Raw genomic sequence first — 144,179 nt, forward strand, 5'->3', positions numbered from 1 at the left:
CAAATATGGGTTTTATAAGCATCTGGGCGTTATGTGAACATAATACATGCAGCTGGAATATAGATGGAAGAAATAAATTACATTTGAATACATGTTGCTTATAAAGACTATTAGTATCTTGCTTAATAATGAATGGATTATTAAACAAGAACTGTGTGCTTCACACTGCCACTGAAATGGCTGCATGGAATGAAATGAAGGTCCTTCCCGGCATGTTATGTGTGTGTGTGTGTGTGTGTGTGTGTGTGTGTGTGTGTGTGTGTGTGGCTCTGCTCACTGGTCGGCTGGTAAAAACGATTACAGTGCAATATATCATGCCGGGAACCTGCTACCTTTACTGTCACCTGGGATAAAACGATCTCCAAAGCAAATAAACGGGAGGCCTGCTGTGGTGATAGGAGCAGCGGCTGAGCCCGCAGCCCACTCCCAGCCTCGGTGGCTCCCCCTCCAACAAAAGAGCAGACGGTGATTCCGACCTGGGTCTTTTGTCGGGGTCCACATGGGGCCATGATTAAAACAGTTCAACTCACCGAGGGGGTCCTGTGGCCCTCCCCTTCCCTTGACGGCAGCTCTACCTGCAGCCTTCCCATGGAGGGCCTCAGGAAACCGAGGAGACAGGAGTGTTTCTGCATCTCAAGCCGTTGACACCCACATAATGATATAGAAATCCATTAAAACCTGTGTACAACCTACATATGCGACTCTGACCTTTGAAACGATGGAATGGCCTCTGCTGTGGAGGGATCAGCGGGATCCAGGTATCCTACCAAGCGTGCGTGTGAAGCAACATGTTTGACTTTGGTTGTTTGCATGTACCCACGCTGCTGCTGATGGGATTACTGACACACCGAGCCTGTTGATCGTTCTCTCCGCATAGATTTCTTCTGTTGTCGCTGCGTTTACCTCTTGTCGCCTTGGAAGTTCAAAGTGAGGCGAAGAAGGCCTGTGATGGGCCACAGTGTGAAAGTGTGAGAGTGTGTGTATCCTCTCTGGCCCTTCTTCTCAAGTGTTGATTCCAGGTACCCTTCTGTCATGTCTCTGTTTTGCTAGGTGTGTGTATTATTCTCAAAATCATACATGAATGTCTTGTGATGGGCTTGTATTTGCTTCTTTTAAAAATAATAATAAATATGCTCACATATTTCATCTATTATTGATACTTAACATATACAACTGCTTAAAATGTCTGTTGAGCATGTTTGCTGAAAGCAGCAATTGTTTTACTCTTATTTGTAGTCTATTTTAATCGGCTGAGCTATTTGCAACAGTGATCTTGTTCCCCACAGGAACCATTAATGTTTCTTCATATTTTATTGGAGACAGATTATAATGAATCAGACAAATGTATAATGTACTCCATACACAGCAATGGGTGCTTAATTCTCAGAATCAAAAATCATTAGCAGGAAAGCACTCCCATAAAATGACTTATTCATCCATTTACTGTACAGACAAAACCATGCAGAGAAAAATAGGATATTTATTCATCGCTGTGCAAAGAAAATCATGTATCTCCAAATCTGACTTCAATTTATTCTGATAAATTAAAGGATTAAGTTTTCTTTAAAATTCTCTGATTTATTAAGCTAAATAAAGTGTTTTAAAGCCAGATGAAAAATACATGACATACATATGCAAAGCTGAAAGCAAGGCTTTTTATCCCAGCTAATGAAAAGCTAATGTTTTGGACACACACACGCACGCACACACACACACACACACACACACTTCTCACAGGACAGCAACAAATATAGCAAACTGGGTTATTTCCATCAGCCTGTATAATGGCTTGAATGGATTCAGCAGCGATATAGAAAGCATGTAAAATTTCATAGATGCATAAAAGGCAGGTTTATTTGAAGAATTAAGTAGAAATAAATGGGAAATTTTACGGCAATTGAGTGTATTATAGCAGTGCTGAAAATCACAGCTATAAATCATAGAAAGAACACAACGAATGCAGAAGGTGTTAAGTATAAAAAAACACAAAAATTATGGTCGACATGAAATAGTAAAAATAATTAAATAAATTAACAAATAGCTGAGGGAGATGGAGATTCTCTGCACTGCTCAGCCAGTTGCCCAAGCAGACACGTCACATCTGAGGTCAGGTCAAAGGTCAGGACAGTCTCAGGTTGTCTCCAGTACAAACACTGCTCTGATGCTTTGGACCTTTTGGGTCCTTTTGGAGTGTAGTGGGCCACTGAAAATGTTCATATACACCGTCTTCTCCTCATAATTTAAACATGTACTTTAAAAAGCAGAGAAATTGTGTATAAAAAAAGTAAGAGTTTGATTTCTACAACCTAAATTAATCTACTTACAATTCTTACTCGAAGGTTGTAGTATGAATTAAATGAAGTATTTTCCAAGCAGTTTGCATGGACTTCTCAGAGGACAGATAGGTAGAGAGGGATTGAGCAAGAGAAGAAGGAAGGGGGGGTAAGAAAAAAAGAGGAGACACTCCAAGATGAAGGGGCAGCAGAAGAAAAGGGGCAATTACTGTTCCTTTCTTATGGAAATGGTAATGAAGTGGGACATGGGGCTCGGGACAATAGAGGGCCACAGGCAGGTTGAGCGTCACCGTGTAAACTGCTTCCTGTTAGGGAGCCATTTAGCCCTCACTTTTACTGACTAACAAGCCATCTCCAGGCCAACTACAAAGAGGCTTCCCCATCAAAGCTGGAGGCTGCTGCAGTCTGTGGAGTCCAGATAGGCTTTTCCCAGGACAGCTCACATGTGACGGTGCAGCTCAGGCCTGCAGGGCGCTGCTTCAAAATGTGTGTGTGCGCGCCTTTTTTATCTTTTTGCAGGGATGAGCGATGGCGTCTAATTTCCTGAGCGATGCAGGAAAGCCCGTGCAAGTAACCCCCGAGAGCTTCCCCGGTGACTTTAGTGACCCAATTTCAAATTCAGAGTTGACATCAGAGATCGCCGCTCAGCGATGCTGATATGAGGAGGAGGAAGTGGGAGGCAGATATAGTACTGAAATCGATTGTTTTCAGCTTTGAAGTTGTTTTCCTATAATGATCACTGACTGCTCAGAGAGGAATTCTGGTGATAATAATTACCATCGACTGCACATCCATCACGTCTCTGCAGTGACAGCTGGGAGTGACAGAAGGTTTTAATAGGAAGGTAATGATAAGGAACGGAATGAAAGGATAGAACTCTCCCTTCATTGCGTTATTGCTGTTTATTCTTTATTAAAGCTGGTAGTTTCACTGTGAAGAGCATTTATTTTTCAGAAAGACTAGAGAAGAAAACCCTTAAGCAAACTACAGGTGGCCTTTCAAATCAAAATTACTTGATCCATTTCATCTATTGTTCCAGGCAGTCATTGACTTCCATGCATTTCCATGTGTCTGTAAATCAGTGAGGTGACTCGTGATATGAAGAGTCTGCACTGCACTACCTCAGTCCAGTACTGTAACATAGAGATGGATGCACACTTGTTGTTCTCTGTGATGGATTACATGCCAGTGTCTGCTAACTGATTCTCATATTGTATGAAAATGAATAAAAACTGATTTATGCCTTGGATGGTAAAAGAGTACAAAATACTAAAGTACTGTAGCGTGGGCTGGAAAATGAAACAGTAAGCTCTGATTTAAAGCATAGGTGATTTGTACTAAATGAAAAAAACATATAAAACCACCAGTATAGCTTTTTAAAGGATAAGGCTAGAAATGCCTCATTCAGTCAGTAATACATTCTGTCTTTTAAAAAAGAAAGAGGCTAAGGCTTTTCTAAAACCGGCTGGGCAGTGTGATGTTGAATTTCTTTCATCAGGGGGTGAGTGCATATTTCAGTCCATTCAGGGCAATGAAGAAAGGTAAAAGGAAGGTAGATAGTAGTAGAAATAGGCATTGCTAAGGTCAAAATGTTTAACTAACCAGTGTTATGGTTTGGTCTCATTATAATTGGATTGGGATGTTAGATAAATGCTGATGAACTGAACTTGAGAAAAACATCAGGCTGCACACTTACAACAGACCCCAGGCTTTAGCACTAAACCACCATAAACGTGTTGCTCTCTTTGTGTTTGACATTTCTTTCACTCACTGATGGTCCTTCCTCCTGCCTGTTCTTGCCATGGTGGCACTGGATTTTGGACAGAGCTGCAATGGTCCCCTCTCCCCCCCCCACACTGGACAGAAGGGGGCAGTGTGCTGGTTTCAGGAGGGATGCAGCGTGTGCTGTGCTAAAAGCTCTGGCAGGACTCGGGGGGGAGGCAGGGGAGATGAGGAGGAGGGCCGCATCTATTGTCTTTTAATGAGACCCTTTGATGTGGCCCCACTGTTTGCTGTTTGTACACCTGGGTCACTGCGCCTGCATTCAGATTGGCTGTCTGCTGGTGGAGGGGGCGACTCGGCATATTCCAGGTAACACTTTCCAGTCAGCTGCTGCTGCTGCCTGGCGTGGGAAGGCAGTAAAAGCAGCCCGGCCCCTTTGTTTACCCCCCTCCAGTTTACGGTGCAGCGCCCCCCCCTTTTCCTATAGTCCTGCCTGGCCTCCAGACTCTGCAGGCAGACGCTGGCTGCCTCTCTGGGGCCCCTGGACACCCGGAGGGGTATAGCTGCCTGCCAGGGCTCACAGGCAAGGACTCTTCCTTCCAGTAGAGCAGGAAATGAGTGTTACCTTATAACTGCTATTTATATATATGTATATTTTTCACTCATTTTAGTTCATCAGGTAGTCTCCCTTTGCTCTTTTTGTACATGTATGGAAAAGCACACAGAAATTCACATCAGTCTACACACACAATAGACAACAGTTCTGTATTAAAGGGCTCATTGTTGCTTGGCTTGGACGGTCGATCACCGTGCAGCATGATGTCTGTGTCGAGGTAGATTTCACATTCAGCTGCTGAACGTTTCTCTGCGCCCACCTTAAATCTCAGTGCAACAGGTGGGTGCACCAGCAGGTTCTAGTCACACCACAATTAGTGAGTGGAAACCTGAAACCTCGAGTGCACGTTCACTGAGAATGGACTTTTATGTTCAACTCAAATATAGCAAAACATCCAGCAGTGCATGTGTCAGCCAGCGTGTCTGATCCTACTGACATCAAGCTCTTGTCTTTGCTGTTACTTAATTTCACGTTTCTGTCTTTATTTCATTCTGGCTCTGTGGCGACTATAAGCTCAACACGTATCTCTTTACGTACTATGATTATTTTTGGTTGCTCGTACTTTATTTATTTACGTCATTCGTTTTTTAATGGTCACAATTCTTTGTGCAGACGCTCAAGGTTGAAGGTAGACATCAATGTACGATGGATTATTGAAGGAGATCTGAAAACGCTCGAGTATAATGTTTTCATATCTTCAATAAATTCCATTTGACATTATTTAGAAAGTTTCTAACTGGCATGGTGGTTAAAAACAGTTTGTTCAAGCTCAGTTTGAGCATGCAGTGAAGTTCAGGTTACAGTGTCTGTTACCTTTACCTTGTTTCATTTCATTAAAAAAAAAATTAAGACCTTAAGATTTTTTTAAGGCAGTAATTCACCAGAAAAAGCTAAATTAGAGGATAATCTGAAAAAAGAAAAGCAAATTAAAAGAACACATGATTTTGTGGATAAAACTGAGCGAAGGTTTCTTTTCCTTTCCTACCCTGATCATCCTGTGGTGACTCGAGATAGAAACTCTGTGGATTGTGGCTGCAATGACAACATCTCACACCTGTAGAAAATATCACACACTTCTGGTTCATAACTGTTTTTTACCACTTTATTCCTTCATCACTGACATTTCCAGTTTGCCCTCACACTGTATATAAGATGCCATGATCAACATCCATATTATTGTGTCATTATTGTTATATTATGTGAGAAGCATGTTAGGTGCTGATAGCTCATTGGTTATGCATCGGAAGGTGACGGCCTGTTGTGTGAACATCTCATTTTAATTGTGCATTTATAGAGAGAGGAAGTGCCGCCAGAGGAAGAGGGTGATGAGCTCTGAAGTCACACGTCCTCTGACTCTGGGTAAATAATGTTGCTGGCTGCACCTATCATTGATCCTCTGTCTTTAACACTTACTGTTTGTCAGTGGAAACTGGCCTCGCTCCTTTTGATCTCCCCCCTGCCCATTCAAGCCTCCCACTAAAAAAAAACTCACCCACCCAGGCCACAGCAGAGAGAGAGCGTCCTGCGGCAGAGGCTGAGGTGGTTATTAAAAGCCTTCCCGGGCAGACAGCGGGGCCCGGTTGTGATGATCCACCCCAAAGTCATGATGAATATCTGCTAATATTTGCTAATGTCTTTCACAGCTTCCCAGCGCAGCCCGAGTCGATCCCTCTTCACGTCAGATGGAGATGGGCTGAAGTGTGATCTCACTCCGCAGGGTGTGTGTGTGGGTGCATGTGCACACAGCTGGGGGCTGCTGCAGGGAGATTTAACTGTGTTTTCTCACACACTGGTGTCTGCTGACCTCAGCTGCTCATATTTACATCAGGCGACACCGATCACAGTGGAGAAAAACTGGAAACAGGCAAAAACAAGCCTGCAAGGAAGGAAATATGTGCGAAGTACACCTTCACCGCCTACAGCGGTGGAAACCATAAATTAATGAGAACTTTCCCTGTGTTTCTAGGTCTGTGTATAGTACAGTATTGATTTTGATCTATATAAATAAGCATTTATAAGCAATCAAATACTGGCACTGTCTGTCAACCTGGTATTGTAGTGCTGAAGGAGATTTATTCCCTGATAATATAAATCAGCAAAAAACAACAACCAAAAAACGAAAAAACAAGCATCAAGACAATGATTATTTGTAGGTTTCACTACAAAATTAAACATATAAGAAGGATGAAACATTACACTGGAGAGTTTACACCTGTTGTGTCTTATTAGAGCAGAATATGCTCTTAATCTTGGTATATTCCTTTCTTCTCATTGAATTTTCGTCATAATATCCACAAAACACACCCAACACACACACTACACAAAACTAAAAGCACAGATTAGTAACAAGCAACAATCAGAGCTTTAATACAGCATGAGGGAGGGAGATATACTGTACATGCAGCTGGAATACATGCACACTGACCCGCCTCTGCACATACAGTGACTCATTATCCATGCAGTATTTATTGAGGCATTCTTTACACTCTGTGTACTAGGAGTCTGTACACTGAAAAGATCTCACCTGTATACACACAGTTTGTTGTGTGATGCATGATGCATTCCTTCCTGTAAAAAATGTCCATCTTATTGCATCGTTTTAGTCTATAATTCTAATTCTAACCACCTGTTTTTTTAAAAAAGTGAAAAAAACCTTTCAATGCAAAACAAACTTGCTTCAAGCATATTCTGACGTCAATTTATCACCATTCTGTTGCAGCAACCTGCCTTATGCCTTCTTTTTCAAGATTATTAAAAAAAAGACCATTTCTGTTCCTTCACAGAGGAGCAGTGAACGTTTCATCTAATCTGAGCAAATGTAACTTCACCCAAGATAAATCAAACCAGTGTTTTGTTTACTTGCAAGAAGGAATAAAGAGGTTTTACACTCACACTGTGGTTGTACTAAACAGTATGACATGTCTGACCTGAGGACAGCGGTCTGCATGTGCAAGTCTGGCTGTTTCTAAATATTATAAGGCCAATAAAAAGCGTTTTGATGAGGATTCTCTCGTTTATCGTCATTTACTGAATGTTTTAAAGTTGGTTCTACAGTCAGCTTTTATTCATTCCTCTCAGCAATGCCTTGCTTCAGACCTACAGTCAAACAGTCTCCCGTACAGAAGCTTATGTTGATGCCGACCAGGCGGACTGTCCTCCCCGTGGTCTCCTCAGCAGCTCTCCTTCCCCACAAGTGGCTGGGTCAGACCCCGTAGTGTCAAAGCTGAGTCTCCTTTCATTAGCATGCCAAAGGTCCCGAGGTCTACTGTGGGGCACCTAGATGAGGGCCGGCGGGGGTCGGGGGGGGGGCAATTACTGTCCCCACTAATTCTTTTTATCCCTTTCAAAGGGACGGGTGATTAGAAGAGGAAAGTTTAGATTTCCTGAACTTGAAGTGGAAACGCAAAAGTGACAGACGAAGCTCATGGCTCAATCCACATCAGAGAGGGCTGGGGCTGTGTGTGTGTGTGTGTGTGTGTGTGTGTGTGTGTGTGTGTGTGTTGGGGACTTCTCAGTCTTTACTGGTGGGCTCTCTATGCGATGTGTGGAGGTGGTAGCTGCTGGTTGTTCATCTTGCTGTTCTTTCTGCACTTGTACTTCGCTTGCATATTTGCAGTTTATTCTACTTTATACTTCCAAATTTGTCTGGCTGCCACAGAACTCTACAGATTTAGAAATACATAATTAAGTAGATAATGATGCATTGTTATAAATTAAACTGGCCAAGAACATAAGCTCCACTAGCAACAACATTAAATGCCTCTAACACCTTTATGCATCAGTGACAACAATCCAATAGTATAATATTATATTTAACAACATTATATTTGACTTTATTTTGAATTATTATGTACCTAAATAAGATTTTTAAATGGAGGACTTCACTTGTAATGATGTGCTTTCACACTGTGGCTTTGCTAAAGCAACATTGTGACTTTTAAAAGAAACAATAACACAATGTTCCTCTTCCAAATGAACATCTTAATTCATGCAAATAAACCCCCCCCCCTTACTCCACTCACCTCACCGAGGAGCTCTGCTGCTACAGCCTAACTTGGTCTGGTATGAACAGTGGCTTATTGTGGCTAACATTGACTGGCTTAAGCTATTACAGATATTGTTGTGGACTTTTGCTACTGTTACACAACATTTTAGCTCAGTCTGGTCGTCTATGGCGTCTGTAAAGCAGCTGAATCTTAAATGCTGAGAGTTACTGTGGAAGGTGCTGTCCTTCTGTTGTCTCCTCATGTGGTCACACTGGTCGCTGTTCAGAAAAAGTTATGTGCTCTCACCTAATCTGAGGACTTCTTCCACAACTTTCTATGATCTAAGTATGATCACATAGGGCTTGAAACTGGGTAAATAATAGCTGAGGAGAGAGAAAAGGATTCACTTCACAGGCTAACAGGAACAGGGTTGGGGAAGAGGTTATTTTTTTTGACACTCACATAATCTTTTTTTTTAGTATGATCCTTTATTCATTGTTTAACTTTCATTTTAGCAGGAAAGCCTCTGCGAAATAAAAAATCTCTTTTTCAAGAGGGTTCTGGCCAAGATGGATAAAGAATTTAATATTTCTCCACCAGACTTTAAATAACAAGATTACAGAAAATGTACATAATTGAGTGTAAAAAGAATAAAAACTTTAAGAAGTGCCCTTTTTGATGCATGGCCCTATTTGTCTGAGGGGTGTAAATGGTGACCCTGGCCCTGGTGAGTTACAGACTAATAAACACATAACATACAATATGCCAACCATATAAGAGTCTTTCACATACATCACATTTTGTATATCTGATCCATCACAGAGCTGTGTGATCTTTAATATCAGACTCATGGTGATGAGCAGCATATCCACTTATTTTTACTGCTTATCAGTAAAGTTGGAGCTTGAGTCACTGTTTTGTTTTGTGCAGTAACGAACTTATGTCATAATTCATGAAAAACCGACTTTGTGTGTGTGTGTGCGTGTGTGTGTGTGTGTGTGTGTGCGTGTGTGTGTGTTTTCTTCCCAGGACTGACTCATCCGCCTCCCTTGTGTTTACTCATTTAGGCCAGCGAAGTCCTCTGGAAAATATGCATCGTTATAACTGTCCCTTTGTGAAGCACCAGACCTCTGCAATATTTCTCACCTAGGTGAGTGTGTGCCGATGCCAGAGCGGGGCCTGCCTCGGTTAACCCTCAGCTCGCCGGGCGGCAGCGGTGTGTGTGTGTCTGAGGAGAGAGGCTGCGTGGGAAACCTTTTCAAGTAAACTTCATATTACAGAGCAGACGTTCGCTCACCGTGTGGGATTGAGATGCTCCTCCTTTACCTCAGTTTGGACCCGGCCTGTCAGTCAAACTGTGAGGATGTTTTTGGGCTTTAATGATTCTGACAACCCCAACGCACAGCTGAAGTGCAGCTAACAGATTGTTTTGTTGCTGTGGCTACAAACGACTCATCCCTGACTGATCGGACAGGCACGACTCCTGATGTAAACCTCAGTTTGGAGTTATGAGGCAGCTTCCTGCGAGTGTCGGGGGTTAGCAAAGCCCACAGGCACGGTATGTGGGGGTTAGGTCCTGTATGCAGCCACTTTTTAACACTCTCTGCCTCTTTCTCTCAGCCTCCAAAATTAAAAAAAACACACACACACACACACACACACACAGACACACTGGGGGAAAAGGAAGAAGCCACTGAATGATACGGGATGGAAAGGTGTGAGAGAACCCCTTTACATTTATGGCCTCTGTAGAACTGGAGGAAGTGGTGTAGTAAAGTGGAGTCGCGCTCCACAGCCCTCACTCAATTCCAAGTACATCACAGACGGTGGAGTCAGAGGCGACGGGAAAACAACAAGGAGGCTCACATGTGAAACATAGAAACCTTTCTCAGGATCAGAGGGGACAATGTCAGCATTGTCATGAATAGTGCCTGGAGCCCAGTATTAATACACAGTGGAGGCAGACGTATGCTGTCCTTCAACAAAAGCAACACCATGTAAAAATACTGCAACATAAAACACATCGTCCCTGTGCAGTGAACACCGTGTATCTCCAAGTTTGAGTGTGTCAGATCAAATGAAGGACTGAGGGTTTAATTCTGGGTTGAGAAAATGATCTGTATGTTCAAAAAGACGTTTTTCACAGGACAAAGAAAATTGATGAAGTATAAGACATGTTACAGCCACACAGTCACTCTATGATATTACTATATATTGACATTATTTTATTGGATTTGAGTTATAAATGCATTAATATGTAAGATGCACTTTAATGTTGCAGCAGATGGAGGTGGAGCTAATGTAACTACTCTATATACTTTATAAAATCATCACTGGCTTTGTTTAGAATAAAACTATTCTCATAAGAAATACTAATATGTAGAGGATGTGACAGCAGAAGAATGGAAACACTGAGGCAAAGTGACTCAAACTCAGACCGAAGAGCAGAAAGAAAATGTGATTGGCAGTGGCGGAAGAAGAGTTCAGACCTTCAAACAGCATCACTGTGTAAAAATGCTAAAATGTTCCGTATCAAGAGCGACAAGATGCAGCAAACATATCAGGAAGAAAAAAATACTCATCAAATGCCCCGTTCTAGTGTTTTATGACTGAGTATATTACACTTTAGATTATTATTACTGACTGCATTAATGTGTAAGCAGCATTCTGATGCAGGTGGAGCTATTTTGAACTACTTCATACACTCACTTGTTTCTGCTCCTAAATGATGTATCTGTCTCTCTGTGTGGATGCTTTTGTGAAGCACATTGAGTCAGAACTTTTTCTATATAAATGAAATGTCATCACGATTATTTAGAACTGTCGAATGAATGCAGTTATTTTTAGCATTTTCATGTATTCATCCATATGTTCACTCAAAATGAAAAAAGAAAGAATAGCCAGTGTAGGAGTAGGATGTAAACTGTTCATCTGTCAGCTCTGTTAATATTTGTGGTGGAGTAGAAGCATAAGGCAGAATAAGAAGTAAAGAAGTAACTGAAAATAGGACAGTACTTGAGTAAAGGTACTTAGTTTCCATGACTGTATGCAAAGACAAAGCAAAAGAGGGAAGGAATCTATTAACAGAAGTCACATTCAGCTCAGCGGTTGGTACAAACAGTCCCTCTAGACTGATTAAGCTCAGAGAGCAGAGAGATTTTGCTGGTAAACAACGTGAGACAGTGAGACAATTCCTAAATTTTTGGTTTAGTAATTTAATGTTTCTATTCAAATAAGGATAAACACCTACTGTCGAACTCTCACCCTCCAACTGGCTGAAATATTTAATATCAGAGTCTCAGAGGGAGTCCTGCAGGCCCATTATGCAAATCCGGGCATCACTTGTGGGCCGTCCACACTTTGGCACAACAGGAACACAGAGTCTGCCCTAATGGCCCATACTCAGTAAACACAGGCCCTCTCCCATGTGGATTTGAGACAACAAAAGATTAGCACTATTTGCAAATATACAACTGAGTTCAAAGGCACAGCTCTCCCCTCGCTTCCCTTCTTTTGTTTGAACGCACAGCTTTGAATATGTAGGACATCAACTGCAATAGATTAAACAGATTTTTAGGCATCAAACTGTAAATCCTAAACTCCTCCTGAGCAGCATTTTCGACAGCAAACTCGTTCTTTTAACGTCTCTCAAAGCTGGAAAAATATAGATTTTTTTGAATAGAGTTTGGTTGAGGAAAACAAAATTTTACTTTAAAGGTAGAAGTTGATTTGATAAAAAGTACCAATCTGTTAGATTGTAGGGAGAGGTTCAGCCTGGTGTGGGGGCGGCGTTTGGAGACGATGAACGTCTGAGACGCGAGATGTAAGCGCATAAACCACGCCCCACAACCCCATGAGGTCTCGGGGAGCCCTTAAATGATGAGGCCTTAGGCTGCAGGGACCAGAATCACTCGGGCCCTCTCTCTCTATCACAGAGTCACCGAGCCCCAGCACTAAAACGTCTTGGATTTAGGTCTGTCTACGCTGCCTGGAAATATGACTTCTTCCAACCCTGACCAGCGCCTGGAGCATCTCCTCAGCGCCGTGGAGAGCGAGTTCCAGAAGGGCAGCGAGAAGGGAGACGCGTCCGAGAGGGATATTAAACTGACTCTGGACGATGCAGACTTATGGATCAAGTTTAAAGAGTTGACCAACGAGATGATTGTCACCAAAACTGGAAGGTAGGTCTAACGAACCATCAGCCTGTGGGGAGGCCGCGGTGGTGTCTTTACGCACAGGCCGCGCTGATTTGAGCGGTTTTTACGCACGGGGTTTTCAGTGTGAGGAGTGGAAGTTAGTTTGTAAAAATGTTCTTAATTTTTAGAGGTGAAAAGCAGGTTTTTAATTGAGAACCAGCGGGTTCACACTTTCTGTCAAAAGTGCTGCTCTTAGTCTTAAAGGCCTTGGGAGGTTTTTAAAAACCAGCGAACCTGAATTAAAATAAACGCTAAAATTAAATGATGTGTTTTAAAACAACTTTATCAAAATGCACTCACAAACTAAACAAACTCTTACTAATTCCATCCTTTATGTTTTCCAGGAGGATGTTCCCGGTGCTGAGGGCCAGCGTCAGCGGCCTGGACCCCAACGCCATGTACTCGGTGCTGCTGGATTTCGTGGCCGCGGACAACAACCGCTGGAAGTACGTGAACGGGGAGTGGGTCCCCGGTGGCAAACCGGAGCCCCAGAGCCCCAGCTGCGTCTACATCCACCCAGACTCCCCCAACTTCGGAGCGCACTGGATGAAAGCGCCCGTGTCCTTCAGCAAAGTGAAACTGTCCAACAAGCTGAACGGGGGCGGACAGGTGAGGAGACGGTTCAACACGCACCAAAGAGTGTCATTCATGCTTTTTTGCACTGTTTCAGCTGTGCCACATTAAGTCTACAGGATTTAAAACACAAACTGGAGGATATATTCTTTTAAAAGTGATTTAATCTTTATTTTTTATATTAAATATAATCCTTCAACTGATTTCAGAAACTCAGATCAGATTCAAAGACCCGATATAATGATGTGGATCATTAGAGAAAACCACTTAATTCAAGAAACCAGTGTGATTTTCACATAATACCGCTGGTTTTAACTCACTTCATTGCTTTATCCTCACTTGATCTGGGAGCAATACTAAACTGACAGGGTGAAATAGTAGTCCTGTGGATTGCTATAAAATAAACATTTAGTAACATGAATTGGATGAATTTTCCCCACAGATCATGCTGAACTCTCTGCACAAATACGAGCCGAGGATACACATCGTGAAGGTCGGCGGCATCCAGAAGATGATCAGCAGCCAGTCTTTCCCTGAAACACAGTTCATAGCTGTCACTGCTTACCAGAATGAGGAGGTCAGTTGTGCGTGGAGCACATGTCTTTCCTGAGACTCGATTGACTTGTCTTGAGTGTGGATAGAAATGCTAACAGCTGTCATGTCCTCCACAGATTACTGCTCTGAAGATAAAGCACAACCCCTTTGCCAAAGCCTTCTTGGACGCCAAAGAAAGGTATGGAGTCAAACCTCGCATGTTTCCTCACATGATCAAGTTGGGTTTGTCATTGTATAGCATCTAATATTGTTTTTGATCGCAGGAGCGACCATAAAGACGTCCCAGATCACAGTGCAGACAGCCAACAGTCTGGCTACTCTCAGCGTGAGTTTCATTGATTTCCACATTTCTGAACAAGCAGAATAATGTTCATAAGAAATCTGCAAAGAACTTCTACTAATTTTAATTAATTTTGATTTTCCTTGTGTAATTCCACAGTTGGAGGTTGGTTCCTCCCAGGCCAGAGTCCTATCTGCCCCAGCAGCAGCCCTCCTCAGTTCAGTGGCACGGCAGGCCACGCCTCTGGCTCCTACTGCGAGCGCTACTCCAGCCTGAGGAGCCACAGAGCGGCCCCATATCCCAGCCACTACCCCCACCGCACCTCCAGCACAAGTAAGACCCCTACAGACCTTTTATATATTGTCTATACACATCCCAGGAATCACAATAAATGGGAGGATTGGCATTAAATTGTGATGTGTGCTTCGTTTTCAGACAACTACATGGACAACACTTCAGGGACTCTGCCCGCTCATGACAGCTGGTCTGCTCTTCAGATCCCGAACTCCACGGGCATGGGCACTCTGTCCCACACCACCAACTCCACATCCAATTCCAGGTAAACCTTCGTCACCTTTTATTTTTGTAGTTTTATCTGGGCGCAGTTTGTGAGCAATGGAAACATTACTGGGTGCACTCCAAGTTCCTGTACCACCATAATAATGAGCTTTTTGTCCCTCTCGTTCACAGTCAGTACCCCAGCCTATGGTCAGTAGCCGGCACTACCCTCACCCCTTCAGGCTCGGCCTCAGGCTCCATACCTGGAGGTTTGACCTCCCAGTTCCTGAGGGGCTCCTCCTACACGGGCCTGACCTCCTCGCTGCCCGTCTCCTCGCCCTCCTCCATGTACGACCCAAGCCTGAGCGAGGTCAGTGTCGGGGAGGCCCAGTTCGAGAGCTCCATCGCCAGGCTGACCGCATCCTGGGCGCCTGTGGCTCAGAGCTACTGAGCCGGCAGCTAGAAATTTCAACATCTGAAGGCTGGAGGCTTTAGGAGCAGGACTAAACCCATGAATAAAAGATCCTGGAGGAGACGTCACAAGACCTGCAAGGACCCCTGTGGCTCCTGTTTGTGAAAGATCTTAGATTATTCATTCCAGAGCCTCTGATTTAAAAAAGGTATAAAGTTAGGCTGGAATCATACTGAACAGAGCTGACATGCAAAGACAGAACTTGAAAGACAATCATGTCCTTCCATGCTGGACAGTGTCACACTAGAATATTAAGCCTCAGAACAGCTGCATGGTCGGAACTCCTTCTTTGCTCTTAGTTATTCCCAACATGCTTATTCCACATCCATAACCTGTTTATTCCACCTTTTTATAAAAGCTCTACACGACCAAAACTCAACCGAACAATTCTTGATATTTTAGGTTCTTTTTAAATATATGAGAAGAAAGAAATGGTTCTGCTAACATAAACGTGTATATGTGTGTAAATAGAATAAATTAATGTCCAGTGTTTTCCATATAAATGTGCCTTTTTCTGGTTGCAATAAATCTTCCAAGATCAGATTGGAGACACAAGTGCCTTCTGCATCGTCGCAGGGTTTTGTCAGGTAAAAAGACCCCTCCCCCCTGCACAAACACCTGTACATAAATATGTATTTGTATTTGAACTCATTGTTTTATTTATGTCATTTAATAATAAATTAAAAATGTTTGTTTTCTCAAACACGGGCTTCATTTTGTCTGTTTGGTGCACACTTATTAACTTGTAGAAGGAATGTACTGTACTGTTTCTCAGCTTTGAGCAGTACAATGAGGGTGTGTGTGTGTGTGTGTGTGTGTGTGGTGTGTATGTGTGTGTGAGTGAGTGAGTGAGAGAGATTTTTTGTGATTGTCTTAAAAACACAGAAGAAAAGCAAGACGTTAACAATAAAGCCTTAAGCCTTATTATCTGTAAGGTCAAAGGGCAAACAAAGGTCACTGTGGTTTAATTAATAAGAAAAACATTAGGGGTCATGCTGCAGACGACTTAAAATAACATTTCTCATTTTGACCCCATGGTTTTAGTCTCGAGGTGTAACTCCTTGCCGTGCTGCATCAGACCTCGCTCACCAGACTTTTAGCCCCCTGATATGAGCTTTCTTTAAATAACAGCGTCTGCACAGCGACGCTAAGTGAATGTGGCTTCTCTGACATGCAACCGAAATGAGGAGGTGATGGAGAAGTGTCCAGTTTAAGAAATCAGTCAGGGTGCTTTTCCATCACTGGCACCCTTTTGTTACAATCTGCGTTACGGTGCGACATACGGCGAACACATTCAGATCTGCATGTGAGGACAGTCAAAGGTACTGAATACAGACCCAAAATGCTAACACCTGGGATTGAATATAATAAGCTAAGACATGCCATGCAGCTTTGAATTATGAGCAGGGAACCAAACTCAGCTCAGTCTGTTCACCATTTTATTTGCACAACACAACTTTAAGATAAGATAAGACTTTATTAATTAAATTTGGGTTTCGGGTGCAGCAGGCAATAGTAGTAGGAATAACAACAGGATAAAAAAAATGCAAAATGCAAAATAAAAGTTGACTATATATATATTTATACACACACACACACACGTGTATATATATATATATATATATATATATATATATAAGAATACTGCCACAAAAGAACTATAAACTATTTTGCCATTAAAAATATTATAAGGCCAAAAATTTGAGGAGAACCACCTTGTTATGACATGACAAAAATGATGATGGCACAAATTCATTATATGTACTATTATGATTAGAGCAAAAAATGTGCATAAGTTCGCTGAAGAAGAGATATTTCAAGGAAAAATTCATATACATAAGGTTTTACATATAACACATAGAAAATCAAAGTAATATCCAAAGTGTTTTGGGGCAAATTTTTAACACTGTCACTATTTGTTAATGTATGTGTTAATAAAGAGGAACAGAAGAAAAGAAAATGCACAAACAAAACATAAATGAAAAATGAAAAATAGCATTTGCAGTATCAGCTAAATTGACAAGGGATAAAAACAAAGCTAAAATATACAGTAAAAGTACTTTATGTCTGACTGAGCTCCAGCTCAGACCCGAGGCCAGTGGCTTGGCCGTGCACTCATGATGTCAGTGTTGTGATGTGTGTGTCAGGCCCACAGAAGCTCGGCCCCTGAACGGTGATGGAGCGGTCCTCACCGAGGTGCAAATGAAGGCCGGAGGGTCACGGGGCCACAGGCAAACAGTAATGAAGCAGCAATGTGACCTGCAGCTGGCGGGGCCGATCACGGCGGAGCAAAGGTCCCCCCATGAAACGCTGACATCTCTGAAAACCTTCCCTTTACTGCCTTTCCAAACGGAGGAATTTATCTCCGCTAGCTTCAACAGAATACAGGAGCTGTCTTTGGTTGAACCGTCAAGATGAGACGTGGATTTCTGTGCCACACCACTTTCTCTTCAGATTATGAATATTCATTCAGATGAGAAGAGCATTATGTTTTCTTCATAGAAAAAGATGCATGTGTCACCCCTGTATTAATGAGATATGTTGGGCCATTACGATATACAAGTCCTGTGTAGCAGCGGTATATCAGATCTCTTGTACTGAAGTGAAAGTACATAACATGTAAAAGTACTCACTGAGCCTTATGTTATATTATTAACATTCATTTCTATTATTATTACAGGCAGATTGATGTTTAAGCTGCATTTCAGTGTTGTAGTTGGATGAACTGGAGGTCATTCTATCTATTGACTAGTTTAATATATAAAGCTGTATAATTTTTTATATTCTGATCATATGTTTTGTGTGTAAAATCTTAATTAGCGAAGCATCTTTCCCTCTGCACTGTAGTGAAGCAGCAGTGTAAACTAACATGAAATGAAATACTCACTCATAAAGCAAAGTACAAGACAAAATGTAATTTGGTACAGTGCTTGACTAAATGTACTTCTGTGCTGCTTTTCAGTTGCTAATAAGCAGTGAATTATGATGTTTGATACTGAATTATTCATTTTTTAACCACTTGAGGGCAGCCGGAAAAAAAACAGAAAACAGTTCAGACAAACTATCACCTCATGTTGTGGTGAGCATAACGTTCATGCTATGAACATGCGTGTTTCTGATCACCTGATGAATGTAAATTTTCACTCTTTTAGGCAGGTAGAATACAGTTAAAGCAACTGTTGTGTTGATGGGACTGGAGCCGGGGTCAAAAACCCAAAACGATGCTCTAAAAGAAGCTACAGGGTCTTCTAAATGCTATCACTAGCATGCTAGCATGCACAAGTGACAATGCCAACATGGTGATGTCCATCAGGTGTAATGTTCACCATGTTCACCGTCTAAGTGCAGCGTGTTAGCATGCTAACCTTTGCTGAACACAAAGTACAGCTGAGGCTGGTGGGAAAGTCTTGCATGCATTTGGGCATAAAATCTAAACTTTTGATCTGATTATGGCGTGAGGTTTTAAAGTTCTTACATTTCATCCTGAGGGGAACATAAATGTCTGGACCAAATTTCACTGCAGCCCATCCAATAGTTGTTGAAACATTTTAGTCTGCGCCAAAGTAGTGGACAGACTGACCGACTGACCCCCAGCCTGGCTCAAGGCTACATTAGCTTCTGCTAACAAAACACATCTGAATCTCTGACTGAACTGGCCATGCCTGCGTTGCATTGTGGGTAATGTGGGCAGCTTATGCCAAGGGGAGCAGTGTGTGGAATTGTGGCGATACCTGTGGTTTCGCTGCTTTGATCGACTTTGATGCTTTATTTTAAACTGCCTATCATGCCCAGCTCTTTTGGCATTTTTCTGCAGATGATGCTTTTAATCTGAGCTTCAGCTTTTGGGATCATCAACATCCTGTTGCAGGAAGGTCTGCACAGGCTGCATGTCTGTATTCACCAGTGTTTGTGAATCATATCGGCTCATCACTGCTGTGTAACTGTGCTGTGTCTATATGACGAGGTGAGGCGCCCTGACGTACTTTTCATTATAGCTATTGAACTGGAGTTTGAAGTTGAATGACTTGACTGAGCCCTGTGTGTGTGTGTGTGTGTGTGAGTGTGTGTGTGTGTTTATAAGCAGTTGTCCAGACTTGTTGGAAAGGATGTTTGCTGATGGTCTTTGCTCAGTCTGGAGTGATAAACAGGTCCTGCTGGGCCCAGAGCCATCTCTCCCTCTCTTGTGTGTGTGTGTGTGTGTGTGTGTGTGTGTGTGCTGATTTGAGGACCCTGAGCTGACTGAAGCCTTTGTCCTCCAGGATGGCTGATCTGCTCTGTACACCCCAGCCTGCAGCCTGTGTTGGCCCTCACTAATTGACAATTGGAGTTTGACTTTGCACACTGGCCTCCTCTCCACCCCTGGAAGTGTGTGTTCCAAATACGCTTTACAGAGTGTGCTCAGCACCCAGGTGTGGAGGACGGAGGACTCTAAACAGGCGCAGATGTTGGGTTGGGTCACTCTTGCTTTTATTGTGACCGTAAAACAATTTTCCACCTGTTTTGTGACAAAAATGGAGTTTATTAATTGCATCAACTTCAAAGTATACCAGTGGTTGAAAGAATGCAGATACAGACAGGGACTGAAGTTGTGTTTTCATCCACTGAGGCACAGTGAAACTCTAAATCTGGCAGATGAAGACGATGCCAGCCTCCCGCCCCATCTTTGTCCTGGTGTCCCCTCACGTATCCCTCCTCCACTTCCAGGAATAAGCCACCGAGCAGCCTTATGGAAGAAGGCAGAAGGGCGAAGCGGCCTCCACAAGCACTGCGATTATGATGGTGAGTCACATTGTGCTAGGCCTTGCGGGTGATTTACGAGGGGGCCGCTGCCAAAAAACAAGCTGTCAAGTCTGGAACGGCGAGTCGGGGAGGTGTGTTTGCAGACCGCCCCCTCGTCCGCCCCAAAACCCCAACCCCGTCCCTCTGATGTCTGTGTGTCTTCGTTAATGAAGAAATTCTGGTACCCTGGTGAGACATTGCTCTCAGCTGAGCAGACTCTACCGCCTCCGTGGCCTAACCCCTGCACAGTCATACTGCCGCCCCACCCATCCGCAATCCCATCAGGCCTCTGGCTTCACCTCCCTTGCAGTAAACGGAACTACTGGAAGTTGATCTACTGCAACTACTCCCAGTCTATGGCAGAATCGTTGCATGATTTTTCTACATTTCTGGCAAACTCCAAAGAATTCCACTGTTATAATGTGTGTTTCAAGATCAAATTTGAAGATATTTTCCAACCCAACAAGTACAAGAGTTCTGCAATGGCCTAACCGAGCCCAAGCCTGACTGGATATGACTGGTGCTACTAAATCTAAGACCCAGAACTCACTCAAATCTATACATTTTCATGACTTCATCCATTACTGACTGTTAGCTTGCCAGGCTAATGCGACGCTGTCTCTTTTCCTCTTCCAGCTGAGCGTTGTTAATCTCCTTGATCATAGACACAAACAGTTGCCACGGTCAGAAAGAGGAAGGGATTCATTTACACAAGAAGCTTTACACAAGAAAATGGCCCCAAAGTGATCTTTGTCGGGACCCGGCAGGTTCAGAGGCGGTTCAGATCATAGGGTGGCAGGAGTCTTGCAGATACCACAGTGTATAGGGTTTTTAAATGTAATATACCTCACAGGCCACAAATCAAACACGGTGACCTGCACTCTGTAATCAGCAGGTCGCTCTTTGCAAAAACACCATTGTCCCGATCAAACAGATGTCCGAGGAGCGTTTTTGAACCACACGAGCAATTTCACACATTAGGAGGACTTGCTAGCCAGCATAAGCTAATGTATGTTTCCAGTGGTCGCCACAGTGATGGTGACAGCCTCTCACCATCCTGACAGGCCAGTGCAGTGAGCTGTGGACGGTCACACAAGCAGAAAAGACTTGTAAGCAAACTGGCCTTCAGTGAAGTAGCATTTAGCAGAGGTGCATGATATCCAGTGTGGTCTGAGTGAGAAAGCGTGTCTTTCACTCACTGGTAGCAGCGTGTCGATTATCCTCACGGTTCAGACAAAATCCCAACCACTGCGTTCACACAAGGCAGTGCCATCTGAAAGGAGTAAATGACTGCATATACATATGTCTGAATGATGGTGGACTTCATGTGCTTTCAGTTTAAATAAAGTTAATATTAAGAATCCTTTTATTTCACCTCCACCTACAACCTTAAAGGGAAAATCCACAGATCACACATCAAAGTTGCTTTAAAGGTGGTGGGAGTACAACTGCAGATAGTATGTAAAACCCTTTGCATCTCCTTGGGAAGCTGTGTGAAGTGTGATAAGTTGCCTCAGGTGATGTCACCTGAGTCAGCATTGGTTAAGGCTGAAGACAACCATGATTAATCCTGCCATCTGACTCCTAAATTGACTGTTCGGAGCATTTTCAAGTGTAATTTTAGAAACTGGTTAAATATGAGCCAGAACTCATTTAAAGCTATGATACTCATTTCATTAATTTCTCCATGGTCATCTTCCACAACTTTCCACCACATTTATAGGATTATTCATGTTTGTACTCATTGCAGATAAACTATACAGATTCACACTCAACCTTCTAAAAGCACTGTTCACACTTAAAGGAAAACACTGCCCCCTTGTGGTTCAGAGCTAGAAATCTTTCCAGCCTCTTCATGGTGTGTCAGCATTTCATTGGTACACAATGTAACCTGACTGCAAATATTCTGAAAAATCTGACAATTTTAATAGCTAGTGACATGTTTTACATATAAAGTTAACCACAAAGGTTTATAAATCCTACCATGCCATCCACAGCAGGAGCATTATGTAATCAACCTGCATGAGGACAGCGTCATTTAAACTTGTTCTCAGTGTCAGCCACTAGTGACGGCTGGATTGGATGTGATCCAAACACAATGTATGGCTGAGTTCAGGGACTCTTGGCCTTGGACTTGTCAAGCTTATGAACAAAGCCTAACAGTTTAAATTTGACTGCTTGCATTCATATACCATTTAATTCTGCCTCATTGGGGCACAGACAGTAAACAACCAGGCTGTCCTGAAAGTGCAGTTAAGAAAACAAAAAAACAAACAACCCCCCCCCCCAAAACACTCACACGTCACATCACTTTGATTTTAAATTCATTTATTTAAAAAAAATCCAGACACATCTTTAAATATTGAGACCACATGCAGTGGGAGAATGTGAGCATTACAGTCATCAATCTTGCTATCATGACAAAAAAAAGCAAAGCATGAACTCATGTATTTAAGACACATTAGTCAACAAAACCCATGTCCAGTATGGAGAGAACAGAAGAAGGGGGGGTCTGATGCTGGCTCTGATATGATGGACATGAATCCTAACATGGATTCTACAGGTGAAGCTGAGTCTCAGCTGAATTTGGCTTTAGAGAAATCCATCTCTGGGTGCTGAGCCATGAACCTGCGGAGACAGAACATGTCAGAGTCACACATGAGACAAAATGTCACAAAGGAAGACAAAGGTTTTTATTTGAAATCATACTGCTTTTTAACACAGAATGATTTCATTATTAAAGAAAATCTGACTGTTAAGGGAACAAGCAACACATTAAAATTAGAAAATACACTTTCTAAATGACAGATTGGTTCTGGTGCGTCTCTATTTGTTTATTCACTTTTTACATAATAGCACAGCCAAAACTGCTTTGATCGTTGTCAAACTCCTCACTTGCTGGTACATGTACGGCTTATCATTCCCCTGCTGGGCTCCTTCTGACGAATGAGTAAATCGTTTAAATGCTTCAAACAGGAAAAAAATGCATGAGCCCTACATTTCATTGGACAGACAAAATTTGACCTTTGTGTCAATAAAATAACTCAGAACACCACCACAGTAGTATTGTTTAACTTCTATAAAACTATACAAGACCCTTAGTGGCAGCTTTAACAAGTTTAAAGAGGAAGTGAAGGTCAACAGAACAGCAGACATGTCTCCTCTGGTCTGAAGTGAGAGCAGCGGAGGACGCAGAGGGGTCATTTATGACCAACAGTGATAAGAGAGAAGCCTTCACATCTGTCTCAAAGCTCTGGCGTTAGCCCACATCCAGGTCTTATCTCAGTTAACAACTGCTCTGTTTAATATTTAACACGACACCTCATGGGTGGACCACTAACTCAGTGGAGGCTACTGTTCCTAAAATGACCCAGTAACATCAGGAGTGTCCTGAACAATCACATATGTTCATGAGGTTTATACACCATTTTAACACAACTCTGCGTATCAAGGAGCTGTAGCAGTTCTTTAATATGCAAATTAAAACAGCACACCAGTGGTTTTATGTTTTAGCACATTTACCATCAATGGGATATACTCCACTTTATGGCTGACCATTTTCCTTAAGCAGACCTTTCACTCATGAGACCAGTTTGGTTTCAGTTGATTTTACTGCAAAATCAAAGGCAATCAAATCAAAGTCATCTTGCAGAGACCTGAAACTCGTTTGACCACAGTAACCCATCACAGGGAACAACATGCTGCCTTTGTATTTGTGTTGTTGTACTGTAAAACAGCTAGAAACAACAATTATTTTGATACTCCTCCATTCAGTACTTTTAAAGACATCCTGATGCTCGAGAATTCAGAGTCTCCTGGATCTTTTAAAAGAAAACAACCAAATTCACAATGTTGGCTTCATGGTGTCCTCTCTCTTAAGTATTTGATTTTTCAGCAACTCACCAGAGCAATGTTTATTAATCAGAAAACTGAGCTCTATACAATGGTAAATCCTTAAAACAGAATTCCATTGATTTCACATTGCACTCCTATAACATTGTGGGACCTGTGATGAACAGTTTTAAAATCATTATTTCTTGTTTTTGTTCCACACGTGGTTCTTCACTGTGAAGAATACCCACAATGCTACTTGACCATCTAGTTTAGGCGGAGAGTTGGTGTTGCGTTTGTAAGCGGCCTGAGGAGGGAATCACCTTCACCTGGATGTGTGACGTCACCCCCCGAACGGGGGGGTACCCCGTAGTTAAAGCCCAGCTGTGGATGCGGCCAGCAGCTCCAGGAACCACGAGAATATTTCTTCCCTTCCCCTTTCTTTAAAGTTTTAATCCTTTATAGTAAATAAAGTTAAGTAATTTTGAAACGAACGAACTGTTTGATCCTTTCCCTGCACCTCACAACAGTTGGACATGTTATGCTAGCAGTGGCTAACATAGCCTGGAGTCTCCAGCCTGCAACAGAAGTCTGGAAGGTCACTTCTCTCTAACTCTGAACCCCCCAGTTTTGTTTTCATTTTCAAACAGGCTGTCTTCAGACCCAACTGATGCTGACCCAGGTGAGATCACTGGAGGACATTTATCAGATTTCACAGAGCTCCCTCTGGAGTCACAGACAGCTTTAAACAACTTTTCCACATATGAAGCAGTCCTCCTCAACACCTCCCCTTTAAATGCACCACCAGATCAGGCAACTCGTCGTCTTCTGTGATGGATTACATATCTCCGCGTTAACACTGTGAAAACCACAGAGAAACTAACCGAAAACAACAGCTGTGTGGAAGGAAGCAAATCAATCTACAAATTGTAGGCATGGCATGAAGAACAGTTGAGTAATATAACCACAATTTGTAGTTCATGGGCTAAACATGCAAAACCACAGTCACAGCTAAAAGAGCACCAAAACCCACACAAATAATGTGGAGGGAAATTAAAATAAACAATTAAAAAGATAACATGTCAGTTCAACTGGTGCTGTGAGATGCTAACACAAATGTAGAATTGAAGAATCCAACTGGTTTCAGGTCAGATGTGTCTTCTTGAACTGGCTCAAGTCTGTGCACGACACTGGAGCTGGTACAAACACCTCAGTATCTTTTATTGCCTGCACTTATAGCAGGTGAGCCTGGCCTTGAGCAGAAATATGTAACACTGAAGAACAAACCAAAGAGGCTTTCAAATTCACCCTTCTAATAAAATCTTTATACACCATAAAGATTCTATTAAACTGACTAAAGATACAGAGTCTACTTTGGAGACTTAGCCAATAAAGCACCGTAGTTGTCAGCTGACAGAGAATAAAAGATCTTTGAAGTTCCATGATAAAAAAAAAAAGAGCTAAACTGAGTAGAAGCATTTTTTGGCAGTGATGTGAATAATGGAAACTTACTTTTTAAGAATTTCTTGTTTCTTCTGCTCTTCAGATGTAGGCAGGCCCATTGACTTCTGCCTTTGGTCATACATCATCTTCTCCACCATGCCACGCGTCTCTCCGTCCAGGTCTGACAGCTGCTCAGTGGGAAAAACACACAGTTAGGATGGGGCAGGAAGCCGTTACTGCAGACGTACAGGGGGGCAGAACACACCTCAAGGCTGAAACGTAAAATCTTTTACCTTTGAGTTCTCTGGACAGACTTTCTTGGTGTTAATTTCTGGATCTGTGGTAACAATCTTGCTCCACCACTCCATTTTATTAATCTGAAATTAAAGAGTCTGATTAGGCTCAACAACTCAGCAGTTCTTTCACTCTCTTTGTTTTGTTGCTGAAGAGACACAGACCAAAAGCTATAATCTGTCTGTGGTGACCCACACACACTCTGTTCTTACCTTTTCTAAGTGGACTGTAACCACCTTGCCATCGTCGATGAGCCAGGAGCTTTCCTCTACCTTCACCTCGTTGTAAAGCTGCCCCTCAATAACAGGAGGGTGTCCCTTCAGGCCGACTTTGATGGAGCGTCGCTGGATGTCCACCACTACATCTCTCCCCTTAATGCGGAACTGGACATCAAAAGGCACTGACAGCTGCAGGAGGATGTTAAAATTGATACTGCACATTAAATTCTGTTTTATCGACGAATATGAAAATTACAATAGCCAGCAGAGGAGGACACTGAGGGTGGAAGCTGACAGAGGATGCAGTCATACCTACAATTCTTCTTCTGGGTCTGAGCCACGAAAGAGTTAAGGATGAATGATTTGATCCATTTGTGTACAAACATGCTCAGTGACAAGATGCCCATGTGATGGAAGGCGACAGCTATGTTTACTAAACGAAGCTTTTAACATATTAAATAAGTTAATGATTCATAAAATGTTATTATGTGTAATTATGTAATGGCAAAGCAGTGTTTTTTGTAAAACCATGCGTAGTATATACTGTGGGAGGAATGCAAAAGTGTTGGTAATAGATGCTTTAGATGCTTGATACTTGCAAATGTAAAGGAGTACAACTTTTTACACAGACTGATTGAACTGAATTTGGCAAGCTGCTCTTCTCCCGGGAAGATGCATGTCAGCACTACCCAAATGAGATGACATGCGTCAGCCAGCAATGGTGTTGTGTCGAGACATCAACAAAGCATACGCTTACATAGAAAACACTGGGTAATGGTGGGCTGACGGCACTGCTGGTGTCAATGCCCTTAAAGTGGCTACAATCAATATTTTTACAATAACAGTGCACCACTTCACAGAAATTTTGCAGACTTGTTAATAAGGTCAGCTCTGTCCTGGGATGCTCCCTCAACCCAGTGGAGGTGGTGAGGATAGGATGATGATGGCTAAGCTATCATCCCTGATGGAGAACATGTCCCACCTCCTGCTGGACACTCTGACACCTGCAGTGTGTGAAGGGGAGATACTACAGGTCCTTCCTACTGCTTTACTTTACTATCAGCTCTGCTCCCAACAGACCAAACACACCGAAACTGCTTTACAGTGAGTTTCAGTTCATTGTGTAGCTGTCTGACTTCAATATTACTGTTTTGGTTCACTCTCACTGCTCTCATTGTGTCATTCACAGCCATTTTACTCTGTGCATGTGATACATGTGCTCCAAACTTTGCCACCTTTGAATACAGAATTTGAATTCCACATATCTCATATCTTGTTATTTGGTATAACAAGGCCTTTTCTACCCAGTAAACAGTGTAAGCATACAATATTAACAACATCAAGCGAACACTGCAATAACTCTCCAACATTTTTGACAAATTCAGGCCTCAGCCTGACCATTATAATGAAATCAAAGAGGTGTAATGTTAAAAATGAGGGGAGGCAAGTGGCACAGGGTAAGCATGCGCTCATCACAACAGGCCAGTACAACTGTGCCTGTTATTTCAGAACAGTTAGGAATAGAGGTGAGGATCTGTATCGTGAGGTCACTGTCAACAGTTTTTGGCAAAAATCTGGCTGTCTGAGCAGCAAGAAGATCAAAAAACACCTACTCTGAGAGGCTTAGTGACCACAAGTTAGTGATGCAGAAGCATTCCACAGAAATGAAGAGTAAAAGCATTATCCTGAAGTCAAAAGGCACTCACATCAACTTCAGACAGGGTCTGTGTCCACCTGTAGTTTGGCAGGTCAGCTCCGTTTTCTGAATTAGGCTTCAGTTTATCCTTGTCCTTCTCATCCTCCTCCCCTTCTGAGTCAGACTGGGGAAATGGAAATTAAGATGAGTACGTCAGCATAACCAGATTTTGTTGCTCATCAACACCAAACTCGCTCGCCAACATTTCACTCAAACTGTTCACTCACCCCCTTCTCCTTTTCTGCTTTGTCAGATGACTGTTCTGAATTTGTTGTTGCATTCATCTTTTCCTCCTCTTCATTTTTTTTCTAAAATAAAAAATAAATTAAGTAATACTAAGAACAAAACAAAGGCAGTGGTTCTCATTTGGCGGAGCGTCACTGTTCACAGATTTCACCTTGTCAAGTTCAGACTGAAGTTTCTCTGCTTCTTCATCGGTCAGTTCCTGAATTCTGGGACCGTCTTCATTTTTCTTTTTCCTCTCTTCCTCTGCTAGCTTGGCCGCTCTTTCAGCTTTCTCTTTCTTTTCCTTCTCCTGTTTCATCAGCTTGTCTTTGTGGGCCTTCAGCGCGAGCTGGCTGTGGTGGGCAAAAGCATCTTTGACAAGCTGAAACAAAGAGACGGCAAGAAATGACAGATAAGTGGCAGTGTGTCTCTGTGACTGCATAGTACAGTATGAGTCTGACATAGCAGACAGCACTCACCTTCTCCGGGGCCCCTGAGTCACCACCAGTGAAGAAATCAGTTTTGCGGCGCAGGAAACTGAAAAATGTGTTTACCAACTATACAGAGAGGAATAGGCAGTCACAAATTCCATCCAAAAGATCACAACTTTAATTTGCACATGAGAATTGCTGGCATGATTTGACATCAGTAAATATGTTTCATGCTTGCACTTCTTAAACTGTGTAACTGTACCTATACATTTATCAGCTTCATGGTTAGTTTGCATACCATCAACATTGAGCATCACAATTTTTCTTCCAATCCTCCAAGACATTTTGTTATTTTTCTTTAATCTACCCGCAAATCGTTGCATTCAATGTGGTTAAACAACTGAACAAGAGCATTTTCATCCTTCCACTGACTCTCAGCCTTCCGTGCATTCAAATGTCCCTTTAATATCAGCTACGAAATGGGCGGAAGGACAATTCAGACTCTTCTAGAAATTTCAGCCACTTGACACCACCCAGCAAGGGAGCCAGCATCTCAGTGCTGAATAAATGTTTACTTGTATAACGAATATTCACAAACTCTTATTCCAGAATACAGACCAATCGCTCGAAAATGACCTAACTAAATAACTAACAAGTAAAATGAGATTTTCTTAACATTTCTTGCTACTCTGCAAGTCACGTTAGCCGAATTCAACAAAACACCCCACTTATTAAACACGTAAGGATGTGGTCTGTCCCACAAGAAAGCCTATTGATAATGATAACATTAGCCACAACCTGTTTAACAGTTGACGTTTCCTTTTTCTGTATGTGAATGCTTAACGTTGCAGGCGAGGTGCGCCTGTTAGCTTACAGGCTAACCACATTACACTCAGCATTAGCACGGTAGCTCTAGCATGTCACCACACACTGACTTACCTCTTGTACCCCACCTTCGTGTTGTTGCGCCATAACAAGCAACATGCCGTCATACTTTTCTTCATCATCACCCATACTGCTTTATTACGAAAAAGCTGAATAGAATGTTAGCTGTGAGATGACAAGCTAAAAAGTGCGTTAGCGACAATGCGAGGCCCGTAGAGTCACGCCACTCATTTCCTGGCAACAAACCCCGCCCCCATTTGCTTTGACCAATTGGAAGGCTAGATTTTAAATGACAGCCGAAATATCCAATAAAGTGAGAGAATTGGTTCACGGATGGACTGCGGCGTCCAGGAAGAAGTAGAATTTTCTGGAGAAGTGACCCAAACAATATGATTTTATTGTGAATATAATTTTAAAGCACGTGTAATTGCTTAAATAATTCACAGCTGCCCTCGTGAGTTCACAGACACATTGTAGTGGACATTCATAATTTTACATTAGCAAAAAACAGGCAACAGAATAACAGCTTAAAATGAACAAAAAACATCCCTTGTGTCTGATATTTTTCTATTTGTACGTTTCTTGTGTTTCTTATGTTGTATGTTATGGCAGGAAGTAGGTGATTAATTTTCCATCAGTCAGCTAATTCATTAATTGACTGATCAGGTGAACAGGTGAATGCAGTTTTCTCTGTCTATCAAACCTCTCATTTTCAAACTGTTGTACTTGTGGCCACACCAGTCTGTGATTTCACAGCAGGTGTTTTCCATCTGTTCCATGCAAAGCACCTGCAGCTCTGCTATGTATTAGTTTACACTGTTTAAGAAAGATTGAGCATCCAACACTTTTAGATTTTGACATTTCAGACAGAAAGAGTGAGATAATTTTGAAGTGGTTGAATCAAGCAAGAAAAAGTTAAATATTTGTAAGGATTTTCTGCTTCTCCCTGGATTAGACCATTTTAAATGTTATCTCTGACTTTTGGACCGTTGATCAGATAAAACGAGTATGGGCATCAAGCATCCAGCATCAAAGTGGAGCGTTAACTAGCATTTGTTGGTTTTATTAGCATCCACATAGAAAAGAAAGAAGCTAAACGCAGCCAAAGTAACTCTGAATAAACAACAGCACATGCTAGCTGCTGCCGTTAAAACAGGTTTGTCACTTTGATGCAGAGCAATGAAGCAAAGCCAGCTTGCTTCGTTAGCCAGCTCAGCTAGGTGGGTAGCATGTGCAGCCTCGTTAAGCTAAATAAATATAAGATGTTAGTTTCTGTCTGTCTTTGCAAGACGGTTGCTTAAGATGAATTATGATGGAATAAAAACTGGTTTAATTGATACATATATTTTATATAATTTATGTATAGGAATATTTTGTATATTATTTATTTCACATTTAACTCATTGGCACTCCATAGCTGTGGGTCTCAAGGGGTGGAAAAACATTAAGCTTGTACCAGGTGAATTTTAATAATGTGTTTTTTGCAATTTCATATTAAAGTTGTGGATTGACTTAATCCTAAGTTTTACCTTTCATTTCTCAAAATTTTCAAAACAATTCATAAGTCTGTCTGCGGCCCAGATCACATGTCTGTGAACTGAAACATGTACGTATGAACTGATTCTGCTTTAATTCAGCTGCTAATTTCTTTTTTTTTTTTAGGATTTCCAAAACAGTTTGGTGTCTTTATTTTGATATGTACAAGATGCTTTGAACAGAAAATCTTTAATTATTACAGTCAAGTAACCTTGATGAGGCCAGAATTTGTACCTGGGAATAAATTGACCTAGAAATGTAAATAATTTCTGAAACCAGTGGTACAGTTGTACTCCTCAAAACGTATATATAAAAAAAGTCATTGTGTCCTTTCATGCAGGTCCAAGGAGTAACTGGGGCACAGGTCAGGTGGCAGCCTGTGCGTTGACCCCGTCAGTCCTTGATAGACTGGTACAGGCTGAGTTAATGACTGAGGTAAACATGATAAATGTCATTCACCCCAGCAGCTTCTGTATTTCACTTCCCTGCAGCTGCTGAGTTTAACTAGCCTTATCGCCGCCACGTGGAGGGAACCTAGCTCCCTCTGCATGGTAAGTCAGTTTTTTTTTTTTCCTGAAACGCAATGATTTAAAAAAGGAGGGTCAAGGCTGAGCTTGTCGTTAGCAGGTAACATCCTGATAAATAGGCCGGGAGCTTCTGGAGTCGTGTGTAGGCACTGCATGACACTGTTCATGCTTTCTGCAGCTTGCCGGCCTGCTTTTTTTTTTTTTTTTTCCCATCTGAGAGCATACTGCGGATACGTCTTCCTTCACGATGTTTCCTCTGGAAGAGATTACACACAGCACTTGCTCTCGTTGCCCGGGTCAGCATCCTCACACTATACTTTACAGCATCTTGAGCGGGAGGGAGAGTGGCTACCTCGACACCAAACTGAACCAGAACACAGCAGCACACAGCTGCCACTGCGAGCAGCGGAGGACTGTTTGCCTGAAGGACCCGAAGACCACATGCCAAGTTGCCTCCGGCGTGCTGGTCAAAACCATCTGCTTCATGAGAGGTTTGCCATCTTTCAGTCAGCTTCCCTTAGGAGATCAGTCGTCGTTGTTAAGACACTGCTGGGTTCCTTTATTTGTTCTGGGGCTTGCTCAAGAGAAGATAGCCTTTGAAGTGACTGATGCACCAAATTCAAGTATCCTTAGACAGATTCTGCTTGGACCAGGACTCACTGAGGGTGAGGCTCACCGACCAACCCTTGCCGGAGTCCACAGATTGAGGACTTGCTTGCGTTATCTGTGGAAGCTGGATCTCAGTCCGAAGGAATATGCTTACCTGAAGGGTGCTTTGTTGTTTAACCCAGGTAAGACATTTTTATAAGTTGGGTTTTAATAGCCATGCTAATTAGCTTGTTGGATATGTGTATCAAACTTAAACAGCAACTTCTCTTCATCTGTTCCAGCTGTTCGAGGATTGAGTGCCTCGTTGTCAATTGAAGGGCTCCAACAGGAAGCTCACAGAGCTCTCCAAGAAGTCATCCGCCTCCTGCACTCAGAGGACACTGTTCGCTTCAGCCACATCCTTCTAGCAGCTTCCGGCATTCAGACTGTCAGCCACAGCCTGGTCACAGAGCTCTTCTTCAAGCCAGTTATTGGCAACACAAATATGTCACATTTATTAACAGAGATGTTGTTTTTGCAATCAGATCCCAGTGAGAAAGCCTTATATATGTAAGTGTTGTAATGTGGAACCTAGTTTGAAAAGCACATGAAATAAATCTTTTGGTACCTTCTTCAGCTTAATGAAGTTATGGTTTTAAGAATTGCACGACTTCTGTGAGAGCAAAAAAATCAATGCTTGTGAAGAAATGATCATATTACGTTAAGTGTCCTAATGAAGGAAGAATTTAAAAGCAGCATGGCCTGAAAAATGCATACTTTGACTCCCTCATGTGGCAAACCAGCAAAAATGTCCCTGTTTGGTTTCACTTCATTTACTTTATTGTTTTTTTTTACGATGACACATCAGTTATAAGACGGCCTACACACACACACACACACACACACACACACACACAGCTGAAAATATAAAGTACAATACTGTAGTGACAGGCCCAAGCATTACACTTTATTTAGAAAAGAAAATGTTTTGCTTTAGCAGACTACTCAACCAGTGAAATAAGACGTATATTAGAATAATTACAGTTAGCCACTTATACAACACAGACACATTCATCACTTCCTAAATAGTCACATTGCTTTTTCTCCTTCTTGCTCGAAACCAGAGCAACTAGTTTCACACCATTTCAATAACCACCCTGGTGTTGCGGCGAAATTCTTGACACTCTAAAATAAACTGTGGTGTTAACTTCTTTAAAATATCCATATTACCTGAAGTCACACAAGTAGTTAATACATAATAACAGAACTGAAATACGACGCAACAAGATAGATCCATGACCAACAGTAACCATAATCTAATGCTGATAAGGACACAGAGCTGAATAAATTCCACTGAGTCAGCTGGCCAAATTCCCATCAGCACTCAGGAGCAAACACAGCAAGCACACTGTGGTGAGAAAACATTCACTTCATGAGTCATCTTAGTGTCACTAATAAATTACAATTATAGTACATAATACAACCTTAAATCTTAAGTCTGCAGTTCACACCTGCTTTCAAAACAGCTTCCAATTTGAGACTTGGATTACAGACAGGACGGCCACAAACAGTACCCAGAATGCATCAAACACCTGGTTAATTTAAAACTTAAGAGCTATCTGCTTTACATGAGCTTCATGTTATATCAATAGTGATAATCTGTTCTGGAAATAAAATAAAATAAAATCACACTACATATGCATTTTATGAATGCAACAAAAGTCACAATAGAAAAAAATAATAATTTTGACAGAAAAAACAAACAAAAATAAAACTCAAGGTCTACTTTATGAGCTTTTTCTGTAGCTTTCAACTAGTTTTACTCAGGGAAACAAATATTATTTACTTACTGTCTTGCCAAGAGAAAATTGTTCTAATATCTGTATGGTAAAAATGAAGCTACCGCTGGCAGCCTGTTATCTCAGCTTAGCATAGAGACTGGAAACGACTGGCCTGGCTCTGTCCAAAGGTGACAAAATGTGTCTACCAGCACCTTAAAACGCTCTCTGATTAACATAACTCATTTTTAGAAGCACAGAAATAGAACCAAAACTAATTGTGGCCAAGTTGGTGTCAAACAACTCATTTTTATGCTTTGATTTTTGTACAAAATAAACAAGCAAAATAACATATTAACTAATCGACTTTAGAGGCGTTCAGACAGATTTTGGGTCCATGTTGGCTGTTTCCACTCTATATGCTAATCCAGGCTAACTGGCTGTATCATGCAACTCTCTACAAGAAAGCAAATAAGCATATTTCCCAAAACCACCATGTACACATAAAAATCTCCATCCAATATTAGAATTACAGGATTTTGAACCATGATATAAAGCCTTTTTCTTCCTGCCCGTTATTCTTCCATCAATATGAAATATGTCAAATTATAAAAACTACCAGAACATCAATCCTGATTAATCTTGAATCACTCTTGTACATATGTGATACGTAACCAAAGCATTAAAGACGTTGAATATATTTTAAAATCACGCAAATTTGCTTAAAATCAAATCTATGATGATGAAATGTGCCAAAAAAAGAGACAACTCTGGATTTTATTTTTACATCACTAAATCCAAATGTCCTTTGCAAAACAATTCATGAACATAACTCAGTTCTCCTTCAGGGACGAGGGGACGGTTAATTATGATACAATATCTATGAGCCATCGAGAGCTATTGCTGGTGTCTGCCTGCAGGGCAAGCTCTCAATAAACCAATCCTTCAAATACACACATAACATCAAACATAAATATCTACACACAGAGCCCTGAGTTCACTGAAGTCCTCGTGAATATTCACATTTTCACGGCTTTGGAAACAGCAAAGCCATGGTCTCTACAAAGAGCTTGGCTCAGCCAGAGACTCCTGTGCAAGTAGTGTCGCCTTTCAACGTCCCATATGTGACCTTGTGGAGACAGCATGACAAACTATTCAAGCATAGGTCCCCAGTGTGGAGCGGTGTCTCGTCATGTTCTCACAGAGGTGCGAATCAGCGGGACACCTGAGGAATTAGTTTCAGTGTGAGAGGGCGAGTAGGCTGTTGGAGAACTAGAAGTGTGACCTAAAAGAACAAAAAAAAAAAAAGACAGAAAAAACATGGTAGTTCCTTAGGTAGGTCATTCTGATCACTGCCATCCCTATTCACAGTGAACTGCAGCTAGAAATCATTTCACACACATATACTGGAAAGATAAGGGATATAATTTGGGTCTGACTTACAGGTGTCCTTTTTTTTAGTTCGGTAATGGTTGAAGATTTTCTCTCACTGACAACGCTTATGCAGGTTACTGTCCAGGTGAAATTTCTTCCACAGTGTAACATTTCCCGCCTCCCATCAAAGAGCACTTTGTTTTAGCATCTAACTTCATGTCAAACTGTTCCCTCTTTGTACAGCCCAGCTCTGATGACACAGCGCAGTAGCAGGTGAACAGGTTGCATTAATCAAGTTGAAACAAGCATTTATGACAAGTTTGTGCAGTTGAGAGAGTTTGGTGAACCCAATTTTGAATATTTGTGCGAGAAAGCCTCACAGAAAAATATCATGGAGATTAACACTACAAACATGTTGTAGCATAAAGGCCATTACTGTTTTCTTGTATTCTTATCTTTGCATCTGAGTTTCCAGTAATAAATCTTGCACACAGATGGATTCCGTGGATTATTACAGTGGATACATGCACTTTAGTGTCCGGTCTACAAAGCAGCATGAACACCCTGCAGCACTGCATCTCTTAGCTTTGGCTCACTTCACTGATAAAAAAAATGATTTACATCTTCGTCTGTCATCGGTGCAGCCTGTGAATAGGCTCAGCGTGTATATTAACTTTACTTCCATGTTCACTAGGAAGTTAGTCCACATATGAATATTTGACACCTGGCCCAAAAAAAGCCCTGTTGTTTTGGTTGCTTTCTGTACATGAAAGAAGACTAAGACCTCAATACTTCTTTCAGAATTATTAATGTAACCAATTGTGCAAACGCACTGTTACTGTAGTGTAAATTCAGCGGCATATTTCTCTTCTCTGCTATGTTGTGCATCCTTGAAAGACACATTAAAAAAAGTGTTGTATTGCTTGAAATTTTACTTGACTGTATAATAACACCAGCAGCCAAACACCTGCACAGGTCTGCTACTGCCATAAAGCACAAAGAGGCCATGGCCTCTGTATTTATTCTGGTGGGAGCTTATATTCCACATAGGGCTGGATCATATGGCCCTGGAATAATATAACCGTATTTCAGGGGGTTTCTGCGATAATGATGTTCTTGATGATATGACAAACTACGAAGCACAACTTGGCAAATATTGCTGATGCTTTGCTGAGCTGTAGTTTGTCTGCTTGGTTTAGAGCTCACAGCAGCTGTTGAGCTCCTCTCACAGGACTCCAGAAACTCCTCGTACTCAACCAGATGCTTGTGATTGAGGTGGTGAAATACGTTTGTTATGTTACCTCCTTTTGTTGCTACAGTCTTCTTGCGCTTCTAACATATTACTGTGGTTTCATATTACCGTTCTACCACTCTCCTCCACCGCGGAGCAGGTAGCAATGCTACTTTCACCTTCAGCCATGCTTGTTGTCAGTGTGCATAACAGTATGATGTCACTGTGTCAACAAGAACGAGTGTTGCCATTATCATGATATTATTATTCTCTAATCATGGCACACCCCTAATTCTACATTTGAAACCGTGTACATTAAGGTTACATTATAGGCTGAGTCCACTAGTTTTAGAACAACATATTTAAATTGAACTACTTTTAGCCCAGCACAATAAATACGTGACCGATTCTGTGTTTCTCCACCAGAATCTTATTCCTGGTACTGTGGAGAAAAATATGGAACACGTGTTGTAAAAAATATGATTCCTGAGGCAACAATAACCACACAAGTGTGCTCTGACGCTTGACAGGCAGTCAAAACTCAAGTGCGCATTTTTGCACAATGACACAAGTGACAGGGAGGAAAAACAGGTGATGCCCTGCAAACACATCGGCCAAATATGACAGAGTCATGTGCTGGCAAGTTCCCCGTGAGTACGGCGAAAGAGGCTCGTGTCTTTAGTGGTGACTAACTCTGACAGCTTTGGACCGTTTCATTTGATTCATGTGCAGGGAAGGAATGACCTTCTTTGTTTTTTTTTTGGCATGACAGAAAAAGTTTGACAACCCCTGATTTAGACCTTCATTCTGGGTCATAGAGTTTTCAGAACTGTGTACTGAAATGAAGACATTTTTTTTAAATCTCAAGGTCAGGGTTCATTTGGCAAATTCATTACCTCATTATTTCTAAGCATCTAATAAGTTGATTTTACAGCAACATTTGGTGTGAAATATGATCTTAATATCTTTAGAATTCTGAATCTCTGTCAGACGTAAAAGTGGATGTACCAGAATCAATCAGGAAGTTAAACCAGTGTTACCAGGCTATGTGTGATGAAAACAATCCCAGCCACCGTTGGCACAGAAATGCATGATGGATTTCCCCTGTTATTACAGCCAAGTTATGGAAAGCAAACCAGGCATGTAATAAGATAAGATAAGATAAGATAAGATAAAACTGTATTAATCCCCTGCTGGTGTTACAGGCATCTGAGCGGCTGTGTATGTAATAGCATAATATAGAAAGGCTTCTTACCTCCATTGTTCCTCCACATCTCTCTGGCACACTTGTCAGAAGAGGTCAGGTCGGATATTTGGATGTTTGGATTGGATTTGTAGTCATCTTGAGGAAACAGAGACAATGAGAGTGATGGTTGATGGCGGGAAAGCAGCTGTGTGGTGTTTGTGGTGAAAGACTACAACTTACTGTTGTTGCTGAATGCGAAGGAATCGCTGTCCCTCATCGTCTCGTTCCCGCTGTCCGACAGCGTCCTCTCCCTCCTGGAGACGGGCGGCCTCCTCTTCGCGCTCTTCCTCGTGCTGATGCGGATGATGCCGCGCACCAGCCGACACTCGGCCTCCTGCTCGTCCATTTTGTGCTCCTCCGCCAGCGAGTTGATGAGCTTGTTGATGGCCTTGCTCTTCTTCAGAAACACAGAGTCTGAGGTGCACCTGGCCAACTCCTCGATCTGATATTCAGAGTAGAGCTGCAGCAGCTTCTTAGTAATCAGAGAGTCCACGTTCTCCTCGCCATCCTCCCAGTCATCAAAACTCATGGACTCGTGCAGGGACGGATGGCTGGGCTGTGTTGGACCACCAGACGGAGGCACATACGGAGATTTGGTTTCAGCATCTAAATACTCTCTTGGACTGTCAACTTTGACTCCAGCGATGCGGACGTCCCCGAGCCAGTCTGCGGCTTCCTCTTCTTTGTTGTCTCCTGGGTTCACAGCTCGGAGGCTCACCTTCTCTGGTTCGTCTGCGGAGCTCTCGTTTGGCGCCAGGCATGGAGCGAGGATGGAACGCTGGCAGACCCTGTACAGGCCGCAGGTGAGCACGCTGCACATGAAGGTCCTACAGCTCCTCGGGGAAGCGCAGGGATTGCAGGTCTGTGCCGCAGAGGGAGGGGCAGCTGAGCCCGGGATGAAGCCAGTGGTCTCAGACTCCTTTCCATTAGCATCTTTGAGGTGGGCTTTGTGGACTGCCTTTGGCTCTGGGGTTGGGAGCTCGTCTTCCACTGGGTCCACACAGCGCTCCTCATAGGACGACCTCTGGCTGCTGCCCCTGCTGGGTCCATGCCTGTACCCACCAGGCCCCGAGCTGTGTCTCAGACTGCCAGTATTGCCGGCAGACATGACGTTCTGGCTCCAAGGTCTGGACGAGTATGAGAGAAAATTCAGTCAATTGAGGGTAACCAAATGGTGAGTCGGAGTTGAAATGGCATTACTAAACATCATGCTTGTTATCATGCCAATCTGCCAGGCAAAACCTAAAATCACTTGTAGCCACCCGAGGGCATCTCTCTTCAAAACAAATGTGAAACTACTATCCCCAGGTGTCAGGTAAACTAACCCGACTGGTTCTCTTGAGAATGTGTAAGAACACAGTCAAAGACAACATTCACACATCAAATTCACTGTATGATGGCTTTTCTGACATGGAACTAAATGTTACTTGTGAGTGTTACAAAAAGAAAAAAAAAACATGAAAGGAAAAAGATCTAAAAAAAAAAAACAAGACAAATCCCTTTCAAAAATCTAATGACTTCAATGACCTCCTGCTCACGGAGAACGACTAACTAGCGTATTAGTTAGTAATAATCTGTTCATCATTATCAAACAATCAGGAGTAAAATGCCATCATTACAACTTATCAAACTTATCAAGTCAGTTGGCTGTTGGCTTGAACCGTTTTGGCTTTTCTGATGACAGCCGCTATTAAAGCAAAGCTGTAACCTTTCATTGCAATAGACGAGCACTCTCAGGGGTTACATGAATGCCGAATTGAAGAACAAATCTTATCGAATCTGAAATGATCTTCGTTTATGTTTTACTGGGTATATTTATTCATTGAAAACATAAAAAGCTTTAAATTGCCAGATTCTCTGACACTGTCTGGCGTCTATGCCATGACGGTAAGTGTTGGAGCTAATGTTTACAGTAGTCATACCATGTACTCAGCCAATCAAAAGACAAGTGAAATGGAAACACTATTTTGATGTTTTTTTCACATTTAACCGCTACCATTAATTACATGGCATCGTTTAAAACACATTATATCACGATTCCTTTCGTGTATAAAATGATTTTCACTTTCATGGCGACTTGTAATCGCGGCTTTTTCCTCCATTAGAGGACTCAGGAACTTCTCACTTAACATTACTCACAGTGTACACGGTGCGTCCACCAACAGACTCCCGAATCAACGTTGTCCTTTCCACCTTACACTGAACATGTCTGTTTTCAATCCATTTTGAACGTCCCCTGCGTCAGCTCTGCTACAAAACGTCAGATTCAGTAAAGTTTTCGACCAACTCCGTATACCTGAGCGTCAAGGTGGAGGAAACGCACCAGGTGGCTACAGCAAGAGGTTGGACTTCCGGTTATAACATCTAAAATAAAACGCAGGTTAAATTGCCACTGTGATTTTATCTTAGAATTATTTTACGTACGCTATTAACAGTCTTAAATATCATAAATGTATTTAAATCAAATAGCCCCCTTACCTGACCCTAATTTTTTTGACGCTATGGACGTTTGCTCCCATTGATTGGATGAACTAACGTGACTCTTTTATTTTGATATGATTTCCGGTTATTCCGTTAAATTGTCGATAGCTCTGCACATGTTTTGCTCGATTACCGGAAATTGTACGATATTTTTAACAATTGACAATTTGTAGACATTTGACATTTATAGGCAAAAATGTTATAATAAAAGTGCCAGACGTATCCCAAAACAATATGTAGCCATTGAGTTTTTATGACTGCCATTATCATCAAAAATATAATCTAAAATTTGATATTTATTTCGAAATAACATTAACCGGAAATACACCTTTCTTTGTGTTAAGTTTGACATCGGCTAATTTAGCCGGATACTTCGCTTTATGGCAACATAGCCATTTAATACGAGTCACGAATGTGTGAGGGCTCTTGGTAGGAGCGCAGTATGCATCAATAATTATGAAGTTTTAGTGCTACTTTTAATTTATGCATATAGGACCTCAGGAGACTAGCTAAAAGGTTAGCTGATCTGTGCAGGCTAACAAGCTAGCAGCGGTACTTTGGGTTTACTGATGGGAAATAGTCCGCAGCTGCCTCAGTTGGCTGCTCTGAATGACACCGCTAACAAGCTAATGATGACCAGTGGTTCATCGTCTGAATTTGTGCGAAGTCTTTCTGGGAATGGACTTAAGAGGAATTAATGAAGAGGCATGGAAAGTAGCAAGGATGTCATTTCGAGCACCGGGTCTTTGTGTTATTTACAAATGAACACACATAGTGTAGGATTAGCTTGTTTTCTACGTGGATCGACGGCATTTGCACCGTCCAGCTGCCTCAAAGACGAGCGTCGGTGATGCTGCCGATCGTTGGTCAAATGCCCTGGTTGTGCGAATTGGGACAGAGCACCCAAACTATATAATAAACCATGAAAAACTGCGAGTATCAGCAGATCGACCCGCAGGCACTTCCGACTCCAACACCGACCCCTCCACCTCGTCATGGAAGCGACAGTGACAAGAGAGAGGAGCCGAGGAGACCGAGGAGAAAGTGGGAAGTTTTCCCCGGAAAGAATCGCTTCTACTGCGATGGACGGATCATCGTGGCGCGACAGAGCGGGGTCCTGCCCCTCACTCTGGGCCTCATTCTCGTCACAAGTGGATTATTCTTTATATTTGAGTGAGTTCGTGTTTCATATTGGCTCTACGATTGTCTCTCATCACCTGCGAGGTCAGTCTTCTGGCGACAATGGTATGAATACATAAGACGTTTCAGTTTCCACCACAAAGCGAGGCAAACCAGCTCTGTAAATTGTGATTTTTGTTGAACTGACTCCTGTCAGGTGTATCAGATCCAAGCCGAACTGTAAAGCAGGTCCTAATGATGACTTAAAGGTCCTTATTCATGTTCTGCAAGAGCAGTTTCCTCACCAATACGCAGCTCAACTAAAAAAGGTCAGATTTCATAAAGTATTCTGGCAAGGTTTTACAAAAATGATCAAAAATCAGACCTCTATTTGTTCCATCATTTGGCCTTACAATGTGTGAATATATGTTTTGGTCGTACATTAAAATTTAGCTCATTCTTGCAGCTCTTAATGTGACATGATCGTTACTGTAACATAGTGCTTGAATATGACAGTGGCTTTCTTTGAAAAGTGTGTTCTCTCTCCAGAGATGCAGACGGTGATTAAAGGCACTGGATGTTAATTAGAATAGATCCCCTGGTGGGTGAAAAAAGTAGGCTCAGTTGTTGAGACAGGGCTTGTCTCCCCCCCGATCCTTTCCCAGCCTTTGATATGCTCAGCGTGTCTCGGTGATCATCCTCTCTCTGTGTGTGACTGCTCCATATCACAGCTGTCCCTTCCTGGTCAAACACCTGACCAGCTGCATACCTGTTATTGGAGGAGGCCTCTTTATCTTTGTGGTCATCACCTTGCTCCAGACCAGCTTCACTGACCCTGGCATCCTGCCGAGAGCAACTCCAGATGAGGCTGCTGACATTGAGAAACAGATTGGTAAGGGCCAACTCGGTCATGAATGGAATCAGAGCTATATGGATGTCTCACGTGCTTTTGACTTTGATATCCAGTATCATAAAATAGTAGCTTTTAAACGACCGGTGTGTAGGATTTAGTGATTTGTAGCGGTGAGGTTGCAGACTGCAACCAATTGAATACCCCTTGCTTCACCCTCACCTACAGCCGCCGCTAAAAATGCCAGCGTTTAGTTTGTCCATTCTTGGCCACAATAGAAAACATGGCTGTAAAACATGGAAGAAAACCTGCTCCCTCCCTAGATATAAAGAGCTCATTCTAAGGTGATGAAAATACTATTCTTATTTTCAGGTTGTTATACATGAATAAAAACACATATATGAAAATTATATTCCATTTCCGCTTATACATCCCTGTATATCCTACACACTGCACCTTTAAGTGGTCACGTTTTCCCCCCAGACTGGTTTTCTGCCAGTTTGTGGAACTGAATTTCAACCGAGCTAGAAATCTCAATGCGGCCCAACACTGCTTAAGCTCAGCTCATTTCTTTCTAAGTTACCCTCCGCTCAGTGGCATTCAATCATGTTGGGCTTCAAGGATGTGCTATTTGTGGCACTGTCATAAGAGCTTTCACACTGTATGTTTTGCTTCAGAGCCCAATTCACGGTTGAGAATGAAAGGCATTGTTCTGCTGGCGCCGGCCGTTTTCCTCTGAAACTGAACCACAAAGCAAGTTCTAATTGAACAGTCACCAGTCATTCTGCTGCCAGTTCATTTTAATGATGATGAAACCTCTGACACACAAAAGGTCCTCAGTAGATTTTTATTGAAATACCTTTTTTGCCATGTGTAATGAATGTCGGTTGGCAGCCATTCGAAAGAAATGTGTCCTGTTGACCTCTAAAGTTTGGACTGGAAGGTTTATCTCTCAGTCTGTCCTCTTTTCACCACCGTTCTGTTCACAGTGGTCCTTCAGTTAGCTTCACGGTCAGGTTTAAGTCTTGCCAACAGAATCTTTGTTTTTCATGTGCCATGCTTCAGTTTAATGACCTTGTGCCTCATGAACAGTATAAAGTGTGCACCTACTGTGCTAAAAGGTTGTGTGTGCTGGTTTTCATGCACACGAGGGATGTATAAAAGTGAACATGACATGAGAATGTGCAGCCTGTCCCACAAACTCTTGTCTGGCTGTCAGTCGGTGGCGGCAAACTACAAATTACTGAGACTTGACAAATGTTTCCACTCCAGTTACTGTGCTGCGTGCAAGATGCAGTCTTCAAAAAACCATAGTTATGTCCATAATAGTTTGATCATTTATGTGGATAAAGTTTTAACACCAGAAAGGCCAAAACCCAACCGGCAGCATCATTTCCAATTTATATTTCCCCACAATTAAAGGAGGAAAATGCTATTTCCCCCCTTGTCATATATATGAGGATGTGAAATGAAGAAAACTACTCAGGAAACCGATACAGGCACGGCTCTCTGAATCATCTATATCACTTTGATGTCAGACCATTATTATTTGTTTTTTTTAATTTTGGCCCTTGTACAGGTCTCCAAGCTGGCAGCATTGACTGCTATTGTGACACTCCATCAAGTTACTGTTCCTGGAGGACATTTTTGAATCATGAGGCCCCTTTAGTATCTAAAGCTGGCTTCATGTGCACCTTATTAACTCCTACTCACGACCAAAGTTTAGGCAGTGGTGATGTAAGATGTTATATTACCCAACTGTACTGCTGTTGTTCCAGCTATTTTTGAAACAGTCTCTGACATAAGTATTGCATATTTACCTACTGCTCCATCTGCAAGGAAATGATTCGGGCATTTAGTTTGACTGGGTATGCTCTGGACAGGTGCCTTAGACTCAATTTAATTACTGATCCCATTTAAAAGTTCAGCAGTTTAAGTCAGATTGAGCTCTGTGCAAAGCTAATTAGAGCGAGTCAGTTCACAACTCGGAGTGAACGTGTCTCACCCTGGACCATGGGTGTGCAGGGGCTGGCTTTATAGCAAGTCATTTCAAGAATAGACGAAAAGACAAGGCCAGTGTTTAGATGTCAGACCATCATCACTGAAGATCAGTTGATCAGTGCATCCAATGAATGTTGTTTCTCTTTATTGTCCTCTCCTCTGTAGACAACTCTGGAAACACCAGCTATCGGCCTCCACCGCGCACCAAGGAAGTCCTCATCAACCAGCAGGTGGTGAAGCTCAAATACTGCTTCACCTGCAAGATGTTCCGGCCTCCGCGCACCTCCCACTGCAGCCTGTGTGACAACTGTGTGGGTGAGCTGTGGACACCCAGCGACACGCTGACATTTACCAGTGATAAATAATGAAGAGAGCTTTCATAGGGCTACAGTTCACAGTGTTGCATTACTCTAGTTCAGCCTGGACTGACGTTAGGGTCATCAGCGTAGTTCCCAAACTGCTGAAGTATTTTAAAATTGAAATTGAAATGAAAATGTCAGCAGTTTCACTTATTGTTAATTGTCCATTGTTGCGTTTCTCTTTCAGAACGATTCGACCATCACTGTCCTTGGGTGGGGAACTGTGTGGGAAAACGCAACTACCGTTTCTTCTACACCTTCATCGTGTCGCTCTCCTTCCTGACGGCGTTCATCTTCGGCTGTGTGACCACACATCTAGCCCTGAGTAGGTGTTTTTTGCTGTTTCACAGGTGCTGAAAAGCAGTCAGGCTCATGCTGATAGTAACTGCTAACACACCTGGCTCAAACAGCGCCTGCCAGTAGCGGCTAGTGTTTGTTTTGTCTGGCTTGCCAGATGGGCGAGGTTTACCACATCAGGGCAGTTTACGTGTCTGATAAGAAAAATACACAGAAGGCTTTTTTGTTTTGTCTGGCATGCTTTAGTCATTCCCATTTGAGCACTCAAATAGCCCTGCTTACTAAAAGGCAAGGATAAAATGATCATATTTTAGCCTGACTCTGGTATTACCGCTCCCACATCAAGAAAATTGACTGCAACTGTTGGTTTGGGAATCCCAACCTGACCACACGCCTTTTCTCTTCAGTGGACTTTGAAACACTCTTTGAGTCTCGTGTCAGCGTTCTTCTTTCCTCTCTTTCAGGGGCTCAGGGTGGAAAAGGCCTGGTGTTCGCTCTGCAGGAGAGTCCAGGCAGATATCCTTTAATCACAAATGCTTTAAAGATTTCTTGAGCAAGAGAGCACTTTCAGTGAGTATGATTTATTTACCACCCCCCCTCTCCAATATACTGAGGCCAGTTGCACCAACACATCTCACGCCTGGTCTTAAGATAAGTCAGTTTTACATTGGCATTCTGAGTCCAAGCTAATAGCTGCACCAGTTGCACCATCTAGGTTTAAGCCGTCTTCTTGCAGAGACTGGTTGTAAATCTAGTCTTATTAATACAGATATATAGTCTGCATTGGCTACATAACACAAATGTTTTTTCTTAATGCATTAGCTAACATAAGAGCCTATAGTTCTGTTCTGGATTAAAATTAGAGATTGAGCAAACTTGTACAAGACGCCCTTATAGATACCTTCTATCCTGTGCCATGCACACTCAAAGAGACGTGTTATTCAGCAGAACTGTGTAGAAAATTGAAGCAATAAAGGTGGCGGATAAATGATCTTCATTAAGAAATAAGTGTGTGCAACGGTTTGTGTGTACACTGCTCTGTCCAGCTGACTTTTATGTGCCGTTAATGAGGCGCATCATTTATTGAGAGGTGGAGTAGCCAACATGCTGGGACAAATGGACACAATCTTTTATACATAAAGAAAAAGCTTACTAATATATAACATTTGCTGAATTTAGAAGAAGGCCCAGATAATTAATAATTGTCCTGAACAGTGTTTCACAAAGCATCTAAAGTTTATCCTTATCTCAACACCTCACAAAATTGCAGTATATTTTAAGGGAGTCTGGGGACTTACAGTATATCAGTTACTGTTTAGTGTGTTTGTAAAATTTGACATGTTAACTCTCAATAAAATGCTGTCTTCTTTCACGAATTTAGTTTAAATTGAGGAAATCAGATGAAACTGTGTGTTCAAACAGCTGCTAAATGTTGGCTGGGAAGATGCATGTTGGCACAGAATAGCCGACAGGCTGGTACAGCGACGCTGCTATAAACTGAGAGAAACAACTTGATGTTTTGCATTTAATGCTGAAATTATATGAAGCCACAAATGATGAAGAATTTGCTGTAGCTGTCAATGTCAACAACTCTCAAAATTTTACGATTCTTTTTTAAGGGAGTCTGGTGATATTGCAGTTCCTAGTACTGTGTCATCTATTTTATCTCAACAATCGTTCATGCCCTCCGTTACGTCTCTGCAAGTCGACTGCTTCTTATTTATTATCCCGTCGGACTGCTCTGCAGCCAGTGTTTTTTGTGCTGGCTGTAAAGCTCTATTAATTGTCTTATCTCAACTGTCAGTGAAATTTTCAACGATACAATGTATCCTAGCAACGCACACTGCCAGGCAGCAGCCATAGTTCTGTGGGCATTCACGTGGACGTGCATGGCTAACACCAGGCATAGTTAAGGCGAGGCATAAGTTTGGTTGGTCCAGCCAATGTAGGGTCGATTCTGAAGACTTTTCTCAACAAAGAACAAACCGACTTCAGTTTGGACCAGGCTTAGTAAAGACCAGCAGGTGCAAGCCATTCCTGATGTTCTCCTTGACCCAGCCTTTCACTGCAGTGGAGCTGGTGATATGTTTCTTCTCAGTCTGGTCCATCTTGGGCCTCTCAGGCTTCCACACATACCTGGTCGCTTCCAACTTGACCACGAATGAAGACGTGAGTACGGTCTTGAGTTGCAATATCTGGTGGTACAATAAGAAAATAATAATTTGCAATTAGGAAAGCATCTCTTGGCAAGTGTTCTCCAACATTTTGTGACATTTTGTGGAGTTAATGAAAACTTCCAAATAAGGTCAAGGACTTTGCATGCAGAAATGAAACATAAGTCGATATAAAAACTGAACTGTTGCACATGAAATGGATTTTTATGTATCTTGTGTGTTCCAGATTAAAGGCTCCTGGTCAGGGAAGAGTGGAGAAAATGTCACCAACCCGTACAGTCATAAAAACATCTTTGTCAACTGTTGTACTATGCTCTGTGGACCCATGCCACCCAGGTAAGACTTGAACCTCACATACTGTACCGAGTGCTAAAGGAGTCCATGCATGATTAAGAACATAAAGACAGTCAGGTAGCATTAGCTTGTCTCATCCAGACTCATGCAGGTAGATAGCATATTTCTGTTTTCCTTTACAAAAGCAGACCGCCTTGTATGTCGCGTCATGTCATATTTATGTCTGCAGGCTTTTCTCAACTATTGTTAAGACTAATAGATTATTATTTGAAAATATGTTTAAATCGTTGAACTTTTGAGCAGTCAGTCATTAAGCCCCAGCCTACTTCTGCGATAGGGATTAAAAATGCATCGACTGTGCTTTCATCAGAGCGGTGCGGTGAGAATGAAGCTGTGATACAAACTGACACATTCAGGCACTAGCTGTTGTTACTGTGATGCAACCACGGCCTCCATGTCTTGACATCCTCTGGCTCTAAATATAACATTCATAACTGGCTGCAGTGGACACTCAGAGGAACCATTAGGGCCGCATGATAATGTGCAATACACGCATCGCAGGACGTGGAATGTCAAGTAAAGCAAAACACGTCATGCTCCAGCTCTTTTTTTGCTTATTGGTACAAAAAGAAAACTCTCTGTGACTAATCTACAAGAGAGGTCTGTCTAATATAAGATCATATACTCCTATGCCAGGGTTTGCTGCCAGTGACTGACATGCAGACTCATGCATGCACACAAACTATTAGCATGTCTCGGAGCCGCCAGTGTTTTTTGGCCGGCTTCATCCCCTGCATCAGATCGCGTTATAAAGTCCACGTCACTGTAGCCAAGTTGTGCTAAAACATAAGCCTGCTCTCTGTGTCACAGGGAGGAATAATCAGGTGTTTGTGTGCATTTGAAGGCTTTGGAGTTGTCTGTGTTCTTGCGGTTGGGAACTCTGTGGAACTGAACCGGTTTGGGATTGTGGGGAAAACAAAACCGACCTTGTAGCAACTGAATTCTGAGGCTTTAACCATCACACACACACACACACACACACTCACATACACACCAATATTGCTTTGCTTGCTTGGTTTAATACATTTGTTGAAAACTCAACTGTCAGTTGTTGTTTTTTTTTTCATATATCGTGCAGTCGTGGTAACCACAACAGTTCTAGATTCTGTTGGCACTGCCAAGTGTAACCCAAAGCCAGGGACACATTTGATGAATCAACCAGTCAGTATTTTGCATTTGGCAAGTTTAAGAATGAATCCATTATTAAAATTGTTGTCGCTACATGTTTTTGTTGGGCTCTAACCCTTACCTCATTGACTTAAATTCAGCAAAATTAACCATAAATACTTAGTTGAACTTGCTCCTCAACCCACGTATGCAGTCTTATTTTGAAAGACGCATGTATCGGAGTTGCCTATACTTGCTTAAGGGAAAAATGTGTAGTTCTGAGTTTCTTTCTGCGAAGTGGAGACCCAAGAGCACGAACACCCGATGACTGATCTTCCTTGTTTCTGCCTTTTTCAGCCTGATCGACAGACGAGGCTTCCTGCCGGCGGATGAATCCGTCCAGACAGCCGGCACGGACATTGAGCTGCCCACTCTGGCCACTAAAAGCGAGATAAACGTGGTAGGAGGATCTTCCCAGCTGGCTTTTGGCTTGCAGGAATCCCCCTCTCCTGTGCCTGCACCCCCCAACTCCCACCAAAACTCTTCCTCTGCCTGACAGAAGCCTTGTTGCCTGCATCTGTCTGCTGCCTGTTGTTGACTGTTGTGTACGGGTTAATCCCTACTTACACTGAATTTACACTACAGTCAGAGGTTCACATATCAAATAGATCAATTTAGTGCACACTGGCAATATTTGAAATAGTTTTTTTTTGCTCAGTCTCATGTCTGCGTGTTAAAAGCTACTCTATTGACTTTTGCTGAGCAGCAGCTTTCAATGGTGCCATAATGTAAATGCTCAAACACAGCAGACTGACTCAGTTATGTCAGTCATGCAGCAATATCTATTTAGGTTTGCTAATATTAGCCAAAACGAGCCACTGGTCATAACAGGCCAAGTCAGGCTGCAGCAGCGAACCCCTGAGTGTGTTGATTTGAGCGCTGGTGGGATCAATCGCCTCTGATTTCATCTTGTTCAGTATGAGGGAAACAGTGTGGCAGTGTTTAGCCATGCTAAGTGTAAAAACCCACCCACAGCGTCAACACCTCTGAAGCTCACACATTTCTTGCCATTGTATGTGGAGCTGTTGTGCTGGACCTAAACTTTTTGAAACTTTTGGTCAAAAAACACGGAACTCGCCCCAAAATTGTCCTTTTCGACGTTTCTGTTTATGTTTGGGGTATACAGCGGCGTCTGCGCTGTATACATATACATGCACGCAGACGTCTTTGTGCTAAGCTAAGCGGCAGCTAGCAGCAGCTTCACATTTAGCGTGCAGACATGAGAGTGATGTCAGTCCTTTCTGCTCTCTCTGGGGTCTCTCTAGTCTCATGAGTTGGGCACTAGCAGCTTTGTCATTTATACCTTATTAAAATTAACAAATTATTTTTCTTTTGACATAAGCAACAGAGACACTATGCACTATATCTATTTATATTTTTACCTCAGTCTACACCTCAGTATTTTGCTCCTGTGCAGCATGTTGACTCAGGGTCTTTCATTAGTAGGAGGAGAGCAGGAGTTGTAAGAAGTGAAGGCTTGTCGGCCTCCTCACAGAGCTCCTCTCTTGTTCTCTCTGACAGCCAGGGATACAGAAGGACGCCTGGAAAGTTGTACAGCAACTTTGTTTACAAGGTGCTACTGCACTTCAGTCTGAGCCGCAGTAGTAGAGTAGCTGCTGTTTGGCATTTTGGAAGACAAACAGCTCTTTTTTTTTGTTTACGCCAAAATCACAAGAGAGCCATAAACCTGTTTAATTTGTGTGTGCGGAATAAACTGAGAGCCGGTTGAAGCTGTCGCTTCCAGGCTCAAATCTATTTTGTGTGTGTAAACTAAGTGTGTAAAAATAGTCTGAATTTAGTTGGTGCACTGGTCAAGCTGTGAGGAAATCTGTCTCTGCACCAACAGTCCGATGTTTTTTCTCTGTGTTGGTTCACTTTCTCCTGTCTCATGTTAACGGTCGGATTTGTCTGCGTATAAAAGATCAAAGTGCCAGATTACTAATGGCACATCAAGCCATGCGTTTCCCACTTGTTTCCCTTCATGCCATTATTCCATTTTTTTTCTTTTGTTTGATTTTGCCATTGATTTTTATACATATTTCTATTTTGTCAGTATCTGAAATGTAAAAATGGAATAAAACATTCATTTTTGTCTATGCAATTCATCACCCGTGTGTCCTAATTTTTCCCTGTTTTGTTTTACACATTGGAGTATAAGTGTATTTTCCATGGGTAGAGAAGCTCTCAGTAGGCCGTCATTGTGTCGGCAGGCTCCCCTCGTGTCTGTCCACCCAGTCCTAACTTGCTGTTCTGTGTGTGGTTTGTCTCTGTGCCTCTGTCCTGCCACCCACACTAGGAGGAGAAATGTCTAGACTTTGCTGTGTCCTGCACTGGCTGAGTAGCCACTGTTAGCGCAGGAAAAGCCATGCTTGAGCTTGGTAAGCCTGTTTAGAGAAAGGGAAAGCGAGTGCAGCCTCTGTGCCCGCCGCTGTGTCTGCATGTCCTCCCGGCTTGCTGCTGCACTGCTGCACGGCTGCACGGCTTTACTCACACGCTGCCATGTTGAATACATAGCATAGTACATAATTTAACACAATACAGGGAGTACTGTATGTAGAATTAATTCACAATGTGCAATGTGTAGGTATTGCTCAAACAATTCCACTAGACTGTCAGTATTATCTTTAAATTTGACCCTACATGCCACAGATTTGCCAAAATTTGGTTTTACTCCAATAAGTTGTTCTATAAGCAGCTCCATATTGGGAAGCACAAATTGGAAAGTGTTGTGGGGACAGCCAGGCTGCACTGAACTGGAATTAAAGCATTGCTGCCTTCTGAACTTCAGCTTATAGAGCTTTTCACACAGTGAACTGTCAGTTTTTCAGCCTTCAACAGTTAATGTTTTAAATTAGAATGAAAAAAAATATCTCCCAAGGCTTTATGCTCTGGAGGTTCATCCATTATTCATACCCTGAGCGTGTTACAGCTTCAAGGCCGAGGACATTTGAAACTTAATTTAGGCAAAAAGCATTTAAAGCTGCATTTATCAATATATTTTTGTTAACAACGGCTCAATTTTGCTGCACTGTCGCGGCACAATAATTTCTATTCTGTTGAAGTTTATTATAATGTTAACTTTTACTTTGTTTTAATCATTTTAAATCCTACTTGTGTGTCTATTTTCTTTTTGTAGTGCGTATCTTCTGTAATATTTTCTCTTAATGTCTTATGTGAAGCTCTGTGAATTGCCCTCTTACTGAAAGGTGCAGTACAAATACCTTTCCCTTGCCTCACAAACTGCAGTACAAAACAAACCCTGATGGCACCTGTTAGTCAACATGCTCACTACGGCAAGCTTGTTTGTAGGTGATCATATGTGAATGTTGTGTTTGCAGCTCGTGAACAGCCTGTAAGCTCTGCTCTTCAGGATACACAGCTGGGTTGCATCATGGGACATGTAGGATCCAGTGCTTTTGTTTTTGGAGCTTGAGACATATTAGGGAGAAAAAGTCGGGATATCTCAACATCTGCTGCTCTAGATTTGGTCATTTTTTTAAAATCTGTCTCTTCCAAGAGCCCAAAATTTATAAAAGTACAAGACCAAATTATTCTCTGATGTGAGCCAAACATCTATCAAATATGATTGGGGAGGTCTGATGTGCACCTCCATGCAGATCTATGGCATGAAACACTTGTGATCTCTTGCTTGGGACCACTCGTGTGACCTGCTTGCACCCCCAGCTTGCACAGCTGTAGCTGAATTCACTGAGGTGATTTAGCATGCTGCTGTATGAACTGTTAACCTCACTGCTTTGTCTCATTAGTTCTGGTCTTTTCCCCCCCTCCTCTCTCCTGTGCCTCCCCAGTGCACACAGGGAACTAAAGGTCTGCTGGAGTCGGCCACTCGCTCCCCGCTCCTTTCCGCCTCATGTCCTCAGGGGAAACCTCAGACGGCTCATACCTGCCCAGACAACAGCCCCGCCGTGAACTTTGACCCCTCACCGGAGCTCTCCACGAGCTGCGGGGTGCGCCATACCGCTAGCTCCCAAGGGGACACCTCTCCGCCGCGTCATGCCAAGAGTCGGTCAAAAAAAAGCAAACAAGCGGCTTTGCATATTCCCAACCCCGCCTTCGATGTCCCCGTGTCCCCTACCTCTCCAGACGCTGGCCCCAGCTCCACAGCCAGGGGCCACAAAGGTGCCAGCTTCTCCCCTTTGCACTGACTGACTGGAATGACAGCTTTCTCAAGTGAAAACACACATTGTTTCAAGCTTGCATGCTGTGACACAGTCAGATACAAGTGGTATGAAATCAAAATTTTCTTTACTGTTTGTTGGTTCTCTGAAAGTCAAGGTCGAGCCATCGTGTCCGAGGATGACAATCACAAAGATGTGGAATCGTGTGATCAGTTTGCAGTGGAAATATGAACACTAAAGCAGAGGGGGCCAAGATTATTTTGGCTGTAAGGGATGAAAAGCACACGATACGATGACATTTGTAAGTTGGAGGCAGTGGTGTTCTGATAGAGCCATATGTCTTTCTGATGATTCTCATGTCAAACATGAATATTACCAGCATGTCACGTCCATCAAATATTATGAAATAGCAGCTTTGACGTGCGAGGTGGACAAATTTTGGTTTCTTGAAAAGCTTTGAGAGCTAAAGGTCAGGATTGGTATGCATCTGCAAGGAAAAAAGTTGCTCTCAAAGGGAAAGTCCATCCCAAATCTACAATTCACATGTCATTTCTATAGCTTTGTAGAGCTCAGTCTGTAGTGCGAACTCAGGCCAGTTTCTCCAGAAGCTGAACAACAAAGAGGCACTTTGCACTGATGGTGTCTGGTTGAGGCATATAGGCACTGAATAATGGAACAAGTCATGTTAAGTCAACGGCAGCTAGGGAGAGCTTTAAAGGATATGGAGATATCTTGAGATCCATATCTGAAAGCTGCATGTTCAAACTCTTCTGGATGTACAGATGGGCGACTAAAGGAAAAATACCTCGTAAAAAATTCAGAAGAGCACCTTCTGTGCTCCTTGCCATAAATTGTCCTACTCTGTGGAAGTTGCTGGAGGGATGAACACCAGGCTGAATTACCAACTGGACGTCAAACTTTCAGGAAGCCCTTGTTAACTGTATGGCAGCTAGTTTGAGGGGATTTGATTAATACAGGGGCCAAAGGGTCCCTCTTGCCCTGGGCCCTTTAGCACGTTAAATCTGGCCCTGGATGGAAAGCACTGTCTAACACAAATTTCCAGTAGGTGTTCAGTTGGGTTGAGATTTAGTGACTATGAGGACCCTGGCACAAAAGTCACATCATTTTCAAGCCTCTGCATTTTTTTTATGCTTCTACACACATTTATTTTAGTTTTCCTTCATCACACACCTGTAATATCTCAGACAAAGATACACGAGCCCATTGAGTTCAGTCAGTTATTCATTATAATTGAACCAACCCCCCAAAAATCACATGTGACGTCATCATCACAGCCTTCCTCGTCTGAAGGTGTACTATCCAGAAGTTTGAAACTGCACGTGTGAATTCTGTCTTTGTGTGGACTTTCCCTTTAACTTTGCTCCAACAGCACAGCGAGCCAAGCGTGTGTCAGGTGGATCGTTGTGTGTTTGTGCTGTGTAAATGGCAGTGAATGCAACTGCATGACAATGACTAGAGATGTATTTTATGGTATTTTTGTTTATTTATATCCATTCAAATATCGGATTATACACCTGAGAGTTCCTATACCACTTTTTATTTGTGAGAAGCTGTGATTTGGATTCCTGAATATAGCTGTGTACCTGAGCTGAAGCAGTGTTGTTCATTGCCTGTGCTGCACCACCTCCTGCTTGTGTTATCAGTAACGTTACACAATGATTTAAGGCTCCTTTTCAAATGTCCCACTTTGTATCAGCAACAGCAATACCTGCTCTCTCCTCCTTAAAACTGTTTTACTTTGTGCGCTAAGACAAATCTGAGAAGGTCTATGTGAACGGTGGCTGTGTCGGTCTGTTCTCTGGTGGAAGTAGGGGTTAGATATTCAATATGCAAGTTCTGTGTGTCATGAATCATGTTTATCCACATTGTAACCTGATGGCAATAGCTGCACAAAAATGCAACGAACCCAACGATCATCTCCATGCACTGAAATGTAGGCACACACACACGCACTGTTTGTCTGTAGTTCACCTTAGGAGTGTTAATACTGAGTAGAGAAGCATCTCCTCGTGTCAGAAGTCATCCCAACACCTCGTAGATGTCGCTGAGAGCGAGCGAAGCGGTGCATTTCTGAGCAGAAAAACACTGTACTGTATTTGTTCAAACTGTAAGGTTACTGAAGGCAACACTCCTGTCAAAATAAAGGAAAAGGAAAATAAAGTCCAGTGAATTGAGGCGGCTCAGTTTGTTTCTATGCCACTGAAGTGCTGCTGTTGACCACTAGATGACAGTGATGACCTACAAACAGGGAGCAGACACTCACACTCAGCCAGCATGAGCTCTACAGATGGAGTTGCAGGCACTTTCTAGCGCCTTCCTCCTCTCGCTCCGCCTCACAGTTGTTCTCCGGTGACTTTGTTTCTCTTTCTCTTCCTCTCCTCCTTTGTAATTACTGGTAAATGAAAGTGACGAGAAAACACTGAGCGCTTTTAACATTTGGGTTTATTCGCCCCGCCGTAGACTGAAACCTGATGAAACAGTGCCTGAAAGCAGAACTGTCCTCTGAGAGCAGACAGGTGTTTTGAAGTGGAGTGAAGTGGTCATTTCAGGCTGGAGAGATGGACATGTGACCATTTGGTTTCCGATCTGAACTCTTCAGCAGACTGCGAAGCTGTAGTTGAAGGAAGTGAAAGCTTGCTTTCTCACCTTTGTTAGCAGCTTTCACTGACCAGCATCACCTGCGTAGGTGCTTCCTGTTGTTAACGACCCTGAAGAGTTTAACTCTTAAACACCCAAATAATCTTCATCCAAACTGTGTGGATGGGGTTTGATTACAATTGATTATTATTATTATATCTCCCTGGCAACATAAAGAAACCCAACAACTGTCATCAGTTAATGCAGCACAGTAATAAACAATAAAAATGATTAAGAAAATAAGAAAAGCCATAAATAATATAATAATAAACAGTAAAATAAACACATGAATGATAAAGATAAAGATGATGATAAAATGATGGACTGTGATTCTGACTCTGATCTTGCTAAATCCTGATTGGTCCATGGAAATTCGTCACATCTCCGTTGTCTGACAGAGCCCTGCTCTGCCTTAGTGACGTTGCTTTTACTTGAACTGACATTTGATCCCACTTTCTGAGTCTGCAGTACATAAAGATGCTCGTTACCTCGCTACAAATCACAAACATCCATCCATCTGCCAGTGTTTGATATCTGCTTCTCCTCTGCGGGGTCGCAGGAAGGCTGGAGCCGATGCCTCTAACAGTGCGGTTCATTTTAAAATGCACTGTCCTCCTGACCCCTTGCGTGTCCTGCTGCCCTCCTGTGTATTATACAAATTGGATATTGGATTCCAAAGTAGCGGCCAGTCATTTGAATGGAAATTGCTTGCCAAGGGCATAAACCAAGTTCAAACACATTAGTTTGATTTCAGTCAAAGAATGCTGGTGGGACTTACATAGCACGTATAGCACGTGTAGCCTTCCAGCAGTAGAAATGCTTCCTAGATCGAATGGAATGAAAGCAGTTAATGTTCCATGTCCTGTTTACATTTCAATATTGCCAATGTGGTATCTTATTTAAACATAAATGTCAAGGTGAGCTGGAGCTCACGATCAGGTTACGAAATCTTCTGAAAGCACAGTCAGGGTCTATTGAATACGGTTTATGTCACTCACTGTGCGTTGCTTGCTGCATGTCATACTCATGCACGTCATTGCATTCCACCTTTCCTCTGATCTGCATTTGATCCCTGCAGTAAGAATGAGGACTGGCGAGATGTCACTACCCTTTTATTCTCCAGGTTGCCTGACAGGCTCGCTGTTTCCTGGCTGCGTGAGGCGAAATGTTTCATTGTCAGTTGTAAGCACATAACGTTTCCATTGTTATCATCACACGAGGTGCTGCCATTATCGGTGTTGTGTCCCTGAAGCAACTCTTTCTTTAGCAGCAGGCTGTTGAAAATCAAATAAGCTGTTTGTTGGTAGAACAGTTGACTTCTCGCTGTCTTTCTTGCTTTTCTGACTGTACCCTCCTGCCTAAATGCTCTAAAATTCACCTCTGTGATATCACAAAAGTTTTGCCAGCAGTGCTTTTCATTTTTTGTTGTACAAACTACTACCAGATGCTCCAGTTATCTGCTGCATCAGTGATCTGGAATGATATTGTGAAAGACTATTTTTGAGCCATAGTGTTAAAGCTGTAAGAAAATTACAGAAAATTAACACCCGACTCCGCAGATCCCCTCAGCTCTGTGAAGTTTTGTAGATACTTTTAGCTTTTTGATTTGGTTTGATGGACGGCAGCTCTCTTGGTTCACTCTTGCCGCTGTCATCAGTCTCATTTCCAGCTCCAGCTGGCAGCTGTTTTCAGTGAAACACTCTGATAAGCCCTCTGTGCACTCCCTACCCAGCATCATGATGGAAACGCACAGTTAGCCACTGGCTTGTGATGAAAGTAGCCTCGAACATTTAGTTTCTTAAAAACCAAGTATTTTTCTCAACAGTTGGTGGAGACCAAAACAGAGTTAAAAGGAGGGTAGATATTGGACTTACATTCTGAATGTTGCTGCTTGTTTTCCAGATATTCAGAAAGGCCACTATATGCTAACGTTTTAGCAGCAACAACTTTTTAAGGTATGTCAGATGTTGTTTTTAAAGTTCGTTCTGCTGCCCCCCAAGTAGCCAAAAATCCATTAATGTGTTAATGACGAGGTCACTGTATATTTTCTAACGGCTAATTTAACATATGACCTATGGGTAGCAGTTGAAGTTAGCCATTTGGCTAACGCTGGCACCCCTCATATGATGTCATGTATCACAACGTTTGTTTGTGTGGCTATGACTAAAACATGTGAATTTATCGTACTGTAAAGAAGACAAATCATATGAAGCACTAAAAACCAGCAGTATAATATCTTAACAGGTGTTTTTTTTTTTTTTTTTTTGCAGCTAACTGGTAGTTTACCTGTCTGTCTTACATGTGTGCAGCTGAAGGGGGAAGTGGGGCTTCCCCTCTCTCCATACAGTCCTAGGAATGTCAAGACAAATTAGGTTGCTCCAGGCCAAGAAAATGTTTAATTAGTTCCTTGGAAGAACAAATAAATGTTTATGGAGAACAGCCGCTTAACATTGCTGATCTCTCCCCTTCCTGCTCCCCTTGTCTGCTGTATATGGCTGTGTCATGAAAACACAGTGCTGTTGCCAAGGAGACCCCCCCCCCCAGCTTAATGAGCGGGGTTTTTTGTCTGTGCGTAAGGCTCCAGGTTAAAGCTTTTCATCACCCCTTACTGTGCATTCACCTCCTTGGCTCTGATAACATCTCATCAGATGCCGTGACCAACTCTCATTTAGTATAGGCTCTCTGCAGCAGTCGAAGTCAGGATCACAGGCAGGAATGGGAACGTTTCCAGAACTTGATCATGTCGTTATTTCTGGTTTCAGCTAACGTTCATCTGACATGGGCTGACTTTTCAAAGCCTTCATTTGTTCACTGAAAGCTTCCAGCAGAATAGAGTCTTTCAGTGTATAAAAACTGCTTGAAGACTATCGACCATCTAAAAATCTTGTTTTTCTGCAGTTGTTTCACTTCTCACCTTGCTCTAATGAGGAAGAAGTGTTCTCCGGGCTCTGGTCGGTAGGCTGTGACATCACTGTAGGGTGTGGTTACAGACACAGCAGAGCAGCGGTGATGGCTGCGGTGAGTGAAACACTGCATATCAGCCTGCTTTTAAGCATAAACCTTACTGGCTCAGGTGAGAGAGCTGATGTCTTTAATACTGACACTAATGTCTGATGAACCTCCGTTTGCTGTTGATTGGAATGGGTTAACCTGCCTTGTCTGACCTGCCGAACGGCCCAGGATGAGTTAATGCCTGATACTGTTCAGCTTGGTCTTAATGGGTCAACATGCATTTCTACAATAACTATAAGAGTACTAGATGGTTACTGTAGCGTAGACAGAAAAGAGGGCTGGATGGCTAAACTGGCACATAGAGAATTGTCTGTTAATACGTGCTGTCCCTGTCCTCACTGTGTCTTCCTCTGTGGTGTCTCCACAGTCCATGTTGCTGCTGTTGTCCAGCTGTGCTGCCACCCACGGTGAAACTCATCATATTTCTTTGTGAGGCCTCATACAAATTCCTTTCACATGCGACTAATCTCTTCGTCCTCTGGAGGACACTTTCTTTTGTAATGGTGCCTGAATTACTTTCAGATTTGGTGTGAAGTTCTTCCACTGCAGCAAAAGATTGCAGAGAGGAGGTCGGATGAATTCTTGGGCGCACAGAGCACTAGACTGACTCCAGGGCCTCCCATTCCTCGCTCGCACTTCAGGCCACTGCTGACTTTTTCAGCATGTTACAAGTACCACGGTCTTCCCTAATCAGAACCAAGTGTTTTAGATTCATCACTATCTTGTGACCCCAGTATTTAATTTTGTTTTGATTTGGCTAAATAGAGCAAAAAAGAGTTGCTTTCAATAGAAAAGCTATTTGAATTCTATGAAAGCTGCACAGCACATAGGAGTGGAAAAACTCACCTCCCAGATTTCTATCTATCATATCTTCCATTTCAGTCAGAGGACAGTAATTGAAAGAGGAGCTGAGAGCAGAGCGATATGAAGGTCTTTAATATAGGGTGCACAGTATGGAAAAAGCTGAAGCGATTGGGCTTGAAGATGATAGGGTTAGGAATGGGGGTATCCTCATCAGTTGCCTCACAGGAATATCCTCTAATATCTTCTAATCTAGAGACTAGTGATGGTGAAAACCTGAAAATCACAAGGCTTCAGGTCCTCTGGATTACAGAGCAGGATTCCTGACAAGCTCACTGAATGGACCCACATCTGGACACACACTGAGGCGGACTGTGATGAATACCGGAGTTTGAGGCGTGAGGAAGGGTCACATCAGCTGGAGGGTGAAATGTCAGAGAGCAGTTTTAAACTTGATTATTAGATCAGAGCACACAACAAAGGGCTGTTTGAATACCCTGTTTGCAGCGTTCTCATGTACACAGCTCTCACTGGATAAAACTTTAAAATGTGATGATACTCAGATGAGTTCTCAAACGTCTTTTCTGTGAGTTCTCAGCAGATTTATGGATGTTTCACTGTAATGATACAGAGACAACGATATCCACGGAAACTGAGTCGCACTGAAGGGTATCATGACTGTGTGTTAACATTTGAGTTATCGCTCTGAGAAGAGGCCAATTTTTGCCTCAAACTGACCTCACACAGTATCTCTGCCTAACGCCTCCCCCTCCTTACCTCCACTTCAACTCTGCTGTGGTCCCCTGGGGAGGTTTTTGGCTCTGCCCTGTGGAAAGTCTAGCTTGTTGTATCCCAGTGGTAAAAATGCAGCCCTGAACAATGGCTAAATTACTGAGAGCTAAGTGAATATTTTATTCCCCACCTCCAACTCTGATGTTATTCGAATGGGCCAGTAGTCTTTATCATGTCAAGGCGGTGACACAAGCACAAAGCTTCAATGATCAGAATTGTGAAAATAGCTCTGTTTTGAAGCGTTTTATATGTGTAAGTGTGTTGAGATTGGAGGAAGCAGCCGTTGGCAGGACCCTCGCTGTCTGTGTGAGCCTGTTGTTGCTCATGTTTGCTCCGTGTAATGGATTCAGTTGTTTGCTATCTCCATGTTTTCCTGACTGAACCCGATCAGAGCCAGCTGCCTCCTGCTTGGTCATGTCTGTAAACTATAATCATGTGCGTTTCATCCAGCGCGCTGATTAGTCTGTCTATTCGTCAACGCCTCTGGCAGCGGTTTCTGCAAGTTCAGTTTTTTGTGCTTGCTGTATTTATTTACTAGAGTGTGTGATTCACTCAGACTGATTCACTCAGATTCTGAAATTCCTCCGGTCAGCGCCGTCTTCCGCAGAAGGAAATTAGATTTGTCACATGTCCAACGCATCAGCGCAGATACCGGAGTGCTTCGGCTGCTTTGAGAAGATTCATGCATATCTCTCAGTTCGCAAATCCACTGCTGAATTAATTCCATTACATACAGGCCTTCATCTCTTCCATCTCAGACTCCCAAAACAGATAAGTGTTTGGGCTCGCTGTGATTTTTTCTGCATTGGTTGGTATTCACAGGCAGGCTGTCTGACAGCTGGAAGATGGAAATGGTGATGGAGCACCTGGAGGCCACATGTGGACCGGATAGGAGCTTGAAAGTGTGTTTGTTAAAGAGTTTGGGGGGACTGCTGAGGAATAGATGAGAGAAAAAAGTGCTTTATTTCTCAATTAGGATTTCTCATCCAGGTGCTCCTGGATAACCTTTTAATTCCTTTTTCTGCAGCTCTCATATCCCTGCCTCCTCCCGTAGAGCCACGGAACCACTGTGTCAGGATTTTCATGGTACAATTAGTATAAACTGTGGGCAGTTTTACAGCGTGGGCTGGCATTGCCTCAGCCTCCTCGCCACCAACTGTTCAGCTTCTAACGGCGTGTGGGGTCCGCCAGCGTGAAGCCCGGCTGAACGAACGGGGGGGTTGAACGCGCAGGTGAAAAGACGCTTTCTCTCCTGCAGCGAGGCATCACATGCAGCCACATGAACTTGTGCGGCGAATTCATTGATTTTGCTCTCCAGGCGAGGTGTGAGTGACTGCTCTGTTTGTTGAAAGCAAGACGATGAAAAGATTAGATATAATATTACTAATACTACTTATATTACTACTATTATTTAGATTTCTGTTCATTTTCAGGCCTTAACATAATGTCTGGTACTGATTTGATAACTGTTTCACCAATGTCTTTTACAAATAATCATGCCGTAGTGATCAGCACTCACATTTACACACAGTGACCATGGAGGATAGGTATTTATGATTTTTCTCTGACACGATTTTCTTTCCTTTTATGGATGTTCATTCTTTTACTTACTAATTTCTGTGCAGTATTACAAAACCTGTACAAAAAATTGCACGCAGGGGTTAATACTTAATATACTTATACTGTATATAGAGACAACTGTTCATTCAGTCACTGAAAAGTGTCAAGGTCATCACAACTTATGAGTACATGGGATAATTTAAAACTGTATTGCAACTGCTGATGAATAAAATAGATGTTTTTGAATGCGTTATGAAGAAAGAGGACATAATGTTGAGCTTGTTTTCAACCTTGGGAGGCAGTTGGGAAAGTTGCTGGCCATGGAGGCTACAAATGGACCTGAGCTTTGGTCGGGCCTGCCGTGCAAGCCCAACCAAGAACCAGAAAATAAGAGGCCTAAAATAGAGCAAAGGACTGCAATTCTGTCAATGAGCCGTGTTGTGCGAGTAAAAATAATCCAGTGGGAAAATATAATCAAAGGGCTCTCCACCCCTTGTCCGTATTTGACTCCATTCAAGTCAAAATAAAACAACTGTGAGAGGAAAGCGTTGGATTTCCCACAGCATTCACATTACTATTAGGAGAGAGTGGCCGATATGCCGCAGGAAAAGGAGGAGTTGTTTGAAGCCAAGCTGAGAGGTGGAGAAAAAAAGGGGGAATGTGAATGGGAAACAAATTAAACCTCTCAATTTCTGCTACTTAACCCAAATGAATCTAATTATGCAAACCAAAAATATCTGTTATAGTTTTTATAATTGACAACTGCCTACAAATGCAGTTCATTACCTGGAGGAAGCAGCCTGACGTTGAAATAGCAGGACAGAAAGTACAGTAAGGTGCTGTGGTCGAGGTGGCGGATGGACAAAAACATTGGCCTTTAATTGACAACTTTTACAGAGAAAACACTGTGAGTCAAGTTTTAATTTCTAGCTCAAGGTTCTGTCATTTCACCATAACCAAAGACTCTCCCTAACCTTAGCCAAAATTGTTTTAGTTGCCTAAGCATAACCATAGCCTCGCCCCAGCCATAAATACTGTTGTTTTAGTTGCCCAACCTTAACCCGAACCTCAGCCAGATTTATTTTACTTGACTGAACTTTGGATTTGAATGTAAAAAAAACAGACATCTTACTTGGGCCTTCCAAGTGTCGACTAACTAGTCAGTTGTGAGCTTGGTTTATTAGTGAGCAACAAACACGCTGTTAAAAGCAGGAAGCAGGTACAGTGCAGCATGTGTGTAGTCGTGCATTACGGACACCAGATCAACTGATTACTCTGATTACACCTTGCATAACCAGCTAATCACACACCTTTCTGTGGCCACCATTGTTATTGCACAAGCCACTAACACGCCCACTGATAATACATGCTAATAGGTTTGTCCTGTTCACATGCACATCTTGCGTACGCCTCCTGACGAACCCAGACTAAAATACCCGAAGTGTGACACCACACCCTGTGCACTATGTGCACATGAAATGACGTTGCCTGAGTCACAAAATTAGCATGCATGTGTCATAAGACCAACGGAAGGTATAAGCCAGGTATGAGCTAAGCTAAATTTCCGTCTAGCCTCATTCATGTGCTGAGAATATTTTCAGGTAACCTTGGACCTTTGAGGCCAGAGGTCATGTGCGCTACAGACTTGCCGGTTGACTTCCTGCTGGCTTAACCCTAACCCTGCATGCCTGAATGACATGAAAATAATTTTCTGACAAGACTCTTCAAGACTTTGCAAAGTTGATTACATTGAATGGACCAAATTGTGATAATGGGAGTCATTTTGGGGCGTTTACGATGCTCAGAAAAATCCAGCTGTTTCTTCTTTAATGTCTCTGCACTTGTGATGCATATTAAAAAAACGTTTATCCCATTCAGCTATGGACTGTCAGTATGAGATGCTTCAGCTAGCTAGATTACAATCATCTAGTTATCAGCTACCAGTTTTAGCACAGACAGAGCAGACGAATCAGCACACTGATCCATCTGCTCTTGCTGTTTGTGTTTCCTGACAAAACATTAGGTGCACATCTGCAGACAGCCGGCTAAGTAGCATTAACTGAATTGCAACACGTGTGCATTGGCCCATAGTGTAGCTCTGTAATGCAAGTGCATTTGTTTATTGTATTGCACTATACATTTCTTGATGTGAAATAGCTTCAGTGTATTAAGCAAGTTGTTTAGGCTAGCTTTAAATGTACCTTGCTACATTTGACAGAACTGTGGCGTTGCTGTGCCCTGCACTCCAAGTAAATAGTAGCTTATAGCTTCATTAAGTTCAGTTCAGTTCTGTGTAGCTTCCTCAGTCTGCCTGCCACTTCACTTCAGCTCCAGTAACATTCAGTCAAGAACATGAATTATTATCTTGTGTGCACATGTTAAGGAATTTGAAAGCAAGAATTCAATTTAGTGCATAAATAACTTTCCTATGACCCCTGCAGGGCCCCGTAAGAACGACCCCAAGGAGGTTTTATTCCCCATTTTTCAGGTTTTTTCCATGCGCTATGCTGCTGTGAACACAGTGCCATGGCCCATATCATCTGCCCACAAGGTTTGTGAGGGTGCACTAAATCTGTACAGCGCTCTAATGAGGGACGACCACCCCTGAAAGACCCTGCCAGGCCATTAAGTCACTTTCCATATGTAAAACTACACAAAGGTGTATTGTTGCAGTGTATCACACAAGGAACTGTATAATCACAACGATTAATGCATCTGCTCCTCAAGATCATCTGATTAAACATTTTTATCACATTTACTATTACTTCCAGTGCTAATGGATTTTCCACAGCTGATCATATTTATTGCATTTACAGTGTGAATGTTTAATTTTAGCATTTCCTAATTGACAAACGATTTAAAGCAGGCCATGACTGCTGAACAGCGAGAGCACGTTTCCCTGCACGGACTTGTAGGAGATGTGATCAAGGTGTGGTAGCAATGATTTCAGATAACCTATCAAAATACCTGGATTATCACTGCAGGACTTCAAAGACCTATACTTTGTCAATCCCGTGATGTATACTGCGCCCTGCTAACATCAAACGAATGGACTCTGATGAATTTATGTGCCAATAAAAGAGGGTTTTGGGGCTGAGCGTAAACTGCCTCACATCTGTGCTCAATCTTCACTGTGGCGTGTAATGAGGATCACAGGGCCTTTGTTCTCTCCCAGAGGAGAGAAGGAGCCAGGTAGGGGGGCTGAAGCTCAGGTAAGCCTGTGTGTGCGCCTTACAGCTAATGGAAAACATTAGTGGAGGACTGTGGAGAATAAGGCTCTGCTGCTGAACTCGGGGTCTTACTGGCGGCCTTTAAGCCATGTGGCTGGATCATCTGGACTCCGCTCTGACCAAAGGTTTGAAATCTCCCACAGATAAAAGCAAGGAGTGCAGCTAGAGCCTTGACCTGAGTCTGACATGCTTTCACATATACACGGCGGCTTTGACCTGCTCACAGCTAAAATTCTGGCATGCTACAAGGTGAGGGTCAACAGGTCAGCCCTGAGTCTTACACTTACTACAAAGAGATGAGCCACAGCCAAGAAACACTCAGAAACTCCTTAGCTTTTGCTTTCAGCTGAGAGTCAAAATAGACCAAGGTATTAAACATTCAGACATTCAAAATTTGATATAACAGCAGCTGGTTTCTAAATATTTAACTCAAATACTTCATTAAAAATTGACAATGTTTGTGAATTTTCAAAACTTAAAGACACTAGCTATCTACAAAGAGCCTTATAATTCCAAGTGCATTGGCCGAGAAATAGTTCTGCACATGAACCCTGTAAATTTGTCATTTTTACACCTCGTGTAAGAGTGTGAAAGCAAGCAGAAAAATGAAAAATTATGGTTTTACAAGTGATAGACTTGGCTGCATGCAGACTTCCTGGAGTCATGTTGCAATTTAGCTGACCAGCAGAAAAACAAAAGTAAAACCACAACTTTTCTACAAATTATACCGCATTTTTGTATGAATTAAATGCATGAGCTTGTATTCAGGTGCTGGTAGTTGAATTTTGTTACCTTTGGACACATCCAGACTCTCTGTTTCCTTTGGTTTGTTTGTCAGACTGCTCTTGTCATTGTGATCTAAGTTATTTCATGCCACACGAGCTCATATGCAGGAACAGGCTTGTGAATGCAGCTGATTACATAAAGCTAAGATACCCTGGAACACCTTTTTACCAAAGGGCACTCAACACGTAAGTGGTTGCTGGTCAGCGGTTTAGATGCTGAAGGACTCTGAATCAGCACTGTGTCCTTTTTAAAGGAACCACTTAGAGCTGTGAAAGATACGTGGCTCTGAGAAATGTTGAAAGCCTGTCTTTTTCAGTCGAGACCAGAAGGGGCTAAACATAGGATGACCTTTGGTTCATTTAGAGAAGCGCTGTTTCATATTTACAACAAACCACAAGAGGCAGTTTCAAGGGATCCTTGAGATTTTCATATAATAAGAATAAACACAGAACTGCTTTTTATCTGACTGATACACAAGTTGTGATTCAGCCACTCTGAAAGCCATTACGTTTAAAGTCCTACATATCTGGCATCTGGCAGCTCTTTCCTGTGAGAACCATCACACTGTTTAATTTAAGATGCACCTTTCCTGTTCACAGTGGGTCAAATGACAGCGTGTAAAGGAGTCGATCACAGTGACAAACAAAGAGGATTAACACCTGACTCTGCAGTTCCCCTCAGCTTTACGGAGCATTTTAGCTGTTTTGGTTTTACTGCCTGCAACTTTAATGCTTTGACTCACCGTTATTGCTCTCCTCACAACCTTTCCAGCAGCACCATACAGCTGTTTTCAGCAAAAACTCTCAGATAAACCCCTGCTCACTTATTGCTTAGCGCCAATGGGCAGACAGACAACAGTAGTGACGATAGCATGGTTAACTCTGCAGAGGTCTTTGGTTTCCTGGCCCTCAGAAACTGTTCTAACTAACTTCGTGTCCAACTGCATGCAACAGCTGTTGTCTGTGCAAAAGCTCTGATAAGCCCACTGTGCTCTACCTGGCCAGCTGGTCAACATAGTGGAGGATTTAGCTGTTGAAGGAAATATTGGACTTACATCTATCAAGAGGCCAGAAGCACAACTCCAAAAGAATCCAAATGTCTCCTGCAACCTGTGCTAACATGTTAGCCTCAACAGCTGTATGAGGTGATAATATGTCAGTGTGGTGTTGTTCCACTTCCCTCAATTGACCGTTTGTAGTAGAATTACTAGTGTGGTTTGTTGAATCCGATTTATTGTCTCCTGTTAGTGCTGATTATGCGTAAGTATGTAAAAAGCTTGCCGTTAAGGTGCGGGTAACATTTGCTTGGGTCATTTCCAGGTTCAGCTCTACCTTGCAGCCATGCTGGATGAAGCCGTTTCAGATGTATTCTGACAGCTTGCTTCCTGCAGAAAGCTGAAGCATGATGCCACTGTTTCCAATTATAAACCAAGGGTGGACAAAAAGGAATCCCCTCCTTCCATTGAGTCAATGTCTTCCTTACAGGCAGCAAGACAAAGCTATCAGTCAGAGGACCTGTATGGGCAGAATGAGGACAGTAGCTCTTAACACAGGCTATCTGAAATATTAATGGCCAATCTGAATGTTGTACCAGGTTGTCAACCGCAGTATTGTATAACAGTTAAAGAGTGCTGGGGTTTTTACTGGCTTGGGTACGCTGGATGACTGTAAAAACCACAGAGCAGGCAGATTTTGACAGCACAAAAATTACAGCCATACTCTTGTAATAATTACACGACTCCACCTGGCATTATAAAACTAATCCCACATGAATAGGGCTGTAATATGATAGAAAGTCCACAAAGATAGTGGTTGGGCAGTTGGTATAATCCAAACCCAACAGGTAGATACAATAACAAACCCCAGGAGGTGTTTTCTTTGTAATACTGTGGAAACCTTGACACAAGCTACATCTTATCCCCCGGAGGTGGACCTGGACCAGCGCCTCTGCTGCTTCAAAGGCCCCAGCAAGTGTGCACGGCATCAGCCTCCAGCATCCGATACTCGACACTGGGCTGGAGCTGGAGCTGCAAGAGGTCTAACTAGACCTGTTGTTTGACGCCATAGAGAAAATTGCTTTACCCCTCATGGAGCATTCATTAGTTTTTACTGCCACTACACCTCATAAAGCACGTTTTGATCTCAACTGATCATGTGGCGTGAATTCCAAGTAAAAGGCACCAGCGTGTGTTGGTCCTTTTTCTGATTTTAAAACTGCTCTCTGCGCACGTTAAATGCGATAGTGTTACTTCAGATTGTTTTTCATGCCACATGTGAGGTTTGTGTGATCGGATTCTAGGAAGCCTCAGCTACAGTATGCTTCCAATTGGCGAATGAAATGATTTGGGAATAATAAAGTAGAGCTAATGAGCTCACAAGAAGGGTGCTCTTAGATGACAAGCCAGGTCGACGTATACTGTGGTTTTTCTGGTGTGGACGAGCGCATAATGCTGTATGCTCAATCATATGAAAGCTGATTTTAAAAGACAAGGGAAAAATGCTGCAAGAGATGAGAAACTGACTCCAGAAACTGACTCTGTGTCTCTCCGTCGGTCTGCACTATTGATCGGCCACCTCTGCCAACAAAGTTTGCTACAAACCAGACCTTCAGAAAACAACCAGAGGCTCCCATTGTGCATGGCAGACACATTATGTACTTGGACTGTGATAAACGCTCGTGAAACGTCATAGGTGTTCAAAGCCGTTTGGCAGAACAGCTTCCTGGATTCAGACACGAACATGGCACGCCTTAGCTTACAACACCACATGCTTCAAATGTTCAATTGTTTTGACAACAATGTCTTTTAGAGTTGGTCGCAGATTTCCTGTCAAATGCAGCATTATATAACAGCTAAAGAGCGCGGGGCTGTTACTGGCCTGGGTGCATTGGATGACTATACAAACCACAGAGTGAGCAGATTCTGACAGCACAAAAATTACAGCCATAGTCTTGTAATGATTATACAACTCCACCTGACATTATAAAACTAATCCGAATTGAAAAGGGCTGTAATCTGATAGAAAGTCCACAAAACAGGTGGATACAATATCATTGTATATATAGTCTGGTTTCGGTATAATAACATAGAGCGAGGAGCTACAAACTGTACTGCATATCCTCCACCAAAAGAGACAGGGATGTGTGTTTAAAAATAGTGTTTTTGTACCATGTATTGTATTGCATTGTATCTTTTAAACAGAGGGTTGTTTTCATCTTGTCTTATCCTGTTACCTAACTTGTTTTTATTGTTTTATCATAAATGGTATGATTATCTGCCTTTATACATGAATTGAACTAAGTCAATAAAGTTAATTATTAATAATAATACATAAAGGAGGAGGGCAGTTTTTGTGCTGTGCTGGAACAGATTGTTGGAGATGAGGTCGGGCTTTGCGTTGAGTCTTTGACAGACAGGGGAGATTAGCAGCAGCCAGTTTGAGTATTTGGGGGACTGAACAAGTGATGAAGATGGAGTTAATGGTTTCTGTGGTGAGTGGGGAGATAGCTGGGAGGCAGTGTTTAACAGGATGGATTCAGAAGGACAGGATTTGTATACCAGCGAGCTGAGTGTGTGATCAGTGGATCAGATCAGAACTGATTACATGACAGAGAAACCTAAAAAAATAACTGGTTGCAATATTGGTGTCAGACTGGTGAATAGAGCTACTTTTCCCTTTTGTCACAGACAAAGAATGTCTTCGTCACTTTGAAATAATGGAAGAACAGACTATGTAATGCTTGGATGTGATATAATTTCTGATGTGAAATTGCCCGTTAAAACGTATGATTTAACACACTAATGGAGCATGACAGCCATTTGGTTTCCTCATTAAGTTTTCCTCACATTCACTGTTGCATGTATCCCTTCTGCGTTCAGTTTAAGTCAGACCCCACATATCTGATATTAGATAAGAGGATTTGCACCACAAGGACCCCTCTGGTAGGAACAGTGGTTATAAAAGTAGTTTGAAAAGATTGTAGCAGTTCTGAGGAGTTACGGCCTGTTCATTTTTAAGGATACGCTGGTGGTTTCGCGTGTTTTAGCCCATTAACTACAAATTGCAAAAACTACATATTACTGCTAATCGTTTTGTGAAGCAAAGCACATGTTTTCAGTTTGATTCGCTGTCCCTCAAGTACATAAAAATCAGCTTGCAATGACATTTATGGCTATATAATGTAAATGAGAGCAGGGGGTGTTTGTTCTTGTCACTATTGGGTATTTTTTCCTCTAATCCAGATCAGACTGCTGTAAAAGTGAAATCACTTCTTTTTTTGTGGCCCGTCTGGAGCAGTGGAAACAAGTTGTGAACACAACACCGGCTATGTTTCCATCCAAATGAATTACAAACTTTGACAGACTTTCAAGAAAATCGCCAAAAGAAAATGTAATGAATGTTTCCATCCACAACTGTGATGCAATTACTAGGAGCTGGCTCACTGAGATAAGTCTGATGGTTTAGTATTCTTCATCACTGCAGCGGAGCGGAGACTTCAGTGGATGTTTGAATCACACGCTTCACATATGTCATGAGTTATTTGCTCAGTCTGTTTCCATCGCACTTTGTTGCGTTTGCTGTTATTGAAACATCAAGTTTTCTACCACAGCCAAGCATAAAAACTTAATTTTATACTTTTATACTTTCTTTGATTTTGGCACTAACTGAGATTTCTTTATGTCCAAATGGAGTTAAAGCGCCGTGTAAGTGTAGTTCAAAATGAAGTCCATGTTGATATGGTGAACTTGTCATCCAGCACATAGGAAGCAACAGGTGGTTGCTTCCTAGGTGGATATAAGTCCAATATTCAATCTCCTTTTAGCTCCTTTTTGGTTTCCACCAATTCCTGAGAAAATATCTGGCTGCTAAATGCTCCACTTTCTTTATTATCTGTCCAAAAAATGACACCTTGGGAGTGGTGAGAGTGAACCAAAACAGTAAAGTTAGAAGAGCCATTCAGCTAAAACAACGAGCCGTAAACACACACTCTTTAAACCTTCCAAAGCTCTGTCAAGCGAAGGAGTCGGGTGATACTCCACCGTGTTTGTCACTGTCAGCGACACCCTTTTCCCATCACACAGTCATTTGATCCACTCTCATGACAAAAGAGAGGGTAATGAACCACTATCAGCAACATGTTTTCACCCTGTATGTTGTTGTTGATCATGCTTTAAGCTGTACAGGCCTCCTCATTATCATCCCCTTCGATGTTATGACATGAGGCTGATTTAACTCTGTTGTAAAGTAGCAGGTAACAGGTCACACATCTGGCATAAACACAGCACACTTTCCCTCAACAGCAGCTGGAATAAATGGTATATTTACTAGTGTGAGTGGGGCTGCCCTATCGTGTCCATGCTTGACATGGCATAAACACACGGGCTGTTATGTAAAAGAAGTAGTGGATCGGCAGCCCAGCACAAAATAGTGCCTCAGGAATGGCCGTGCTATAACAAAAGGCCCTGACTGCTGAGAGAAAACACTTCATTGTGTCCTTCTCAAAGCAGAACCAGTTATGCACGCCGTGAAATCTCTGAACGAGAAGAGTCTGTGATAGAGCTATGGCTTGATTGTTTTGCATCATTTTGTAATGGACTCCATGTGATGGTTATTTTATTAGTATGGTTAAATTATGATTGGCAGGGCAGTGGGGATGGAACTGCTAATTTAAATGTTATGTGGGAAATCTAACTGAATGTCAGGGTGCTAGTAGCTGGAATCCGTCTGACAAGATAAGTAGATCTGTTGCAATTTGCATTCATCACATTTAACAAAAGGGTATTTTGAAATGTCACAGTTTAACCTGTCAGCACCATTATTCTACTACAGTCCAGCATGTGTGTGTGTGTGTGATCTGTGTGCTCGAGACATTAACACATTCTTTCCTTCCAGGGAGGAAAGCCACTGTGCTCGCGAGTGGAAAAGAGGAGGCAGAGCAGACCCTATGGAGTTACATAAGAGTGACGCGCTCGCCTCTTTAGGCATGCAGATGCTATTGTTGCTGCTGTCAAGCCGCTGAAGCGCAAAATATACAAAACAATCAGGCAAATGCAAATGAGTCCCCATCTGAGACGACAGATGATGTTCAACACAGCCATGATCTCCACGAGTCCGCCAAGCCGCCACCACACGCGTCGCGCTAACTTTGGACTCAGTTTTGGCGGTTTAATCTTGGGTTTTGCCTGTCAGGCGTAATTTATGGCCACACTTCTGTACAAGGTATATTTACAGCAAGCAACCATAGCAACAGCATGTCTACTTCAACTTAGATTACTTTTTTTTCTGGTGAAACTAACCATGTGTCACTGAAAGTAAACTTTAAAAAGTGGATGACTCCTTAAATTTAAGCATGTTATTGAATTCAGAAGCGGAAAATAATGAACTTGACAGAAAAAAGAGCCTGCTCTGTATTACGTTCTAGTTTATTTTCTAAATATATTGCGACATCTTATCCTTGTTATCCTGTGTTACAGAGAGCAAAGGCCTGACGCCACTACCACACTGACCGCTGTTCCTCTAACTTCCATTAGCTTTCATTAGCTTCCACTACGTCTTCTCTCACTGAAGGATTCAGTGGGGTTTAATATCTATGTTACTACATCACATGCTATGAGAAGAGTCAAATGATTCATTTGTTAGCATTCAAAAGCCTACAGCTATCGGGAATTTTTGCCAGCGTGGCACCCAGTTTAGCGTTCCTGATCACAGTAAGTTTGACTTTTGGGGGTCGGCTCGTTTGCTGTCTTACCAGGAGTTTGATAGAGGGATATCAGTGTGGTGTCACTGTGATCAGTAGACACAGTGGTCCTCTACAGTAACTGGTCCAACACCGGTCAAAAACATGTCAAGTCTATCTTTCATGTTATTGTCACAGCAACGTTGGGACAACTGCATGTCAATGCATTGACATTCAAACTAGTGGCGTTTGACCAGTGAAGGTCTCACACTTGTGGGTAATGGTGTTCCTTTAAAGAAATATTAAATAAGCGAGAGGATGACATTTTTTTTTTAATTTGCTGTCCTTGTCTGGATATATGTGGGCTGTATAACATGCTGTTGAGCGTGGTTATTATTTCACACCTAGAGGGTCTGTCTTCACTTTGCCTCCCACCTGGTTCATTGGTAAACGTTAGATTACACTAAAAGCCTGGTGAATTCACACAGTCCACCAGTGCTGTGATTGTAGATAACGTGATATAAAGTTTCCATTGACTTCCATATCATTAAGCAATACTGCATGCACGCAACAAGCAATTTTTGGACACCTTGTACTGACAAATCATTAATGTTATGGACTATCATTGTGCACAGAAACCACTTTCCAAACTCATGTGCCAGAGCACCTTAAAATGTCCCACACCTGGTGTTGGGTACCTGGGGCTGGAGTTTCAAAGTGTTACTGAAATGCGTGTGGGTGTGAGGCAGGAGCGGATCCTCACGCCCTCAGTTATGCTGTGGTGTTATTTTTAGCACACAAAGGCGCTGTTTACCTGGAGTGACAGCTGAGCCACTGCTGAGTGACACGCTGTATGTGAAACATCCCCACAACACGCTGCTCATTAACATACTCTGCATGCTGGGACTCTGCTCGTGAGTGACTGTGACTTTTAATGATGTTTATATCAGAAGCAAATTGAACAGTGACGCATGGTGACGAGGCGCCACATGATCAGCCTGACAACTGACTCACTCTCATTTCTCAGCAGTTTGAAACTGATCTAGGTCAATTAACCAGGAATGAACGAGCCTCTAACCAGGCCTTCAAAGGCTCTGTCCATTTTCCTTGTGATTGTGTATTCTGTTGTAGCCTTAGCAGGTGAAAGCATTTGATCCACTTATGGAAAAACATCTGATTGGCATTTTTTATGCTATGAAGAATTTCTCATACTTCCTTGGATGGAAACATACAGTTCCATAAAATAAATGTTGTACTTTTCCATCAGATATAAAAAACCTTTCCAAATCAGTGAGGTTAGAGATTAAACAGATGGCAGGTTCATGTCGGGTGACAAATCTGGGCTGCTGACGGGCAGTTGATGCTTGGTCAGTAGCTTGTTCGCAGACACGCTCATCGCACGGCTCTCGGAGTCTCAGAGTTGGTGTGTTGGTTGTTTGGTTGGACTGCCATGAAGTTTTGCACAGACATTAAAACTCCATTGAAAATGAGTCCGTCCCTGACCTCTGTCCAATTTGACCAGCGGGTCAAGTTTCCACTCATCCAGTGAAATATCTCAACATCTGTTTTTACATTTATCCCTCTGATGAGTTCTGAGGACACACACGCACAGTTCCCCATCTGACGCCACTATCGGCAGGACGACTGTCTGCGTCCTCTAAAGCCGTTACAAACCCCTGTTGAAGAATAAATCCCTCTTATAATGTGGCATTGCTGTGGGTAAGGTTCAGGGAATTGTCCTGGTCTGGATTAAAATAATACTTGATAATAAAAATGGTTATGGAACGTTTAAGTTGACCCATCCATCCACACAGACTTCATCGTTCTATAATACTGACACTTTACTTCCTGCTTTTCTCCAGCTTGAACGTAAACAGACATTTGCTGAAACGTCTCAACAAATTCTTCACAATCAAAAGACCCTGAAAACATTTTTTTTCTCATTCAGCTTTTCATCAGTGATTAGTTCTCACATCAGCACACTTTTTTTTTTTTTTTTTTTTGCCAAAGTTGGCACAGTTTTGTTCATATTTTTAGAGCTTTTTGTGTTTTTGTGTGCATTCTTCTCCCTGGTTTGAATGCAACAATCAAACCACACTCACACAGCCCTGATGAAGATCAGCTGAGTGTTCATCTAAGCATTCACGTTTATTTTCAAACTGTTGCTTTTTTCATCACAAACATTTTAACTTACACAGAACTTCTTGGAGTTCATTGGTGACGGCGTATTTGGCCAGTTTATGCTTTAGTTGTTTGTTTAACTGCTGGAACACGTTCAAAACGTTACAGAATAAAACTGTCACTTCAAAGGTCACTGTTTTGTCAGATTCAGCGTGTATACAACATACTTACAACACAAAAAACCGGTTTAGCGTGCGACCGGGACACATGACTGGAGCCTCGTGTGCCTGGTTCCAGAGAACCACGTCCTTTAACAGCCCTTAACTAGTAATTACCATATTTCCTACAGTCCTTGAAGCTGTCATTTGACGCATGGGAAGTAGGTGTGTGAATGTGTATGTGAGTGTGTGTGTGTGTGGAGGCTGATTGTAGTCTGTATGTTATAGCTCTCATAAATCTCTGCTCAGCCAATAGGGAGGCTCCTGTTAATCCCAGCCGGGTAAAAACCGGTGTGAGTCCGGAGGCGGCTCTAATCTGAGCAGAGAGTCAGTGCGGGCGGAGAGGGAGACAGGCTGAGAGGCAGACAGGCTGCGGGGACTGGACTTTCTGCTGTGGACATTTCCCGTCACTTCATCGCGTTTAGGAGGTTTGTGAAAACTCGTCCCAGAAGAGGAGACGCCGTCTGTCCCGCGCTCACATCGCCGGGTCTTCTGGGGGGGATTGCTGCTCTTCTCATCGTTGCCCGCGCACTCCGTGGACGTCCCGTCGGGTCCGGTCGTCATGTCCTCCGGTGATGCCTCGGAGCAGAGTCGGCGAGTCAGCGTGCTGTCTTGGGATCAGGTGCGGCGCTTGGACTCCATCCTGGGGGAGAGCGTCCCGATCCACGGCCGCGGAAACTTCCCCACGCTGTCCGTGCAGCCCCGGCAGATCGTCCAGGTGAGACCGCCGCATCCGTCCCTCTGTCTTTGAATGTCTTTACCACACCTCTGAAGTGAAGTGTCCAGCACATGATGGAGCAGGGCAATAAAACCATCGGTCTGAGCAGAAGTTGTACTTTTTTTTGTTGTTGTTGCAGGAAATTGTTTAACTTTCATCAGTTTTACTTGCTGTGGTATACTTCCTGAGTGAGATTTAACACGCAATCAATTCTATTTCATTTCAATAGAATCAGTCCTGAATCATGTAAAGACAAAGGGACACCACCCCCAATACACACAAACACACACTCACTGCCCAACACTGCACATATTTACACACATATGTTGACAAGTTCAATAAAATAGCAGCGAGTGAAAAGTTGTGTTTCAGTTAGAGCTCTGACTCCAAAAACAGTTGGGACTCTGTGCAAAACTAAAATAAAATCAAAATGTGATCATTTTCCAATAAACTGTTCGCTGGCAGCAGTTTTACAAAGTGTTCCTGAGCTCATGTAGTAAACATCCTTTATCCAATCATGTGTTCACAAAGTGGTGAACCTCGCTCCATCCTCGCCTGCGACAGCTGAGCCTTTCCAGGATGCTCCTTTCATACCCAATCATGATACTATCACCTGTTACCAATCGACCTGTTTACCTGTGGAATGATCCAAACAGGTGTTTTTGGAACGTTCCGAAACTTTCCCAGCCTTTTGTTGCGCCTGTCTCGACTTGTTTGAAACGCGTTGCTGCATCAGATTCATTAAATATATTGTTTTTGTACAGTTTTAATTGAGTATATGTCTAAAAGGATGAACAAATGATCACATTCTGTTTGTTCTACTCAGTGTCTCTACATCTTTGGGATCAGTTACCTGTTAATAACTAGCTGATTGTATGTACAGCATTGGAGTCACTTTGAAAAAAAAAATCTGATTATGTCTCCGCACGTTGTCACATAAGTGAGATTTTACCGCATGCACGTGCATGCTGAGACGAACGCTTTTCAGTGGATGTTTCTGAAAAGCAGAATTCACCCGTTGCTCTCACAGTGTGGATAAAGCACCCTCGCGTCCGTCCTTCTTGTGTTGACGCACAGATTGCGGCTGCTTTTCCGAAAACACGTCTGCGCAGCAGTGGGGATTTGTGGCAGAGCCGATTCCACTCAAAAAGACATTTGATCACTCGTGCTCTTAACACCGACGCAGGAGTCAGGATGATCTAACACTGTGACTGCACTTTTCCACTGGCTCACTAATGCTTCTGCTCCCTGGCAGCTCTTGTGTAGATGAGCGAGAGATAATGGCTGAGTTAAAATATGTTCACCTGAAATAAAACAGAAAAGGAATTGCTTGGGCTGCAGTTTTCCTGGACATCATTTAACTTCACTTGAGTGATTCATATTTTCTGTGATGATCGTGTGGGGAAGAAAGACCCTCACAGACACAACATTTCAAAGACCTCTATAATCAACAAGGGCCCAATCATCTGCACTTAACATCCCCACTAATGTCTTTCCTTCACTGCTCAGTCCTGAAGACAACAGAGACCCCGAACGTTTTTCTTTCCATGAGCCAGAGCACGCTTTTGGGAAACTTTGAAAGAGCAGCTTTTGGAAAGTTAGCCCCCGGGTTACCCAATATGTGATGAGAGGCACCAAAGGTTTCCCTCTGTTTCCAGCATCTGTCCCGTTGGAGTGGTACCATGTTAGCATGGTGGATGGGTTGTTTTAGAAACCCAGAGCTGTTTTTTGTGTGTAACCTGGAGATTCTTAAGAAAGCGAGTTTGTTGGTGAAGTTTGAATTGGCGGTGCCAATACTTCACACAGCTGACCATTTGTGAATTTCATCAGATCAGCACAGACTGATTTGAAAAGTCTTCCCATTATCTCGACAAAAAATTAAAGCAGACGCTACGTTCCCTGTTATGGAATATGTCAAGCAGGTTTCAAGTCTCTGCAAGTTGATTTTCATACCATATGGGCATGAATGGAAACCAGTGGCTGCCTGGAAGGAAGGAAAAAACACATTCAGATCTAATCCACGATGATATGTTTTGGAAAATGGTTGACAGTAATGTGAGGTACCCGTGATTCATGGTGAATGGGCTAAAACATGCGAAACCGCCAGTCTGCTCCTTTGCTGTCATTTTGCTTTAGCCACCAGATGCAGCCGCCTACCTGAAGGCAGATAGAGGTGGTTTCGGAGCCAAAGCTGTCGCCACAGACTGGGTAAGGTGACCAATGGCTCACACTCCCAAAGAGTCAGAGGTGCTGCCCCCCCCCCCCAGTGGTGGGTTTGTCTGAGCGCCACATTTAAATAACATCTGTTTGTGGTCTGGTTGCGAGTGAGCCATGGGAGCAGTGAAGGAAAGCTTTTACTGTTACTTACACCTCGGCGCTCTCCATTTCATTTAACGTTGACGATCATCAGCCCCACAGTCGGGGTGTTTGGTGACCATAATGCTCCCTCAGCAGGCTGTACCTCAGGAGGCCCTGGGCATGCACATATGTGCCACATGATGGCAGACACAGAAATCTGATTTATGTGTCACAGTTCGTCATTTGTTGAGTGGGTTTGTGCTGATGTGTTTTTGTTCATCTCTTGGTAGCCAATCAAGAGTTGAGCCTCTTTTTCCAGCTCTGCAGGCTATCATATATAAACTAAATAGTTCTGTTTACATTACGTATTTGAGATACATCTCTGCTTTAATCATTATGCTTTTAATTTTTTTCCCAAACTGGAAGTAGCACTCCGCCTCCCCCGATGGTAGAAAGTGGCCTGGATTTGAGGCAGAATGCGGAGAGTGGATTAGTGCCTGTAATAACGCTGGGCTTGTGGGTCAGGCTTGACAACGTATCACTGTGGTAAGTGAAGACCAGTCGCCTGACTCCTCCGTGGCCCCCGCCAGGCTGTAAACCAACCCCTCACTAGGCCATTGTTGAGAAAGAGCAACATGAAGACACCACATGCTCCAGTGCTCCCCAGAGGAGGTAACCTCCGAGCATTCAGTTTAGCCTGATGATTTTCATCAGTTCAGGGATGCTGCAGGTGTACTATCTCCCTTTGGACGGAGCTTGGCTAGCTGTTCCCCCGAGCTGAACACGCCAGACTTCATCTTGCTCCTTAATGCACGGATGTGAAATGGGTCTTCAGAAGAAAGCATATGAGAAATGTTGAACTCCTGACAATGAGGAAGCTGAAGAGTTTACTGTAGGGCACAGCAGGTGCAGCCAAATGGAGAGAAAACGAATTGCAACATCAGAAAATACCCTCCTCATTTCACTTCCTGTAATCGTCTTTGTTGTTCATGGCTTTTGTTCAAACAGTGCAGTGCTCATAGTATCTGTTCGACTGGATTTTCCATGAAATGAATTGAAATCTATACACGACAAGTACTTACAAAAACTAAAACTAATCTCTTACCTGAATAAATAAAATCTAATTAATTTTAAAAATTAGGGTGCAGTGGGTGTACTGGGGGGGACTTGGGCTTGTGACCTCGGTATTAAACATCCTAATTATGGTCATTTAATGACTCTTGGGCTGGTTGCTGGGCCACTCAGCTAAAGGGGAATGACTTGATTCTCCGACTAAACCAAAAGACACTATCACAGTTCAAACATACAGGAGGAGGATGACTGTTCGCACCATTTCTCTCCCTGCCACAGGTTTCATCTTGGCTCATGAATCTAACACAGCAAAAGTCTCTCCAGATGGGTTCCTACTATAAAATCCTATTAAATCAAGTTTTAGCCGTCGAGGACATTAAAACGTGTTTGAACTCTTGAAGCAGATAAACAAATCCTTCATTGAAAACATTCATCTCTCAGGGGTGCAATAGCATCACGTTTCAGCCCAGGACTCACTCTGGTCTGAGCATACAGGTGAAATGACCACCCGTGCCTTGGAAATTCAAGGAAGCTTTTCAAATCAGAGGAAAAACCATCATCATCCCCCGCTGCCTGCCAAGCTACTGTACGACTGACTGGCTGGGTTAGTTTTGGAGTGAATGCGAAGGTCAGGGACTCATAACTCCTCTCTCGCTGTCGCCATTTCCTTGGCAGAGGGATCATCTGAATCGCTGCCCAGAGCTCTCATTGGCGTCCAGGGGACTATGGGCTGGTAAACGGCTGGGTCATTTCAAACTGCCATAATAAAAACACATTCACGCCGCAGTTTAAATGAAATACTCAAGGAAACGATTGAGACTGGAGAAGGAGAGTGGAGAGACTGTTATGTGTCGCCAAGGCGTTGTCAACACCAGACCGTCGGGTGTGTTTGCGGCTCTTTTTACAAGTCTTTCTCGCTCAAACGTCGGCGGAAGTGTCTCCCTCCGCTCGGCTCACCAGGTGCTGGTGCGTCATGTGGGAAATGTACTAGCCTGTTTTATGAGTGCTGAAGGACGGGGATGGTGGGGGTGGCAGAGCTGTGCTTCCTCATGCGCTCCGTTCAGGACCCCCAGACGGGCAGATTATGGCGTGCTGTTAACTTGGACCAACTGTTTAAGTGTGAGGTCAGAGCAAATACTGCTGTGGGTTTCCCTTGCTGCATGGTTAAAAATCCCTTCTGCAGTGCTGTCCAGTGCCCTGTGAAACCCTGAGCAATTTCACCCTGCAAAGCTGACTGCTTCATAGCGATGTGTCGCCTCTGCTTTGTCTTTGTTTGACTGTCTGTTAATATTCTTGAAGCGTTTGTGTCTCTGAGGGCCTCTTCCAGGGTTCGGGTGACGGAAAACTAGCAGATGAACTTTGCTCGTGCCTTAAAAGTTTGACTCAAATGCTTTTGTGTCACAACCTTTTGGAAATACACTATTTTGCTTGCGAGATGAGATGATTGATAGCAATTCCGTTCCTGTGTGTATTCAGTGCACGACTGAACTCGGGTGTTAGCCTAGCTAAGCATTAAGAATGGAGGCAGGGGGAAGAAGCTAGCATGGCTTTGTTGAAGCTCAAAAATATGCCCGCTACAAATTTAAAGTTGTCTTATTTGCACGTTCTTTCTCATTTGATTAACCCCTACACAAACGGGACAGCTGAAATGACAGTGTGTGAATTCTCCATCATTTCCGTGCAGCATCTGCAGCCAACGTGCAGGTTGCCAGACGTGATCAGTAAGCACAGGTTTTGGCTTCTGTGCTGTAACTAACCCAAAATCCACATTTCTGTCGTGCACAAATTAAACAAAAGTCTGTTCTGGAATATGTTAGGTGTATTTTTTTTAATCTCTGGACATAGCTAGGCTAGCTGCTTCGTCCTTGCTAAATACTCTAGACCTCATCCTGCTCCTTAATGCAGAGATGTCGAAATCAGGGCTGACTTCTTTGAAGGAAGCAAATGAGACCTGTTGGACTCCTGACTTTGGGGAAGCTGAAGAGATTCCTGTAATGTACAACAGGTGAAGCCAAATGAAGAGAAAAGTGATTGCAACATCAAAAAAAACTTCCTCATCTCACTTCCTTTAATTTTGTGGTTTGTGTGACTTTAGTCAGTTGCTGAATAAGATAACAATAACAAATATGTAAGAATAAAGATATCAGATTAAAGAAATTCCTTAGAGGGATTTGTTGTATTAAACGTAGAACATACATAACACTGTCAGTCTCTCAGTCTCTCAAATAAACTGTTACAGGATTACCTGGTGGAGAGATGTCTGTCTGCATTTACTGACAGACGGCAGGACAGTGTGGCTCAGTGGGAGTTTTTGCTTGTACCAAACAGCTGTGCTTTGGATTTCTTCAGAATCGGCCTTGTTTGGCTGTTTTTTTTTTTATCCCTTTGTGTCGTCTGAGTGATGCAACAGACAGGAAGCATAAACATCTCAGCTGTCTGTAGCTCAGCAGTTTCCCCAAACATCACAGCAGTGCAGCATGGTGTGTTTTTTTTTTCCTTGCAAAAGACTGTTTAGATGACAGCAACATGGTCATGTTTTCTCAATACGATCATGGGCCACAAGTTTAAAAGTTCACAGCTGAACCGTGTTTTTCTTTTTTGACGTTCGGAGCCTCTTCCAGCAGACGCGCACGGACTTGTCGTTTTCCACGGTTTATCTCTCCTGTGCTGATGCTGCTTGTGCTTCGCATGTGGAGAGATAAGTCTAAATCAGGCATTCAGCATTAGAAGCACAGTATCTAGGGCATTGGTTATGGTAAATGATGCCATCCACTGAGTGGAGAATCACAGCCTATAAGCAGCCAATGTTTTGACAAAGTGTCCTTCAGTAAGATACTGACAACCTGCTGGCCTCAGGAATCTGCCACCGGCTCTCCATGACTCTGCATGTTGCTTCTGCATTCACCTGCCATCAAATATTCTCAAAGCCTGGAGCGTTTTTAATGTAAACTTCAAAATTCAAGAAGTCACGAAATGTATGACTAAATGCTTACATTTATCAGAGTCAAAGATAAGCACACACATCCATAAAAAGCAAGTAGTTTAATCCTCTAGCATGGATTTTTTGTTCAAATGACAGCAGTAAGGGGAGAGCAGCTCCCCTTTTTGCATTCAGTCGAGTCAATTTTGTTCTAGTTCAGAATCACAAATCACAGTTTGCCTCAAGAGGCTTTACAATCTGTTCAGCATACGACACCCTTTGTCCTCAGACCCTGGATTTGCATAATGAACGCCCCAAAAAAACACCTTTAATGGGGGGAAAACAAGGGGAGAAATCTCTGGCGGAGCAACAGAAAAGGGATTCCTCTCCCAGATATGTAATAGATGTTGTGACCAGAATAGATCAGTTAAAAGTCAGAATATAGACGAATATTGTCTAAGTATTTTCTGTGTCAGCCTCTTCTGATTGTTATCTTTTTTTTGGATACCAATCACTTAGTTTTTCCTCCATCTCTGTGTCTTTCAGGTGGTCAGGGCTCGACTGGAGGAGCGGGGTGTGGTGGTACGCGACGTCAAGCTGAACGGCTCAGCGGCCAGCCACGTGCTTCACCAGGACAATGGCCTCGGCTACAAAGACCTGGACCTGATTTTCGGCCTGAGCCTCACCGACGACAAAACCTTCCGGCTGGTGAAGGACGTGGTGCTGGACTGCCTGGTGGACTTCTTGCCTGAGGGGGTGTGCAGGGACCGAATCACAGCCCTCGCCCTGAAGGAAGCGTACGTGCAGAAACTGGTGAAAGTTTGCAACGAGACGGACCGCTGGAGCCTCATCTCGCTGTCCAACAACACCGGCAAGAATGTGGAGCTGAAGTTCGTGGACTCGCTGAGAAGGCAGTTTGAGTTCAGCGTCGACTCCTTCCAGATCACTCTGGACTCCTTGCTGCTCTTCGACCGCTGCTCGGAGACGGCCATGTCCGAGACCTTCCACCCCACAGTGCAGGGGGAGAGCATGTACGGGGACTTCGAGGAAGCTCTGGGCCACCTTCTCTCCAGGACTATCGCCACCCGCAGCCCAGAAGAGATCCGGGGCGGCGGGCTGCTCAAGTACTGCCACCTGCTGGTGCGTGGCTTCCGGCCTTCCTCCGAGGCTCAAATGAAACAGATGCAGCGCTACATGTGCTCGCGCTTCTTCATCGACTTCCCCGACATAAGCGAGCAGCAGAGGAAACTGGAGGCGTATCTGCAGAACCACTTTGCGGGCATTGAGCACAAGCGCTACGAGTACCTGGTGACGCTGAGGCAAGTGGTGGACGAAAGCACTGTGTGTCTGATGGGCCACGAGCGCAGGCAGACGCTGGCACTTATATCCGCTCTGGCGCTGCGCGTTATGGCCGAACAGAACGCTATCCCAGCTCTGTCCAACATCACCTGCTACTACCAGCCCGCTCCCTATGTCAGAGACGTCAACTTCAGCAATTACTATGTGGCACAAGTTCAGTCCCCCATGGCTACATGCAGTAACTCTTATCAAACGTGGCTGCCTTGCAGCTGAGCAAGAACTTTTAGGATGTCTGGAGAGCTTTTGGTTTTAACTTCATGTAAGCTGAACATTCACTAGAGTGCTCGGTACCTCTGTAGCAACGGGGCTTTTTTGGTTTGAGGCCCATCCTGGACAAAAAAGAACTAAAGTATCTTCTTTTTTTGCCAAATTTTATATCAAAACCATTCCACTAAGTTATGTTGATTAATACTGCTGTAAAAAAAAAAAAAAAAAAACTCATTCGAGCCATTACAGTTATACCTTTTTATTCTGATGTCGTTTCATAACCAATGTGGGCATGTGTGGAAAAACATGAAGGGTTGATATGTGACAGAGGAACTTTGCCAGTTCTGTTTCTTGTCAGGTCTTTAATGAAATGTAAATACTTGTTATGAAACCAGAAAGCTGTTTTTTGTTCTGTCTGTGGTTCCGGCTGACCTGACTGGGCGGGAAAAAGGACCAAAGAAATACTTCCTTGTGTAGCACGACAAACAAAGACTGTATGTGGTTCCAAGTGCCTGAAACTGACCAACGTCTTTATAGTAGTTGCTATGTAAGAATTGTTTTTAAGACTTTTTCATCCAGGTTACTGTACGTTTCTATATCCAGGGTCAGGGTATTTGTTTTTAAATCATTAAAAAAAACGTCAAAAATGGAAAGATGTGGTACATTGGTCTTTCTTTGCACTTTCTCCAAAGTTCCTAGAAGTAAGATAAGGACAAACTGTTCTATGCTCCAGTTGACTCACATTAGTCTGGGGATGTGCGTCATGAATGTGAACTCTATCTCCGTACCCTGTATCTCACTGTCTCTGTTTCTGTGTCTCGAAAGATCTCCCCGTCTCTATCTTCCACTATCTTTCTTGATCATACACAAACTCCTCAGTGTGTTGTCTGTGTTCCATCAACCAGACACCAACTGGCCCAGCACAAACACTTACTTGTTCGAGCAACCCCCCCCCCCACCCTCCCAGAGACGGATTCCCCTGAGCCTGAGCCCTATACATTAGCCATTTCCTTCCACTTGTGCATCCGACAAGGGGTTTCCTTGGCCTCATTCAGCAAGGGGAGATTGCTGTTGCTTGTCTTGGATGAGTTGAGCTCTGAGGGGGCAGCTGAGGACCAGGTGGTGAAATGGGCTCGCTGGCTTTTCAGCAAATGCAACGATGCATTCCAGCACTTCACTTCCTGGATGAGTTCAGTATTTCATCCTCAGTTAGACCAACATTTCTCCGGCTATGACATTTTATCCAAATTACTTTTGCATGGGGGATGACTTCTTGAGATTTTGTAGAGCATGAAATACAGCAGGGACACACCTGCTGACTGTTGCTCTTGATGGAGACAGAAAGTGCTCGCAGTGCTGGAACACTTGAGTGAAGCACTCACTGATTTCAAAGAAGTTCATTTGAAAGGAAAGTGTCTGTCAGAGTGATTAAGGGGATGAGATATAAATGCGACAGGGGAAATTTCCCTCCCTGGGTTAGCTGTCAGACTTGTCTCCACACTGCTACAGACACACTCAAAGAACCATATGACACCCCCGGAGAGTTCCACTGGAATAAACGCACATTAAATTCACAACTGAGACAGAGCTTGTTGAATCTTTAACAAACCACTGATTTCAGCGCCTGGTGGCCAGACCTCAAGAGTCAACCAGAGAGGAACATCTCTGGAAATGTTCAGTATTAGTTAACAAACTACAGCAAGTTGCAAATGTGGTGAAGGTTAATTTGCTGGAGATCAATCTCAATGAAATTGCCGATTTTAGCCACGCTGGCTTTATGGCTATATGGATGGTAATGTTGCTGCACCACTTTGGTCCAGAATGAAATAGCTCAACAACTATGGGCTGGATCACCGTGAAATTCATGCTCCTCTCAGGATTCATTGTAATATCTCTGATGATGCCTTCTCTTTCCCTCTAGCGCCATCATCATGTCAAAAACCTGCAAAACTAATGATACTCCCATCAGCCTCAACTGTAGCAGCAGCAGCTCTTTGCTATCTAGTAAATGTTAGCATGCTAAACTAAGATTGTGAACACGGTAAACATTAACACATTTTAACATTGATGTTGTGTGCATGCTAGGATGCTAACATTAGCATTCAACCTTTTCCCTTCCGTGCCAATGTGCAGCCTCACAGAGCGACTAGTGTGGCTGTAGACTCTAAGTCTTATTTTTATATAAAAAAGTCACGCACCTAAGATTTAAGGCAAGGTGGCCACAGTTTTGTTTTTGCTCGACAAATACCACAGATAAATCTGACACTGTGGTGAGCACTGTGGTCCAAAGTGTTCCACATCGCACACCAGCTCTCAGCAGCTTGGCCTTCTCACCCCCCACTCCTCTACGTGGGTGGGCCCCTCTGAGTCCGACTTCCACCACAGCCATTGGAGCTCAAAAGGTCCCGTTATCATTTTTTCTCTCCGTTCTGTGTCAGTCTGCTGTGAAGAGTAATCTCTGTCTGACGATCACATTGCACATGCTGTTGGGGGATGTAGTAGGTTTGCATGTCAGCTGATTAGATTTTGGGAATGTCTTCTTTAGCCATGACTGATACCACCTGGGGGATGATGGGAAGGGTCAGGATGAGCGCGGAGCCAAGAATGGTCTCCAGTGTAACAAACTGTTTGCCGATGTCAGCTCTCAGCTCCTTATCTGGGTGTATTGGCTGCCTGGGGAGATTGTAATAGAAAAACTAATTTGTCCTCAGATGAGATGCTGCATGGGTGGCTCAATCTTCTCAAACAAAGATGAACGCAGTGAACTCTAAAGAGCATACTTAAAGGAAGATGTTTTTATCATGGGAGGTGGAGTTTGGGGGAAATTAGAGGGGAAGTCAACAAATCAAGAGACATATTTTATATCAAAGAAAGTGGTGAAAACTACGCTTTCCCAGTGTCAGCTGCCGCCATCCAAACTAAGTTCCATAAAAGTACCACATGTGCAAAAATCTGCGATTGAGATGTAATAAAAAACAAATACAATTCTTCTGTTCAAGAATGATTGAATTGGATTGAAACTAATTTCAGTCTTTACAGCTGAAGAATGAAGGAAGTGGTGCTAAAGTTTTCTCATAAAGCTGTTTTACTGGACTGGGTGGCATTGCTCCATCCATCATCATGTCGTTAGGAAGCGATTCCCAGGAACTCACAAGATTTCTATTTGGAGGATCTGTGGATATTCAGAGTGGCTTCACCATGGTGATGTTTATTTGTTGTCCTGAAATGCACAGACGCTGCCTGTGCCATGCAGAGGGCAATAAAAGCTATGCATTCACCTTGGCTTTTGGTGAATTTTTCTGTACCACGAAATGAAATAAAAACACATTTATCGGGCGATGTCCATTAGAAAGAGAGAGCATTCATGACATTTATGTGAAAGTATAAAAATCCAATACCTGCAAAACTCTTAGCAAATGTATTCACCCTGTGTTTGCTCGCTTGGGCTTGATGCTCCAATTAGCAAACCCATGTGATTCATTCTCAGGAGACTTCGAGCAGTCAAAAATCTGAGGTTGAGCTTGGAAACAGCAGCTGAGATAATAACCTCACTGGAACTGACAGCCATACCGAAAATAATTTAGGCTGTGTGCTAAGTGCTCAGAAAAGTACTAATTTTGAACATCTAGAATTCCATGAGAAGACTGTGATATGATCGAATGCTGCAGAACAGCCACTAAATGGGAGATTGTCTTCTCAGGTACTGTTTGAAGAAATAATTGTTAACCTTTGATTACTTTAGAAAATTGCTCCAATTTGATCTTTTCTCACTAAGATGAACTGAACAGTGTCCCTTGCAATGCATATGAAGAGACATTTTACATGTATGGTTTATTCTGCTTTTATGGTCTGATAGCATGTGAAACGTGTGGAAGAAGAGTCCAGTTCCTGTAGTCACAAAGAGAAATGAAATGACACATTTCCTCTATCAAACTACAGAGAAATAGATACAGGTCAACTTTTTATTCTGTACTTTCAATTTCTAGGTCAATTGGACAGAAATAAAATCTCACCAGACACCCCATAAAGGCCAGCTCAGTGATGAATCAATCAGCAAAGTCAAGCAACTCATAATTTTCCAGGACTGACACACACTGTATAATTCTTTCAGTAGCTGAATTTATTTTTCCAAAACAAGCAGAACAGAAATGTTCTTATATGCATCCACTGCTCTCACCACTTTATTTGAACAAATTAGTGAGTAACCTATAATTTACAGGCAACATCACAGACGCTGCAGAGAGGCCTCGGTCTGTGTTTTCATGACAAATAAGGGCTGGAACACAGACGGCTGAGCACCAAATTCTGTTGAGTCACTCCCAGACTGAAAATAATGAACTGTATTTTTAAGAGAGAGTCCCAGACCACTGAGGGTGTAGACTATAAACAAAAAGAGACACAGTGTGAGCGCACGACACAATTTTGGGAAAGATTTGCTGAATGGAAATGTCACGTCTTGAAATGGCACAGAGGTTGTTTTTTTTTTAAATTTGTAATGGATGATTTCATCTCACAGGCCTCCATGCAGCTGCTGAAGCCGGTGTCAGAGCTTCATCTAAAAGCAAAAACTATATGCTTCATTCCAACATCTGCTCAGGCCAAACACCAGCCTGCTTTCATTTGCTTAAGAGGAAGATGGGCGGGGGCGCTCTCTTCCTTTGCTCGACCAGCTTCCTGACAGCCTCAGTAAACACCGGCCCACTGAAAGGTCACACTGTTTGTCACCCTTGGGCCCCTGCGAGGAGCTCTCCTCTCATAAATATTAATGGCCACTGTACCAAATGGGGCCACTGACTGTTAACAAGGGGTGTGGAGGATGGGAGGGAGGGCTGTTCCTTTTAACGCTGCGAGAGGCTCCTCTTCTGTGGGGCCATGGGAAAACTGAGAGGGGAACCTGGAAAAGTCTGGCCCCTGCTCCTGGCATATGGATCTTCTTAGGCCAAAGTGACTGGAGCTCTGATCCCTCCTGGCTTTGATTGCCGGGCGCTCACTTTGGCTCAGAAAGTGCAATCAGCGTGAGCAGACATTTTCACTGCTGACCACATTGGCGGTCCACTTGAGAACTGTAAATTGTCCCTAAATGATTGATTACCCTCCATGCAAAACATCAATGCAGCCAGCTGGGCTAATACTGTATAGTAGGCCATGTTTATCAGTATGCCTCAGACAGCTTATATAACAGTATTATATACTAATCTAAACCACACAGACCAGGTATACCATGCTTCCCCATGAGGTCCACTTCATATTACTCACAAACCCACTCATCCTCGAAAAAAAAAAAAAAAAAAAAGACTCAGCACATCTGGTTGTCCGCTGATTTCAATCGCAGCCAGATGAGACGCAGACAGCAGCCAGGATGGGCAAAAAGAAGCCTTGTTGTCGTCCAAGACAACCGTGAGTGCGCAAACTGCGGATAAAAAATGGGAAAACTTTGGAGAGATGTTTGCTTGATTTGGAATTAGTCAGCTTTCAATAAAATGTCCCAGCCTTTCATTACTCGGCATTCCTGAGCTTGAAATATGCTCTCTCTGAAACCCCAAAAGAAATCATCCAGGTAAGTATGTATGTGTAGGATTTGACATGACACCTTCTGCTTCAAAGGATCCCGGTGGAATCTGGAAGGTATAAGACATGTGAGTCGACTCGTAAAACATCAGGTTGGAGAAGGTATTATTTTAAGCATACTGCATGTGCCCCCCGCCTGCTAGCACTGGGGCTCATTTTCCCCTCATTTGGGTTTCACTGTATATCAAGACTCGCAAAGAGAAGCAACATTTCACCGGCGGTGTTGATGTTGCCTTATGAAATACAGCTCAGCGGGCGATGGCATCAAGGCTCCATGCTGAGGAGGAAGCAGGGGAGGTTGATGGATGAGCCTTGAGGCAGCAGAAGGGGCTTCAGTTTGACTCGCAGTGAGCGTGGAGGAATGACATCTGATCTGCCCAGGTGAGGAAGGACAGGCCGGCTTCTGTTTCCATCAAAACCTCCTGGGTGGGGGGTTAATCACATCTTCTGTTCACATGTTAGATAAACATTGGATTGGCCGTGAAGCTGCAGCCAGTTGTCAGAAATTTGCAGTTACTTTATCAGTGAGACTTCACTCATTGATACGGTCGTGGTGGATTTCTACAGTCAGCCAGGAATAAAGTCGTAAATGAAGAGAGAGGAAACTATAAACTGCAGCTGGTGATGATCGGGAGGTAAACAGACGATATATGCAATCGACTGTGCTCCCAGAAACACACTGAAGTAATAACTGTCACATTTTCATATGCACAAAATCTGGTTTGCTGCTCCTGAGGGCCAGCTGAAATAAAGCAAAATGAATACAGCCAGGTTGTGAAGGCTCCTCTCCATGCTCTGCATGGCTGAACGGATGAGCAAAGCACCACTGACAGACTCTCACTTTTTTCAGTGAAGGTCAATGGACAACAAAGTCCATATACAGGAGGTGCAATGAGCAAGGTATTTAAAATGTGAGAGAGCTGAGTTAATTTAAACACAAGATACTTGTGCTCAAAAAGAGGATTCATTCTCTGCCTCTATACATGCCAAAGAGCAGTGATTCCTAACACGTCTCTGGGGGTCATCAGGTGGAAACCTCCCTTCAACAGTGTTTCGCCTACTTAGTCCCACTACACCTCCAGGAGGTTAGGCAGTGAACTCCGGCATCCCAGAGTCACCCCCCCTAGTGCCAGTTCACAATGCTCCTACACAATCCAAACAGCACCGCCACGTTCAACTGACCCAGAGATGCTCCAGGTAGTGGCCAGTACTGATGCTACCATTAAGCTAATGCTAATGCCAACCGCTAAGAAGAACTGAAGAAGACAATACAGTTCCTATGCTACCATTTAGCTTATGCTAATGCTAAATGCCAACCGCTACCTGCTAAGAGGAACAGAAGAAGACAATAAAGCTAGATTCACCTATACTGTTAATGTTAACTGCTAACTAATTGCTAGGATACTATCATACTACCACCACTTTAGCTATTGTTAGCTGCTACAATGCTACCACAGGCCTAGATGCTACATGTAACTGCCGATTGCCACACTACCATCATCTACCCCTGCCTCTCACCAACTGCACCAATAAAAGCGGGGTGGGAATACAAACCCTGGTTCGGGTAGGGGGTAGAAAGTAAAGAGGTAGAGTCAAAGATGAAAGTAGGGATTGGATACAAACCCTTGCTCGGGTAGGGGGTAGAAAGTTTAGAGGGTGCTGAAGGTGGAGGCCTAATGCACAGACTTGATTTAACAGCCTCTTCTAACATTTCCTTCAAGAAGCAGCAAACCCTACCATTTCCTTCAAAAAGCAAACAGAGCAGGAAAACAAACCCTAACATTTCCTTCAAGAAGCAAACAAAACAGGAAAACAACCAAAAAGATCAAAAAACAAGCCAACTCTGTATCTTACAACGCAAACTCACCTGAACAGGCCGCATGGTCCCAAAGAGAGACTCTAGCTGGCCACACCCCCACCTTATCTACACTTCCTCTTCCTGGATCTCTTTCTATTGGGAGAGCAAGAAGATGGGGCAGGGAAAGCAGAGCAGGGGAGAGGTGTCTTGTTCAGACTTTACCTCTTCTCCTGCCGGATTATTCATGCATGTCCTCTGCCCCCCCCCTCACTGCCCCTATTTCACCCCCTAACTACTATTATTTCTCCTTATTCATAACCACTGACTAGACCTAGCAGCCTCATCTGACATCTCCCTCACTGTCTTCCTTAAATTTTGCCCCTGCACTCCCAGCTCCCTCAACAGTGACACAGCTGACCCTGCAACAAAACCTCTACACCCCACTTCAACCGGACAGACCCTGGTCTTCCATCCCCTCTGCTCAGATTCTGTCTTTAAATACATGTATTTGCTTTCATGGTGAGAGTCAGCAGAGTAAGATTGACACCACTCTCAAATCTGTTTACTGAGTATAGAGCCAAGAGGTGATTAGCCTAGCTTAGCATAAAGACCGGCAGCCAGCCCGATTCTGTCCAAAGTGACAAAACAGTTATGGTACATTAATGTTCACAGCAACTCATGTTGAAAGAGCGACGGCCCATGTTGAAACCGCAACACTCGACGGAGTGACTGAGCGAATGGTGTAACGTCCACATTGACTCAGTCACTCCTATGTTTACGGTACATATGCACACACTATATATCCTACTCTGTTCCAAACAGAGCACACAGTTAACGCACCTCAAATAACAATCACTCTGACAAAACACTCAATGCACAGTGAGCGTAAGGGAGACACATCCCGCAGATAGAGACTCATGACAGAGCTGGTGGAGGTAACAGATACGAGATATGAGTGGAAAGTGTTGTTCTGGCTACATTTTTTGGCTTAAACGCAGCGGAACCATGTCATGTGATATGCTACTTCAGCTCACTTTAAGGAATGAAGTAGCAGATGAACAGAAAATTGCAGATGAACATTTAATATCCAGGAATTCACAGCATAGGCAGTGGCAGCTGTTTTCTTCTGCATTACGTCTTTAAGCTCGAAAAAAAGCTAATCTAGCTCCACACTTAAGGCACAGACATGTGAGCATGTAATGAATTGGCGTATTTTCTATAACACCAAACCATTAGACTCTAAAACACACAATATGAGCTTGAGGAACGCTGAGATCATTTTCCTCAATCATGAGCTACTGCATAGTTCAGACAGGCCCTCTTCAGGTAAAAGGTTCAGCAGTTCAGTTAGTTAAGTAACAATGTGAATAAACTATAAATATGAGAAATGGTTTTTGTTGCCTGTTAATTGTCACACCTACTTCATGTTCTACTTTTGAAGTGGGATACTTTTCTTAATTCTTATGCACAAACAATGTTTTTGTTCCCCCTTTACAGGCCTGGCTGGTGATGAGGAGCTAGCGTCAGTATTCTTATCATTTCGCAAGCGGATGCAGTCGTTTGGCAAACAGAAGAAGCACGTTAGAGAACGTGGGGAGGTGTTACCTGTGCGTCAGCAGCCACACAGTGACTCACTCAGATTACCTGAGTCATAATCACTGCTCTCTGTCCAAGTGATTGGCCTATTTACAGCTTGACAAACACAAACACATGTGGTTCTGTCTCTTGTAGCGGCGGACCTTTAGATTATTAGATTTCAATGAATGTCATTTGACTGTCTGAAGTGTGTCTCAAACCAGTGTGTGCTCCAGCAGAGAGAGTTGGATTCAAACATTGCATGTTACATAATACCAGTATCATAGCTCTACAACAGCTACAACCCCAGATCCAAAAAAGTCTTCATGTTTTCCTGAGCCCATGTAGTAATCCCCTTTCTACAGTCATGTGTTGACTAAGTGGTGAACCTCGCTCCATCCTCACTTGTGAACAACTGAGCCTTTCCAGGATGCTCCTTTCATACCCAATCATGATACTATCACCTGTTACCAATCGACCTGTTTACCTGTGGAATGATCCAAACAGGTGTTTTTGGAGCGTTCCACAACTTTCCCAGTCTTTTGTGGCTCCTGTCCCAACTAGTTTGAAAGATGTTGCTGCATCAAACTCAAAATAAGCAGATATTTACAAAAATCAATGAAGCGGATGAGCTCAAACATTAAATATATTGTCTTTGTACTGTTTTCAGCTGAGTCTATGTCGAAAAGTATTAACAGATGATCACATTCTGTTCTGTTTTACACAGCGTCTGGACTTTTTTCAATCAGGGTTGTACAAATACTTTAACATGTGTAGCTGTAAAGGTGAAATGCTGTAATATGTCATTTAGTTTGTGTTTTTACTTGCAGAGCCGAGCACTGAGAGCAAAGGGTCACTTTTTTACAGGAACTTTAACCAAAAGCAAATCTCAAGGTCCTTTTGCTAGTTTTTCTGGGGCTTTCAACCACATGCCTGCTGCATGTGTGAGCACACTAATTGGGAGGCAATGCTATCCCCGTTGTTAGTGACATCCATCTCCTCATAGCAGAGAGAGTGCAGGGGCAGAGGGGTGGTTTAGCTGAGTTTCATCTCCAGCCATCTTCGCCTCCCTCCTCTCCTCTCTCTCCTCCACCACGTCTGCACATTCATCCTTTTTTCGCCCTTCTCCGATTGATCAAATATTTGCCCTTCTTGGGCCCCGGCCTGTTTATTTTCTGGAGTGTGTTTTCAGCAGTGGTCGGCCCTGTGCAGTGGCTCAACAGTGCCGTCTCAGACGTGCCAGTGTTTGGCTTAGCGGCTGGGGACGGAGGCTGGGTCGGGTCCGGTGCTCTGAGTGCGCCGGCAACATTGGCTGTTCTCCCTTCGCTGGGCAAGCTGGGCCTGCGAGCCTCACACTGTGTCCATTCACTCTCCCAGCACACACAGGATAGAGTATGGATTGTTTGGAGGCCGGTGGCAATGCCAGGAATGCTGAGCCCTAGTTCCTCTCTGGGAAAAAATGGTATTTGGTTCTCTGCTTCTGTCTCGCTCTCTCCCCTCCTTTGAAAGGTTGCAGCAGTCTGATGAGAGGGATCACTAGGTGCATTAGCCGACCCGCTTCCTCTTTTCTGCAGATTCCAGACTGGCCAGTCAGAGAGGGCCTCCCAGCCAGAGGAATCCAAGGGAGAGCCTCTGCCTTCCACACTGGTATTTCCTGACCCAGTCCCACATCCCAAGTGGCTCATTCACAGTTAGAGCAATGAAAAAACAGACAGCTACAGATAGGTGACAAAAATAAAGGATAACCAACATAAAGTGCCTTAGGAAGGTGTTGAGCCATCACAAGCTGCCAGAACAGCTTTAATGCTGCTTGACTACCATTCTTTCAAAACATAATCCTTTGCTTTGTGCTTCTGAGGAAGCGTTGTCTAGCACACTGGTGCAAAACTTCATCTTTGCAGTCTGGTGACTGTGAAGGTCATAGTATATAATTTACATAATTTTCACACTCAACAACCCATCTGTATAGGGATGCATGCATAAAATATCTAATACAGTGACATAACCAGCTGCTTATTGGCTCAGAGCACTTGGATTTTTGCTCCTAGTCAGATCTGCAATGATGCTGCATGCGCATTATCATTATCATTTTCTTCAGTGAACACAGGACGAGGATCATCTCTTTCGGCCTAAACTGTTTTGCCATATGCAAAACCACGTTCGCGGAGGAGATCCCTGGAGGTCTGATTCAGTCAATCTCAATCCGGAGCTGTGCGTGACTGTGTGTCCCCTTAACATCTTAGCCACTGCACCCAGCAAATGTAATAAGAGCTGAGGGGTCAGAGAGGGTATGAAACACACTCCACAAGTCGACAGAGGAAGGATCGTAAATCTGGAGATGTTGAAAAGCAGAAATAGGTGAGTGCCTATTTATTAATCACCACAGAGACATTCTGAGGTGCGAGTGATATCAGGTGGAAAAGGGATTTTCATTCAGTTTTTTTTATATCCCAGAAGACTGTGCATTAATGCACCTTTCCAGCTTTGTAAACAACAAAACTGAGTCCAATTTCAGCTAGTTACACAAGTGCACGATGAACCGAACATCAACACAAGTTCAATAAATGCAGGCATCAAGGGGCCAAGTGGAGAAACTGGTAGGAAATTGCTGCAGCATTCAAAAGCCATTTGCCTTATCAGATTGATATTAGAGCGAAAAAGCTTGAGGAAAGGCGATAATGTTTGTAAGATTTTCAAGGAAACAAGAATTCAACAGGAAAAGACTTCACCAATTCCTTGTGGGCTGTTGTCAGCCTCTTGTGAAATTCTGCTTTCTGTGTGTCCGCACATGCCAGAGGAAATCCCCAGAGCGAAATCCCATTCCTTCCTCCTACAAAGATCCTGTACTGTCCTCTGAGAACATCCTCAGCAATAGCTAATGAGCAGATAATTTCTATATATCTGTGTTCTCGCTACAAGCTGCCACGAGCACGTCAGCTGAACACAATCACAGCTGAAAGTTTGTTGTGGAGTCTCATTTTCAGTTCTAAAGACTTTCAAGCGGAGCAAGAGGGGGACATGATTCCACTGGAAGCAAGACTCCAATCAAATTTTTCCTCAAACTATGGCAAGTGGGGACATTTTTTACAAACCATTTTAGCTCTCAAAATCATGTGTCAGAAAAAAAAAACCTGCTTGGCTGGTTGGTCACCATTGTTTCACTGAATAATCAGTGGGTGGAGCTAAAGAGATGCTGCTCTTTGTTAGTCTCTTGGCATGTTAGATATCAGGGAAACAAATAGCAATTAATAAAATAAGAGGAACATAGAACTTCCTTCCCTGCTGGTGAATCAGGTTCTACTTAAACAGCAAACATTTGCATCAGCACTGTCTAAGTTTGTTGGAATAAAAAACAGCAGACACATGAAGTTAGCACATAGTGCTGCATTACCCGCATTACCTGCATGAAAATATTCCTTTATGGAGTGGAGACCAAAACAGAGCTAAAAGGAGAGGGAATACTGGAATTACAGGTGGCCAAAGAAATGAATGCTAATGTGTGCTGACTTGGCATCTGTTTGCTAGCACGTAAGCCAGAGCACTAAGTCAGCAGGCCCATTCTGTTTATGGCTTGAAGGTTAGCCATGATGGCTGTCCCACGGGGTGACTTTCTGTGCTTATTTTGGCTCCGCTTGCACAGCTCGCCCAGAATCTCCGTTCCTCCAATCTCTACAACAGAAGTGGCGAGTGTGAGGTTAGCATAACCCATAAAGTCATAGTCACATTTATGAGAAACACGCCAGGTTGAAATATACCGCAATTTTCCTTTCAGTATGGAGCTCGAGTTGAGACTTGTTTGTCTTAGATTAGCATGAAGACTTGCGGCACCGCAAAATAGGCTGACTCTCTCCAACAGGGAAAACAATATGCAACTCTAAAGCAAAAAGAGAACTGTTAAAACGACAACGTGATGTTAGGAGCTGCAACAGCTCTTCCTCTGCCTGCTACTTCACTCCAGCATTTCCTACTGTAGTGGTGTTTCATGGTCAAGGGGGACAGTTTTTGCTTTTGTTCTCTGAACAGGCATGGTGGTATCAAACCTGGCAGCCTCACTGTCCTGACCTTGGAATGTTGCACAGTCGCTGCTTGCAGCTGTTTGCCAACGCAATTGATTCTTCTTCTAAAATTGCAAATAGCTTTAGAGAGGCATATACTTAGAGCCAGGCTAGCTTCCCCTGCCTCTTAATGCTAAGCTAAACTAAACACATCCTGCCTGCAGTTCTGCACTCAATGCAACATGAGACATATTTATCTTCTCATCTCATTTTCAGAGAGAAAAATAAGCATGTTTCTTAGTATCTTTAAACTTCTTTAACTCTGACTTACTTAACTCTTATTGTCTGGCGCCTGTGTTCTGTGCTTTTGTGCACAATCTGCTATGTTAACTCAGCTATATTGGCAAAAAAAAGGCACAATCTGCAAAAAAACAAGTTAATGTTCCTTTAAGCTCTTGACACATCCCCTCACATGTCAAAGAAAATCTTTCTGACAGTTAACTGGAGCCTTTTGCACGGATCGCTCTATAAATGTACTCCTTTCTGAATAAACCTGTCCACACACAAACCAAGACAGTAACTAAAGGCAGGAAGCGTGACCTTACATCTTCTGTGTATGGTCACAGAGGAAAGACTAGATCTTGTGTTCTAGCTGAAAACACTGAATTTCACAGTATGGAGTCTTTCCACTGTGATGTAAAATGCACACAGTTTGCTCAGAAACGCTGTCATTACACTCAAAAGTGATAGTTAGCGAAGCTGGATGAGACGTTCACATGCCAGCAGAGGGAAAGAGGAGAACATTCTTCCATGTGTTTGGCTTTAAGAAAGGACAGACTGTCTCATCAGCTGAGCGAAGATCCACTTTTAACTCTATATGTGTAGATACTATCGCCCTGTTTGTACTAAAGCTGCAATACTGCATACTGTATATGAAAAGTATGTCCTGTCACACAAACACACACACACGCATGCACAGACAAAAGAAAACAGTAGGATTATGGCAAACCATACACTATTCTATGTACATGAGTGTATACCTATTCTTTAGTTATGGCCAACCAACATCCCAAATGAAAGGAAAGGGAAGATAAACAACATTTACTTAGGCCTTTGGTTCACCGCTCTTTCATGACCTCCACGCCCTCCACCACCACCACTCCATCCATCTTCCCTCCCTCAAAGCTTGACCCTCTCACAGACTGCCCACATCACAGCTCAAATCCTTTCCTCCTGGCGACATGTGAGCCACATGCACTTTCTCTCAGCAAACCTTAATTAGCCGCTGTGCTACAGCCCCTGTCATTATGTAATCGTTCTTAGTGCTTTACATGTACGTAGAATGGGCATGCAATATATCCATATTTGTATATCCGTATTAAGATAAAACTATATAGATCCCACGCAGGGGAAATTTTGTTCTCACAGACAGCAAGAATAAAAAGGAGACGTAGAAAAAGAACAAGTAGACAAAACAGATATTTTCACAGATGTGGTGGATATTAGGTTTGTGATGCTGTGATGTGAAACAACATCAGCACAGTGCTACATTGAATGATGCTGGAGTTGAATGGTCACGTAATGTGAGACCCCCTTGAACAAGATGGGTCCTCACGCAGAGATGCATCTCACTTCCTGGATGCTGTCCTGAACATCCTGACTGGACGAGCACCTAGTCCAGGTCTCTGATCAAGAGGATGTAGGCTGCATGCCGCCGTGACTCTATATTCATAAGTGTTAAATTATGGTATAGATTTTTGTTGTAACGTGAAACAGAGGCACTCACTACCTCGGGACAGGTTCAGTTTTTCAGTGAAAGTGAAAGAAAAAGGTAAGAATAAGGCAGATAGTTGAGGTTTTATTTATTTTGACATTTCTTTTTCAATAAATAACTTTTACCACGTCCATCTGGTTTTAAATTGCTTTCCTCTCCCCTACAGAGCTGAGTCTTTACACATTGTCTTTTAACCTCATATATGTCCAATCAGGCAGTGTGGAAACATCCAGAGCTCTCAGGTTTTTCTCTCTCTCAGGAAGTGTAGCCAACAATAACTGTCCTCCTGCATTCTTGGATATTAAAGAAAGTGCCAGCTCTGACACTGTTTTATATATCATCACTGAATTCCAGGAGTGGTTTTGTGATGATGTCTATTTTACTTTTCTGCTTTTCCTACTATGCCTCATTATATCTCGTCTACTTCTGCTTCAGTTTGTGATTTCAGAATAACTTCTGCCTTTAGACAAAACACTTCTATGTTATGACTGTGATTTATTCTGGTCACGACATCCTCATACCTAAACGACTGCATATGTCAATTGCCAATGACTGTCAAAACAACATACATGACGTCGACACTGTGAAACAGTCGTAGTGTGGTTAGATTTAGACACCAAAACTAGTTGGTTAGGCTCAAAAGATCACGATTTGAGGTAAAAGACGTATGCTACTGTTAAATATGTGACGTAACTTAAGTTAAAAAGTCAGCGTTGTCTTTCAGTTTCACGGGAGACACCAACCTCAGTCTCCTGGGTGAAAGTCCTGTTTTTGACCCAGCCATCCACCCCACCTTCTCCACATGCGGACTTTCTTGCTCTTCATACTATATACCTGCCTTCCTCCTTTGCTCTGTCAAAATTACCACGGCAAATTGAGGTCACTGCCTAACAATAAATGCAAATATGGATCAACTCATTTTTCTGGTGACGATGGTTGATTCTGGATTACTGAATGTCCTGGTGGTGTAGAAACTGGCGTACCTGTCTCTTGTGATAGTTGAACTCTGAACTCTGGAAAGCTGAAGGAAAACAATTGTAATTGAGTACAATTTTGAGTTATTTGTGCTTTACTTGAGTATTTTTCTGCTTTATGCTATTTTGTAGGATTACTCCCATAGATTAAAATGACAACAACAGCTACTAGTCTGCAGATTAAGAATTTACATATTAAACATATGGTCAATTCATAAAATATGATGCTGCATTATAGTTGAACTCCACATGTGTTTGTACAATTTATCAGATGACAATGTGAGAACAAAGTGAAAATGCAACACGCTTGTCGCTCGTTTTCTGACAATCAGAAAATGAAAAATTCCTAAAAAAATGGTTTTGTCAACCATTTTCTCACACGAAATACAATTTATAGAAAAAGGCTTGAAATTCTTTATTCACATTTTTCATTTTCCTTGATAACAAACCCCCAAGTTAGTGGTAATATTAATCCTGTCCCTTCAAAATAATTAACAACATAACACTGACAGTTCAGTGTCCAGTCTATAAATAAGCACAGAATGGCCGGCAAAGAATGCATGCAAGACAACAGTGGTCTGCTCACAATACGCAGCATAATATCCCGACTATTTTATCAAAGTTAATAGCCTGTCCTTGCCTATTTCACTTTTCCAACTCTAAACCTTTCCAACTTAAGTATGAATTGGCTGCAAAATGATCACACATCCTTCCAAATTGTCCAAGACATTAATATCCAAATCATAGTAATCATCTGAAATAATCAATCATTATTTTTGACATTTTCATGGAAAACTATGTGAAAAAGTGTGTGTTGTTAGTCACAATTGGAACCAGTGGAATAATGTATTGTGTAGTGAATTAATATGCTTCAGTTTATGCAGACATCAAACATCTTACACTCACGACTACTTGATTAGGTACACCTGCTCAGCTACTTGTTTAAGTAGCTGAGCAACTGAATTAATTAGCCAATCACGTGGCAGCAGTTCATTGCAGTTAGACATGTGCCAGATGGGCTGGTTTGAGTATTTCACAACCTGTTGATCTACTGGGATTTTAATGGAAGACCATCTCTCGGTTTTACAGAGAATGGTCAGAAAAAGAGAAAATATTAAGTGAGCGGCAATTCTCTGTGCAAAAATAGCTTGTTGATGGCAGAGGCAAGGTCAAAACAGCCAGAATCGTTCGAGAAAAACAACAGTAACTCAAATAACAACTTGTGACAACTTAGGTATGCTGACAAACATCTCTGAATGTAGCCCGGAACAAAATGTTGGCCCTGCAGGTTTCTGAAAACCACAGATAAATGTTAAATTTGCATGTTTTTATATATATCATATCAATGTTTTTACAATGGGTATTGTGACATAGTTCGGATTACTGGTACATGTATATGAGCTGAGATTCTCATCATGAGAAGGGGATGGTGATGGTGTGACAGCTATGCAAGTCGTCACCACGCGGCAGCAGATTTCTGTTGGTGCTGCGTTTGTGGCAACAAAAGTGGACGTGTTTAATGAGACGTCGGGACATTTTCCAGCTGGGGTTGTTGCCAAAAAACATTAAAGTTTGAAAGTAAATAAACATATCCATGGTTTGCAGAAACAAACAATTGCAACATTTATTCCAGTGATTGGATTTGTGAGCACACAACGCATTGAACCTTCCTCCTGCTCCTTTATGCACTCTACCTAAAACTTAGTCTATGATCACCCCCTACTGGACTGTTTTTGTAAGATAAATAAATACTCTTAGTCCAATTAAGACTACAGATCGTCTTGGATGATATTGCTTGCGTTGAGCTTGTGATTGGTTTACATATTGCTCTGAGGTCCTTTGGCTATCCAGACCTTATGCAGAGAACACGTTTTTAGAGATTGCACAGAGCTACCATGACATCCTTACTATGACAACAGATGAAATTGGTGGCACTATCAAGAAAATTAAGTGATCCACGTGTGCACAAGATCCTGTTCCTACTAAAGTCAGAGTTAGTTTAGGTGGCTTCGCGTCACAGACATTTGACAGTGAATATGGTGTTCCTCAGGGAAGCATTCCAGGTCCTATTGATTTTTCCTTCTACAGTCTCACTCTGACACAACTATATATCTCTGTTTCACTAGACAACCCCAGTTCTTTAAATGCTCTTTTACCTGTTTTACTGATATTAACATCTGGATGATAAATCTTTTTTCTACGTCAAAAGCAGAAAGGTAGACATTAGAGTCAATGTTTCCCAGCTTGTCTAACAGAGCCTGTTGGGCTCTGTTAGGGTTGGGTTTCAGGACTCAAATGCAGTAATAGAATAACCAAGGAAAAGTTCAAAGCATGAGGTGGTATTTATTAAAACCTCAGAGTTCAATGATCTGGCAAAACAAGACAAAGTACACAAAGTTCACAAAGTACAAACAAAAGACGCTCGGTTATTCAAAGTAACAACAAAAACTTGATTAACAAAAGGCAAGACACAAAAGGCGCAAGGTTTTCAAAAAAGAACGAAACTAGAAAACTTGATCTAACAAAGCCCTCACTGGTAGGCAAGGTTTTTCTCACAAAGCTAGACTTGACCTGGACGCTAGACAGAGTACACAAGACAATGGGAGATGCAGACTATATATACATGAGGTAACAATGAACAGGTGGAAACAATCAGGGCGGGGCAGACAATCAGACAGGCAGGAAACACATCGAGAAGTCAGGCTCTGAAACGAGAGGAGAGTTAGGGTTTCACAATAAAACAGGAAGTGTATGACAGGATCAGACACCGGCGAACAAAACAGATCAACAGATTTGCCGGGACATGACATTGTCTAAGCGAATCAAAACACAACTTTCTGATCTGGGACTGGTCTGGACAGATCTTAATTTTAATTTTGCCATTTTAACATAATGTTTTACATCTGAGGAACATTAGACCATTTTTTAGTCAAAACAGCGCCAAATTGCTTTTACACGCTTTTATTAGCTGCTTAGGTTAATGCAATTCTGTTTTTACTGGTCTCCCTGAAAGTCTTTCATAAAATTTACCAATAATTCAGAATGTTGGAGCCAGCATTTGAACTGATCCAAAGAGAAAGAAGTGAGATCACATTACTCTTCTGCTCGCATCATCACACACATTGATTTGAGAGTCCGTTTACTTATCTACAAAAACCTTTCATAATCTACCGCCTCCATATATCAGTGACTGCATCTCATTTTATGACCCAACTAGAACTCACAGATTTTCCACTGCCTTTCTTATAGAAGTTTCTAAATTGTCCCACAAGAAATCTGATGTGGCTGCTTCCTGTTTTTATGGCCTAAACTGTGGAACACCCGCCGCTTGGATCTTAGAACCCTTGAAAGTTTTAAAAAAAACAGTTTGGCTTTTAGTTTGGGTTAACCGCTGGCATCATTGTTAATTTTTTATTGTATTTTTTTGTATAAACTGTTTTTGTTTGTTTGTTTGTATGTTTTTTATTGCTATTGCTATAATTGTTTTTTTTTTTTTTTACACATTGTGATTATTTATTTTTTCATCTGATCTTGTTTCGTCAAGCACTTTGGGCTGCATCTTTGGATGAAAGTTGACATATAAATAAAGTTATTATTATTATTTGGTGAGATGGATGAATGGCTGCTGAGCCATTTCAGATTGCCAAGAATGCTGCTTTTAGACTTCCACCTCCTCCTGTCCTCCTCCAGTTGACATCATGGAGCTCTTGGCTCCGCAATGTTTTTTTTTTTTCTTTCATTTTCATGTCAAAGTGACATTTTGATTTCAGTTGCTGTGAGTTCCTCTGCTACAGCGTCACAATTGTTTTGCCATTGCTGTTTTTTTTTTTATTTTCTTGTAATGCCAGTATTGGTGCTCTGGAAAATCACATGTTGACTTTGTTTAAGTTTATATAACAGTATGTTGATTTCACTACTGCTGAAGTTCTTCTTCTTAGCCTTTTTTGGTGGCGCCTCTCCAATTCTTGGATGTGCCTCAGAGTAGCTGCACAAGGCCCAACACCTGCACTGAAATAGTGTTTAAGGCAAGCGGATTCATCATTCACCTGGGGAAAAGCAGGTTTGGATGGTTAAGAGTGCTTGGTGCATCTGGAGTTGACTTCTCCAATGTTTTCTCTGAAATCCACAACTTTACTGTTTTAATTCGACAGTCTGATCCTTGTTGTCAGCGGAGTAATTGGAGAGTCGACTTAATTAAAGCAACGGTAAGTCTGAAACTCCCTTCTGCAGGCAAAATGATATCGCTGGATATGCAAAGAGCTGATCTTTTTGAGGATCCAAATGTATTCGGGGAGGGTTAAGGGAGCGTTGATTCTTATATCCTTGATGATGTCATGGCTGTGTCATGGGGTTTCCACGGCATTTCCATCCAATGGGAAACCAGGAGCTGTTTCTTTGTTTTCTGTCCAACAACATTATCTGCTCAGCACCAAACAGCAGACCAGACAGACACAGTTAGAGACTAGCTGGTGAACAGGAGGAGCATTTAGCAGCTGAAGAGCCAGATGTTTCCCACAGGACTTGGTCAAAACCAAACACAGAGCGAGAGAAGAGTGAATGTTGGATATACATCACGGAGTGGACACAAACATGCCTCCAAATGAATAATAATGTTGCTCTGTAACTGCTGCATGTGTAAATAAACAGCTGTTTGCCAGCAACTTCAGTATGAACTTAAAAAAATAGCAAGTTAAAAAACAAACAATTATTGCAGGTCTGACATTTAGTAAATACACTTCAACGTTCGACATTATGTGGAGCTCGTTCTTGGCTGAGACTAGAAACTTCCTGATGACTCTGCTGGTTGCCTGGCAAAGGTGTGGACAGCTGATCTCAGTCTGTACTCAGTCTGTACAGACAATTCTTACATGTTTCAGCCATAATGTGCCAATATCTCATATATATTGTTTCATTCAACACTTTGACTGGGAACTTTCTGCCAACTGAGTACTTTCAGTGTTTTTACAGAGTGCTGTTGTCAAGTTGTCATCTAGTTGACCAATTGTCCACACAAGTTTTAGAATTATCTGCCAAATCAAATTAAGTTTATTGTCACACATACACAGTACAATGTTTTATGGAATGAATTTTCTGCATTTAACCCATTCTAAGTGCTCGGCGCACTGACAGGAGAATGATATAAACCCCCCAGAGACTCCACACAGAAAGGCCCTGCCCCAGATTTTAGACCCAGAACCTTCCTGTTGTGAGACAACGGTGCTAACCACTGATCCACCTTCCTGCCAAACAACAAAAAGAGAACAAAAGAAGAAATGAAATGTATACAACTTGAACCTTTCTTTAAGACGGATTCCTTTAAACAAGAAAAGATTATTATTGCTCAAGGAAGACTGCGGCCTGTTTACTTCGCAAGAAAAAAAATCACTACACTGGCTTGTTTGCTCAGCTATCTAGAGCGCAGCCTTGGCTAAAAACAACGCTGCATAAAATCATAATAGATGCAAAGTTTCACAACACTCTGTACTCTGTAGAGCTCGCACAGTGGCACAAATGGCAGGTCCTTGGCAGGAAGTAGACGGGAGGGTTAAATAAGGGTGGCGACTGGCGCTGCTACTGATTTCCATGGGTTTGGATGAAAACTGACTAGCTTTTTATAGCACAGTGGCCGGGCGGGGTCACAGGGTATGTGTGGCTCACAGCATTCACTGTGTGGGAGTGTGGCACTCGTTCAGATGGAGCTGAAAGAGAGACAGTGAGAGAGAAAAAGAGACTGAGAGGTGGCGGTGATGGGAAGGAAAGAAAGCCAAGGCTGAGATTGAGAATCAACAAAGAAGAGAAATGCTAATGTATGAGGCATTTCAGCTTAATCTCCCCAGAGATCTCCTCTCTGTCATTGTGGAAAGGTGTCATGAGCCATAGAAAAGGGAAGTGCCGATGGGAGTTTAGCAAATGGACTGTGACAAATGGACAGAAAGCTGCCAACCAGAGACAAGCCAGGCCACTCCTCCATCACAGCCTCAGGAAATACCCCGGTCTCAGTCCCAGATCTTCAATCACCCAGCGTGTCTATGTGTTTTTCATGTGTGTGTATGTGCAAATCTACATGTGCATGTTTGTTATCTTCAGACAAGTCAAGCAGTTCGAGTGATTCAGTCTGCAGGAAAGTCTGGTTCGCAGCACAGCGAGTCTGTTTATTCCCATGCCAATATCATCAATATCACAGATGACAGAGATCTTGGAGGGAGCGAGAGCAGCAAGGCCAAACTCAAGTGTCACTGTGTCATACCAGGGATTCCTCTCTGCTCAGCAGATGGATGATGAGGACCAGATCACCGGGCAGGCCCTGCCATCCAGGCAAATATAAAAACATAATTTTAGCTCACAGCTGTTTGTGAGGTGAGGACTTCATCGATAAGGACTCTGTACTGTTTCTGCCGAGGAGACAATTAGAGTTACAGGATCATTTTGGTTTATTACAATGCGTGTCTTATATCTATAGTGTGGCCATTACTTCAATTGGTTATGATAACGCTGTCATTCAGGTCGTAAACAAACCAACCATTTACAAAGATTGTTTAATCTATTTCTTTTGGAGGTCAAAAGTGCACCTAATCAATAATTCCTCACTGCACAGTAGGCAGGTCAAGGGTGAACTACGAAGTTGGTCTGCAATGTTCTTGTTTCCCCTGGGAAGCCCCCGTTATTTTCACACATGGATCCATAACTTTGTCTTTGTCTGACACCACCCAGGTTGCCAGATCTTCTGCTAAACACAATCTACACTGACAACCCACACGCTACACATAGAATTTCTGTGTGGAGATCTGTCACTCCACCCTGGCAATCCACCAATCTATGCGCAGGCAGATGGTCCAGCTAATGTAACTAAACTAAAAAAAATAACTCCCGTCAGAGATCATAAACCAGAATAATCAATAATCAGTGACAAAGCTTTTTGTGCTCTGGAACGCCATGAGCTCAGATTCATTCCACACTGTTAGTTCAAGCAGTTGTGTAGGGTTGATTCCCATGAACTGTTTTCAGTGAAGTAAGACCTGTATAAGTGAACACACATGGAAACAGGCACGCTCGAGCTGAAGCGCCTTTGAACTGACAACTGACAAAATACTGTCTGTAAACTCCTCTAAAATAAAACCATGGTTCTTTCTCTTTTTTTGGCAAAGGAATAGACACCTTTTCATATCTAAAGTCTGGCTAGCTCCTCCATGGAGCTGCATATTGTCAGTCAGTTTGTCAGTCAGTCAGTCATGTCCAGGCGAACCACTGAGAAAAAGCTGCGTCCTGTTTTTGCCCCTCACAGGCACAGCGAGATCATATGGTACTCTTAGTGGGAAGGCCCATCTACATTATAGGGTACTATAATGCCAAAACGAGGCAGTGACTTGGGAGCAGATCACAGCTCTAGGGTTTCCACAAGTGGCTGCCTACTGTGTTTCAGTTCCCAGGCTTCTCCATTGTCCCACTCAGTCAGAGTGCTACCGGGAAACATGCTCCTTTATGGCATCGTGGCTTACAGGACGCCACAGAACACAATGCTAGTCGCCAAGTAGATACAGTTACAAAACAAGGTGTAAACCCACCTGAGGAACTCAGCAGGCTGCAGCGTTAGCTCCAGGGCCAAGGAGGAGACTCACATCAGGCCGGGACAGGCTGGATTTGTTTGTGAATGGGCCATTTAGAAGGAATTTTTAGTGGAACTTCAGCGTGTTGATACTGGCACATTCCTTGGCAGTCTGTCGAGTACAGGTTACAAATATAGACAGCAGAGAGCCAGCTTGAGTAGTTCAAGTGCTCCATGCTTTACAGGTCCAGCATGTAGGATTTGAGCGGATCTATTGGCTGAAATTTTACTGTACAATCACCTGAAAATAAGAATCATGGTCTTTATGAACTTTAGAATGAGCTCTTTATATCCACAGAGGGAGTGGGTCCTCTTCCATGGAGTCTGCCACGTTGCACCGCCATGTTTCTACAGTAGCCCAGGAAGGACAAACAAACGCTGGCTCTAGAGACAGCCGTTTGCATTTTGTGCAATAGCAGCCACTGTAGGGGAGAGTGAGGTGAGGGGCATTCATCAACTTCACTGCCAGATGCCAGTAAATCCTATTACCTGACAGCTATGGAGGGAGAACATTTGTTAAGATCCTAGGCAGGCTTTGCACCTGTAATATTGCAGGTGAACCTCAGGCATCAAACCCACCAGGACTCCACTTCAAGTCCACTGACTCATTTTTTATTTTTTATTTTTACAGCTGGGCACAAAGTTTTCATCAATACCACTCTATGCTGTGGATTAATGCACATTAAGGAGTATTACTGAGTGTATATGACAGCAGCAGACGTACCCATGTCATAATGACGAAGCATGTCAGCCTGCACATGCTTCGTCATTATGATCTTAGATCTTTTTAACTGCAGAACTAACTAACAGCACTCCAATGAGCAAATTTGTGGTAAGTGCCAATTAGCAAATGTTACCATGCTAACATGCTAAATGGTGAAGTGGTAAACATTATGCTTGTGAAACAGCAGCATGCCAGCATCGTCACTGTAACCACGATGCATTGTTGTCTTGTCTTGTTGGATAATGATGGCAATGCCTACCTTTGGATACAAAGGCAGCACTGTTTGAATGCAATACCTCAGCCATACTCCTGTAAAATTCTTGTTGATGGGAGATAAATGCGGTTGTTAAATTGTCCCCAGTTTAATTCTGACTTGGCACCTTTGTTGTATATCTTCCGTCTCACTCTTTTTCCTGTAAAGTACGTGATCTACTGTCAATAGAAGCAAAGTAGCCCTCTGCACCGACTTGTACTCCACGTGCTGTGAACTGCAAAGGAGACTGATGAAGCAATGATTAGCATGCCTGTTCAACCATTCCTTTTGGCTTATTTTTCAGTACCAACGGCTATTGAACTTGGCGTCTTTTAAAAGTATAAGACAAACATTCAAGCAGCATCACAAATTGAGACTGGAGCCCAGTGCCGTGGAGCTCCCATCTCTACCAAATTACATCTATGATTATTGTTGCTCTTTTAGGCTTGTTAGTTGAAGGGCTCTCTGGAGCTGCAGTCCTCATTTGTCTCACACACTTTTAATCATTTCCCCCCTGCTTAGGTCTGGCGCTCCATCTGATGCTTTTCTGTGGGAAAATCCAGAGAACATCTCTAAAGGGAGTGATGGAAAGTCCAAATGTTTGATAAGAAAAAAATGTCGAAGTAAAATAACAAAAAAACCCCGAAAACAAATCAAGTTTAGTATCTCAAGGAAATGCATCCCAAATTCATTTCCTGTGGGACAAGGAAGGCTTTCTTTCAAAATGGCATCTAGAGCTTGTGTACTTGATGTTGGCTTAGATTAATAAAACTTAGTCCAACATGACAATTAGAAAACTGCTCTAGTAATGTGTGCCACTTTTGCCAAAACGTCCCCAAATGAACTATCAAAGCAATAATATTTTTTTTATTTTCAAAGGACTTTTCAAAAAGTAAAATGAAATTAACGCAGTAAGAAAGAAAGAAATGGAATTATCATATATCAATCAGAAATAGGGGTACTTCAGCAGTTCAGTATTGCAAGTATATGAAATTGGAGGACTCTAAAAAGATGGATTAAAAAAAGAATAGTCAAAATTGATGCAGTAGGAGATGAGATATTGTAGCTTTTAGTCCCTACAATGGGTCAAGCTGGATCCTACAGTTCCCATAATGCAACCTGTAGCATTTCTTTGTTAGACTTTCCCCTCGTGCTAGATTCCAACTTTATTCAATCTTCTCACCTCCTCTTTAAAACATACTAAGCTCTCTGTTAAAATGCTGCATTATCCTATCGCGAGCTGAGGTAACCCTGATGATCTCATCACAGTCCGAGGTCATAACCCTAATGACATGATCAGGGTTGTTTTGGCTGACTTCACTACGCCCCTGCAGAGCCACAGAAGTCATCGTCACTCGCTCCTGTGACGTGCAAACTGACCTTTATCTGCACGATCGCTGGAGTTCCCCTTTAACAAAAGGTGGACAGAACACTTTGTGTACTTCAGATCCTATGGCAAGTCAGACTGAACTGAAGCATTTCATTCATAAGGAGCTCAAGTGGAAGGAGGCTTCATGTTGGATAAAAATGGCAACTTGGTTTTAAAGTCACTTAAAGGATAGCTTTAAGTCTGTCTTAAAGGTGTGAGAGTTGACCACCTGTTGAAGGTCACTCCAAGGTGTAACATCAAAAATGTTATTTCTTTACATTCTGTTCATAATTTTTGTTAAGTTTGCAGTCACATGCATATATATATATATTTTTTTTTTTTTTTTCAAGCTTTATGTTGATGTTTACCAGGTAGAAATATAAGCTGCTAACATTTGCTAATTAGCACCAAACACAGAAGTACAGCCGAGGTTGATGGGAGTGTTACGAGTTTCCCAGGTATGTGGTCATAAACTAAAGTAATGGATGAAGTGAAATTTTGACATGGCAATAGAGCTGGATGGAAGGTCAGGGGGCAAAGCTTTTACAGTCCTCTGGGGAGCATGAAAGTAGAGATGCATCAGACAGACTGACTGACAGACAGACAGGCAGATTGACTGACTGTCACAGCAGCCTCAGAGGGATGCTACTAGCATGGCAAAAACAGTGCAGGATTCCTGAAGATGTGGTTGCAGTGAAGGCAGGAAAGAAGAAGAATAAAAAAATTCTTAGAATTAAACAGTATTAAGTATTTTTCCTTTATATGATTTTGTTATTACAATCAGGAAGGATTTTTCTCCAATGTTTTGAAGCCTCTTATTTTATAAGAAATTATTCTTCATCAGTTTCTCATACCTGTCAAGAGTCCTGACATGTTTCCCTGATGAACACAAAAATTGAGATTTACACTAATGATGACAAATTAATTTTTTAACTGGAGCAGTGTGGAAGGTTCTGAAAACTGAGGGACTCTCCAGCGTTTTCTGTTTCCACGTCCTCCTCCCACCCATCGGAGCGGCTGTGGATGTCTACCAGAGAAGATCCAAGGAGAGAGTCTGAATGGAAAGAACAGGTGAGCCATCCGTCTCCGAGATTCACCATGGCAACACTTGAAGAGACAATTAGACTCCTTAAACAATGAAGCCTTTGTAATGCTTCTTCCTAGCTCTTTTTTTTTTCCAGAAACATTTCGTCTCCATGTGAAATAACAGTAGACGTCAGAGCGAAGAAGGTGTTTCCGTGTGGCATCGAGGCAGGCTGGATTTTGGTGGAAAACCAGGGCAGACAGGTGCTGACAGAAGGCTGAAGCTAACACATGCCTGACAGCACTGAAGGAATTATCACAGTGAGGGGATTCATCAGCGGCTGGACAGGACAAATATCCTCTTCATCGCTCCTAGAAGCATGACAGACTTCACATTTGAGAATACAGACCGATGGAAGAGATTCAAAATGGAGATCACTACCTTTTCAATCCTGAGCTCAGAGAAAAAGGTTTATGATCTGTAGGAATACCTGAGGAGGAGCCACTTTTAGAGATCCAACACAAGCTTTTCTGTGTGAAACAGATGAGACTGTGTGAACTAAGGAGAGAATAGCCTTTCTTTAGTATGTTTTGGAAAATGTTCAATGAAATCAAGTGCAGACCTTCATCCAGTAATGTGATTACATTACAGAGACTTAGGGGCTTTAATTGTGGAAAGTGTCAATGGATATTGGGGAAAGTGCCAGGCTCTCATTTAGCTGCATGATTTGTTATTGAAGGTTTTGCATGGAGAGAGTGCACTCATATCACTCTATATACTGTAACACGTGCAGGAGCTGCATGGAATCAGGCTCCACTAAATACAGTACAGTAGGCCTCTTTGTAAAATCTCAATCTCTCCCCTCCCCTGTTGTTTGCGTAAGCCCTGTGATATCGCTTCCCGTCTGAGCAAACATTGGGAGCTATTGTGGAGGAGAGAATTTTGTCAACACGCACTTTTTGGGCCTCCCTGCCAGGCTGTCAGCTCCCCTGAGTTCCCAGCACTCACCAGGGGGGAGATGTTATAATGGCCATGTGGGACAATTTTATATGAAACACCTCTTTGCCTTCCAGGCCCGTGGCTGTTAAATCCCCCTTCATGCCCAATCCTACCAGCGGTGCTCTAAGCTCCCTACTGGGGTCAGCGAGCGAGGGTCGGAAGGCTCTGGGGGAAACCAAGGCCTTGCAGCCCCGCTATAGAAAACGAAGGGGAGGCGACATACAGCTGTACATCATCTCTTTTTTTTTCTCTCTTCAAAGTGTTTACAGAGCAAGGGGCCACGAGTGGGACCAGTTGTAGGAGGCCTGATGGGGGAAGTGAAAGTGGTAATTATCCAGTGCATTTGGGTAATGGTGCTTAATAGTCACTTTATCTGAAGTTTAATTTAAAAAGTGTTGAGTGAGCGTGTTCTGCATGCTGTGACAGGCTTTTGAAGTGTACATTAGAAATATAATTCCCCTCATTTTGCACTTTAAAGCCGCAAGCTGCTAAATATGGAACAATAACCAGTTTGTTGCAACGTTCATTAACACCATAAGACCCTTTGGTGATTTTTGCTGGATCTTAATAATCTGTCTTTAGCATGAATAATGGCTGATTAACCCCCTGATCGATGTTTCATGACGAAGTTTGCCCAAGGATTTACAGCAGCCTTTTTTCTCATTAAAAGCAGGCCCTCTGTAAATTCCACTGTGTGACCTGTGCGCTTGCATTACCAGCAAGAACAAAGAGCTTTCGGACATTTTATCATTACTGCTGCTTATCTTCTCGCCTTGCAGCCAGGCTTTTGAGAGGTGGTGTTTACACTGGAAAATAGTTTCTGCTTTGAGCGCTTAACCTAACAAGTGAATTTAAGCTGGCTGTCCTCAAGTCATAAAAACAGCACAGTGCAGTGAGAAGATGTTTTGACAGGGCTGCTGATCAAAACCTCTGTTGAGGTTCACAGGAAAGGAAAAATGGGTGTGCTTGTCGTCAGCGGTGATGCTGACACAAACACTTACACACTGCAGTTTAAGGTAATCTGACATAAGTGAGGTGATGAATTGCGCTGTCAAAAATAATGGCTTGAAGGTTTAAGTAGGAGCCTGTTGTGCATTTCATGCATGCATATCTCTCTCTGATGGATGATTAGTGACCTGAAATGATTTTAGCACTGTTACAAGTTGTTAGTTTGATGCCACTCTCATGTCTGTACAATAAATATGCAGCTAGCGCCAGCAGCTGGTTAGGTTTGCCTTGCATTAAGATTGGAAACAAGGGGAAACAGCTGTCATGGTTCTGTCCAAAGGTAACAGAATCCACCTTCCAGTTCATCTAAAGCTAATTAATTAACATGTTAACACCCAACCAAGAAATAATTCAATGCTGTATCTTCTTTAGCTCTGGAAGGAACTCCCACCAAAACTAACAATGACAATATCATCAGGGTTTTCTCCAACTGGGTTTGAAACTTGAAGCTGTTCAAGTTGAGATGTGGAAATGAGACCATTAACAGACAGGCAGGATCCAAGAAAATGCTACTGAGGAATTTGACCCATACTAGAAGTCTTAGCCTTTGTCTCTCATGAGTCCCACGATTTAATGAAAGTAAAATGTTAAATCTGGAATATAGCTTTAACAGATCAAATTATGTTGTGGCTGAGAACATTGTTCTTTTATCAGCATATAGTGCTCAGAATGAACTGGATTTGTGGCATGATTCTCCTCTCGCCCTCTATTTTTAATTTGAGATTTTTGGGTGACCAGTTTTTTTTGCTTCTGTATAAATGACAAATCAAATATTGCAAAGAATTAAATTTGGTCTGAAACAAAACATTGTCATGGGTTAAAATTTACATTTGATTTGAGTTTGCTGAAAGTGTGATCTCATTAACTAAAACCCAATTGTCTATTGATTCCTCACTGACAGCAGGGAATAAATTAGCAAACAACAAATAACAAATGTTATTGAACTCATCCCAGTAGGCCTGAGCCATAATCATAATCATTCATGTGCAGAACGGTGCCGCCTAGAATGTTTTTCTCAGGGTGCCAGTCAGAAAACACTCCCATGGTGGCTGGTTGGAGTTTCCAGAATCTGACTGGCTGAAGCATTGATTGTGGCCTCGTGGGAGAACCGTCTTTTGCCGCCGGTCTGTCGTGGAGGATATCAAGGCGATGTGTGTAGCCAGCTCCATTAAAGTTGGCTCCGTGCTGCTGGTGAGCATCATCCCCACCCCAAATCCACTTGAGAAACACTTTTCCTGTCAAGGGAACCAGAGTGTAATAGCTCACACATGTCAGTCATAACAGTGGAGAGTGATGAGACCCTGATGAGCCTCTGTTTTTCCTTCTCCGCCTTTGTGTTTCTTTCTCCCGATTTTTAACTTTTCACTGCCTTACTGTTCCCCTTAGAAATCCCCAAGACCAAGACTGCTATTGAAATACAATATTCAGAATCATAAATCACACGAGAAGTATGTTGTGTAACCAGAACTGTTTACATTGCAGTTTTTGGCCCAGAAATCCTACCATGGCTGAGAATGAATGATGCCATTGTCTGAAGCTATCTGTAAACTGAACAGGTCAAGGATCAAGTTTAAACCATTTATCTTAAAGAGTATCTTCGCAAGTTTTGAAAGAGGAACCACTTTCAGCACTCTCACAAATGAAACTCAAGTCCTCAGAAAGTGCTTTGGACAAGCTGAAGCATGGCCAAGCTGTCTCATGATGCCTTGTTTTGAGCATCAGACCCCTGCAAAATAACCCGACTTTGACTAGTCCGCTAAAGTTTGGAAAGTCTTGAAGAGCTGCAAGATTACATCATTTCATTTTCAGTGCTGGTGCTGTATGCATTCATTTTGGTAATTTTAGTGGAAAGTGGCTTATTTGGCTTCATGTGCCGCTAAGAAACATTCATAGCAATGAACGGAGCAATGCAAACCAACAGTGTGTCCACTTCTACCTTAGCTTTGCTAATGTTAGCTAATGAAAGCAAGCTTTAAATACGGTATTAATATTCTGTTGACATTACTGAGTCAGTTTACTGTCTTTATGAGTCTACATGTGATACCATGACACTACAACATTTCAAGGTTAGAATCAGCTGGGGGAAGAAACATGAGCAGCCAGATGATCACTGGGGTGTTGAACGAATGTCCAGGCCAGCCAATTTCATTTTGATGGGGAAAAGAGGAGGAACAAAAACTAAACTATCCATTGTAAAAAATTTGCACTGCAATTTGCACCTTCTTCATCTTCACTTGCCAAAGCTGCGGGGTTATTATCAACATTTTGGATGCACTCACTTTCAGTTTTACCTCCAAAACTGCTGGCTTGTTTGCAGCCTCTCTGATCATCTGGCCGCTCGTGTATCTTGGCTGATCAGGCTTTGTTGTTGCAGTGCGGTCATGTTCCCTGATCTCAGCAATGACTTTGATGAGTACAGTGTTATTATAACACATAGAAGTGAAGGTCAGAACTACAAAAATAAGACCCAAGTTGTAATAAACCAGAATGTGTGTTATTATGGAACTTGCTTTGAAATAGAAGTTAAGATGAATGTTAAACTGTCTTGATAGGAGATTAATTTGTGCGGTCACACATTTCATTAGCTGCACTGTGAATCAGATGGAAACAGGAACCACTCACTGCCAGTATATAGTATAGAGAGATTTTCTGTCTTCAGCTTTCTTATTTCAAACAGTACACATTACAATCTGGATTTGAATTAATGTTTTACAGAGTGGAAAAGTCTTCAGAGGAATTAACTCAGAAGTATTCGTGCCTTTTAATCACATGTGTGAACATCATTCACTTCTGGTCTTTATCTTGTTCTCTTTATCTTTAATCACCCTCATTAATTAAACCAAGTTTTAGAAACAGAGAGATGACCCTGTTGGTAACATTCAAGACTGTGTTCTCAAGTTCTATTTGCAGGCACATGTGAACAGCAACGTTTATTTTGTCATCAATAACAGACAGTGGCTGCAGGATACTGGGGGGAACTTCTTGAGCGTGGAGTATGTGTAACTGCAGGTGTTTCACTTTCTTTAGACGTTGACTGATGCTTTGCTCTCTGACAGCAGAGTTCATGTGAGTGGCCTTTGCCCCTGTCAAGCCCAGCCCATTTCTCTACCCATCTGCTCTGAACCCTGCAGCCACAGCACACATCTGTCATGTAGACTAGAAGAAAATCTGGACTTTAGACTCTGAATGGTATGGCAATTTGATCTCAGGCGAAAAAAGAAGGGAAAATAAATACCAGAGATGAAAAGCTCGCTTGACAGCTTTTAGAGGGAAAGAGAAGATTAATTATGGTTTTTTTTCCCTTAAAAGAGGGAACATCACAGTGTTAAATTCCTTCAGCAGCAGTAGTATGGTCCACAGGGAGATCTGGGGAAGCCGTGAACGAGGGAACAACATCTCTGCTGTTCAATACCGTGCCGAAGATCTGCCACCATTTACCTTTCTGATCCATTAATCACACAGCGGCTGCAGCAGTTTAACATGTGACCCAGCGCTCACCTCGGCAGCGCATGTGTAGGCACACGTTACAATGTGCTTTTAGACTCCACCGATCGGATGTAGAGCAGATTGATAACTGGTTTCCATGGTGAAAACTCTGAAATTAGTTTAGTTCTATGCAGAAAAAACAAATATGGCAGTGCAACACGAGTGCTTCAAATTGATTTTTTTAGAAATTAGCAAAAAAAAAAAGAAGAAGAAGAAAGGAGTGTCTTCATCTTGGAGGAAGAAGAGTTAAACACAGTGCTGCGATTGAGTCAAGAAAGTGAAGTTTGTTTTTTAGAAACTGCATGAAACAAGATAAACTGCACGGAAAACAACTTGACATATTCGCTCAGTCGCTTTAAGGAAGGAAAAAGAAATGACTTGTTTACATGATGATGATACATTTCTGCATCAGTGGAATTTGAAAGCAGTTTTCAAATTTTGATTTTCTTCTTGGGACGAGAAGAGCGTTGAGTCGATTCTGTTGTGCAGATCCAGGAGGTGTCCTGACTGGGAAACCGTTCCTAGCAGATAAGAGCATTTTTGTCATTGAACATTGTACAGGCACAAAGAAGACGACTCCATCAACTCTGAAAGAAGTTCCAAGAACTGATGCTATCCAAGAAGCCATGAAACAGAGAGTTTGAAGAGCACAAAAGAAGGATGCTGCTTGGCTCTGTCAGCTCCACTCTTCCCCAACTCTTTGGTCTACCATTGTTTACAAGATCGCAATGGCGATGACAGTGATGAAGATGATAAGTGTCTTTGGACCATTGCTTGACTCATCCCCTGCCCGACCTCAATGCTCAGTACCTCAGTACCTACTCGGTGCATCACTCAGGCGACTCAACGTGAGCCACAGTGGTGCTTAGACCCGGGATGATGCACATTCAAATGTCATTCATCGGCTGAATCTGAGAAGTGATGAATTCGACGGTGGGGTAGATTATAGGTGTGTCATTTGGAGGCCTTATGTCTACATTCAGTGGGAATGCTTCGTTATGGTTGAGTCTGCTTGTCTACATTACTTCTTAGAGGAGGGAGAGAAGACTCAGTTGCAGATTTCCTGGAGAAAGGGGGGAGGAGGAGAGGGCACCCAGTAGGCTGGTTATGGGTAGTGTAGTGGCCACCTAACCACAAAAAAGACCACTGGTGGGAATCAGAAGTCATTTCCAACGCGTGGTGTATCCAAAAACGAAGTCTGCCATGATGTGCCGTTCAAACCTTTATTAACTTTTTCAAAGATTAAAAACGCCTACAAAAGACCGGGTGCACCTATTTAAAAGACAAGCTTGTGCAAAAAAACATACAAATTAATTTTGCCGCACATACAGACTGACCCACACACACACGCGCACGGTTGAAAAACTTTGTGGCTCTCCCTGACCTAATTTCCATCCGTGGATCACCTGTGACTCTCATATGTAGGTCAGCTGATTGTTTACCTGCCAATCACCGAGTGAGACAACGACATTCACACAACCTATCCCACTCCCATGCACACACACCCACCATGCACCATGCATAACACAATTAGCCACAACAGGTAGATTGCTTCATCAACTCAAACAGCTCACAAGTTCTGGCAGGCAGCAAGAGAGGGTGATTGGCCTGGCTGCTGCAAAAACACTGCCCTGAAGAGATGCTGCCCAGTTACTTTGCTGCCAGTCATCACCACAGCTCAAGCTGGTTCCTGCTCCTGCCAAGGATAACCTCCTCCCTGGAAGCCATGTGTGCCACCATTCAGATGGTGCAGCTGCAGTGAGTGGAAGTAATTTTGGGGAGCAGACATACATCAAGCAAAGGAAGAGAGTAGGTAGCACGATGGGTATCTCCACCCATCCTGAGCAGGTTGCCATATGGATCCAATCTTTTCAGCATCTGCACCCATCTATCCAAGGCATTGGATGAGATGGATGAGAAAAGACAATGAAGCCCAGCAGATGCAGAGAAGAGGGTAAAGGACAGTGGCAGTTGGATACAGAGGACTGGGCTGATGCTACGAGTGCTATGGGAAAACTCCCACCCACTCACCACAGGGACTACTACCCTCTACCATATCAGAGCAGGTGGCAGGTGGAAAGGTGAATGTGCAAGATGCACTGAAGATTGGAAGGGAAATATGCAAACTATTCTCTCAATGTTCTTCCTAGGGGATTTCATGCACCCATCTTGAATAAGGCGGTGACAATGAAATTCAAGACAAAAGGAGTGAAAGTCAATGGGAAGACCATATGTGAGCTTGAGGCGTTGTTTGTGGGGAGCAAGAGGAGAGCTCTCTGCCCTCTTTGAGTATGAACCTGGCCCAGTCCCTGCGTCCATCATCAGTGAGTCCTGTAGCGTCATTGCTCCTCCTGCCCTGTTGGACAGCAGCTGTGGCAGCAAAGCTGAGTTAAAGCCATGGACAACGGCAAAGTGCAGCTGCACAGCTGCAGGCCTGGCAAGGCGACAAGAATGCAGAGAAGGAGAAGAAGAAGCTGAGGACAGAGCAGTTGATGAGGATGCGAGCGATGATGAGGGCATGGGTTATAACAGTGCAGAGCAGTAGAAGTCTTGCTTGTTTATAGTTTTGCAGGGCTTTGTGTTACTAGTGCATAAGAGTTTTATGCTCTGATCATTTCAATGCATTGATAGACAGTGACAGTTTATTGGCATCTGTTTTGATAATCATTTTGTTATTTTTCATGCAAAAATAGCACTTCATTGTTCCAGCTTCTCAAATGTGAGAGTTTGCTGTTTTTTTCCTTTTGATCATTTCAATTTATTTTTTTTTTAATGTTGAGGTTTGGATGACTGGATGGACAAAACAAGCATTGTGAGGGTTTCACTTTGGAGACCAGAAAATTGTGATCTCATTTATCAATACTTTCAGAATTTTTACAAACAAAGCAATCAACATATGAATCGAGAAAGATAATCAGCAGATTCACCCAGGACGAAAATAATCATTAGTTGCAGTCCTGTTCAAAATCTGCTCCACCTCAACCAACTGCAACTTGTAAAATCCTGCTTTTACATTAATGCAAGAGTAATAATAATTTCATGCTAATAACATATAATACATATAATACTAATATATTTTAATATGATGATGCCATATACAAATATGCAGAATATAAACTGAAATAATCAGGACCTTCAGGTGGCTCCTACTTTTTTTTTACCTAATCTTGAGGCTCTGCCTTGTGGTTCCTTGGTGTGTTAAAGTGTTTCTGTAATGTTTTCATAGGGACTTTTTTCAGAGGACAGCATCAGTAAAAACAGAAAGCTACCCGCACAAAGAAACATGAGAAAATATATGTCTATTTTATGTTGTTTAAATACATGTTGCAATCATATATAAAAGAGTTACTTATTCTATTATTATATGCGGTAGTTGTATGTGGGTTTACACGCTTCTTCCTCCCCCTAAATGTAATATTTTCAGTCAAACTGAAGAAGTCAGTCGTTACACTGCTCATCAGGGGGGAAGAAACAGGACACAGTCTCATTCTCCATGTCCTGTGTGAATCTCTGGACACTTCATCACCTCCACAGAGCTGTTTGCTCTTCTGCTCTCTGCTGACTCCTAATTCGTACTGTAGGTGTTTAACAGGGTACCGTATCCCGGCAACAACTCGTTCTGCATCTCGAGCTGTGCTTGTTAGCCGGCAGCGGGTCTGACAGGAAGATGGTGCCGACTAATGAGACTGGATGCATGGGCGAGCATCACCCGGGGCCAGCCAAGTTAATCATTTCCATTCAGGGTAACCTGGCCTCAGTACGCAGCCGATGGCTAATAAACTCTCTGTCGGAGGCATTTTCATGTTATCAATGACTTCTGGAGACAGTCTCAACTGAGAGGGAGTGTTTGTTCATATAATGATCACATTATTAAACACCTTTGGCCTTTCAGAGGCCACAAAGAGATCTAACACGGCGGCAATGTCTGCATGGCACTCTCCCATCTGAGGTCATCTTCTGAATTCCCCTCATATTGAACTGGCACACTGTCCAGGCCCCTAGAGAAAACAACGACAGGGCCATCCTCTCATCACTCAGTCAGGTTTATACAGCCATGATACGGATCAACGACTCACAAGAAAACCATTTTTTTTCTCTGCTCCTGCGGTGCACCAGCCACTCTTGGGATGTGGACGGCCCTGCAGTTTCCCAAAGACTTTTCCCCATTGCACCCCTAATTAGGTAGGAACTTTCCGTGCTCATAAACGCCAGTGCGACCATCAAAAGGAGGAATGCTCGGAAACAGAGAGGAAAGCTCCAGGAATCACAATCTTCAGGCTGACGGAAGCCTCACGGATTACTATTTACAGTGTCACAGGCCTGGGAAGTCAGGGAGGAGTGGAAAAATGAAATGAGTTTGGGGTGATGGAATATCTCGTAGAATGTCTGGCCAGACCGCTGGTGGGCAGTGACATATAGCAGCTACACTTAAACATTGCATATTATAACTTACAGCAACCACCAAGAAGCTACACATTTTCATATTGGTGCTTTCTGGACTCCTGAACAAAGGAGTCGGACACAGGCAGAAGGGCGCAGTGCGGAGGAGGTTCTGAGGTTTTGTCTACTTTTTTCTTTTGATGCTGAAATTTCTATTTTTAAGTACAAACAACATGTGCGTCTTATATATGGCAAAGAATATATGATGGTGTTAGACAGTGCATACAAGAAAAAAATAATACACAGTGAGTGTACCTTATTCCTGTTCACCATCAATGTCTTCATGGGCCTTAATTCAACCTTGACCTTACTCAAAAAATGATTCCTATTATTTACCGTCGCAAAGGGGAAAGCAGTGTTCTTGTGCTGAGAAAATAGCCACTCTGGTTTTACATGCACTATAATGGAGCAATTGCTCTGGCCTTCACATGATGATAAATATCCTTTTGGAAAATGAGGGACACAGAATCCATTGTGAGTGGAAGTGAAATGGCTCTTGCAGCAGGGGTCGGAGAAAACAAATACAGTGCTGGCCTTACATTCAGCAGAGTGAAAAATTCAAGCAGCACAACTTCTTGGTTCATCTTCCAGGTTGAATGCAGCCAAAAGTACAGATTAACAGAAGTCCAAAATTCAGTGTAGTAAATAAAATTGTTGGACAGCATAGGTTGTGACTGGTTCTTTTACTGTATAACATATTAACTGTCTGTATAAAAAAAGCTTTTGAAGGCCAACGATTGTCCCACTGGATACCGTTTTAAAGAAACGGAATACTTAGAAATCTTTGTGTGTGTGTGGATTAACAACAGTCTGGCTCACTTTTTTCCCCCAAAATAAGATTGATTGGTACTAATCTCATGTCTCTCTGTTAAATATGGAACTAAAGCCAGGAGGCAGGTAGCCTACCTTATCATAAAAATAAGAAGCAGGAGGAAGAAAACTAAAAAAATCCACCCATCAGCACCTCTTAACACCACATTTCATAGCCAGTGGAAAGTCAATTAGGATCCTCTGATATGGTCTACAAATGATTTTCCCAGGTCAACAATGTCACACAAAAGGCGGAGGCTGCTATTATCATTATTATAATCATTTCTATCATCATTTGACTGAATGTAGTGCTTAAGTTTACTTAGAACTGTGTAGATTTGATGTAATCAGGTGGGTCTGAAGGAAAGCCAGAGCATCAGCTGATCGTTGTCTTTACTTAATGTTGATGATGATGATGATGATGATTATGAAGCCCGTGGTTAACCCGTGGTTAACGTGAATTTGCCACTACTACAGTGTTAAGACGTCATGGCCATTCCACACGTTTCTGTGAGATCAGGCTGCTCACCTTCATCCTGTGAATGGCCGTTAGCCGTGAAGCACTGGACAGCTTGCTGGTCTTGCTGGTTGATGCAGTTCTCCTCTCTTAAATGCTCTTATGTATATAAGTAGCGCATTAGTGGTGGGCCACGGTACAGAACAGATTATCCCTGCAGCGCTCGCAGCTCTAACACTTCTTCACTAACGATATATGCATGAACATACAGTGTAATCTGTGCTAACATCATTCACCTGCTCTACCTCTAATGTTTCTGGAAAAAAGGCGATTTGTGCTCAGCTACTGTCAGCCTTTATGAAAATAGTATAATTGAATATAAATGGTGGAAAATGTATTTTTAATGTTGCTTTTCAAATGAGAGTTACAATTCTTTTAGATTATAGCTTCAGTGCAAAAGGTCTTTGGTTGCTCCAAAGCCCTTTACTGGATATTCTGCTTGTTGCTTGGCTTCCTCGTGATCTCATCTGGATCTCATGTGTCTCCTGACATGAATCATCTCTGGATACACTCTCAGTCCTCCTTCGCTGTCACTCATGCACACCGTTCTGTTATTAACGACATCCACGCAGGTCCCTTTGCATAACGTGGGGTATAAATAACTGTTTTCAGTTGACATTATTAGGCATCTACAGTTTGCCAAAGGTGTTTTCACGTTGACAGTTTAATGCTTTTGCTGCCATGGCTTTTCAGGGGAAAAAGAGGAAGATAATGATTGCTGAGGTACAGAGCTTATGTAATGGCACAGCAGGTCAGAGCTCGCACAGCATTTTATGGCTGCATGAAGTTAGGGAGTAAGGGAATTTCTCTGTCTGCTTACATCTTCAATAATGTGTGTGTGTGAGAGACCTGTCAAATATGCACATGACCCGACCTAAACGTCTCGCCATTTCCGCCGTTTTTGCAAATTTCCCCATTCGCCTTCATTCAGCGGCCCTTTCATTAACATTCCTTGGATTTTTTGAAGTGAGCCACAGTTGGAAGCGTTTGCTCAGGCTGACAGGAACACACTCATATGGCTGACATAAGGAGCGCAGGGCAGACGTGGTTTCCCAAGGTGAATTTGGTCCGCCACTCCTCATCACATAGCAACGGTTTATGTCCACTTGTGTCTTCTCTCTGCTACATCTCAGACGCCTGTGTCTCCTGTTGTTATCACCAATAACAAAAATCCACTTTGAAGCATTACAGGTGGGGTAGGCCTGCTAGACAGATGTGACCTCACGTGGAGGGGACATAGCGGTGGAAACGGTGGCAACAGTGGCACTATTACGCTCCATGTCCATGAAGGGGGAAATGACTAATGTAGAGCTACAGAGACTCTTAAATCCGTCTCCCTCTCTCGCAGCTGTAGCGCCAATCTGATGACATGAGTTATAACAGATGACCGCGCCGGTCACGTTGCAGAAGTATGCACCGTGTGTTATCATTTATTGATCCCCTCTGCCAGTCTGCTAACGATTACAAGGTGAAATGACTGACAGACTTTAAAGGGTCACTTCATCTAAATCGCAAAACCATACACAGCACAGTATTTTCCAAACTTACTCCTACTGTGGTGGTATGTAGATTATTTAGCCAGACTTTAAGATATGGGACACAGATATTTCTGGCAACCCCCCCCCCCCATTAATGGAGATGAACGGAATGTGGCGCTCAAAGCTTTGGAAACGTTGGAAAAACTTTACAGAAAAGATGAGGATAATACACAGAGCTCACACTCAACACGTTTCACTGTAATCTGCTGTCGTAAGAAAATAGTCTGGTAAATTTTATTTTAACTGTCCAAAATCACAAATTTGCCTCAAACGGCTTCACAATCCACTCAAAATATGTCATCCTCTACCCTTGGACGCTTCATTCGGGAAAGTATAGTCCAGATGAAAACTGTCAGATCGTCTGCTGATTATCTTGTGCAACCAAGACAGTTTCTGGAAAGAGAAAAAGCTTTTTCCACATAAACTTTTTCAGCTCTTTCAACACCACAAACAAAATTCCATTCACCTCCAATATTGCCATACAGATTTTTCAGCAAGATACCACAGAGGGAAAGGGAGAATTCTCTATTTCTTCTTGTAATTTAAGTAAACTAACCCTCAAACAGAAAACACAATAGTAATGTGGGCAGCTTTCATTGCCACTACAGTGCATAGTTGACATTGTTGCTTTGATTACATACTGTAGAAATTGCTGGGTGCACGCTCTGCATTGACTGAATCAACAGTCTCAGTGTAGCTGCTGACTGATGGACTGTAGAGCACAGCTCACGAGCACATGCTTCCTCTCATCTTGACTCGCCCAACACGTGTTAGTCGGCTGCTTTTAAAAGGTGATCCGCACCATCAAACGGCAAATAATGTGAGACAATGGTGTAAATACTGCACATAATTATGTCGGAGTGCTGCCTCTTCATGACGCTTCGTGTGGAACAATGTTTTCTTTTAATCTTTGCATCACGTTAGACTGAGTCCATAAAGATCAGAGCGCAGGTCTTCATGTGTGGCAGAGAATCATGCGATGCAGCAAGTCCAGTCCTCACTCTCTCTTTAGCTCCGTTTTGCTCTTTCCTGCAGGAAATACCTCTATCTCTTTAGCTGCTAAATGCTCCACTATGTTTACTCTGCTCCCTGGTTGCTACCTCTGGCAGCTGTTTGGTGCTGGGCAGGTTGTGTACAGCGGCTTTGTCAGAGCTGCCTGTTGCAGCTGGAAAAAGGTAAAACCAAAACAATGAGCTGAAAGATGTTAAAATGCAGTGTAGAGCTGAGACGAACTGCAGAGTGAATGTACATTTGTCAATACATGTGACTCTTTCATCCATTGTTGATATAAAAATATGAATTAGTGCAGCTTTAAAGCACTTTGTGGCCTTGTTTTATGCTAAAATGCTGCTCAGCCTCCTCGTTATCTTATCATATTCTATTATTAACCAATCATCATTATTATCATTATCATGCTCGGGTCAAACTACAGTTTGGTTAAAAGGCTGACTAATTTCATTTGAGATGACTCAGCAGAGGTTAGTTCAATATAACTAACTGAGTGTTGTGCCAAATCACCATAACCACCCAATATCACTCTACCCCTAGTCTGTGACCACAAAGGAGACGAATAAGCCGAGGTGGTCTCATGTGATACATCTGCTTGTTTCCCTCGACTCTGAACCAGAGAACACATTTACACTTTCTGCTACGGTGCATTTAGAAAAATCACAGATTGCAATTTCACTCACGTTACACTGTGCCATGAGGATAAGCCCGGTGGATGTTTTTCTCACACTTCTCGTGAGGCTGGTTAGCTGAAAGGCCTTTCTTGCATTTTCCCTGATTAGACACGGCTCGCTGAACATGAGCCAAAACATGATGGCGGTTTGTTGAGCAGAGGACTGTGAAGGTGCTCCGACGCTCAGGTATGCTATGTCTGTTTCTCGAGGGCAGCGGGCTCATTGAAACGACGGAGCATGCGAGTCGACACGACGGATAAGACAGACATGGATGATAAAACTGTTTGACTTTTGCCAAACAGTCTCCTGCATTTATTAAAGCAATGTTACTTTCAGCCTCATTTTACACACGAGCATGAAATCACACAGCTCACATGTGCCAGCACATGAATGCCCACAAAAGACACGCATGCAGTCTGAGCCCCCATTTATTTACTGCTTTGGCAAAGCACGACAGGGACATGGGATATATTATGGTGGAAAATTCCTGGTCCTGGTTTCCTGGATTAATACGGACCAAATATAAACTGTCAGCTTCGATTTGGGTATTTAAGTGAAAATGAAAAGGGGAATTCAGTCACTGGTGTTGAGTCAGAGCACAGAACAGCATGATACGCTCATGAGGGGGGGTTTCTGCTTTCGCTGGTTGTCCCAGCGGTTGTGACTTTAAGCAGTGTCGTGCCTGCCAACACAAAGCTGTAATTAAGCTACTTTGTGTGGTAATCGGCGGCATTTTGAAATTTAAAGAAATGATGATTGACATAACATACAGGAACAGTGAGTCAATCTATAGCCAGCATGGAGCTGCTGCGGTCATCATGAAGTGTCCGGTTGGTCTTTTCTTCTAAAGCGTGATGTTTTATACATCACTGCTTTGTTAAGGACATGATGACTCTGAGTAGGACTGCTGTTTGCTATGACTTAACAGTTAAAGTCCGTCTGAACTGTCTGTTAGGTCTGTCTGTGGGAGAAATCCTCTGACGGACATGAGATCATGTGTTTTATATTTTCACTTCCAGCAGTTAGAAGCATGAAGCTGCTATAAAAAAGAAAATAGCACCATAATCCTACTGTTTGTGTGTAAATGCATGATAGGATAGGATCTGTGTTCACACCCACAAAAGCACTAAGTTTTTATATTTTCATGCATTGATTTATGACACCAATGGAATTGGTTGTGTGCTTTTATTATTATAATTATTATTAATAATAATAGTATTGTTATTTCTTCTTTCAGAAGAATTATGTGACAGCGCAATCGAAGAGCAGAGTTTTGTTCACGCAAAGTAATGTATAAGCATTCAAATGGTCTATCATGTGTCTGACTGAAATATGATAGCTGCTACCTGTGTTGTTCTGTCCAATCAGGGGAAAATGATTACCCTGAAAAGCATACAAAATAATATATAATGTGATAATATCATATATTAAAACATTTGTGCTTTTCGGGGATGATGGTGAGCGACACTTTCCATTAGATGCTTGCTGGAATTTCACTGTGATAGAATAAGTCCCACTGGTTAAGTGAGCGGCACGTATCTTAAAGCATTCAGCTCGATCTAACGTTGGTCTGTGCTGGGTGTGAATGTGCATTGGCACCTGGATGTGATGTCTCAAGGACACCCTGAGACCTGTTGTGGTGTTGTGGTCCTGGACCTCTGAGCTGCCTCATTCACACAGCAGCCAGCCAGCAGCCTTGGTCTGTCCTCCAGGGTCTGATCTTTAACCTGATTTGTATCTGTCACTGCTCTGTCAGCCTGTTCTAGGTTGTTGACTTGAATCTTGTTTTTGGCTTCCATCTAATTTGTGTGAGCCTTCACCAAAAATAGGATGAAAATTAATCCTGGACCTTCATGAGTCCAAACAGACGCAAACATTTCAACCTCTCACACAGAAATCATCTTCTTATGCTTTCTGACATCAGTAAATGATCAATACCTGCTATCTAACAGAATAATTGCACTTTCTCTCCAGTTAATTATGAACAGAGAAGTAGACAGGAGAAAGTGATGACAAGTAGAGATGAGTCCAAACAAGGTACCTCACTGCCTGCTAAGTGGATCAGTGTCCATTTCCCCCTGGGCTAGATTAGTAGACTTGGGAAATGAGCACAAGTAGGTATTAACACAGTGACACGGCTCCATCGGCTTGCACAAAACACTGGTTGGAGCTTCCTGGCCTCTGCAGGCGTAGCCTTGGATTAAGTTTGAAAAGCACCGCGGTAATGGATTGACTTTAATGGAATGTGATTTTGCTGAGGTTGTGTCACCTTCTTAACTTTAAAATCACAATTAAAAAAACTGCACAAGTCTCTTGTATTTGTTTGTATTTGATCACCAAGCAGTTGTTTTAACTGTGAATTACAGACTGCTAGTACTGTCTTATCCCACTCTGAGTACACTGATGTCTTTCATGAACAGAGTGCCTCTGAAGTCTGTTCACTTGTTTAATTCCGCTGACAATGTGTTTCCTGATTTCTCCTACGCTGCTGCTTTGGTTAAGTCTTTTAATTCTCTGTGTTCCTCGACCTTAGATCTCATTGCTCATTTGAAGAACAGATATATGACTGAAAGACAGCCCTGGTTAAATGACAGTACTCGAAGCTGTAAAGGGGAATGCAGAAAAGCAAAACACAGATGGAAGAAATCGGAGATCCAGGTCCACTTTGACGACTTACTACTCCGTTATAATACGATGGTGAAAGATGTAAGAACCTGCCATTTTTCCGAACTTACTTCTGCCCATCAGCCCCCAGATTTTCTATTTGAGACTGTTGATGAGTTAGTGAACCAAGCCTCTCCTTGTGCCTGTGCTGATTCTCATGCAGATTGTGAAAAGTCTTTATTACACCTTGCTGGAAAGATGGCGTTTATAAGACTTGATATTACCCTCCACCGTACCTTTCCAGATATTGTTCACCTGCACCAGGATTCTTTGAGCTATTTTTGTCCTATTACTCTGCCCCAACTCATAAAAATCCTGTCTTATATGACAGTATCCTGTCAGTTTTTTTTTAAGTAATGAATTGTATTTGACTCCATTTGCTTTCTATTTTGAACAGCTGTCCAGCTGTCTACAGGTTGTGTCCCAGATTACTTTAAAGTTGCCTGTGTCCAGCCAGTCCTAAAAAAAACTAGGCTTGATCCAGCCCTCCCTATCAAATAATTTCTAAAGTGCTTTTTTGAAAAGGTTCTCACAGCTTCTTGCTGTGGAAAACAACGGTATCTTTGAAAAGGTTCAGGTTCTGGTTTTTGTCAGTACCACAGCACTGAGACAGCCCTTCTCAAAGTTACTACTGACTTTTAATGAGTGCAGACGCAGGCATGTGTTCAATTCTTGTGCTGCTGGACTTCAGCAGTGCCTCTGACACAGATGATCATGTCTTTCTTTTAGATAGACTGAGGCACTGGTTTGGCATATCTGGTACACTGGTGCACTGCTTCTCATTATATTATCAAATAGGAAGTTTTGCATTTCCATTAACAAGTTTATCCAATTTTTTCTCGTTTCTACAGCATCAAATGCCCAGAGCCACTGCTCAAGCTGTCCGACACGCTCACATCTCAGCAACACACAAAGCCTTCCTGCCAGAAAGCCAAACACACGCTTTAGCTGTAAAATGGCCAAGTGGAGTTTGGTTAGTTTTAAGCTCCAAAACTACTTGGTTAGGTTTGGTTTCACTCTTGGTTTCTCATGGGACACTTACTCCGGTCTCCTGGGTTTGGTTGACCCATCCCTCCACCCCATCTTCCTCCATTTGCAGACTTTCTTGCTCTTTATACTATGTAGCCTCACTCTGGGTGTCTGAATTGACAAGGGTCAATTCTTGGACCAATTTTGTTCTCCCAATGTATGCCCTTCTTGGGTGATGTCATCAATAGGCATGGTATCCTTTTTCATCGTCATGCAGATGACTCACAGTTGTACCTCTCTGTTAAGGCCTGACCTGAGCTCAGTATGCTGAGTTCCCTACTGGACTGCCTGATTGATATAAAACGTGGATATCGACAAATTCTCTTCAGTTCAATTCTAATAAAAGAGAAATCTTTGTGTCCCAGCAGATTACAAAACAAATACTCCTATCTACTGGTTATCTGTCATAACATATTAATCCCTTCGAGATCTTTGAGCAGAGGTCCTCTGTGTCCTCCAGAGTCCAGGCTGAAAACTAAAGGGGACAGAACCCCGAGGCTCCGGAATGACCTGCCAGAGGGAATTATGCTGAGTCAATGCCTTCTGATAACATACCTCTATCTGAAAGCATGTCCTGATTGTATTTGAGCTGTCTGTTTATTTTATTGGTTTTTAATTTCTTTTTTTTTTTCATTTTTAATTTAATGTATTTTAAATTAAATTTTGGCCTGAATGAATCAGTTATTTTGGTATTTTATTTAATTTTCATCTCTGTGCGGCACTTTGTTTTGATAAGTGTCTTATAAATAGAGTTTCTCCTCCTCCTCCCCTTTCTTCTTCTTTTTCTTCTTTTTCTTCTTCTTCTTCTTCTTCTTCTTCCTCTTATTATTATTATTATTATTATTAACACAGCAGTAATCTAATAGATTGTTCACATTCTGAATATAAACAGTGTATGTATATATTCAGGAAACAGCATTGTTGTCATGCATGCTGATGTTACAAATATGTATAATAATCAGAAGTGTATCTGTGCTGTAACTGGTGCAGCAGTCAAACATTAGGTATTCATACTGATCTTACTGGTTTTATTTTCTATACTAATCTATCTATGTGAAGGGGGCTTCTGTGCTTTCAACTAGTGCGGTTGATGGTTTGGATCACACTCATTTTGTGTTGTTCGGGTCAGTGTTATTAATGCTATCACAGGAATATGTGTTGTGTTAGCTAACCAGAGCTGGCAGATGGATCTCAATCTCACCAGTTCACTCAGTTTTCTTCCTTCTCTAACTGTCCATACAACATATTTTAATAGCAGGCTTTTTGAAAAATTGTTTACGAAAGTATTGGTTTATTGTTTATAGCGCTGGTTCACTTTTCCTGACAAGGGATTCTGATACATCTGCGAATCGATACCCGGCCAAGCCTGAAATGGAGATTAAGACACTTCAGCGGCCTGTGTGGAAACAGTGTTTGTTTCCAGTAAACAAAAAGGATACAAGATACTCAACTTTGACACGAGAGGGAAACAGACGCTGTTCACAGGCAAATTCAGCACAGCTCTGATTACAGAAAGATGCTTCTCATTTGTAGAGATTAGTCCCCAAACATAAACTCTGTGTTCAAGCCAGATCGGTCTTTTCATCCAAAAGTAGCAAAAGTTAAAAGAGGTTGTACCTGTTCTGGACACACACACACACACATGCACACACACACACACGCACACAAACACAAACACACACACAAAAAGAGAGATATTCAAATTAAGATTACATTTATTGTGAACATAACAAAAAGACATTGGTGCTTAGACCCTGGCAGGAAGTAGGTCACCATGTGAAGCTGTCTTATGAAATGGTGCTTCCAATATGAAGGACATTCCCCAGGCCTAAACACAGGTGGCGATGATGAGAAATGGAGACACTTCCTGACAGTCCCTTTAAACACACACACACACACAAAAACCTCGAAAGAGAGATTCGGACCATGCTGACTTCTTCACCCACGTGCACCAAGCAAAGTGCTGCATGGACTGGGCATGACCGGTCAGTTTCAAGACGTTTCAAGCAGTGCCTGTTTTTATTTTAGCAATCGTACTGCATGACTCAGATACTATTATGTTCCCCTCTGCATGAATTGTAATAATCATTAAAATTCTCATTTGTCCAGTAGTTGGCCATCTGACCAGATACCTGCACAACAAATCAGCCTCAGCTGTGCTTTGTGTTTACAGCTAATCACGGTAGCAAATGTAAGCATGCTAGTGCACTAAATTAAGATGGTGAACATGGTGAACATCAGCGTCACCATCACATTGTCTTTGTGGGCATGTTAGTGCGCTGACGGTAGCGTTTAGCTCAAGGCACTGCCGCGCCTAAGTGGAGCAAGACTTAGTCTTGTTTCTACTTGCGCTCATATGTGTGTGTGTGGATGTTTACGTTGATGTACCCTTTAGTCCGTCTATACAGCGCTCCTCTAACACACAGTCGAGTTGTCTTAACGGAAAACACATGGATCCAATGTGCAGCTCTCTGTTTTGACACCCCATACAGTGGAACTACACACACGCTATATTTTTTTTAACTTGGCACCAGTTCACGCAATATGGAAGTGAGGAAGGAGCATAAGAGGACCATGCATGGTGTCAAGAAGAGTGGTGCTCTTCACCAGTCTTTGACATTAAATGTTTGAGCGGGCCGTTGTGAATATGATCAAGGAGTCTTTTGTTGCCTTGAACTGGAAGGTCCTTGTCCCTTTGCCTGTGAATATCCTCAGCTCACAGCACGTGTCAATGTACTACTACCACCAGTGTGAGGAAAATGCACAGAGAAGGTCAAATAGGCAGCTTGCAAAGAACCACAGAGTTTGTTCACAGACAGCCTACAGAAAAGGTTCCACATCAGTGACCATATGTAATTAACTGTTTTAGGTAGGTAGCAATAAAACTGTATTTGTCCATTTTCTTGAATTCCTCCCGCCAGCCACTGAGACTGCCTCTATCATGCGGGCTTGACCCAGAGGTTGCCAATTTGTGTTTGTGTCTTTGTCTGCAGCTCTAGTACAGGCTTGTGGTTTTGGCGAGGAAAAAGAGAGGAGGACAGCGTTGTGGCGGTGCGGGGGGATGGGGACGGAGGAGAGACGGGACAAAGAAGAGGAGGAGAGGAAGATGGATTTCAGCCTAAGAGGCCATAAACAGAGATGAGGTGAAGAGTTCATGCCAGGAGAATGAAGTCTATGTAATTTCAAGTTCAAAAGTATAGAAATATACTACAATAGAGCCCCGGCCACAACAGTGAGATAAACAAAACTCTCTGCTACTGTCATGTGGGGTTTTTTTATGTCCACGAAAAGAGATTCACAGACTTTGTAATACTTGCAAAATGGCCAGTGCATAATTTCAATTTTTGATCCTGTCATTTAATGCACTCCAGCCCATGTGCCCTGTTTGAAATTACATCTGCTATCACCAAAACTTCTCTGAGGCCAATTTACCCTGGTCTGTCATTGTGCTTTGGGCCAGGCCTTTCTCACTGCCATCCCCACGAGACCAAATAAAGTCAGCCAATTTCTGGTTGCTGATGTCATCTCCACCATCTAAGTGATTGCCCTATAATCAGGCCCGTTCTGCTCTGTGATTGGAGCAGCCGGTCCAATCTGGCCTCAGCGACTTCTGTGGGACTGATGGCAGAGAAAGATGCAGGGACATATGGGTTCCTTTAAAGTCAATCTCTCTCTCTCTCGCTCTGTATATGCACTTGGTGGAACAGATGACTTAACTGATCGTTTGGACTCTTTTGAAAAGAAAACTCCAGAAATCAAATTTAAGCTACTAATATATGAGAGTTTGCTGCTATATTTCGCTGCCAAGGGATATAAATTTCACTTGTTAGTTATTCTATTCAGGTCATGATACTCTTTCAGGGAGCTGCTAGGTTTTTGGAGACAATTTCCTGCGATGAATACTTACTACAGTAGCTTTGATATGTCAGATAAATATTCTTCTTCCTGATTTTTGGTGCTAATAATCACTGTTTAGCCATTTAAACTCACAACTTGGCTTTGTATATGGGTACTGCTATACAGGAAGATGCGTAGCTTAAACAGAAAAACAGTTAAGGCCCCACATTAAGATCGTGTTTTAGACGTAGTGAGGAAAAGTGATTCAGTCATGGGGGGTTGGACTCTGCAGCTTGATCTCTCTGCCCTACAATGTTCTTATTATGTGATCACTAATTAAAGCACTCCAGGAAAACTTGACCATTTTCAGTCCTCAGTCAAGAGCTGCTTAAGTAGCTGAATGTGGATGGGGTTAATATCGCATGGCACATTGCATTTGGAAATTGGACCTTGTTCAGAGAGAATTACTATGATTGCCTACAATTACTCTCTTAAATATACCCACAGGGGGGCCCAAACAAGACGCAATATGGCTGCCACAACACATTCTGCAACCTGTCATTAAGAGCCACAGCTCCTTCTGTTTAACATCTCGAAGCTTTCCTCTAATGTACATATACGAGGTCTACCAGAGGACCGCAGCAACAAGGGGAGAGACAGAATTAAGGTTATGAAATGCAGAGTGCATGGCATGTGAGGGGCCGTCGCTGACAAAGAGCGACCCGAGATGTCAAGAGTCTCTCACAGACCCCGATGACTGGCCTGCTGCTGACCCTGGACCAGGCCTGTCACTCCAGTCGCATCAGCTGTCAGCCTGCAGAGAGCACTGATGCCAGGCACAGCAGAAAACAACAGCCTAGTCTGCATGCCAAGCTACGAAATCAAGAGCAACAATCTGGGGTTAGATCCGAAACGATTAACAGGGATATTCTGCAAGAATAGATGCCTTATTACTATTACTTTTACTTCACATGACTTCAATTTCCAACACTTAAACGGGCCAAAATTTAGTATCAAAGTCAATTTTTAGTAAATATAGCAGTGGTAGTAAATGCTTTTTTCCAGCCTTTGACACTATTTCTATACAGTATGCACACATAGGGAAATATTTGTTTCAGAGGCAGCAGTGTTAATGTAGCTGTAGTGAGTGGGGATTATCTCATTATGCTAAATTAACAGACATTAATTGGTTTTGTACTCTTGCATTATTGGCATTACTACTTACATCATACAAGCAGTCACATGAGTGCTATGAATGCAAAAGTCTTATACAACGACTTTTTAAACAATGCCTACTTTGAATGTTTATGGTGCACCACTGGTTTTCCCATTTCATACAATGCAATAATATCGTCTGACGTTAGCAGAGGTGCTCTTTGTTTCGGGAGAGGCAGAGATTTATCGCATTCAATTTGTTGATGGAAAATGCCTCAAATTTTTCCCTTGAGGTATATATATATATATATATATATATATATATATATATATATATATATATATATAACAAATACACTTAAATAGTAATTCACACGAATGAAAAAAACTAGAAAGAAGAAATTAGAAAGAGTTGAAACAGACATTGGTTAACAGCAGTGGCCTACCCACAGCTGGTCAACAATATCCGGAGCCCATCCTCTCAAAAAAAACCAAACAAACAAAAAACAGCCACAACGTTAACAACATGAGGCTGAGGCTCTGGTTTTTAAGGCTGACCTTCGTCGTACTGGCCTGTCACTGGTACTCTGATGTTGACACATGTTGTTTTGGGAGTAACTGCCAATTGACCAGTTTAGTGGTTTGGGTTTCAGGATGTGTTGATGTGTTAGTCAACATTACATTGATCAACACAAGGTGAACTCACCATCGTTTTTACTATGACTTTTCACACAAGCGTCTAAAGCTCATTCCTGGTGGCATTAAGTTAGAAGAGTTCGAGTTGGCATTGCACTCCTAACCTCGCTGGACTCACAGTGGTGCGTGTTAAAATCAGAGATATCATCTTTTTCTTTCGACGTGTTCTTCTTCTTTCCCCTCAAAACGTGGCACCTTCATTCCTGCAGACAGTTCAGTTGGAGGTTTGGGGGTGTTATTCTAGTAGCCACTAATGTGCTGGATAAACTGAAGAGCCTCAGCCTCACGCAGAGATGAGTAGTGGGCTACAGAGGCCTGGTAAGCTCACTCTCCACTCCAGATTCTTTCCATTTTCAAACTTGTTGTCTTAAGTGACGCTGACTAAAGACTCTGTATTAACCTGCGCTAAGGAGCACTGAATGATGCTGACTGACCCAGGACTGGATTACTATGGGTAAACTGGTCACCTTCCAGGGGTCCTTAGACCACTGGGGCCCTACAGAAACTCCAGGTTCACTGTCAGTGTGGGTAACAAATATTTGAGAAACTGAAAATTTGTTTGGGAAAATGCACCACTACATTACTCTAGAAACTGGCACTGAAACGAGGGCCTTCAACCAAAAACCTATTTTTTTTATTATTTAAAGGTATACTGTTCTTACGTGGTGCACATTCTCATTTAAATTTGTTGAGAATGACAGAGCAGGTAGAGCAGGCACAGCACCAGGACTGCAGTTTTGGCCTTTTAATTATAGAAGTTGATGCTGTTTGCCTTCCTATGATGGTCAAACTGGTTGTCTCACTGTGGAAGGTGACTAATGTATCTGGATGACTGCGACACTTTCAAATCTTCTCTCTAAAATATTTTCAGCGTTGAGGAAGCTTATTATCTACCTGCGACCGTTTGTATTTCTTACGAGCAGCACACATGGGTACATTGCTCAAATCGCAAAAATAAAGTAGTATCCTATCTATAATGTTTATATTTCACTGTGGATTGTGCAGACGAATGCATTTGTTCATTTAGAGCACTGAAATTTTGTTTACATATAAGGAAATACTATCCTGTTTATATGATCTGAATGAATTATTATTTGTTAAAGTTGACGGCAGGAATCAAGAGAGAGCAGCACACTACAGTGTCAATGGAGAAGCTGACCAAAGCTTGACCAAACTCATCTAAGCTGTTGTGATTGGTCCAGACTTCACCCATGACAGCAGCCTGGTAAACATGGTCTTTTACTTGTTTAGAATGGGAAACTTTCTTTTTAGCCTTTGTTGTGTATTTAGATGTCAATCAGTCATGCTGATGGGCCAGTTGTATAAGTACAATGCACAGAAAGATGATGGTGGTGGAGGTGGTGCAGGGCCCACAACTCTTTTTTGCCCTTGAGCGAGTTAATGCAGTCCCACCATAAAATCTGTTTGTCCTCTCATTTTCTACAGTTCAATTATCAATTTTCAATTAGACTTCAAAAGCAACATCTGCCTGGGATGACTGAATTTGTCCTTGAAAGAAATGAGGAGAAATTCTTTTCTAGCTGCAGGTTATAGAAACCATCTGTCACTGAGGCTTGTTAAATAAGAGAGACCGCGAGGGGATGGACCCTCTTCTGTCCTGGATTTACCTCCAAGGCATAATATGTGTGATCCAGTCTTGATTTTCACATTCCACAGGACAGGACTTCTCTTTTCTGAAGAAATGAGATCTACCTATGAACTGACTAGTGCGGAGGAGAAGAAATGTGACTTAAACTCAGTATGAGTTTTCCATCCCCCCTCATCCTCCTCGAGTCTGGCCCAGCCAAATATTTCATGATGTGGTGTCACTGTCCCCTGCTGGTGCTGCTTACAAATGTTTTGTTTTTTCCTCCACCTACCTTTTACTGTACCATTTCCTTTTTATTTCTCCCAGTCATTTTTATTTGATGGTATGTTTAGTCACCACTAGGTGGCACTAGCACAGTGTGATTTCACTAGGGTTCACTTGACTGTTCATAAACAACCTGTTAGTCTTCCTCTCCTGTATGTGTGTCTACTGGGCGAATGCCTCAGATTGCATCCAGACTCAAAGAAGACTGATATGCCTCTGATACAACTGTCCTGACAGATGGATTGAAATCTTTAAGAAGGGATCACCCGAGCTTCCCCCACGCGCCACCTGGGTCCATCAGCAAGTCGCTCTGTCTCACGGCTGTGACAGTGAAGATCTGGTGTTCGTCCCTGAGCCCAAACAACCACACATATAACTCATGCTGCACGCTGCCCCTCCAGTCGATACTGAGCCACCTGATATTTTCCTCTCATGACTTGTTTGAAGTGTCAGCCTGATCCAGTGCTGTGTGTAAGAGAGTGAATTCCCCTGAAAGGATAAGAAGGTAGAAATAAAGAGCAGTCAGCGCACAGCAGCACTGTATCTAATGGGTAAAGTTTATTTTCATGTCTGAAATATACATAGCTTCAGGTTTTTCCCCCTGGACTCTGGTCAAAAGGTCTCGCAAGTGACCGCTCTGCCAATAACTTTCTAACATATACAGCATCCATACTGATCTTCCTCTGCCATCTTTAACTTTTCCCCACATTTCGCATGGGAAGGCTCTTACATGATGAAATTGCCTGTTCCATCAAAAAGCAATTTGCTCTAATGAAAAAAAGATTACAGATATGAGCAATGAAATTGGTCATGCATTTCAATTACTGAAGTGACAGGCTTGATAAGTGTATGTCTGGACTGCAATGAGAGTGGGGGATGAGATCTGGGCCTGGGGCTGTTCTCCAGAGTCATACATTCAAATGGTGAGGCAGCTTTTTGACCTTGTGCGTGAGTGGCAGATGTTTTGTGAATCATGACCGGACAGATTTGCTGGCTGATTCAAAATGGCTAAATTAAACAACCTTTACTCCAGGAGCGCAGGGCAGTGTGCTTCAATTTCCTGATAAGGCTCGAAATACTTCCTGCAGAAACTTTTATCAATGAATCCTCTCAAATAATTGAGAGCCTTTTCAGTTTTCTTATGAGCCACTGCTGAATCCATATCTAGACAAAGAACATAAAGATAATGCAGTCCTTTGTCCTCTTCCTCATTCTGATTTTGTAGCAGAGCAACACTGAGGGGGAAGGATAGAGGAAAGGTTGATTAGCTCCTGGCAGGACGCAGGGCTCAGTTTTGTCAAAAGAGTGCTGACTCTGACCCCTTGAGATCCCCCACTTCAGCACTCTAATTAGATGGCTTGTTCTGGCTGTAGAGTTTGGAAATTAGTGTCCTGGCACTGCCATTCCACTCCTCATTTGGACTCTTTACTCCATCACAGAGCCACAAACACCGACGCAAGCAGATTATTACGACTGGTGACATCCGTCTTCTTCGTAAGGGCTTGTTGCTGGTACTCTGCAAAGGTGATATACGTTGTTTTGGGAGTCGCTGGGACTCGACCTGTTCAGTTTAGGTATGAAGATGTGTTGTCTGACAGGAGCTGAAAGAAAAATCCTGATGACAGACACCAGAGAGGCCTGTGTTCTTTGTCATTTTATGTTTCAGGCAATACCAAAAAGCCACATTACGTAAATATGCTCTAACTTTCTGTTCTAGACACCGAGAGTAAAAGCGACCCAAACTATTACAAACAATGTGGCAGCAATCGGCATTGTTTTGTGTCTCTTTGTAGTCATTTTGCATCTCTTTACATTCATTTTGTGTCTCTTTTTAGTTGTTTTGCAGGTTTCTGTAGTTGTTTGATTCACTTCCTGACAATGAATGTTAACATGTTAACAGTCCAGTCAACAGCACCTGTAGTTCCCCCCTCTCCTCCACTCACCATCCACTGAGCCGAGCTAATATCACACAGCTGCCGGGTGACTCACAGGGAGGCTGACTTTCCTCAGATTCTGCCTCAGTTGCTCAGATGCCAAAGCCATGAAATATACACTGGGACAAAAAACGGTGGAATTGCAACGTTCATATTCTGACACTGTTTCGTCTTCAGTCAACACAGGGATTAATTTTTGTCAATCCAAACAACATGGCAGCTTCTGAGAGCCTGTTTGCACCAACAATAGCCTGCAGCTGAAACACAGATATCACTCATTTCAGATACATTTCAGTTAGAGCTGCGCTGTGTTTAGGGATCTGGGGAAAAAAAGCAGCATAGTGCAGCAAAAAAAGTTTTTGACTTGCTGATGCTGGATCATACTGCAGCATGACTTTTCAGCAGCTTTAGCAGTTTGTCTGTATTGATGATGTCACATTATTGGTCGATCCAACCCATTGGTCCTGACTGAAATATCTGAACAACTGCTAGATGGGCAGTTAGTCTTGCATTTTTTGGTAATCATCTGTGAAATACCTGATGTGGCTGTATTTTATTGCAGTCTTGCTGGTCCAAAAACAGCCTGATACAGGAGGAACTAGACATTTAAGGGCAGAGCTGCATGATTCAACATCCATTGATCATCTGCAACTTTCAAGTACATAAGACATAACATAGAAGTCGCTTCCATTCTCATGGAAACATGAACTCTGATCCAATCAGTGTGTTTCAGGACCCAGGTAAGCCGCTGCTCCCTCACACACTGCCACCTTGGACAGTTCTTAAAGACACCAATCATGGTGCATGTGCAATCGCCATGATTCATCCGGACGGTGTCTGAACTGCCTCTTAACCGCACACAACTTGCATGTGTGCGTAAATTCCTGGTCTTAGATGCAGCTTGTTCAAATCTGTATTGTCGATTACACATGCAGTTATTTTACTGGATGCACACAACCCCCACAAGCATCTCCCACACTGTCCGTTATGGATATAAAGAAAGCACAGCTGCTTGTTAGCTATCCTCTAAGGTCAGGGCAAGAGTTACCACTCTATCAAAAGTTCCTACCAATTAGTTCATAGCCACCATGTGTGACCTTGTAAATGACATTTCATCAGCATGTATGGAATTTAAATGAAAAATTATATGATTAAAAGAAGCAAGCATGCTGTACCACTTATTAAAATGGAAACCCATAGAGGGAGGCAAGATCAGTTGAACAGGGAATTGTGTCACAGCTGAAGCATGAAATATGAGGAAAAACACTTACATTTCATTTTAAAAGCTCCGAGGATGCAACAATCTTTAAAAACACTGCATTTTGAGTTGTTCTAGCCTTTCTTTCTTGCCCGCTATGCGTCAAGCTCCTGATTTTCATGTGCAGCACGTGCTCCCTCTCTATAGTCTCCAACTGAAATGTGAACCGGTGACTGTACGCTGCTTTCATGTCATGCACGGACTCAAAAATGAAGGATTTTAGTTGACAGGCTCAAGAGTCAAAAAAGTCTTTAATATCATGTCAGAGACCCTACTCGGTCTCTTCGCAGAAGGCAAGTGACATTGTAGTGGACAGAGAGTCTCTCTCAGGTACGGCACATTAAATTCCCCCACGGAGGAAAGCTATTAAGATTCTGTCTTTCAACATCTTTGTACCAGCAGCAGCCGTCTGCCAGGCTTTAGAGTTGAGGGACGTGTTGGTGATAGTGCCAAAGCTCTTTGCAGCAAAGTTACTTGTGATTAAGCCCCTGATTTATCCAAACAAATTCAATTTAAGGCTCCATGCAGTGGAAATGGAGAGACTGAAGCAATAATTGACAGACAGTCCTCAGTATGTGAGTAGAGAGCTGCGTGCTGCCTTTAATTTGGCCTCATTTAGTGACTCACCAAACATCAATAGCAATTACTGGTGACAGTGCACTGAGGCGGGCTGGACAGGTTCAAATCATAAAAGCCCACTGCAGCGTTACTAAAACGAACGAAGTAATAGCAGATGATTCTTTATCCAGAACAAATAATGACTTATCTCTGCTGGCAAGCCAGTGGAGAGGTCAGCGCGATCATGGTGTCAGAGCGCAGCACTTACACTCTTATTAGTGGCATTAAGTAGATTCATGTTTATTCCCACTTTGTCCTTGGCAGGTTCAAGCGCACTCACAATTCCCATATGAATAATAAGAGGGGAAGAAGTGTTTGCTTCTGGAGCGCTTTCACACTGATTGAAGAGACAGACAGACGGAGGAGTCTACAGCCAGTTTGAGAGAGGGGGCGGTCTCATTCCAGAAGTATTGATTGTATGCTTCAATGAAGTGCTTGAAGAGTAGTGAGATGATCTCACATCTTTTGAAACACCTTTCCAACAGCGGACGCAGTATTTATTTTTTTTCATCACTTTTCAGGTGCCCGAGGAACTGCAGGAAAGTGTTTCCCTTTATCACCATCTGTATGAATCATCCCACTGAGATGATAAAGACATGCAAAAGATACACATTTCTTGGAAAAGCAGGCCTTTCATCCTGCCTTCAAATGAGGCCATTTAGAAAAAGTAGGAGTATGTTTGCCTTCTGATTTGCAAAGATCATACATGAGCTGACCCAGTGAGTTTGAATCATACAGAGATCTTTAGAACATTATCACATGCTGTTTGCTGTAAATAAACTCGCCTTTTTCTCAACAAAGACCAAAACCAACAATGTGGCTGCACAAGCTATAAACACAACATCGACATATTACCCCAGACAGCATGTGAGCAAGTGTTGAATGGTTGCGGTGCATGCCACACTGCTGCCACGTTCACAGTTTAATTCCTGCTGTCATACTCTCTCTGCCTCTTCACAGTCAACTGTCAAACAAAGACAAAAATGCCCCCGACCTCCCCCACCCTAACATGCCGATCAGTTGCCTTTCTACACATCGACCACGCTAAGCATTCGTTTGTAGTTGCGTTTCTGGTCACCTGAAGAATGGAAGTCCAACATTCACTCTCTTTTAGCAGGGACTTGGTGACCAGCTAGTGCACCTGTCTCAGTACTGTGGGTTTATCAGAGGTGTTTCACTAAAAAAGGTGGGGGTGGAAACCAGGATGATGAGAGCGCTGAAACCGAATCAAGCAGGAAAGTTCTCTCTGGGTTTGTTACTAAAAGCACCTTATATATTCTAAAAAATACTGATCAGTGTAGCTTTAAAGACAATAAAATGGTTGATAAGAAGCAGTATGATTTGTGCTAGCCGTGCTAGCTCCTGCAGTTTTTGCTCACGCTACCCGCACTCTTTCCTGTTCTAAAGCAAGTACAGTAAGTACACTTTGACAGGCCAAATCGATGGTTTGCTCTCACCATGAGGCTGACACTGTTGTATATTTTCCTTTTTATCAGCAAATCCCATTAAAGGCCAGAATCAATCATACATTACTCCGCCTGTGGCACTCATCTCCGAGCCTGCTCATTCCAGCAAAAGACAGAAATTTTCAAAAACACATTCATTAAAAAGAAAAAAAAATCAACCTGGGCTTTTCTTTGAGACAAAGATTAAATCACATTCGGTGAGCATTTGCAGTAACAGGATGAAGTATGTTGGCTGGGCTCAAAATACTACTGTGCCCATTTTCAGTATAATGAAGGAACATAACACCCAGTGCAGCAGCAGCTCACTGGTGTGTTTTTGATAGAAGATAAAGTGAAAGTATGAAAAACTATCTGGCTTTGGCTACACAAACAACAATTATTGCTAAGACTGTTCATTGTTGGCTCAGACCTTTCATGGGATTTGTTGACAATGAGAAAAACATAGAATATCACTGAGTTACAAGAGAGGCGTTTAAAAGAAATAAGAGGTTTTGCTGTCTTTAAGATAAACGGGAGATAATGATTTAGTGAGGAGGCGATTTGAGATCCATTTTTAAAATCCCTTTATTCTTGAAAAATAAGAAGGCGCATGACTCTGTTGCTCAAAAGTGACAAACAATACTGTAGCCCCTCCAAGATTTTCAAGCTCCAGGCCACAGGCTGTAAGTACAGTAGGATGGATAAAGGATGAGGGATGAGGGCATACCCTCTGGGAAGCAAGATGCCTTGGGGTCTCTGGGGAAACAAAAGGCAACAATGCAGAGCTCAGAGGGATTTGGAAGGTCTTAAGCTCAGCAGCATTTGCTGCCGCTCTGCAACAGAGATGATCAGCTGGGTTTCACTAGGATTCACTGATTTTAGACGCCTTATTGATCCCACTGCTCCTCTGTGAATATGAAGAATCTGAGCTCTCCTTTAGGAAAAAAACAAACAAAAAGACATTCAGCATGTTTAGATATTTATACCCGTACTTTTAACATTTATTCGTACCTCTGTATCTCTATGAGTCAATCTGGCATTATGATAGGGCAGCCAGAGTTTAATTAATCCATGTTCATTAGCTGACTGGAGACCATAAGACATATGGTGTCACCTTCTGTCAGCGACACATTGTGCTTTTGTTTCGAATCAATTAATTTTGGTTAATGAAGGATGCAGTCGTTCTTATGCCATGACTGAGACTTGCGGTTTTCTTCTTAATTACCCAGCAGTCCAGCCTCGGCCCTTCAAAGCACCATGCAGCACAAACAGTGCTGTAATTGTTCATGTTCTGACTTGAAAGAAAGTTGAAGGCAGGCATCCAGGTGAGATCTCAGATAGCCACATTACATTCCACCAGCATGGTCCAGCATGGTCCCCGCTGATAAATGATGGCAAAAAGTGTCAGCGCGAGACAAATATCGAAGGTGGGCACATCTGTGAGGCACCAACTCTCAAGTGGTTCCCCAGGAGAAAATTTGTCTAATAATGTCGCTAAAAACACATGGAGAAATCTCTTAGGAGTAAACAAATACAAGGACATGCATGAATGCTTTCCCCAAAACACACAGGAGGTAACAACACAGACACAACATCCAAATAATCTCACTGTGTTCTTAAAGCTTCATAGTGGATTTCCATTGACCAGTCATCGCTAGACTCACGCTGATGACGGATAAAACTGACATGTATTTATTCAAGTAAGGGAGAACAGTGAATGAAGTGGGCTGCACACTGCCCCCTGGTGACTACTCATGGAGCTGACGCTGATGGAGAACCTCCCGGGACTGGTCCCTCTGTGGCTGGCTCTGTTCAGCTGCCTTCATGTTAAAAGCTTTTATAATAGGCTCAGGACTACTGAAATAAGCGTGCGAGGTCTGGTGCTCTAGTCTGGCTTCTAGGAGGAAAAGAAGGAACATTCTGACATTTGAGCTGACATTTAGTGGTTGTTCGGTTCATTATAAAAATGGTTACTGTGAAGTTCACAAAAGTGAGTTTCAATACATAGGCTGACCTCAGGGTTCATCCTCCATGAAGTCTGTATCTTTGTAGCTAGCGTACTTATGGCTGGGGCTGTTAGCAAGGCTGTGACACATTCATTTTTAATGTGTGTAACACTAACTATGTGCTGGGGTTGTGCAGGTGCAGTGGATTGAAATGGTTATGTTCTCAGCAATGTCTCGCCCTAGGTCAAATGCTCATGTTTCCATTGGTTAATACCTACCTACAGCTTATACCCTGCTAATGGTATACTGCTTGAAACCTGCAGCCTCAAATGTGCAAACAAGACAGTTTTTACAACGTTAGTCTAATTACATACTTGGGGATTAGCCTGAAAGAAGAACCAGGTTCAGATCCTGGCAGGAGTGTCTGTCTTTAAATGCTGTCTTGGCCGATGTTACTATCCTCAGTGCTATACAGAGCAGCCAGCCAGTCGCAATTAAGACAGCAACTAATGTTATAGCCATAGCATTAGCCATATATCAACAGCAATAGACACGGTCAGGGTAATGGAGTAATGGTTCCACAAGTGTTTTGCCCAATTCTCTATTCCCAACCACTGAATTTATTCCCCGTCATTTTGGCATGGCGGTCAGCTCTAAACACCACAATGCCCACAAACCTCTGGTGCAGTGAAGAAGAAGTTTTAGTCAGAGACACAAATTCAAAACACTTTGTTGGTGCAGCCACAGTTGCTGAATTTACCCAAAATTGCCCAGAATTGAAGTCAGTGTGATATAAGATGCAGACTGTGTTTCCACTTTTCTCAGTCGTGTGAAGTTCAGCTTCCGTCTGTCGTTAGCAGCAGCTCAAATAACAGAAGTTTAAGCTTGGTCATTGAATGTTTATTGCCAAAATACACCTTAAGGCAAGAGTTCCAGTTGCTGTAGGCTTCGTTGAGGTTTGAGCTACAGCTTCTACTTCTTTTTTCTTTCTTTTTTTCCGGTTGGTTTTATAACATAACTGTGAAAAAGGCTCAAAAAAGCTCCAGAACTGTCAACCCTCCCGTTTTTCCCAGGATTCTCTCCTATTTTAATTAGATGTAGCACCTAGTGACAAGAGGTTATCCACTCAAACAAGCACTCACCAATAAAGCAAGAAGAAAAAGAAAAAGAAAAAAAGGATAAAAGTGAGAAGGTTGGAGAACCTGCCAAAAAGGCAGGTCATGAAATTCTATAACATAAACTTTTCTGAAGAAAAGAAGTACAGATTAAGTCATGCAGTTGGATATGTACAGAAGTAATACATGACAAAAATAGTGCAAAGTGAAATCTAAGGTTGGACATCCCAGTGAACGCTGAAACATTAACTGGAGAACTATGGAAAAAAGTTAACACAGGGACAAACAATCACTATAAAAGAGCTGCAGATTTTAGCTGCTACAAGAGAATAAGGATCAGTCCACCACATCAATCAGACTGCATGAAACTGGCCTGCCATCACGTCAGAACCATGTCAAAGCCTACCTGCAGTTTCCTAGAAGAACTGGGTGGGCTAGCTGAAATGTTGGACACTTTTTGCTTTATGTATAGTTTGCATGTTTGTGAGATTTCAATTGATCAAGAGAAACATCTGGACAGCAGCAGGTGTCATGGAGAAAATAAAAAAAGGCCCTCTTGAATTAGTAATTCATGCTCTCAGAACATAGCATTAAACAACGAATTACATTTAAGGGTTAATTATGCATATGTAGTTTTTGAATACACGCAAAGATCTGTAAGAGCATACAGAATTCGTGATTCTAGAAAGAGTCTTAGTGGATCACACATTGGTGATGTAACTTCATGCTTGGAGCTCAGTCTTTCCTGCTTTCTGATATTCCTGAAATGGAGGTCACGGTTGTTTCCATCAAATGACCTTGAGGTGATTGGATTGTGCCTCAACAGGCAGG

At 42.6% G+C, this 144,179-nt stretch overlaps 6 protein-coding genes across 6 annotated transcripts; 4 read left to right on the forward strand and 2 right to left on the reverse strand.

Annotated features, from left to right (window-relative positions):
- The first annotated feature begins 12,614 nt into the window (after positions 1-12,614).
- tbxta (T-box transcription factor Ta) lies at positions 12,615-15,171 on the forward strand. The gene is made up of 8 exons (XM_041955755.1): positions 12,615-12,799; positions 13,159-13,423; positions 13,830-13,964; positions 14,059-14,120; positions 14,206-14,267; positions 14,382-14,555; positions 14,658-14,781; positions 14,913-15,171. The coding sequence occupies exons 1-8, from the start codon at positions 12,615-12,617 to the stop codon at positions 15,169-15,171; spliced, it is 1,266 nt and encodes a 421-aa protein (XP_041811689.1).
- A 7,117-nt stretch (positions 15,172-22,288) lies between these two features.
- Positions 22,289-29,225, reverse strand: nudc (nudC nuclear distribution protein). The gene is made up of 9 exons (XM_041955273.1): positions 29,049-29,225; positions 28,158-28,235; positions 27,851-28,060; positions 27,681-27,761; positions 27,464-27,577; positions 25,752-25,946; positions 25,539-25,622; positions 25,315-25,433; positions 22,289-22,599 (listed from the first exon to the last, which is right to left on the reverse strand). Exons 1-9 carry the CDS (start codon positions 29,121-29,123, stop codon positions 22,548-22,550), a joined length of 1,008 nt encoding a protein of 335 aa, XP_041811207.1. The 5' UTR covers positions 29,124-29,225; the 3' UTR covers positions 22,289-22,547.
- A 2,079-nt stretch (positions 29,226-31,304) lies between these two features.
- Positions 31,305-32,219, forward strand: LOC121620062 (nuclear receptor subfamily 0 group B member 2-like). Its single transcript, XM_041956000.1, has 2 exons — positions 31,305-31,848; positions 31,948-32,219. Exons 1-2 carry the CDS (start codon positions 31,305-31,307, stop codon positions 32,217-32,219), a joined length of 816 nt encoding a protein of 271 aa, XP_041811934.1.
- A 371-nt stretch (positions 32,220-32,590) lies between these two features.
- Positions 32,591-39,587, reverse strand: kdf1b (keratinocyte differentiation factor 1b). The gene is made up of 4 exons (XM_041955438.1): positions 39,414-39,587; positions 37,455-38,401; positions 37,284-37,370; positions 32,591-34,708 (listed from the first exon to the last, which is right to left on the reverse strand). The coding sequence occupies exons 2-4, from the start codon at positions 38,380-38,382 to the stop codon at positions 34,614-34,616; spliced, it is 1,110 nt and encodes a 369-aa protein (XP_041811372.1). The 5' UTR covers positions 38,383-38,401; positions 39,414-39,587; the 3' UTR covers positions 32,591-34,613.
- Positions 39,588-40,127: 540 nt separating this feature from the next.
- On the forward strand, positions 40,128-54,350 carry LOC121620110 (palmitoyltransferase ZDHHC18-B-like). The gene is made up of 9 exons (XM_041956059.1): positions 40,128-40,928; positions 41,606-41,766; positions 43,891-44,040; positions 44,272-44,409; positions 44,846-44,897; positions 46,448-46,550; positions 46,782-46,891; positions 48,374-48,476; positions 51,886-54,350. Exons 1-9 carry the CDS (start codon positions 40,678-40,680, stop codon positions 52,240-52,242), a joined length of 1,425 nt encoding a protein of 474 aa, XP_041811993.1. The 5' UTR covers positions 40,128-40,677; the 3' UTR covers positions 52,243-54,350.
- A 19,958-nt stretch (positions 54,351-74,308) lies between these two features.
- tent5bb (terminal nucleotidyltransferase 5Bb) lies at positions 74,309-83,288 on the forward strand. The gene is made up of 2 exons (XM_041955393.1): positions 74,309-74,786; positions 81,622-83,288. Exons 1-2 carry the CDS (start codon positions 74,631-74,633, stop codon positions 82,645-82,647), a joined length of 1,182 nt encoding a protein of 393 aa, XP_041811327.1. The 5' UTR covers positions 74,309-74,630; the 3' UTR covers positions 82,648-83,288.
- The last annotated feature ends 60,891 nt before the right edge of the window (positions 83,289-144,179 follow it).

The sequence above is a fragment of the Chelmon rostratus genome, chromosome 16 (assembly GCF_017976325.1).
Source record: "Chelmon rostratus isolate fCheRos1 chromosome 16, fCheRos1.pri, whole genome shotgun sequence".
NCBI lineage: Eukaryota > Metazoa > Chordata > Actinopteri > Chaetodontiformes > Chaetodontidae > Chelmon > Chelmon rostratus.

Excerpts from the sequence above, each read along its gene's own strand:
- tbxta (XM_041955755.1), top strand. The coding sequence starts at position 12,615 with ATGACTTCTTCCAACCCTGACCAGCGCCTGGAGCATCTCCTCAGCGCC. Across the intron at positions 13,424-13,829 it reads AGCTGAACGGGGGCGGACAG|ATCATGCTGAACTCTCTGCA; the intron begins GTGAGGAGACGG and ends TTTTCCCCACAG. Across the intron at positions 14,782-14,912 it reads AACTCCACATCCAATTCCAG|TCAGTACCCCAGCCTATGGT; the intron begins GTAAACCTTCGT and ends TCTCGTTCACAG.
- nudc (XM_041955273.1), bottom strand. The coding sequence starts at position 29,123 with ATGGGTGATGATGAAGAAAAGTATGACGGCATGTTGCTTGTTATGGCG. Across the intron at positions 27,762-27,850 it reads TTCAGTCTGAACTTGACAAG|AAAAAAAATGAAGAGGAGGA; the intron begins GTGAAATCTGTG and ends TTTTTATTTTAG. Across the intron at positions 27,578-27,680 it reads AAGCAGAAAAGGAGAAGGGG|TCTGACTCAGAAGGGGAGGA; the intron begins GTGAGTGAACAG and ends CCATTTCCCCAG.
- LOC121620062 (XM_041956000.1), top strand. The coding sequence starts at position 31,305 with ATGTTTCCTCTGGAAGAGATTACACACAGCACTTGCTCTCGTTGCCCG. Across the intron at positions 31,849-31,947 it reads TGCTTTGTTGTTTAACCCAG|CTGTTCGAGGATTGAGTGCC; the intron begins GTAAGACATTTT and ends CATCTGTTCCAG.
- kdf1b (XM_041955438.1), bottom strand. The coding sequence starts at position 38,382 with ATGTCTGCCGGCAATACTGGCAGTCTGAGACACAGCTCGGGGCCTGGT. Across the intron at positions 37,371-37,454 it reads CTTCGCATTCAGCAACAACA|ATGACTACAAATCCAATCCA; the intron begins GTAAGTTGTAGT and ends TGTTTCCTCAAG. Across the intron at positions 34,709-37,283 it reads GATGTGGAGGAACAATGGAG|GTCACACTTCTAGTTCTCCA; the intron begins GTAAGAAGCCTT and ends TTGTTCTTTTAG.
- LOC121620110 (XM_041956059.1), top strand. The coding sequence starts at position 40,678 with ATGAAAAACTGCGAGTATCAGCAGATCGACCCGCAGGCACTTCCGACT. Across the intron at positions 40,929-41,605 it reads GGATTATTCTTTATATTTGA|CTGTCCCTTCCTGGTCAAAC; the intron begins GTGAGTTCGTGT and ends TCCATATCACAG. Across the intron at positions 46,551-46,781 it reads ACTTGACCACGAATGAAGAC|ATTAAAGGCTCCTGGTCAGG; the intron begins GTGAGTACGGTC and ends TGTGTGTTCCAG.
- tent5bb (XM_041955393.1), top strand. The coding sequence starts at position 74,631 with ATGTCCTCCGGTGATGCCTCGGAGCAGAGTCGGCGAGTCAGCGTGCTG. Across the intron at positions 74,787-81,621 it reads AGCCCCGGCAGATCGTCCAG|GTGGTCAGGGCTCGACTGGA; the intron begins GTGAGACCGCCG and ends TGTGTCTTTCAG.